A 144,179-nucleotide genomic window follows, 5' to 3' on the forward strand; every position below is an offset into this window, starting at 1 on the left:
ATTCATACAATGGAATATTATTTAAAAGGAATGAAATGCTGATACATGCCACAACATGGAAGAACCTAGAAAACATTATGCTAAGTGAAAGAAGCCAATTGCAAAGGACCGCATATCCTAAGATTCCATTTATATGAAATGTCCAGAATAGGCAAATATATAGAGACAGAAAGTAACTTATTGATGGCCTAGAGCTGGGGAATTGAGAGAAGAGAATGAAGAATGACTGCTAATGAATATGGTGTTTCTTTGGGGGTGAAATGGTCTAAACCTAGATTGTGGTGATGGTTGCACAACTCTATGAATATAATAAAATCCATTGAATTGTACACTTTGGGTGTATGCGAATTAAAATCCTGATAAAAATATTCAAAAAGTTTTAAAAATCACTCTGAGAGAAGAAATGATATATATGGTCACTTACGGAAGGCACATACATGTGAGAAGGAATTATATATTCAAAAACAAACACTTATGTCCATAGATTCATTAAATTCCTTTTAGTAATGATCTCACATTGGAGGTAGGAAAAGGGTAGCAGGTGTGCCTTTTGTGTGGATATCTTTCTGTAGAGTATTGGTATGATGACCTCTCCTTGGAAGAAAGGGGATTATAGTCATACTGGCTATGAAAACACCTTTTGCTTGAAATGTACAATGAATCAGAGATAAGTCTGTATGAAACATCTTTTTTTTTCAATATACAATGAATCAAGAGTAAATGTGTAAGTGTAATAAAATGTCTGATTAGAAGGATGTCCTCAAATATTACCAAATTCTGTTACTCAACATTATATAAATTTTTTGAGCCTTGTGGGATGATGGACTGTGGGTGGGAGAGGCCAGAAGAACTGAGACTCTGTATTCCACAGAGGACATTTCATTTGCATCAGTACTGACAAGATGTCCCTATTCATTCTCCTGTTTTAAAAAAATGAAAACTTGGAACCACAATAATAATTAATTCACGGCCCAAGAGAGGTTCTTAACATCACATTCCTCACAAGCAATTTCATAATAGGCTCTTTCCTTTTTCAGGTTCTTATTGTTAAGGGGTTTGTGCGTTAGGGAGTATTTGAATAAGCTAGCCCTTAATTTCTCAAGATAGTCCAAAAGTTATTGTGAAATGACCACCTAAAAATTAACAATAGTGAAGTCTAAGACAGAGTTTCGTTGAATAGAGGAAAGTACAATCAAGCAATGAAATTGTGAAATTCAGGATAAAATAGCATTCTTTAGTCCATGAACTTAAAATCATTTTCATAAACACATGCCATCAAAAAAAAAGCATTTCTGGAGAAGTAATTCCAGAAGGGAATGTGGGATGTTCAATGGGGAAAAATAGGAGGACGAAAAGTCCTGCCAAGTGACCCTGAATAAAATCATTTAACCTCTCTGGCCTTACCGTTCTCCCCAAGAAAATATGGATCACAATCTGTTATGGACTGAATCGTGTCCCCCCCAAATTCATATCTGACTATATTTGGAAATAGGGCCTGTAAAGGGATAATTAAAGTTAAATGAAGCCATAAAGGTGGGTCCCTAAGCCGATATGACTATTGTCCTTATAAGAAGAGGAAGAGACACCAGGAAGATGCAGATACAGAGAAAAGTCCACGTGAGGACACAGCGAGGAGGCGGCCACATGCAAGCCAAGGCAAGGTCTGAGAAGAACCCTAACCTACCGTCTCATCGATCTTGGACTTCAGACTCCAGACTGTGAGAAAACAAATTTCTGTTGTTTAAGGCAGCCAGTCTGTGGTATTTTGTGATGGCAGCCCTAGCAAACTAACACACAACCTATGCCCTGACAATCTGGCAAGGATTTTAGGGAGTTTGAGAAAATATATGTGAAAATCCTTGGTAAACTATGAAGTTTACTAAAAATAGAAGATTTTTATCTTGATGGGAATTATCATACACTTTCATACGTAAAGGAGAGTCCGCTTAAGGAAAATGCTTCACAGAAGAAAGACTAAGGAAAAACCTAAAACATTGGTTTATGTTTGTTAGTTGATTTGTACTAGCAACTCCTCCCAGTTTATGAGGTCTTATATCTGGCATAGTAGGAGATGAATTCCCACTTTAAAGTGAAAACAACTGGAAGACTAACTTATTATTGTAAGTAAAAAAAGAGCAAAGACCTTGGTAACATTGCTTCATTTAAATACACTTAGTAATTGATGTCAGCAGTATCGTGGGTTGCAATTTATTTATCTCACAGAAGGTTACTTATTTCTGCAGATAATAATATCTAACATTTATTAAGTCCTTACATATGCTACTTCTGAGTATTAGTTCAATTAATTAAACCTCTGATGTAGTACTGTTATTATTTTCCCAATTAAAATATGAAAATATTGAGGGTGGGAGATAGTAACTGGGGAAAATGAGACCCAGACTGTAGTCTGTCCCTTCATGCACTGCTTTTAGTTATTAAAAATTCTTCTACAAGGCCAGGATTGACAGGAAATGTGTTATAGAAAAATCTATATCAATGCTATTTGGCAGTATTACTTATCACATCCACATATTTCCATGCTCACACACATTTATGGTTGTATGATGTAAATATATGTATATTTCCATTAAAAATAGAAACCTCCATAATGTGCCTAAAGTTTTTATTCTATTTGAGTTCAATCTATGTATGGCTGACTTCCAACAAAAGCTAGATATTTAAGGCTTGAGCAAATGGATGCCTTGTTCTATCATATTTTAACTACATATGGGTACATAAAATGCATGTTTTTATTTATTACTTTTACTTCAACACTGATATAAAGCTCCTAAAGCTGGCAAGCCAGAATATTTTAAATCAAGAGGAGTGCTTTGGATAATCTGAAACTGGAAATCCTGAATATAAAATAGCTATAGAAAACATAAACATTTATAAAGCATGTAGTGATATTTCTTAACACCTATTTAGAGAATTTTAGGCATGCTAAACACATATAATTTCTGCCCCTTTGTGTTGTTCACTTCCATTGTAGTCTGTGAGTATTTGACTATATAGAAGCTTCTATAACAATACAGCTGACAGAATGCAAATTGACTAGTGTCATCTGAGAACTTAGATTGTTCTAGCCGTCAGATCCTTCTTTTTCTCTGCTGGCTCTTTCTGGTCATTACTTAAACATGCACAAGTCTAGCTCATCTTTGAAAAGCAAAATATCTCTCTCAACACCATGTCATTACTTAAACATGCACAAGTCATTACTTAACTTAAACATGCACAAGTCTAGCTCATCTTTGAAAAGCAAAATATCTCTCTCAACACCATGTCCACTCTCTGTCCAGGGTCTCTATCCCTCTTGCAGTCCAGCCCCTTGCAAGAGTGGGTCACACATTCATTGATTTCATTTTCTTTCTTTGTTGTTCATACTTCATTTTATCCTCTTTGCAGCATCAGACACTGGTGCTCACTCTCTCCTTGAAACACTTTCTCTTGACTCCTGTAACATGCCTTCTCCTTCTAGATCCCTTCAGAGACTCCTGTTCCCTAGACTCTCTCCTCAGGCTTCTCTTACCACCTTCAATTGTCCCTGACTGATCTCCTTCCATGATTCAATCACCTCCCATATTCTGATGAGTCCCAAACTTATCAGTAGCACCAAATGTTTCTCTGGATGCCTTTGGACATCTCCACCTGGAGTTCCCTCAGGCATCTCTAGGTCAACGTCTTCCCCTACAAACTTGGTCTTTTTCCTGTATTCCCTGAACTTAGCACATAAATAGACTCTCCATTCAACTTTTTGCCTGAACCAGAAATTTGAACAGTATTCTTGACTCTGCCTTCATCCTGATCCTCCAACCAATCAAATCTAATCAGTCACCACAATCCATCAGCTCAACCTCCTAAGGTCCCTTGAATCCATCTCCTTCCCATTCCCACTCTCACTCCCTCAGTTCAATCTTCTGATTTTTTCCTAGGTTAAGGCAGTGGCCTCTAAAACTGCTCTTCCGACTCCACTCTTGGCCCCCTCTTCCCACTCTTCACACTGATGCCAAATGGTCATTTTAAATCACAAATCCAGTTGTGACATTCCCTTTAAATTCCATGGTTGGTTCCCCAAAGCCTATAAAGTCCAAAATTCCAATAATGGTATATATGGTATACCTGGTCCTTCAGGATAAGCAATTGCTTCTTTCCCCACCTCACTGCTAGACTCCCCCACCTCCAACACCCTCCATGCTTTAGCCAGAGTCATCTATATTTCATTTACAGAAATCAACTTAGTCTCTCTTTCCTCTGTGCCTTTGCACATACTGTTGCTTTTGTCTGGAATGCCCTTTGCACCAACCTCTTCACTTGGCTGCATCAAAACTCAGATCACGAGTTAAAGAGTTAAAAGGCTAAAGAAATGAGGAAAGTGGTGACCTCAAGCAAGGAACGCTGACCTAGAGAACAAAAGTTCAGACCTATGAGATCCCTAAGGGACAAAAAAGCTAGATTAGAAAGTACTTCATTTCCCAAAACTCAACTCTGTCAAAATCTTTTGTAAACGGGTGGGGGGGGGGTGGTGGGGGGGGGTGGGTGTGTCTGCATGTACTTTTGTGAGGAAGGTTAGCAGTACAGGCAGAGACCTAAATAAGGAAGGGAACTATTATCCCTCCCCATTCCCTCCTTCTCCTACCAAAGCAGCAGACCCCAGAGACACCTTCAGTGTGGGCTTCAGAGTAGAAAGAGATGCACCTGGAGAATGACCCAGCTGATCCTTCCAACCTCTATCTTCACAAAAAACAATAGCCAACACACCCTATGGCCCAAAATCGTAACATTTTCAATCCGGGACTACAAAACACAATGGTTTGGCACCTAGAAAGTTCTCAATAAATATTTGTTGAATGATGGGACAAACAGAAAGTAAATAGGCAACATGGGCAAAATGTTGATGATTATTGAAGTTGGGTAGTGAGTTTAAAAGGTTCCAAAATAAAAACTTGTTTTTAAACGCTGTAAAATCCAAATTCAAGTTATGTGTTAAGAATATTTAGTAAACAGTAAAAAGTAGTTGCTAAACAGGAGATATACAAGATATTCCTCATTTCTGAAGATAATAATAATATCAGAGTTGTTAGAGGACTAAATAAGATCATGCGTGTTTAAGTTCAGCACACAGCCTGGCACTTGGGAAATATATAACAAATGCAAACTCTTTTCATTATTGGCTGATCTTGGCTTTGAGCCCTGTACTCAACAGAGTCTATGGCCATTAGATTAAATGCTAGCAAGTGGGAGATCTCCGTCTAATGTCTCCCAGTGCCTTTATATAGCAGTGGTTACTTGACAAAGTTTATTTTTCCACTGAATATAGTAACACCTCAATTAATTGGAAAGGATTACGGTTACTTTATCAGAGACAGCTAGAATCTCTGAAGGGCAAGATATACCTGACATTACTAATCTGTTTTCTATGTATCCTTTTCCCTGCCTCCCCATCACCACCCAAACTATACACAATTTCTCTGCTATCCCAGGGGCTAATGAAGACTCCAAAAAGCCACAGCCAAGCAAGTTCTCTTCTAAGACAGAGCAGATGCACTAGAGAACAGTTGGAGAGGTAGAGGGGGCCATAATTAGTTCCAGGAAGGATCAGGAAGTAGAGGGGAAGAGACTGAGCTGAGATCTTCTGGATCCTCACTTTTCCAGCCCTCATCACAGTTGGACAAGCCCACATCCAAAAGTTCTGGACATTTGTCAGGGAGCCTCAACAGAGGGTGAGGTGCAAAGACTCCTCCAGTCTCTAGGATGGAAACAGCACCAATGAGGAATTTCCCTGGTCGGGGCAGCATTTGACAAGCCACCACTGTTATACCTGCTTGTTATAATTTTTGCTGCTCAAGGCACTTCTATAATCCACAATGTAGAGAATATGATTAAATCTTTCTGTTACTGCCTTGGATTCTTGCCCAGCCTCGAGGCCATTATTCTGAGCTTCAGTTCTTGCTGCACTTAACTGCTGATTGAGAAGAAAGTGTGAAGATGGCAGCTGAATATATCACTGAGCCTAGAAAATACCCTGGAAGTCAGTCCTTTGAAAGATTCCTGATAGACTCATTACTAAATCTGTAAGTCTTTAAAAATAAATCACAATTAACAAAAGGCTCATTTTTTTTCTTTTACAATAGTATATAATTGAGTCTTACATTTGCACACTTTGCTAATTAGGACTTTAAAATTATTTAAATGATAGTCTGTATTCTAATATTATGGAATAAAAATGCCAGTGGAGGTGAGGGGAAGGAGAAAAGGTAAAAAATGTCCATTTGATTTGATTTGTATTGAATCAATGTTTCTTCAGTTCTATAGAAACAATTTTTTTCATGCAGGTAATTTCAGATTTTAATAAAAAGTAATAAGATCCTAACGTAAGAGAAAACATTTTTATTACATAAACAATGATATATTACCTAAAGCTGCTTGTGAAAATTTTAAGTATAAAAAAGGCACATAAATTAATAAATTAATACACATGGGACTTCCCTGGTGGTCCAGTGGTAAAGAATCCACCTTACAATGCAGGTGACCTGGGTTCGATCCCTGGTCAAGGAACTAAGATCCCACATGCCATGGGGCAACTAAGCCTGCGTGCCACAACTACTGAGCTCACACGCCTCAACTAGAGAGAGAAAACCCACACACCACAACTAGAGAGAAGCCCGGGCACCACAACGAAGAGCCCATGCACCGCAACAAAAAATCCGGCATGCCACAACTAAGACCCAACGCAGCCAAAAATAAATTAATTAAATAAATAAATAAATAAATCTTAAAAAAAAAGAAATTAATACACACAATTTAGATACTTTCATTAGTGTTAAGTAAACAACTCCAATACTCCGATTCTAGAAGACTAATTCTGACAATAGATAAAACAGAATTAAATGTATGTTAAGCAAGACATTTCAAAAGAAATGTTAGTAATTTAATAGTAAAGGCTACCATTTATCAAGTACTTACTGGGCTCTGGGCACAATGCCTACCTCTTTAGGTACTCTGCATTATTTAATCCTCTCAATAACCCTGTGAATAAGGTACTTTTACTTCCTATTTTTTAATATAAGAAAAGAAACTCAATGCGATTAAAAACTTGCTAAAAGTCGTGTACCTAGTTAGTAGCCTGTGACTTGAAAATAAATCAGTTTATATTGTCCACAAAACTACACGATCCACAAGGACAGGAACCAGTATATTCTGTCCTCCACTGGCACATACTACGTGTTCAACAAATAGTGAAAGAGTGCATGTGTACATACCTATATTCCTAATTTTGTTACTAATTTTGTTCCTTTGTTACTAAAGGAGAAACGTACATTTGTAAACTCACACATTATTGTAAAAAGAACTTTTTAAATGGTTTTTTTTTTTTTTTTTTTTTTTTTTTTAAATCCATTACTTTTATAGCTACTTTATTTATTTCTTTTATTTTTGGCTGTGTTGGGTCTTCAGTTCGTGCGAGGGCTTTCTCCAGTTACAGCAAGTGGGGGCCACTCTTCATCGCGGTACGGGGACCGCTCTTCATCGCGGTGCGCGGGCCTTTCACTATCGCGGCCCCTCCCGTTGCGGGGCACAGGCTCCAGACGCGCAGGCTCAGCAGTTGTGGCTCACGGGCCCAGCCGCTCCGCGGCATGTGGGATCTTCCCAGACCAGGGCTCGAACCCGTGTCCCCTGCACCAGCAGGCAGACTCTCAACCACTGCGCCACCAGGGAAGCCCTTTAAATGGTTTTAATTGCCCATTTATATTCATTACGTGAGTTCTTCCTCAAGGGTGACCAAGGCCTCTTCCCCATTTGAAATGCAGAGGTTTGACAAACTGACCTAGTGATGTGGGTAAGATAATATTTTGGGGCATTAACTTTTTCTCTCAGGTTTTCCCTTCCCCTTTCTCTCCACAACTCTGCCCCCATTTCAGGGCTTGGTTCTGTGTCACTGCCTCAGGGAAGCACCCGGCAGGGCAAACAGCAAACATGCCAGCAAATCTTTCAGATTTTCATTTTTTCAAAGCCCAGGTAGCCACTAACCAGGAAGAGACCGTGAGAACAGAGACGTCAAAGTACAGTCCACCAGAACTGATAACCAATTCCTTGTTCACCACCAGAACTGATAACCAATTCCTTGTTCACCAATCCTCAGGCCCTTTTAATGTAGACCCTTCCCATTTGTGACAATAGGGAAAGAAAGAGGGAAGGAGTGAGTCCAGGAAGGCTTCAAGCTAATTATTTTTCCACTTATCAGGCAAAGGCTCACAATCAGAGATTAAGTTCATGGACAGCAAGTAAAAAAACTAATATTGCTTCACACACGGATCTGTGAACTCAGATTCATAAGCACTACAATTATTTTTGTCTACTTATTCCTCCTGAGTCAACCACACACCTTTCATTTTAAGCCGATGAAGAACTACCAACTTTTCTATTTCTAATTTGTTCAAAAATCAAATTCAGGAAATTGGTAGGAGACCAAGAATGTACGTAGCCCAACTCCACCCTTTGATAAACTACACAAAAAAGCAAAACAAGGCAAGGAACAAGTGATTTCCAAAGCTCACAGGGAGAAACTTCTGGAAATTTAATAAACCACATCCTAGAAAATCCACCACCTCTCCAACTGCAATGAAAAATCAGGCCTTTACTTTTTTTTTTGTTTTGGAATCAGACACTGTATTTTTAGAGAGAGCAGAAGCACTCTACTAAACCGAACGGAACGAAAACTCCCAGTACATTCTGGAACGATATTCTGGCCAATCCGCCTGCCAGCAGAGGCCTTACCGGGCCTGGGTTGGTGCGCGCAGCGTTTAGCTCTCCCTCCTCTTCATTGAAGACACTTGGAGAAATCCTCCAATGAGAGACGCCTAGAGGTAGGGGGCGTGGTCTCAAGGGGCGGAGAATTTGACTCCGGGATTGTGAAAAGCGTGTGCTGATTGGCCGGACTTCTTCCCTCTACGGACCAACCCTCTTTGGACCGCAGGAGCCATCCATCATAAGACTTACACCAATCAGCGGCGAAAATGCCTCCCATGTGCCCCCTCCCACCGCAGCGAGAAAACCCCGCCCTCCAATATATTACTCAGGCGGCGAGGCGCTGCCCCTTCGGTTCCGAGCTGACCCCGAGGAGGGCAGAGTCGTCTCGGCGGCGCTGTAGAGACCTCCACCCAAGACAGCTCCCCCTCCCCGGGCCTTTCCCGTCTTGCCCGCGAGCCCTCTCGCCTCGTAGGCCTCTCGGTTCTAATATCTTGGGGTGAGGTGAGAGCAGGCCCGGGGAGGGTGGTTACCGCTGAGGAGCTGCAGTCGCAATCAAGGTGAGCTCGGATTTCGGGGTTGACCTCGGAGTGCGGGTAAGGAGCAGGGTTGCGGGGCGCGGGGTGAGGGGTAGGTCTCGAGCCCTTTTCCTCGGTTAGTTCTCCCCGAGGAACAAGTTCAGGCTAGTACGAGCATGGAGGGGCGGGGCCAGATCCTACCTCCTGAGACGTCTTAGTGTCTTATGGGCCGGCTCCCAGGCACCAGCCCAGGGGCCAAAGAGTTGGACCCCTGAAGTTTGCGGTTCTCCATCTGCCCACCCTTTCCGTCGCGCAACCCTAAGGATTCTTTCTGCCTTCCTGTCGTTCGGTTGTTGGGGGGGAGGGACCGTCCGTGTGTCCAGGGCTTAGCCTGTGCCCGGAACAGGCACATAGTAGATGTTCAGTATTGTCTTAAATTAATGAAACTCCCAGATTCCTCTTGCAGGCTGGATTACCTCCCGCCCCCACTGCGTGCGCCCATAACTGCCTTTAAGCTTCCTTTCCTAACATCAATAAAAGTTAACAGTTACTGAGCAGTGAGTGCCAAGCACTATGCTAAACTCTTTAGTTGAATCATCTTGGTTAATCTTCACAGCCATTCAAAGAGGCAGATATTGCCTCATTTTACAGACTAGAAATAAGCTCATTAATATTGCCCAGTGTTTATTAGGCCCCTACTGTATGTGCTAAGTACCTGTGTACCTAGATGATCTCATTCATTCCACACAAGTGTCTATGAAATAGGTAATAACCTTATACCCACTTTACAGATTAGGAATTGAGGACTAAGAAAAATTTACTAACTTTAACAGTTCACATTGTTAATAAATGGCAGAATACATGCTACCATCTAATTTCAAAGTTTGGGCATGAAGATTTGCATTTTTTTTCTTCGAAAAGGCATGGCTCCTGCCCTCTAGGAACTCACAATTTAGGATGTGACCAACTGGTTGGGGAGGGGGAGAATAACAGATGGCATTTTGCAGTGACTTAGATTCACTAATAGCATTGAGGGAGGGGAAACTTGTGTTATAATGCACCTGGCACAACACAAGGCCGGAAGGGCTGTTCTTTCACTCCTTTCTGGGCTTTGTTCTATATATAGATGATAGAGGTAGTGACAACAACTGACTCTCAGAAACTGCTACACCAGCTGAATGCCCTGTTGGAACAGGAGTTGAGATGTCAGCCAAAGGTCTGCGGCTTGAGACTAATTGAATCTGCACACGATAATGGCCTTAGAATGACTGCAAGACTGAGGGACTTTGAAGTAAAAGATCTCCTTAGTCTAACTCAGTTCTTTGGCTTTGACACGGAGACATTTTCTCTAGCTGTGAATTTACTGGACAGATTCCTGTCTAAAATGAAGGTACGTCTAAAGCTACATTACCCTATTTCGTGGTTTTGTTCAGTGTGTTTTGGAGGTGGTATTGCTAGCTTTGGGCTGGTATTCATAACTTGACCTTTTTTGTTTTCAGCAAGTAGCCAAAACATTATGGTAATTCTGTGTACTACAGCACTGATGAAATCCTAGCTTTTAATTAAGAGTGATGCATCATTTATTCGACTTACCTTCTGACACTGAAAAATAGTCTAATATCAAACAATTGCAGAGTCTCCCAGTAGGAGAGTTGGCTGTTGTTTTTAAAAGTCTTTTTTGATAGGTTGGGTGTTTTCATTTATTTACTGTTGTTTCTAAATTTTAAGAAATGTGTTAGAGGCAGAATGCTAGATTGTCAGTTAAGAATTAGACTATATTTCTTTTCTTTTTTTCGTTTTTGTTGATACTGTCAACCACCTGGTCAATAGAGTATATTTCTTGATCTCTATTCATATAGAATAAAGTTCTAATTGTTTTAGCCTTAAATTTACCCAAGTCGTGCTTATGCTTGTCATTTCCAGCCTAAGTTTGCATGCAATAGAGAGAGAGTATCTTCTGAAGGAGCATTTATACATAGTTATTTCCCTGTATTGGATAAGCAGGACATCTGTGTAGCTTTCAGAGCTTAATTGTTAAAAATACATCTGACTTCTCTGTGTGCCAGTGGTCATTGGTAGATAATGAAATAATGTGACAGTTAAAATGCAACTCATCTTTTAGTCCTCAGTACCTAACAGAATGCATCATATATGGGAGGAACTCAATGTGTACTGAATGGTTCAAGAAACTTTTTCAATAGCCTAATTAAACAACTCTTTAGACACCATGTGCAGGCACTCCCTTTGACTATAAATGTTACATAGATGAATGACATACATCTATCCCTTAAGTGTATTATAATCTTAGTGGCAGTAATGTTTGCACTGATAACTATTATATAGTACAAGGAATAATAAGAAAAATGATTACATTATACCTCAAAAGAGGCATAAATGTATTGCTGAAGGGGTTCTGAGAAGAGGAGAGCACAAATACTGGTAAAGGCTTCTTAAAGTTTCCGTTGAGCAGAACTTAAAGTGGACAGAATTTTGACTGTGACAAATTTTGTAGACATTCAGAAAATGATGAATAAATTTAAAATATTGGTAGTGAATAGAGCTTTACAGGCAGAGTAAACAGTATGTGCTATAGTATTTAAAAACATTTTACATGTGTTACTACAAAGAAAACAGCCTGGAAAAACACAACATTCTGGAAAGAAATTTTGTGCGTAAGCTGTAAGGTATTTCAGTTCTCATATAAGCCTTTGACCTAGTAGCTTATTGCTTATCGTTCTGCAGTGATTTAAACAAACCAAAAGAAGTAAGAATTGTCATGTGCTGAAGCCACACATTATACTGAAACTTACTCTGTTTACTCAAAAATTGGTTCCAAGTGGGTACATATGGTTAAGAGGCTACAGTTGAGGTATCAGTGGATCTTGTTAAGTCCTTCACAGCTGAGAAATATACCTCAAAGATACATTTTCTTTTTTTTTTTAATTTATTTATTTATGGCTGTGTTGGGTCTTCGTTTCTGTGTGAGGGCTTTCTCTAGTTGCGGCAAGCAGGGGCCACTCTTCATCGCAATGCGTGGGCCTCTCACTGTCGCAGCCTCTCTTGTTGCGGAGCACAGGCTCCAGACGCGCAGGCTCAGTAATTGTGGCTCACGGGCCCAGTTGCTCCGCGGCATGTGGGATCCTCCCAGACCAGGGCTCGAACCCGTGTGCCCTGCATTGGCAGGCAGATTCTCAACCACTGCGCCACCAGGGAAGCCCCAAAGATACATTTTCGAAGTGATGGGTTGAGTTCTAGATTATCCTTTATGTTTTTTTAACTGAAATAAGGTAAAGACATGGACTTACTGTCTTTTTAGGTACAGCCCAAGCACCTTGGGTGTGTTGGACTGAGCTGCTTCTATTTGGCTGTAAAATCAATAGAAGAGGAAAGGAATGTCCCATTGGCAACTGACTTGATCCGAATAAGCCAGTATAGGTTCACGGTTTCAGACTTGATGAGAATGGAAAAGATTGTGTTGGAGAAGGTGTGTTGGAAAGTCAAAGCTACTACTGCCTTTCAGTTTCTACAACTCTATTATTCACTCCTTCAAGAGAACTTGCCATATGAAAGGTATGTGATCTTTGTTTTTAACAAAGCAGATTTGGAAATCAGAATGATATTGTCCGGATGTTACATAAAATCAATATCCTGGGAGAATTCCAATCAAAATAAGTAAAATGACAGCTAAGCTCCTTGAGTTTCACTTCACTCTCCAGCAGAAGTGAGAAGACTTTCAGTCAAAAGTACCTTCTTGAAGTCTGTGAATTCTTAAGATGGACATTTCAACTTTTTTTTAAATTATGTTTTCCATTTATAGACTAGTTAACTTATAGAACCTAGTAGGTAAGCATCTAACACAGATTTATGGAAAAAGGAACTTCAGATTCAAAAATAGATTTATTAAAATGAAAAGAAACCTTGGGAGTTGTAGCACGATACTTTTTTTTTTGGCCCAAATCAGTTAAAATTCATATATGGTATCCTTAAGAAGTTAATGTTTCTGAAGGAAGGGAAATTCTTTACTTCAAATAATTCACTTTCTATGGTAAGTGTGCATAAACTTCACTTTAAAATTGACTTTTCTAAAAATTTCTTTTGACTTGATATAAAATTATCTATATAAAATTGATTTCATTTTCTTTTTAAAGGAGGAATAGCCTTAATTTTGAAAGACTAGAAGCTCAACTTAAGGCATGCTACTGCAGGATCATATTTTCTAAAGCAAAGGTAAATATTTTATGAAGATTAAACCTATTTATATACCTACTTTTATATTCAGCATTTACTTTAAAATTTATCTCTTTTAGCCATCTGTGTTGGCATTGTCTATCATTGCCTTGGAGATCCAGGCACAGAAGTGTGTAGAGTTAACAGAAGGAGTAGAATGTCTTCAGAAACATTCCAAGGTATGTACAGGTCATAGCCTAAATCCTGTTCACAGCTGTAAAAGAAACTAAACCACTTGTTCCTAAAGTAAAATGAGATGTCCTGTGTTTATTTGAAACTTAAGTAGCTTATCCTCAAATTTTTTTGACGAGGAAACACACGTTAATAAGATTACAATTATTACTATAATTAAATATACTGTAGGACTTTTATTTTAAGGAATATATTTTTTTAATTTATGCACAGATCAATGGCAGAGATTTGACTTTCTGGCAAGAGCTCGTATCCAAGTGTTTAACTGAATATTCATCAAACAAGTGTTCCAAACCAAATGTTCAGAAGTTGAAATGGATTGTTTCTGGGCGTACTGCACGGCAACTGAAGCATAGTTACTACAGAATAACCCACCTTCCAACGATTCCTGAATTGGTCCCTTAATTGGTAAATTTGGTTCATAGTTTTTCTCCATGTAGAGAAACTTTTCTAATGCTATAGTTTTCTTCTGCAACTCAAGAATTTAAATCTGCATTATTTTCAAAATAAACAAAATGGAATTGGACTAGCAGAGGGGAAAATGACTTCACTGATCTAGTCAGCTAGTATTTGAGGGCATTTACTGCATTCAAGGTACAACACCCTAAGAGTAAGGAATCCTCTTAACCTTTGATATATATGTTAGCCATTTCATTAAATTTTCAGCTTAAAAAGCAGCATCCTTAATAACCTGAACTTTAAAAGTAGCACTAAAATAGCATTTTTTTTTTCAATTTCACATCATTTTCCTATATGTAGACTTAGGCTTTGGCTCATTTAAAGTTACACAAGCCTGAGTAAGGGAACAGGACCAAAAGTTTGAACCATACATTGAACTAATTTGAGACTGTTAGCTTATTAGCAAAATCAGTATGAACTTGGGTATTGTACTTAAAAAGTAAGTTGTGACAGGTGGTCTCTACATTGAGTTTCTAGAAACTGCCAGGATGTCTCAACTGTATAGTGTATCATTATACATCTCAACTGTATGTGTATCATTGCTATAGTAGTTGAACACTGGAAAGTATTTACATGCATAAAAAAATGTAAGCCTCCTCACAAGTATATGATATACACCCTTGCCATCTAAGTTTAATTCATGTTGGTGATTTCTTTCTTCCTACTCAAAACTAAATATTAACATAGAACACATCTACATAAGACGTGATTATGAATCTTAGATATTTTAACAGGTAGTAATATTTGTGTTTGGCAGACTTCTGATAACTTCATTTTTTTATTTATTAAATAGGATTCTTACAGCAACAAAAAACTCTTCTGAAGCCTTTCTCCACAATCCTGAGCTGTGGATTCCATAATGTTATAACGGATTTAAGCTGTGAAGCCTCAAAACATCACAAGTAGATTAACATTGGTGTTCTCAGATTTGGGAAAACTGCCTAATTAACATTACCCTATAGTGGAATTACTCACATTTGAATTCACCTGTGAAGCATACAAATCAAAGCTAACCAGCATAAATGTGAAATGCTAATGACAAGCCTGGGAAGGTAAACTGTGAATCTTCATTTCTAACATTGATCCAACTTTCTGTATTGGGTCAATATATTGTATTTTAGGTGGTGTTAAAAATGGTAACCTACTTAATTTAAATTTAAACTTTAAATTTAAATATGAGGTTTACATCAAAACCACCACTTCACAAATGCACTTTTAAGGCATAATAAGGGTCAGTATTCTAGGCAGTGAAAATGGTTTCTTGGCACTCATAATGCAAGTAATATATAATCCAGAGATGTGGACTTTATTGCTACATGGGACTCACATTTAAATTTGAGGGCATTTTATATAAAGCAAAACTACAGACCTATTAATTTCAGCATATTAAGTTATCTTTAATATTTTTCTATTAAACAGGTGATGTTTTATATCCATGATTTAAAAAGTTTTATACAAAATTTACTGCCTCAGTCTAGTCCCATCAAGAAAATTAGAAAATTAGTTTTTATTGTAGTAGTAACTCAAAACCAATTAACGTCACTCTGAAAACTTTCTGATTTAACACTCCAGAAGTTTTTACTAAGCACTGTTTTTATGAAACTGTCATTGCTTCTAATTTAGAATTTTGCTTAAAAGGGAGAGAATATACTTTCATTAATTGCCCCTACTGTGCCAAAAGAAAGTATTAAGAAAGGTAAGTAGGCATCTTCATAATTATAAGGTTGCTGAGGTAGTGTTCAGGATTTCAGTGAACCTAAGGAGATCTGTGTTAAAGTGTTATAAACAGTTAGTGGAATGTGTAGCCTGAATCCATCCAGGATGCCTGTACCCAAATTTGAAATCATGTTATGGAGAGATATGCGTTGGAAAATAAACCAAAGAACCACAGTGTATCTTATACTTTTGTAAACCATGTTTTATGGATAACTTTCCAGTTTTCCCAAAAGACTGATAAATTTCAATATTTTGAATACATCAGTGTTAATTTTGAGTTGGCAGAGGTACCCTAACCAACTACCATTATGTTTTGGTACTAAGGGATATACCTTTTAATAAAGTTACTGAAATGCATTCCTTTGCTGGGTGGTTTTCTATTTGTTTCTCTTCTAATTTAATTAACTATTTTGGCACTGTGATAATAGAACCACAATAAAAAGCTGTCTTCACTCACTATATTTAAATTTAGCACTAAAGATGCATGGTAGGAGAAACACAATTTCTTATAAGAGTATGGCTATTACCTAATGGACACTTTCCTTTCTAATGGTTTTTTAAAGATAGACACAAGATGATGACAATTAAATATGCTTAATATGCATTTAAAAGTCGGTGTTTATACACTATTGGTCGCTTTTATTATTTAGATTCATCACTACTATGGCTATCCATAATACAAATTCACCATCAGATTCAGCCCACCTGAAGTTCTGTGCAACCCTATTATCTAATTAAACAGTATTCCAGCAGGTGGTTGTTAATCTGCTTAGAACACTGGTTAATTATTATTGGAACTCAAACAATATATGACTTTGAACTGTTCATGTTTAAACTAACAAGATATAAAGTAGACACTGTACGGAATTACTGATGAAAGAAAAACTTTTATAAAAGAAGGTTCCTTTGGTATTTGACTCAGGTTAGATATATTTAATAATCCCTCTTTTCGCAAGTGTTGTTTTTAAAAAGGGACCTGAACCTTCTATGTATTGCTAATTATGTGACATACTTTCTAAAAACTAGACATTTCTGATCTAACATTTGTGGTTAACCATGATAAGTTTTTACTGTCAGGTACTATTGTCAGATGTTTTAGATGAATCATCTCATGTAATCCTTAATCCTACAAATTGAATGAGATTATCCCAATTTACAAATGAACCAGAGCCAAGGAACAGGTAAGTGATGAGCCCAAGGTCATACATCTGTACTTGGATGTGGGATTCAATCCAGGCAATTCTGACTCGGAGGCTATGCTCTTAACCTCTCTGCACATTACTTCCCAATACAGATTAAATGGACTCATGTGAAATTGTATCAAAATTACCAGGAATAAAGAGGGATATTAAAAATGATAAAAGAATCAATTCACCAAGACATGACAATCTTAAATATGTATGCACCTAACATCAGAGCTTAAAAATACAAGAAGTAAAAACAGCAGTGAAAGGAGAAATGAACAAACCTTCAATTACAGTTGGAGACTTAAACACTCCACTCAGTAATGTATAGAACTACTAGAAAATCAGCAAGGACATAGAAGGACTGAAAAATACCAACAACCAAATAAAAAATCATTTACAACAGCTCCAGAAAATGAACACTTAGGAATAAATCTAACAACAGATGTACAGGTTCTATAAGCTGAAAACCATAAATGCTGATGATCTAAATCAAAGAGGTGCTAAATGAAGATGCCCCATGTTCATGGATCAGAAGACATGCTATTCCAGTGGAAACTCCAACAGGACTTTTTGTGATACAGACTAGCTGATTCTAAACTTTACACGGAAAGGCAAAGAAAATTAACACAGCCAACACAATTCTGAAGAATTAAGTTAAAGGAATCACTCTACCCAATTTTAAGACTTGCTTTAAAGCTACAGTTGTCAAGGCAGTGTGGTATTGGTGAAGGGAAAGACACATAGATCAATGGAACAGAATACTGAGACCAAAAACAGACCCATATAAATAGCAATTGATTTTTGAGAAAAGTGCAAAAACAATTTAATGGAGAATGAATAGCCTTTTCAACAAATGATTTTGAAACAACTGGACATCCATATGCAAAAAAATAAACCACCTATATTTCACAGCTCCTACAAAAAATAAAATAGGTCACAGATCTAAATGTAAAAGATAAAATTATAAAACTTTTAGAAGAAAATACTGGGAAAAAGTCCTCATAACCTGGGATTACAAAATTCTTAGACATGACACCAAAAGCATGATGAATTAAACTACATCAAAATTAACATTCATGCTTCAAAAGTCACCATCAAGAAAGTGAAAAAACATACATAAAAGGAGAAAATATATGCAAATCACATATCTGATAAAGGACTTTTGTGCAGAATATATAAAGAACTCTCACGTCTCAATAATAAAAAGGCAGATAACCCATTAAAAAATGGGCAAAGGATCTGAATAGACATTTCTCCAAGGAAGATACACAAATGGTCAATAAGTACAAGAAAAGATGCTCAACATTAATTAGCGATCAGAGAAATGTAAATCAAAACCACAATGTGATACAAGTCCATATTCACTAGGATGGCTAGGATCAAAAAGCCACATAACACGTTAGCAAAGATGTGGAGAAACTGGAACTCTCATATACTGCTGGTGGGAATGTAAAATGGTGTAGCCACTTTGCAAAACAATCTAGCAGTTCCTCAAATGATTAAAGTTTCCATAAAACTTGAAATTCCACTCCTAAGTAAGAAATGAAAATACAGATGCACACAAAAATTTGTACTTGAATGTTTATAGCAGAATTATTCACAGTAGCCAAAAGGTGGAAACTTCCCAGATGTCCATCAACTGGCAAATGGATAAATATGTGGTAGTCATAAATGGAGTATTATTTAGCCAGCCAAAAAGAATGAAGCACTGAGACATACTAGAACATGGATGAACTTCTAAAACATTATGCTAAGTCAAAGAAACCAGAAACAAAAGACCACACTATGATTCCAGGTACATGAAATATCCAGAACAGAGAAATCTATGTAATGGAAAGTAAATTATTGGTTGCTTCAGGGGGTTGGGTGTCTGTAGGTGGTTGGGTGGGGTGATAGTTAAAAAGTATGGATTTGGTGGGGGTGTTTTTCTGAGGTGATGAAAATTAAAGTTGACGATGGTGATGGTTGAACTTAATGTGACTATCCTAAAAACCACTGAATTATACACTTTAAATGAGTAAAATGTATGGTATGTGAATTATCTCAAAGCTATGTTTTTAAAAAGATTATATATGATTCTATTTAAATGAAGATCTTGAAAGAAAAATATTGAGGCACAGACTAAATCAGTGGACTCCAGGGTTTGAGGCTAGGAGTAGGGTGTGACTATAAAGAGAAAGCATGAAGGAGTTTTTGGGCTGACTGAACCGGTCAATTTCCTGATTTTGGAGGTGTTTACACATATCTTTACATAACTTAAAATTCACAAAACTACAAACAAAAAAAGTTGATTTTACTGTATGTTTATTCAAAATATTAAAAATTTTTAATGTCACACAGATAAGCCAATTAAAAGAAAAAAGCCTCTTCCCCAACAATTCATTCCTAAAGTATTGGGTAAAATGAACATCATAGGTATCTGGCCAAAGGGTGTGGTTGGGCTGCAGTGGCCCAGAGTGGGGCATTAGGATCCAAGTAGGTGAGGCAGGCTATCTCTGCTTGGCATAGGGTTTTGGAGCCTGAGCAGAGTGAGAAAGGTATTCGCATGGGAAGATGACCTAGAATAGTGAACCAAATATATTAAGGATAATAGGGATCAGGTATCTCACTGTTGAAAGGAGTTTTATACAAAGGGAGAGAGCAAAAATGAACCCCATGGGATCAAAAATGAAAGTTTAAGTGTGAACTCATGGTTTTCAATATATACATAAATATAAACATACAAATGTAAATATATGCATAATAAACACACACCAACAGCACCTACTAACACATAGAACCTGGCTTCTAAACACCATTCTTCACTAGAGAACCAGGGCTCCTGGGAAAAATGGCTGAATCTTGGGCTAGGGTAGGGAAAGCAATAATAAGTCTGGTATAGCTTATGCCAGAGAATAAGAAATTGCTCAAATAATGATGGGGACATGTCAAAAGGGCATAGAAGCCACCTACAATGACCTTCCACTGGCCAAATCCAGAAAAAATTTTGAGGATCAAAGTAATGGGAATAATAGATTTTAACCCAATGAATAAAGTGGAAATCATGAGTATATATAGATAAATTTAAAGTTTGATAAGAAACAAGGTGGTACTTTGAAACTACATCACACAAAATACTTAACCATAAACATGAAAAGAATAGCTTTATAGTGGAGAAGACTGACAGACACCACTTAATCAGTGATCTAAGTACAGTCGTCCCTCACTATCCACAGGGTATTGGTTCCAGCATCCCCCTTGGACACCAAAATCCACAGATGCTCAATAATATGACACAGTATTTGCATATAACCTACCCACATCCTATCCCACAATACTTTAAATCATCTCTAGATTACTTATAATACCTAATACAATGTAAATGCTATGTAAATAGTTGTAAACAACATAAATGCCATGTAACTAGTTGCCTGTTGCAAGGCAAATTCAAGTTTTGCTTTCTGGAAGTTTCTGGATTTTTTTTTTTTTTTTTTTTTTTTACTATTTTCTATCCTCGGTTGAATCTGAGAATTTGAAACCCACAGATATGGCAGGCCAACAGTAAACACTATCAGAAAAAGGACAAATTGAAACTAATAACTTAGGATACAGAGAGACCACAGCATCACTCCTGCAACAGTCCTGTCAAAGATTCATAACCTGATTCTAATCGTGAAGAAACATCAAACAAAATTCACAATGACAGAGATGTACAAAACTAGCCTGTCATCTTCAAAAGAGCCAAGGCTGTAAAAGTCAAGGTTAAAATGAAGACGTGTTCCAGTCTGAAGCAGACTAAAGACCCTGATATTAAAGGCAAGGCATGGGGAATTCCCTAGCGGGCCAGTGGTTAGGACCTAGCACATTTTCACTGACGGCGGCCCAAGTTCAATCCCTGGTCAGGGAACTAAGATCCCACAAGATATGTGGCACGGCAAAAAAAAAAAAAATAAAGGCAAGGCATGATTCTGACTGGACCCTTTTGCTATGAAGAACGTTATTGGGACAATAAACTTGAATGGAATGAAGGTCCAAGGATTAGGTGGTCATAATGCGTCAATGCTACTTTCCTGATTTTCATGATTGTATTGTAGCTATGTAGCAGCACGTCCTTCGAAGGAAATACACACTAAGGTACTCAGAGGTGATGGGGCATCAAGTTATCAACTTACACACAAACCTGAAGAGTCAGGAAGAAAACAATTCTGTGTACCTTACTTGTAACTTTTCAATACATTTAAGACTCTTTAAAATATTTAAAATTAGAAAGGACATAAAAAGGATGAAGTAAAACTTCAAGACAATTCTTACCTATATGTCTGGATCACTGGAGATCAAAATGTCGTCACTGACTTATAACCATTGACTATAATTTGTTTTTGTCACTAACAAAGGATTCACCCAATAACCATATTCACCTCACCAATTCTCTTTTGCACTAATCTATTCTTATTGATAGGTTTTTAACTATTTTTCAATTTCTTGACTTAAAGGCATCTCTCAAGGAATAATATACTAATTCAGAAAATTTCAGTAACTCTTAAAATTAACTTAGAATATATCTGTGGATTGTTTTTTCCTTTCTGAAAATTTTTTTCAGTAATACAATTTCCTTGTATGAACTGGTACACTTAGACAAAGAGGTACACAATTCCTATTTGGAAAAGTTTATTGAACATTATTCCTGCATCACACTTATTGAAAGAAAAACTTAATTTTCCCTGATGGCACCCTGTCATTTCACATGATCTATACCCTAAAGATTTTTGTATTAAAAATACAGGTTAAATATGAAATTAGTAAAATGCAGCATATAAAACTTCATGCTGAGCAAAAACAAGTCCAAAAAAAAAGTTACCGTATATCAACAGAATAGTTCCTACAGTATTTAAGATGTTTCCTATGTAACTCATATTTGAATGCAATTTTTAGAACCATATTTAAATATATTTTGCAATTTGTTAACTGTAGACATTCACATTTTTCTTCCACCACATAATCTGTTCCTTTGATTAAGTTGGTAACATCTGCTAGGATCCACAAAATGCAGCAAGAAGATGGCAGTTATTTCTCAAGATTTGAGAAATCTGGTCCACCTTTAGTGTAGTTTCCTGAGATTTCTGCTCCACTGAAGTCAAAACCAGGATTCTGAAAAATATGAAAAAAAAAATTATAAAACTTACAAGGAAAAATATAAGTAACCCAAAAGGAAAATGGTAAAAAGATATAAACCAGCAATTGACAAAAAAGGAAATCTGAATGGACAATAAACATGTGAAAAGATATCAAACCTCACTGTAATCACCAAAGTGGAACCTAAAACTATGAGGTACTTTTTCAACTTTCATATTTACAAATATTTAGAAGATCAATATGCATACTATAATGTTGACAAGTGTATGGGCAAACATATACTTTACCATCAGTGTATAAACAGATTTTTAATAACTAGCATTTTTTGAGAGCTTATTACATGCCAGGCAGGGTTCTAAGAGCTATATATATTTTAAAATACTCAATCCTCACGACAATCTTATGGAGTAAGTACTACCTCAGGCTTCAGTATTTTTAGAGACATTTCATTTATTCAACAAACATCTATTGAGTTCCTACTGTTTAGAAGACACCATGAGAGGCATGTGGAATTTAAGAATGAACAAAATAGACAAAGATCCATGTTCTGGTGGAGATTACATTCTAACAGGAGGAGACAAATAATAAACCCTAAATTACCTAGAGCAGGGGTCAGCAAGCTTTTCTGTAAAGAGCCAGGTAGTAAATACTTTAAGCTTTGAAGGTCATATAGTGTCATAACTACTTAATTCTGCTGTGGCTATATGAAAGACAATACACAAACAAATGAGCATAGCTGTGTTCCAGTAAAACTTTCCTTCAAAAACAGGCAGTGGGCTAGATTTGACCAGTGGCCATAGTTTGCCAACCCCAGATCTAGTGTGTTAAAAATTCCTAAGTGCTATAGTATAGGAAGAAAAAATAAAAAAAAGAAAGTAGGGCAAGTAAGGAAAATGAGGAGATTAGAGTATTTAAATAGAATGATCAAAGTATGCTTCATTGAGAAATGACTTGAAAACAGTAAAGAAATTAGCTAAGCTTTGGGAGAAGACCATTGCAGTCAAAAGGCCAGGCATGTTTAATGAACAGCAAAAAGGCCAGTATGGCTAGAGCAGAATGAATGAGGGGGGCAGTAGTAGGAGAGGAGGTCAGAGACACCATGGAGGACCAGATCAATTAGCGCCTTGTAAAAGACTTTGTCTTCTACTTGAGTGAAAGAGTTCTGAGAAGTGATATAATCTGACATGCATTTTTAAAAGGACTGCTCTAACTGCTATTTTCAGAAGACGGTAGCTTGGCAACGGTAGAGGTAAAGAGAACAATTAAAAGGTCATTAGAGTAACCCAGGCAAGACGTTAGAGGTGTTCCAGGTGAGAGTGGTAGTAGAGTTGGTGGTGATGAGTGGTCAAATCCTGAATATATCTAGAAGGCCATGCCAGTAAGGTTTCCTGACAATTGGATAGGGTGTGAGAGACAGAGGAATGGAGGATGACTCCCCAGATTTTTTTTGGGGGGGGGGATGGGGGGATTTATTCTCTTGAGGTAGAAATACATCATAAATGACACAGTTGACGGTTTACAACACACACCATGACAAGAATGGATGGACCAGCCGCGGCCCTGATCCTGCACAGGGAATCAGTCGCTCCTCCCCGATTACAAGTAGGAAGGTCCACCTCCTCCAGGAAGCCTGCCGTGACTGCTCAACCCCGGGGGGAAGCTGCCTGGAACCCACGGATAGCTGACCCCATGGACACCAGAACGTATAAGCCGGGATCATTTCTCTTCGGCAACATCACTGTGGCAAGAGGAAGACCCTCCAGCTGGAAACCCTGAGTCCTACCACTTCTAGCCTCTTAGTTCCATCTGCAGGACAGGTTGGTGAGCCACGCAGTAAACATGGACTAGGAAAGAACTGGGAACAGAGCAGCCCTCTGGTTGCCAGTGTTTGGAGAGCAAGTTGTGACTATGGACAGTCCAGGTGTCTGACTGGTATCTTTATTAGTCACCTAAGGCCTTCGGTAATCAGTCATTAGAGTTATGCATCCGTCACGGCATCCACGATAATGAACCACTTTGGTTCCCCCAGGTGCTGATGATATGGCAATGGTGATGTTGGTGATACATAAATAAGCAGCGAATAAGAGTGAATACAGAGCTCTATGCTTCTTGTACCATATGTCTTACTTGGGCTCTAGTAACTATATGATGTAAGAAGGGTGTGTATTATTCTGCAGGGAAGAACACTGAGGCTCATAGAAGCATGTGGGTCGTATGTGCGTCAAAGTTCTCACAACTAGTAAGTGACAGAGATGATCTTTTCTTTCCCCAGCCAAGAAATGCAGGTCTGCAAAGCGCTGTCTACCATGGCAGCATCAACCCAGGAGATGTTAAGTGGGCCGAATATCGTTGTCCACACTGGGGGAACCTGCTGGGCTCTGAAACACCCCTGGCACTGGATGACGTCAGCTTTTCTTAAAGCAAACATGGGAACCCTGGTCCTCCTCCACCTCCTTGGGAAGCTGAGTGAGCCCAGGGCCTCTGCCAGACCTCGAAGGATGGTCATGCTGCCCTCCCTTCTCCATCCTTCAGCCTGCACACACGTGCTGGGCACGGGACCACCAGGCACAGAGCAGACCAGAAGTGTGGTAGGAAAAGAGCGCCAAGCTGGAGGCCAAAGTCCGCAGCAGATCGCAAAGCAGCCACATACCAGCTGTGTGGTCCTGGGTCAGCGCCTTCCGCTCTGGCACTAGTTCCCTCATCCATAAAGGAGGGAATTACACTGGATATTCTCTTGCATTCTTCCAGTTTTGTCATTGAGGGAGTCTACAATGGCTCCAGTGCTCTTTGGGCTCTGCTTGCACCTTCCAGAAGCCCACCCAGTGGAGGTTGCTAAGATGACATCCTCTTACTTGTGCTGGCTGTGGATTTCTTTCCGATGCTCATACTTTTTGGAAAGGTGTGGCGTGGAAGGTGGGGAGAGCTGGCAGGTTGGGGTCACCAGGGGTTCATGCAGATGTTGTAATTTTGCACCTGGGTTTCTGACTTGGCTTGTAGTTGCTTCCAGGGCTGAGGTGGCTGAACCAGCAACAAAACAACCAAGCCCGGGGCTGAAAATTCAGTTATGGAATCCAACTGGAGGGAGGATGGGAATATGGTAAGCAGGAAAATCACTGCTTTCATGCCATGGGGGCAGGGGGAAGGCATAGACAGACAGAAGAGGCACAGCATCTCAGTCAGTTTGGGCTGCTATAACAGATTACCATGGACTTGGTGGCTTAAATAACAAATTTGTTTTTCACTGTTCTAGAGGCTGGGAAGTCCAACGTCAAGGTGCCAGCAGATCTCACATCTGGTGGGAACCTGCTTCCTGGTTTTCAGATGGCCATCTTCTTGTTGTGTCCTCACATGACAGAGAGCAGAGAGAGAGCACCCCAGATTTTTTTAATCTGAACACCCAGTTTCCATCACGTGAGATGAGAAGGCCATAGGTAGGACAAATGTGGGAGGGAAATTAGGGAGTTCACATTGGACATGTTGAGTTTGACATGTCTATTAGACAGAAAAGTGAAGATGTTAAATAGGCAGCTGGATATGCAAGTCCAACATTCAGGAGAAAAGTCCAGGCCAGAGACATACGTTTGGGAATCACCATCATATAGATGGAAATTATCCATCAAAACTTTAACAGTGGTTTGATCCAGTAATAATTCTCCCATATATCTATCTTAAAGGAAAACTTGAATATTTTCAGAGATGAAAGTACAAACTGTTTGAAATAGACACAAACAGAGAAATCTAAATCTCATCAAAGAGGAACAGCTAAATAATAATGATACACTCAAACTAGGGAACACTCTAAAGCAGTTAAAAGTAATGAATTTTATCTGTATGTACTAGTAGGGAAAGAAACCGAAGACATTTTTTTTTTTTTTTTTGGCTGCACTGGGTCTTAGTTGCAGCACTCGGCATCTTTGTTGCGGCATGTTTAGTTGCGGCATGAAGGCTCTTAGTTGTGGCATGAGGACTTCTTAGTTGAGGTATGCAAATCCATATATGGAAAGGCCAGTCATTTTTCTAACCATTTAACTTAAAAAATTTCTTTGAAGAATTTTAGTAATTTTTTAAAACCACATTTGAGTTTTAATTTCAAATAATAATTATTCTATGAGCTTAAGATGTTTAACTATACATATTCATACATTCATCTGACTTACTTCTTTCTGGAATCTCTCTAATGTAAGTTTTCTCTGCATTTGGTCTTGCACCCAAGGATCAGCTGCATATCCAGATTCTAGAAGAGAAGTCCAACAATTTGCCGCATCTCTCTTTGTCTTTGTAAGAACAATACGGACCATTTTTCTATCCTCTAAACAAACAAAAATCACAAAGAAATCAGAGTTAATCATTAATTTGTATTTTCAAAAATCATTAGGGAGGGCTTCCCTAGTGGCGCAGTGGTTAGGAATCCGCCTGCCAATGCAGGGGACACGGGTTCGTGCCCCGGTCCGGGAAGATCCCACATGCCGCGGAGCAGCTATGCCCGTTAGTCACAATTACTGAGCCTGCGCGTCTGGAGCCTGTGCTCCGCAACGGGAGAGGCCGCGACAGTGAGAGGCCCGTGCACCACGATGAAGAGTGGCCCCTGCTCGCCGCAACTGGAAAAAGCCCTTGCACAGAAACGAAGACCCAACACAGCCATAAATAAATAAATAAATAAATAAATTTATTAAAAAAAAAAAATCATTAGGCAATCTTGACGTACAATTGTTTTCAATACATGTCTTTTACTATATCTTCCAAAGCTGCAAATCTACAGCAGGGGGAAACATACTAATTTCCAAGACAAAATTAATTTTTAAAAAGATTCTAAGAAATATAATAGATTACCCTTACCCAGAGTCCACGTTCCCTCATCAGCTATTGTAGAATCAAAGAGTTTGCCCTGAAAAATAAACATGAGTACTAAAAATAAAGAAATTCCATTAATTTTCATAAAGTTTTCATGATTTAAGACTTACCTTACTTCCCATCTAATCCACATATAATTACTTAATTTGTTTAGAGTAGGGAGATCAAATTTTATACCATTTCAACACACCGATAGGTGCTCAACCCTAAGTTCCCTCCTAGCGAGTGAAACAGAACCTAGTTTACACTACGGAATATATACTACGACAAAGAACACAGGGCTCTCTACAGAAAGATAAGGGCTCCTTAATTTTTAGAAAATGAAGAAATACTACTGATCACTGGTTGGCCAAATGTGAAGTTAATATCTGAAATGCTTTAACTTTACCAACTATAATAAACTACAAGAAGAGCTATCCTATGGATATTAAGAAGAAATGATGTCTTTTAAAATAAACTTTTAAAAAACTAAAAACAGAACTACCATACAACCCAGTCCCATTACTGGGCATATACCCTGAGAAAACTGTAATTCAAAAAGAGTCATGTACCACAATGTTCACTGCAGCTCTATTTACAGTAGCCAAGACATGGAAGCAACCTAAGTGTCCATCAACAAATGAATGGATAAAGAAGATGTGGCACATATATACAATGGAATATTACTCAGCCATAAAAAGAAACGAAATTGAGTTATTTGTAGTGAGGTGGATGGACCTAGAGTCTGTCATACAGAGTGAAGTAAGTCAGAAAGAGAAAAACAAATACTGTATGCTAACACATATATATGGAATCTAAAAAAAATAAAAAAATAAAAATGGTTCTGAAGAATCTAGAGGCAGGACAGGAATAAAGACGCAGATATAGAGACTGGACTTGAGGACATGGGGAGAGGGAAGGGTAAGCTGGGACAAAGTGAGACGGAGTGGCATGGACATATATACACTACCAAATGTAAAATAGACAGCTAGTGGGAAGCAGTGCATAGCACAGGGAGATCAGCTCAGTGCTTTGTGACGACCTAGAGGGGTGTTTTTGTTATAAAGCTTTGTTATAAAGCAGAAACTAACACACCACTGTAAAGCAATTATACTGCAATAAAGATGTTAAGAAAAATAAAATAAAATAAATAAATAAATAAAACTGGTTCAATCTCTTTGTAGGGCAATTTAGCATTAAAAAAATTTTAAAGCACATACTGCACATCTGAGGTCAGATGAGTTGTCACTGATTTTTCAGAAACGTGTTTTAAGAAAGAACTAAGCAAAATATAAGTTTAAAAGAGAATGCATCTGCTAAAATCCATTTTGACTTGTTGTAGGAAATGAAATTAAAATGTCACATTAAAAAAAGAAAACACATTCTTTTCATGTCAATACCAGTGGAAAAAAATCCTACTTGTCTAAAATCCTAGAGTTAGAGTTATTGCTAAATTCCCTAAGCTATTGCAAATTAACTAAATTTACTAAAGTAAATTTGACATGTAATATTAAATCACCGTTCAGTAAACCGCACAAAATTGCACAACTATTCAGAAAGGTCATCAAGATCCAAGCTGACATAAATCAATGTCTTCCACATGAATCTTCCTTTTCTCTGAGGCACTCAAAACCCTTTCATATAAAATAACTAACACGTAGTGTGAGCTTATTACATACCAGTCACTACTTACTCCAAGCTCTTCACTCACCATGCTATGCTCAAAACAATCCTGAGAAAGGTATTATAATTACCCCCACTTTGTGGATGAAGGCTTAAACAATGAATAATCTCTTGCCCAAGGTTACAAAACTGGAAAAATGACAAAGCCAAGTATCTTACCAAGCAGTATCCCTTGACCATTACACAACACTGCCATCAAATATCTTGGGCATCTAATCTGAGAAAGAAATCTAACTTCAACTTAACTGAATTTAACTATAAATTTTAACAAGGAAAAAATGGGTACCAGATCCAAAGGGTACTGATGAGAATAAAAGGGATATTATTTTCTTCACGACCTCTTGACACTGCTTAACCACTCCACAAACGAGCAGAATTTTTCTAATTTCAGATGAGAAAATAAATCACCTGACATCACCTTCGAATCCTCATCCTGACATCTTTATCCTTTATTTTCATCTTTATTTTCTTATAACTCCCTAAATATTTATTAGTTTAATTATGACTCCCTACAAGAGCATAACCTCTCTTGAGTGTGGGAACATTATCTGGCTCGTTCACCGCTGTACTACTAGCACCGAGATCAGTGCCTGGAAGAAAGTATAAGTACCGTAAGTATTTGTTCTTTCAACGATCTAGTTAAGCAGTTCTCAGCTGAGGACCCGCAGAGAAACAAAACAAACAGCTTCATTTGGCTTAGAAACAAAGCCAGGAAAAGTGGCGTACTCAAAATTCCCACCTCAACTCAGGACTGGCCCTGAGGGTGGGGTCTCCGCAGACCAGTCTTTCCAAGGAAACTATGAACTCTAGCACTCAGAGATTTGAGGGGGCCGGGAAGAAACTGAGCACAAGCCCCAACCTGCCGCTACCTTGAGGATCTCGCGGCCCCCCACGGCCAGCGCCACATGCCGGCTCTGCAGGCCGCACTGAATATCCTGGGCGCGAGTGCCTGGCGGCACCTGAACTTCAATGAACACCTCCTCCAAGGTCTGGTACCACTGGCCCCAAGGTGTTGCGCACGGAACCACCCCACTGCGCTCCTCAAACGGGGCTGACATACTCCAGTCGCCTCCCGGCCGCGGTTGCACCGAGCGAGCCGAGCGCACGCACGGAATCTCCGCGTTCGAGCCACACCCCGGCTTCTCCGCTCGGGTCACTGCACATGCGCAGGAAGGTAACCTGAAGTCTCCGCTCGTGTTCGTTTTTCCTTTTCAGGGGCCATTTAGGACGCTGGCAGGACCCAGGTTTAACGAACTGAAATCCGGAAAAGTTTACATCCAAGGAACGATGGGAGACGGCTGGAACCAGTAAAGTCAGAATTCATTACACTGCCACCAATATGACGTCAAAAGCGACTGAAAATTCTTTGATGCGAACTGCGCTTGCGCAAATGCTGCTGGTGCGTAGTTAAAATTGAGTAACGCCAGTAGGGGTTGGGCCCGTGCGGAGGGGGGAGGGGCGAGAGGAGACAGTAATAGTCTCCTATTGGATGGTAACCTAAACAGATCACCTAATTGGACGCTGCAAGAACCGAGTACGCATGCTCTATGGATGTTCCCGTCCTGGATTGGTGTGCCCAAGACTTTGGCTTTCCGATTGGTTAAAGTTGGGTGGGCGGGGAATAAGCAGGGAGATTTGAATTTGAAGCGAATAGGGCCTAACAAGCCGCCGGAAGTTGCCGAGGAGCACCTTAGAAACCTTCGGTTTTGTGCAGCTGGTCGTCAGCATGTCCTTTTCTAAGGCGCCCCTGAAACGATTCAATGACCCTTCTGGTGCGTACGGGGAAGGGATCTGGGGGACAGAAGATGCTCTCACGCCCCTTGCCCCTCTTGGTTCCCTTCATCAGAGGCAAATAGAAGGCGATTTTTAGGGCTGGGATGGGGCTCACTTAATTGATTCATTTTCCTGAAACACATGCTAAGGTTTTACTACATGCCAAGCACTATTCAGAATGATAAGTTTACAACAGCGAGCGAAGCAAAATCCCTGCTCCATGAAGCTTACCTTCAATTGGGGAATGCAGCCAATAAACAGTGCTGTGGAGAAACTAAAGCAGAGGGAAGGGAATAGGAATTAGGAAGCATTGATAGCTATTTGTTGCTCAAGTCCGAAGGCCTCACTGTTAAAAAAAAAAATATATATATATATATATATATATATATATATATATATATATATATATATATTTACTGTTGCTTTTGGTTTGAACTTGTGGATTTCTTTTGGATATCCCATTCAGGCGTAAAAGAAGGAAGACTGGTAAAGGCAGTTTATGGGTGTAAAATTATGGCAGTAGCACTTACTGAAAACACTATAGATGAAGTAATGGGAGCTAATTTTGACAGTACCCCAGGCACCACACTAAGTCTTTACATAGATTATTAGTTCTATTTTATTTCCCCCAAATCCCTATTATTCATTATTTTATTGATAAAGAGATGGAGACTATTTGCTAAATGTTACACAATCCAAACTGTCAGAACTGGGGCTTGAAACCAGGCCTCCACGAACCCATCCTGTGCTCCTAACCACTGCGGTGCAAAAGCACAATAACGATGAAGCCTTCCATGTGGTTGGTAAGGCATTCATCATTTAGTGACTACTCACTGTATGCAGGGACTATGCTAAGGTCTCCCCTACTAGATCTGGTTTATTCTTGCCAACAGCCAGGTGAGGCAGGTACTGATATTGTCCTCATTTTACAGCTGAGGACACTAAGGGGTTTTGTAACTGTACCGAGCAGCCTGTAAGTGACAGAGCTTAATATCAAAGCTCATGATTTGTCCTTTATAATGTACACTTTTAACAGTCACTCATTACACCTTAATTTCTATTAGCTAAAATGCAAATGGAAAAGACCTCTGCTCACAAAGGAAGGCCAAGGGAGCAAATGCATCAGCACAAGAATATTTTTTAATTAGAAGAGTCAAGAACCATATAATTTTCCAGACATTCAAAGAACCTACTCTAAGTTCTGTCAGCAGTGTGTCTTTTAAGGAGATTTGTTTGTTTGCTTGCTTTATAATAGATCAAACTGCTTTTTCCAATTACACAAAATTTCAGGCTCATAGTTTCAAGAGTAATAAATTACCATTTATTTGATGCTGTGTGTGTGTGTGTGTGTGTGTGTGTGTGTGTGTGTGTGGCACTGTAGTGATTTCTCGTATTACTCCAGAAATCCTAAGAACCAAAGTGTGAGGTAGATACTATTTTTTATTCCTGTTTCGTGAATGAAGAATCAGTCTCAAATAGAAATAACTTCCCAGGGGTCTTAAAGCTAGACTGGAAAAGGAGAGAGCATAATGTTCTTATTCATCATCTTCTCGCTATGACTGCAAAGTACCTGGCATATAGTATTATCTATTGATTGGCAGGCAAAGCTGGATTTGAACATCCATCTAGCTGATTACTATACAAAACTCTATTCCCAATCCCACATCCCAAGTAACTTTCTGTTTTCTTTGCCACACTGCCAAACCCTGAGCTAAATACTGAGGAAATGGACATGATTGAGACTGTCCCTAACTTCAAGCAGTTTTGTCTAAGGAGGGAGATGGATAAGTACACTATTATAACCCATTGCAAAACTGCAAGAAGTTCTGTGATAGTAACAGTATGCGTAGGCTGCTGTGGAATGGAAGTTCCTAGCTTGATTTGGGGATTTGGAGAAAACTGGAAGAGGCGACCTCCAGGCTGAGATCTAAAGTAAGTAAGAGCTGGATCTCAAGTCAGCTTTGCATAAGCACTCTGAAATGCCTTCGATTTGGGACTCCAGTTACATGAGGTTATACAGTATAAATTGCTGCAACATAGAAATATAGTCTAGTGTAGTTTGTACTTTGCATAACATGGCTTTATAAATTTTCTGGTGTAATGATATTAGAGATGGATCGTCACTAAATTTTTATTCCAAGCTAAATCTTGAGGGCTGGACATTTTTAGTAACTTCATTTCTAAAATCTGGTGATAGTTACCTCAGTGAATCTCTCTGAGTAGAGTTGATTCCAAATATTTTATTTCTTATATTCAATCCTTAATAACAAAGCTGTATTGCTTGTTCTGACACAGTGTTCATCCCAAAACTGTCTTTGTTGTTTTGCTCAGTTGTCTGTGTTCCTTTGACCCAACTGAAATAAAGGTCATTTGGGAAGATAATGATATTGTTCTTCACAGAGAAACCTAATATCAAATGGGTGCTATTTTTACATTTGAAAACAAAGGAAGCAATTTTTTTTAAAATTTTATTGGAGTATAGTTGATTTACAGTGTTGTGTTAGTTTCAAGTGTACAGCATAGTGATTCAGTTATACATACACATATATTCATTCTTTTTTAGATTCTTTTCCCATATAGGTTATTACAGAATATTGAGCAGAGTTTCATGTGCTATACAGTAGGTCTTGTTGGTTATCTATTTTATATAGATATGTATGTGTGTATATGTTAATCCCAAGCTCCTAATTTATCCCTCCTCCCCATGTTTCCCTTTTGGTAACCATAACTTTGTTTTTGAAATCTGTGAGTCTTTTTCTGTTTTGTAAATAAGTTCATTTATATCATTTTTTTAAATTAGAAAAAGAAGGAATTTATTAATAGTATTTTTACATTTATATTACTCACTTTACTATGACTCTTTTTTTAACTGAAGTATAGTTGATTTACAATATTGTGTTAGTTTCAGGTGTACAGCAAAGTGATTCAATTATATTTTTTTCAGATTATTTTCTATTATAGGTTATTATAAGATATTGAATATAATTCCCTGTGCTACACAGGAGATCCTTGTTGCTTATCTGTTTTATGTGTAGTAGTTTGTATGTGTTAATCCCATACACTTAATTTGTCCCTCCCCCCTTGCTCCCCTTTGGTATCCATAAGTTTGTTTCCCATGTCTGTGAGTCTGTGTCTGCTTTGCATATATATTCATTTGTATTAATTTTTAGATTCCACATATAAATATCATATAATATTTGTAAGACATGTTTTTAACTTAAGATCATAAGTCACATTAGATGAGATTTTAATATTTTATGTTTCCTCTAGGATGTGCACCATCTCCAGGTGCTTATGATGTTAAAACTTCAGAAGTATTAAAGGGACCAGTATCCTTTCGGAAGTCACAAAGGTTTAAAAACCAAAAAGGTAATTGATCCCAATATAAAATAATGGTTATATGATCTTGTAAATTTTGAAGTTAAGAAAACAGAATTTAAATTTAAAGATGCTGTAGTATCTCTAAAAATGTGAAGCTACACCTATATTTAATTTTTCTTAATTGATAGATTTACAAAAGGGTCAACTTCAGAATAACACTTTCATCATTACACTGTCATATAACCAGGAAAATTAAGCAAGATGCCATAGATATGTAGTTTTCCTTTTCGGTTACTTTAACTCTCTGTTGGAGAATATTAGAAAGAATATTAGGGAAATCAGGAAAGAGATGTGTAAAAAATATTGTGCAACTAATTATTTGAAAATGTACAATCAAGAAAAGAATAACTTTATATTGCTATAAGAAATTTGGGAATTGTGTTTTGTCTGTGGTTCAAATATGTAAGCACAAACCATGATCTGTACAATTTGTTTTATAGCAGAATCTCAACAAAATCTTAATGTTGACAAAGATACTACCTTGCCTGCTTCATCAAGAAAAGTTAAGACTTCGGGATTAAAGGTAAGGAGCTCTTATATTCTAGCTGGTTTATAAACTGTAATATGAAAATATTTCTGAAAGGTACTATATTTGACTAGAATGGGTTAAGTGTATAAATTAAGGTTATTGGTAAATCTGTAAATTAGTAAAACATTATCATTGGAACTCTAGCAAGCTTTACATACCTGCCTGGGTCATTACTAAATATATTGTGTTTAAATGTGCCCTTAGTTCAGAATTACAAAATGGTCTCCACTTCTCAGTCATTTCTATAGCTGGGTAAATTTTATAATACTTAGTAAGGCTTTAAAAATTATGCAATGCTTTGATTTGTTAGTTACCATAATTTGAGTTGTTCTGGTTTTGTTTGTTTATTTGTTTTGGCGGAAGAGTAAATATTGGCGAAGATAAAGGAAAAAACTTCTAATGCCTAAAAGAGGTTTGCTACTCAGAAACTGCCAAAGAGTGGTAGGAGATTAAATTCTTAATAACTTCATGTTATAGCTTGTGCAAGAGCCTACTATTACGGTTTCCATTAGTTCATAAAGCAAGTTGTACTTCCTTAAGGAGTTGTACAACTTGGTATTTTAATGTGAAAAGATTCAGAGTTGGGAAATCAAAGCTGTAAGTTAAGTTTATTCTTGTTCATTAATTTGGCGATTACCTAAGTCTCTTGTTCTATAAAAAAAGAGCTGTTGTCCAATATGGAAGTGATCAGCCACGTGTGGCTACTGAGCACTTGAAAGTGAAGAATTGAATTTTTAGTATTATTTAATTTTAATTAATGGGTAGTTAAAAACTGATACTCGATTCTGTTGTTATAAAACTTAAATGTTTTTGGAATAACTTGGGTATGTGAATCTACTTTTTCATCTGTATATTTTGTGAAATCTAAATATAGATAGATATTTCTAATGAAAATTTAGCATCTGAATTGAGATGTGCTGTAAGTGTAAAATATACAGCAAATTTTGAAGACCTAGTACCAAATATATAAAATATCTTGTTAATAATTTTATACTAATGACATGTTGAAATAATATTTTTGATATCTTGGGTAAAGTAAAATGTATTATTAAAAATTTTACGTTTTAAATATGGCTACTAGAAAATTTGAAAATATGTACATAGCTTGCATTATATTTTTATGGGCAGCACTGATACAGATACCCTTTTCTTGGAAATTGATGTAAATTTCTTGACTTGAATTTCTTGGAGAAACAGTTCTGAAATTTAAAACTAAATTACAAACAAGTTTGTGTAAAACTCCTACGTAATAGGCCTTCCTTGGTAGAAAATGCTATCAGGCGTGAAATTAAACATGAGACTGGTGGCCCTCCCCCAACTTAGAAATATATGAAACACATTTTGTTCAAGGTGTTTATGACTTTTCTTCCATCTTTAGATGGAAAAGATAGATATTCTGTTTTGGGCCATTATCTCAGAAAGGCTGTTGGATATAAAAAGATACGTAAAAATACATCTTATTGAGAATAAAGGCAATGAGTAGATTAGAATCAGTTTGTATTATTTCAGTTTTTCTTTATGTTTTTGCACTTGTAGTTTTTTTTCATATTTGGGATCTAAGTTTAAGCTGATTTCTCTTTTTTTTTTTTTTTAATAAATTTATTTTATTTATTTTTGGCTGCATTGGGTCCTCGCCGCTGCGCACGGGCCTTCTCCAGCCGCGGCGATCAGGGGGCCACTCTTCGTCGTTGCTCGTCGTTGCGGTGCACGGGCCTCCCACTGCGGTGGCCTCTCCCTGCGGAGCACAGGCTCTAGGCGTGCGGGCCCCAGCAGCCGCGGCACGTGGGCTTCAGCAGCTGTGGCTCGCACGCTCTAGAGCGCAGGCTCAGTAGTTGCGGCGCACGGGCTCAGTTGCTCCGCGTCACGCGGGATCCCCCCGGACCAGGACCCGAACCCGCGCCCCCCCGCATTGGCAGGCGGATTCCCAACCACTGCGCCACCGGGGAAGCCCTGATTTTTCTTTTTAAGAGTCTTTTTTTTTCTGAGATAGCATACTTAAGTATGTAAAATGTATTGCTGTTTAACATTAGAAAAGAGGACCTGTTCTTTTCAGTGGACTTGTTAGCAAAAGCCTCATCTATTGGGGTAAAAATGTTCAAGCCTGAGATATTTTAAGATTTGAAGAAACTTTTCCTTCATTTGCTAGGTAAGTCACCTACAAAATATTTTATAGAGTCAGTGAAATGTTTGGAACCCTTAATCTTTTCTGATAACTAAAAATCAAATTTGGCTATGGTATTTGTGGCACTTAAATTTGATCGTCTCTGTTCTTTGATTTTCAAATAGAAAGAATCTCAAAAGAATGAAAAAGATTTGAAGATGTTGGAAAAAGAGGTAAGCAATACTTTCAACTTACTGAAAAGTAAGTGCAATATCATGGAAAAAGAGTTACCCATAGTTAAGAGACAAGGATTCTGTTGCTTTGAGGAGTCATATAGTGAGGCATATGTACCATCCAGGCCAGTACCTAAGTACCAATCCTTGGCTTGGATACCATATTTTACAGCTTGGTTGTCAATGTGGTATGCAATTTGTTAGCATACTAAGGGACGGATTCAAGATAATCTACTTCATGAAAAACTGATAACTAAAACTCAATATGTTAGTTTATTACAACTGTACGTGGATCAAATATTAACCTTTACTCATAGCATACACTCTTCCTATATAGTAATCTATGTGTTAAGACAGTAACTAGCTAGAAAACTTGGTGAGCATGAAATCCTAGCAGGTTATTTGAATTGTGATGGAGTTGTGCTAACTTACTGCATCTCTGCACTATAGGTATATGCCTTCCTCAAGGATAAAATGACCTACTGCCTGTACTATCCAATATAGTAGCCATTCACCACGTGTCTCTATTTAAATAAAATTAAGAATTCAGTTCTTCAGTTCCACTAGTCACATTTCACCTGCTCAATAGGCACTTGTGGTAAGTGGCTACCATACTGCACAGTGCATTTCCATCGTAGCAGAAATCTCTGTTGAGCAAAGCTGACCTAAAAAACCTGCCTACTTCCCTAAGCAGGGCGAGGCTGGTCACTGCCAGCTTTTCTTTTCTGGCAGTCTTTTTTCTGTGTTTCCATTACTGAGCAACTCTTTCTAGTAGACATATTCTTTTTTTTTTTTTAAGAATTTTCTATTTACTTATTTATTTATATTTTTTGGCCACACCACATGGCATGTGGGATCTTAGTTCCCGACCAGGGATCAAACCTGTGCCCCCTGCATTGGAAGCGTGGAGTCTTAACCACTGGACCGCCAGGGAAGTCCCCTAGACATATTCTTTTGACGTATTAAAACTTACTATTGATTACAGTTAAATGTTGGCTTAAGATCAAAAATATGTCAAAATAACTTTGCAAATCTCTGCCCTTGTTGCTCTGATCCTTTTTGTATTTATTTTAGTAATATTGGCTGTCATTTTATTGAGGATACATGCCTATGATGTAGGAGTTAATACTTAGATATATAATAACTGAGTGTCACCAAGTCTCTATGAGATAGCTGGTGAGTGAGTGGCAGTGCCAGGATTAGAACTGGTAATTTGTATCAGTTACTTAATCTTTTAGAATAGAAATTTTTGACAAATACAGCTCTATTTTATTTAAGCCCCACAGTATTTGTTGTTTGTTTGATTAATTTGAATTAATTATCAATATTTAAAAGTAAAATATGCAAAACAAATTCAGATTTCTGACTTCTCTTGCAAAATTAGAAGATCTGATAGCACAGTTTCCGCATCCGTTGCCTTCTTTAGACCCCACATTTGCTCAGTCAGTCCTCGCCTGGCTCTCTTATTTATATTATCTGCTTGGTCATGTAGGTGTTTGAGTTTACAGTCCTTTTTTTGGAGCTTAAGTTTCTTTAGCTGAAAAAAGTGTGATGTAGATAATCTCAGCCTCCTTTTTTCTGCTTTATGCTGTGCTATCAACATTGGTTTTAAACCAATAATGTAGGCATAAAGAATCTTATGGTAGGGAATCTTAAAGCTCGTTCAGTCCCTAGCATCTAGTTTACAGCTATATATGTAAGTGGTGCTTGATATAGTTTTAGTAAAAGCAATTGGCTTAGAATACTGAGATTAGTATGAATACAAAGCCAATAAGGGTAGAAAATACTTTTCATGTGATTTAATGCAGCTGTGCTTTCTTGATACTTTTATACCCAGCTAATAGTCTATTTTGGTAAATGTTTTATGTGCACTAGAAAAGAATGTATATGCACTCGTTGGTTATAGTGGTCTATATATGAGAATTAGTTCAAGCTGTTTAACAGTTTTCTTCAGGTCTTTATCTGTACTGATATTTTTGTCTGCTTATTCTACCAGTTACAGAGAAAGGTATTTTTAAATTTGTAGCTCTGGGGATTAGCCTATTTATCTTTTTAATTCTGTCAGTTTTTGCTTTGTATATTTTGAAGTTATGATATTACTTTGTTGTGCACAACAAATTTAAGATTATGTCTTCCTCTTGAAATAATCTTTTACCCGTAAAATTCTTTATTCCTAGTAATATTTTTTGCCTTAAAGTCTACTTTGTATGATATTAACATAGCCATACCAGCTTTCTTTTGTTTAATGCTTACATGGTAAATCTTTTCCGATCCCTTTATTGTCAATCTATCTATGTCCTTAAAGTGCACATCTTACAAACACCTGGGATCACTTTCCTTCAGCCTGAAGAACTTCCTTTAGAATTCCTTATGCAGTTCTACTGTTGACAAATACTCTCAGCCTTTTTTTTTTCCCCTCTGAAAACATCTGTATGTCACCTTCATATTTTCAAAGGATATTTTCATTGAGAATAAAATTTTTGATTGGCAGATTTTCTGCATACATTTTAAACATTTCATTGTCTTCTGGCTTCCACATTTTCTGTTGACAAGTATGTGTTTTTGATTTAGGTTTTGGTTTTTACCTAGTAATTGCAGCAGGAATGATGGCTTGCTGGTGCCTACCATATCCTACTCAGAAGCCCAGTTCTGCTTCCCCAGAAATGAAAAAGATATTTAGCATTTCAAGCTATAATTTGACTTCCTATAATTAGAACTAGAGTAAAGAAGAACTTTTATAGGTAGAAATACCTTAAAAGTGAATAAACAGTTTAATTACACCTAGAAGTTTATGACAGTTCAAATCCTCTGTTCTTAAAATGCTTACAGTTTTTCAAGATGTGTCATAAAATAAATATGATTGCTGAAACAGCTAAGAATATCTAAGAGCATCACGTCACAATCAGAAGTTTGTCTAGAACTTTAATATTTTGATTATCAGTAGCATTTAGTGATTATGTTGGCAGTAATCAGTGAATTATTCATTCATCACCTTGTTTCTGTCCAGATTCGTGTTCTTGTGCAGGAACGTGGTGCTCAGGACAAGCGGATCCAGGATCTGGAAGCTGAGTTGGAGAAGATGGAAGCAAAGCTAAATGCTACCGTCAGGGAAAAAACATCTCTCTCTGCAAGTAATGCTTCACTGGAAAAACAGCTTATTGAATTAACCAGGACTAATGAGCTACTAAAATCTAAGGTATTTGAACCTCATGATAATATTTACAATTGAATAAATAATAAACGTGTTTTTTTTCCTCATATAGCTGTTTGGGAATTTTAGGCCTAGTTTAGTCATTTTCCTTCACTAAATGTACTTTAAATATTAAGCTGCTTCCAGTAGGAATTATTATTGCATCTTTTTTATTTTGGTGCCTGGCACATAAGAGGTTATAAACAAAACAGTTTACTTTTTGTTTTAATGTCTGACATTTTCTCACCTTCTTCAAAGTCACCCCCAATAAATAAGGCCACTAATAAATGTTGCAGAATTTACATCTAGAAGTATCTTTAAAGATCTTTCTCTGAAATAAATAATAGCATAATAGCAAGCTTCCATCTCAAATCCTTTTGGAAATATAGTGGGAAATGAATAATTGTGTGAACTAAATGTGTTCAATAGATAAATTGTATTTATCAATATTAATATACTAATGATCTTAAAGGACTTAACATGGTCGTCTTGCTTTTTTACAGAAGTAGAAGGAAGCTGTAAATCACTGTTCAGCTTAATAAGAGTCATTTATTCAGGGCCTGTAATGTGCTGAGCTCTTTGCTTACAAAGGGAGTAAGGATGCGTAAGAATTAAGCACGGGGAAGGGAGCAGATTCCTGGTCCCCACTCAGGGAGATTCTGATTTATTAGGCCTGCGATGGACCCTATAGTCTGCATATTTCAAAGTAGACCAAACAATGCAGATGCATTTTGTTAAGCAAACACACTTTACAAAATTCTCTCCAAGAAGCTTGTTTTAGAGCCACACAGTGGACTTTCTAGCATATACAGGTAAATGACCACTGAAGCTGATTTCAAAAGCAGACCAGAAAGCCACATGAAGGAATAGGAGAGACAAGAACAGTAGTAGTGTAAAACCAGTAATCCTGGCTCTTTTCTCTACCAGAGTATGTTGTAGGCAAATAATAGTCCCAATAATAGATAATCAATATTTAAGTGATTTTTTTTTACAGGACTTAATAGAAAATATTTCTCGATTTTTTAATGTTTGTTGTACTTAGTTTTCTGATGATAGTAACCAGAAGAATTTGAGAATTCTAAGCCTTGAGTTGATGAAACTTAGAAACAAAAGAGAAATAAAGATGAAGGTGAGTGATACCTTTGGTAAGTCTGCTGTGTCTGGAACGGGGGATCTGAACAAGTTCTCATTTCCTAAAACAGATATTTCTATTGTGTAGAGCATGATGGCTAAGCAAGAAGGCATGGAGGTGAAGCTGCAGGTCACCCAGAAGAATCTCGAAGAGTCTCAGGAGAAAATAGCACAACTTAAGGGGAAACTGTGAGTGACTAAAAGGAAAGAGATTCCTTTGTATAACCAATTTGTGTGTGTGTGTGTGTGTGTGTGTAACCAATTTTTGATTTACCTTTCTCGGCTAGTTATTTATTGAGACTTTAACCTTCCCTTCATACTTACCTCATTGCCTGTCTCTACTTGCCCTATTTCTCTTCCTAAGTGACAGTTGAGCCCTAATCATTCCCAAACATTTTATGCTGAAAGATGTATGAATGTATTACTTTTGTACATCTTCTATATCAATGATGAGGAAAGACTCATAGTCTTTCTAACAACATAATCTTATGGAGGTTGTAATGAGACCAAAACTGAGAAGTATTGGTATAGGAAGCTGTGATTAATGCACAATCCTAGCCTTCTTTTTATTACTCAACTGTAATTCATATACAGTAAAATGCACAGATCGTAAGTATTCAGTTTAGTGACTTTTGACAATTGTATACACCTGTATAACCACCACCCACATAAGGTAGAGAGTGTGGCCATCCCCTTAGAAAGTTCCTTCATGCTCCTTCCTGCTCCCCTGTTCCTCCCCCATGGCTGCCCCCGTACCCCTGCAACCACTTTCTGACTTCTATCATCATAAATTAATTTGGCCTTTTTGGGGACATTTATTACCACATGCATGCATATGTGTGTATATGTGGCTTCTTTTGTTTAAGATAATTTTTTGAGATTCAGCCATACTGTTGTGTGTATTATAATTTGCTCCTTTCATTTCTGAGTAGTATTCCATTATATGAATATACCTCCATTTGTTTATTATTCTCCTATTGATCAATACTTGGGTTTCCAGTTTTTGACTATTATCAATAAGTCTACTATATATGCCTTTTTGTAGACACAGGCTTTTATTTCTCTGAGTAAATATCTAGGAGTGGAATTTCTGTGTCATAGGGTTGTATACATATTACGTTTTTTAAAACACTCAAAGTGGTTTTGCTGTTTTACACTCCCACCTAACAATGTGTGATAGTTTCATCTGTTCCATATCTTCATCAACATTTGATGTTGTCATCTATTTGATTTCGGCCTTTCTAGTGGATGTGAAGTAGTATCTCATTTGTGATTTTATTTATTTATTTTAATTTATTTATTTTATTTATTCTTAGCTGCATTGGGTCTTCGTTGCTGCGCGTAGGCTTTTCTCTAGTTGCGGTGAGCGGGGGCTACTCTTCATAGCGGCGCATGGGCTTCTCATTACGGTGGCTTCTCTTGTTGCAGAGCACAGGCTCTAGGCGCACGGGCTTCAGTAGTTGTGGCACGTGGGCTCAGTAGTTGTGGCACGTGGGCTCAGTAGTTGTGGCGCACGGGCTTAGTTGCTCCGTGGCATGTGGGATCTTCCCGGACCAAGGCTCAAACCCATGTCCCCTGCATTGGCAGGCGGATTCTTAACCACTGCACCACCAGGGAAGTCCCTCATTTGTGATTTTAATTTGTTGTTATTAATGTCGAGCATCTTTTTATGTGCTTATTGACCATTCGTATATATCCTTTTGTAAGGTGTCTGTTTAAGTCGCTTGCCCGTTTCTCAAATTGTGGTGTTTGGAGGAGGTAAACACATAAGTAATTGAATATAAGGCAGCCTGGAACAAAGGCTTTGTGGCACACAAAATGCTGTTTTGTATGTGGGGAAGCTAGGAAAGCTACAGAGAAGATGATTTCTGCTACACTTGGAGTGTTGCAGATGATGACTCTCATCATCATAACCCTTTTGTCAGAATATATTTGGAAAGCTTTCTTACTTAAAAAAAAACAATTGAGCCTCCTATTTGCATATATTAAGTTGTCAACTTGAGAGGTCACATAAGTGAATGGTTAGGAGTTTGGACTCTGGAGTCAGCCTACCTGAGATAACAGTATCTGGTACAGAGTAAGCATTATGCATGATTATTGTGTATATTAATATGTGCAATTTTTTTTTAGTATTTCAATAGAGAAAGAAAAGATTGATGAAAAATCTGAAACAGAAAAACTTTTAGAATACATCGAAGAAATAAGGTAATATGAAGAGTAGTTTTAAATTGGACTTTATTTTGTTGAACTGTGATGAATACATCATTTTCATCTAATGTTCCCTATGCTTAAATAGATGTGCTCTTCAACATAATTTGTTTTAATGCAGTTGTGCATCAGATCAAGTGGAAAAATACAAGCTAGATATTGCCCAGTTAGAAGAAAATCTGAAAGAGAAGAATCATGAAGTTTTAAGCCTTAAGCAGTCTCTGGAGGAAAATGTTGCTATATTGTCTAAACAAGTGGAAGACATGAATGCTAAATGCCAGCTGCTTGAAAAAGAAAAAGGTATTACACTGTTTATAGTACTTCTTTCTTTAGATAAGTACTACCGATGATATTTTTTAAAAGTACTGCTATGTTATAACAACTTTCTAAAATAATTATATAAACAACAAAAATTTTGTTCTATGTTTGGGAATTTTTGTCTTTTATGATATTTGTTATCTGTTTATTTCAATATATTTCTTGTCTTGATTGAAATATATGTAGTTGTGCAGTTCTTGACTTCCCCATTGGGTGGCCATTTAAAATTGGTAGATACATAGAACTAGGTTTGAGGGTTTTCTTATATAATATACATACTATTTTATATATAGTAATCATACCAACTTCAGAGTTATTTTTCCCCCCTTTGGAAATACTTGATCTCTGTAACATGCTATAAAGCAGTATAGTGGGATATTATGGGAATCTGGGTTTCTCAAAGTCAGTATTAGTATCTAATTACAGCATTGTTAATGTTCTCCTTTTTCTAGAAGACCTCATCAATAGGGACAGAGAACAGGATGAAAATCTAAACTCTGAGATGCAAAACTTAAAAGAGAGGTCTGTTCTTGAGCAACAAGAACATGAAGAGCTACAACAAAAAGTATTGCAAATTGATTCACTTCTGCAACAAGAGAAGGTAGTTTACTACAATGTTTTAAAACACTAGTGCTTCTTTTAGGTAATACATCTCCCTGTGTATCAGAAAACCTTTAAATTGTATATGTCCTTTGATCCATCAGTTTTACTTCTAGAATCTTATCCTGAGGAAATAATCGTGCCTATGCCGCATATTTAACTGCTGTTCACCACAGGGTTATTCATAATGTGAAAAAATTCAATCAACAGTTGAAGCAAAATAAGGAAATTGTTTTAAAAAATTTTTCAGCACATTCTTGTGTTAGATTACTACATAGGCATTTACAGTTCTATGGTAAAAGAGTGTCTAATTAGACAAGAAAGGAAACTGACAGTTTTTTAAAATGCAGATTACATAAAGAACACTTTACATATCAATGAGGAAAAAAAGTTCACTAAAAAAAAAAAAATAGGCATAGGATGGAAATAGATAACTCTTAGAAGTAGAAATTCAGATAGCTTCGGGAATTCCCTGGCGGTCCAGTGATTAGGACTCCATGCTTCCACTGCAGGGGGCCCAGGTTCGATCCCTGGTCGGGGAACTAGGATCCCACAAGCTGCGTGGTGCAGCCAAAAAATAAAAAAAATTTTAAAAATAAATAAATTCAGGTAGCCTGTAAACACGAGAAGATGCTCTACCTTAGCAGTAATCCAAGAAATAAAAATAATTTGTTTTTGTCACTTACAAGATTGGCACATATTAAAACATTTACTACTATGACACATTGGTGAGAGTTGGGCAAGCAGGCATTCACATGCACATGAAATATTATATCGTTGGGCAATCTGCAACAACAAAGGAATTAAGTAGATCTGTATATATTGACTTGAAAAGATCTCAACTACTATTTTTATGATATTTTAAATGACCTTTACATACACAGTATATATCATTTACACTTTAAGTATATAAATATATAGAAAAAGACCATAAGGCATAGAATACCAAGCCTAGTGGTTATCTCTGGAATGGGAAAACTAAGGTTAGAATACAAGTAGGCAATTTTCATTTTATTTGTAATGTTAGAATTTTTTCACAAGTGATTTACTTGTATTTATTTATTCATATTTCCTCATCTTATATAACATTAAAATATTTTATATAACATTGAAATCATAGTACTCTTTTTATATAAATCATGAGAAAAATGGTAAAAGTCAGTTGTAGAATATGATTTTAGTTTTCTAAGTGTGTGTGTGTGTGTGTGTGTGTGTGTTGCGTAGGAAAAAAGACTGAAATAACGTTTACCATAATGTTAACAAGGTGTAGGGTATAATCCATGATAAAATGAATATGATATCTCTCTATTTTTCAAGTTTCCTGGAGGCTCTTGAATTTAGTGTCCATACTTCATCATCTGGACTTCTTTTTTGCCCTCAGTAAAACCTCACAAATCATTAAATTTAATTATTTATTAAATTTTTTAAAGCTTTCAAATTATTTTGATGGTTTTCTATTTGGATGCAGGAATTATCTTCTAGTCTTCAACAGAAGCTATGTTCTTTTCAAGAGGAAATGGTTAAAGAGAGGAATCTCTTTGAGGGAGAATTAAAGCAAGCACTGGATGAGCTAGATAAATTACAGCAAAAGGAGGAACAAGTTGAAAGCCTGGTCAAGCAATTGGAAGAGGAATCAGGGTCTAGAGGTGAAGAAATAAAACTCCTAGAAGAAAGGCTGAAAGGGTTTGTATTAATAAGACTTCATTTTTATATATGACTTCAGATGTTAACAAGTGTTTTCTAGTACATTCTGTCAGGATTCTCACACCAATCATGTGAGTGGTGAGGTTGGAATTATTTTACAAATAAGGGATAAACACAGACAGGTAAAGTACATGCACAGGATGTGCATATAAACAAGTATGATAGCCAAAGTCAGAAGCCATGCCCTTTCTTTATTTAAGGCCCAAGGTTTAACTAAAGAGAGTTTTAATAACCAAAATTTTGGATTCCTATACTGCTCTTATATTTTCTAAAAATTATTGGACATTAACATTACAATGATAACATTTAGAAAAACACCCAAAATAATAAGATTCCCACCCTTTAATAAGAAACATTTCCATTTTTTGTCCATATGTGCATCATAGTGTAAGTTATACTTTTAATTACCTCTTTTGAGGGAGCACAAACACTTCAGAAGTAACAATCAAAAAGCACAATGGGAGAAAAACAACCAGGACTGGGAAACGTTCAAAAATTAAAAATTTGTCATTAAAAGTAGAAAGCCTGGGGCTTCCCTGGTGGTGCAGTGGTTAGGAATCCGCCTGCCATTGCAGGGGACACGGGTTCGAGCCCTGGTCCAGGAAGATCCCACATGCCACAGAGCAACTAAGCCCGTGCGCCACAACTACTGAGCCTGCACTCTAGAGCCCGTGAGCCACAACTACTGAGCCCACGTGCCAAAAATACTGAAGCCCGGACACCTAGAGCCTGTGCTCTGCAACAAGAGAAGCCACCAAGGTGAGAAGCCTGCGCACCTCAGCAAAGAGCAGCCCCCGCTCGGCACAACCAGAGAAAGCCCGCGCACAGTAACAAAGACCCACTGCAGCCAAAAATAAAATAAATAAATTTATAAAAAAATAAGTAAATAAATAACCTCAGTCTCCAAAGCCAGAAAGAGGAGGAGGACAATTTCAGGTAGACAAAGCTAGTGGATTTAAAAAAAAAAAAAGTAGAAAGCCTAAGATCTCATGCTTTTTTTTTTTTTTTTAAACTCTTATTCCACATTATTTTCATCACATTATAGGTCCTTCTCCACTACATTTATTTAAATGGGTTTAGGGACTTCCCTGGTGGTGCAGTGGTTAAGAACCCACCTTCCAATGCAGGGGACTGGGGTTCGATCCCTGGTCAGGGTATTAGATCCCACATGCGTGCTGCAACTAAGAATTCACATGCCACAACTAAGGATGTGCATGCCGCAACTAACAACCTGCAACAAAGGAGCCCACCTGCCGCAACTAAGACACAACCAAAATAAATAAAATAAAATAAAAATAAAAAGTTTAAGTTGTTAAAAAAAAAAAGAAGAGAGTCAGCTAATAAATACAGAAGGTATAAAAACAAAACAAAAATATCTGGGTTGATTCTTGAGTTCAATTTGTGAATAAATATTTGAATCCTTGGGATTTCAGCTGTAAAACATTTTCTAGCAAGGAACCATGGACTAGACATAAAGCTACAGAATTGCCACTTATTTCACAAGTGTGTATCTGTCTCTTATTAGGTACTTTTGTTATTAATCCCTTTTCAGTTTTCTTTTAGTTGTTACTGATTTAAAAAACACCAAAGTTTTATCTATGCTTGCATTTTGGGGAACACTACCAAAGTGTACTTAGGGGGATTGTTCTATACTGCAACCAGCCCCAGGGAACAAGAAACTTGAGTGGATGATGTCAGTTTAGGAAAGAAAGATGAGATAATCATTTATTCCAACTCAAAGAACTCAGTCCAGAGGTCAGGAGATAAGGATTTTATTCCTAGATCTGTTAACTAGTTGTGTGATTCTGAGCAAGACAATCTTAATTTCTTTTATTTTCTGTTTCATTAGATATAAAATAAAGGAGTTTTACGAGATCATTTCTAAGGTTCTTTCCAGCCTGGAAATTTCAAGCTTAAGAGAAAAATTTAGAAGTTGACAATGATTCCTCTAGGGGGCAGGAAAGAGAATATTTTTATTATAAACCCTTTAGTACTAGTTGATTGCTTTTAGCTGTGGTATATATTTTTTAAACACTATACTCATTACAGAAGGAATTTGACCAACTATCTTGTCTCAGTGTCCAACTTAGTCTGTAAGTGAATAATGCTTCTTACTTACAGTTTTTATTAGTTCTTTAAAAGATCTCATAAGCTCATATGCCTATCAAAAAAGTTGTATCACCATTGTGGTAATATGTAATATTAATATTTTTAAAAATCTCTATAGATTTGTAGTATATATTTATAAAGATGTCTTAAAAGCCATTCTGTCTATGCAAAGTAGTCCACTAAATAAGTTGTTGAATCTTTGGATAATTAACAATTTATTATGTGGGTAATTGGTATAATCAAAATAAATCTACATAGTTCCATAACTCTTTTTTCAAAAGAACTCTTAAAATGAAGTTAACTTAACTGTACCTAGTGTTCCTTAAATGTCTAAATGCAGAGAATTAAATTTTATTCAACCCTAGTGCTTTTTAACTGGTAATCCTTCACATTCTTTAGTTTTGGCTGCTATCAAGATTCTGTTTCAGAGTCTTTTTAATCTACTTTCTTCCAAAAAAGTGTTTAAACTACCTACCTGAGTATGTATGATATGAAACGATAAATAAGTAAATTAGGATGAAAACAGAAGTAAAATAAAAGCAGGAAAGATAAAATGAAGCTGTATGTAAATGAACAGGCTATTAGATGTAGGTCATAAATTTAGGTCTAAGCTGCCAGTATCTGATATAAACATGAAGATATGGGATATATGATTCACAGTGTCAAAGGTACATCCTAGTCTCTTTCTGAGACTAATGATTTGCAGTTAGCATTTTGTCTTTTAACTGTTCCTTTTTCTTAGGAAAGAAGTTGAACTGGAGAAAAGTAACGCTGCTCACGCTCAGGCCACACTGCTTTTGCAGGAAAGGTATAACAGTACAGTGCAGAGCCTGGGAGATGTTACCGCTCAGTTTGAAAGGTATTTGTATGGGGAGACTGCACTCTCGAACACACATGAGCAAGGAGGGGTGTTTACGTAGGAACATCTATCAACAAAACAATCACAAGAATAAAACAATTGGTATTACTTTAAATTCCATAGTGTCCAATCATAAATGGGCATTTAATGTTACCTCATATCTTAGAATATATAGTAATTTCCCTTTCCCACTACCCACTTCAAATTTCATGCATTCTCAGACCTTTGGCACTTCTGTCTGACTCTCCTGATGTCATCATTTTCCTCATGAAGAATCCTAAAGCTTTTATTTCCCCTTCATCAAACCTGTAAACGCATCTACATCTATGCTCATCCCATCTTCCTCCCAATTATTACAGATGAAGTATCTAATTCCTTTAACCTTCAGTGACCTCATGCTATCATTTATCCCTTGTCTCATAATTTTCAGCCTTTCTTCTAGAATTTTTCCAGTCAATATTAAAACATGTTAATGTGCCTTCATCTTTAAAATACATTTTTAAAAACTCTCTGTTTACCCCCCACTTCCTTCTGCAGTTATCCAATAACACCTGTCACTCCCAGCACCCTTCTTACCCCAAAATTCTACTCCTCTTCATAGCCTTTTTTTTTTTTTGGCCATGCAGTTTGTGAGATCTTAGTTCCCCCAACCAGGGATCGAACCCGTGCCCCCTGCAGTGGAAGCGTGGAGTCCCAACCAACCACTGGACCACCAATGAATTCCCCCCATCTTCTTCTTTTTTTTTTTTTTTAATTTATTGAAATATAGTTGATTTACAGTGTTGTGTTAATTTCTGCTGTATTGCAAAGTGATTTAGTTATACATATATATACATTCCTTTTCATATTCTTTTCCATTATGGCTTGCTTGTCACAGGATATTGAATATAGTTCCCTGTGCTATACAGTAGGACCTTGTTGTTGCTCCATCCTATATATAATAGTTTGCATCTCATAGCCCATCTTCTTGATAGGAGATTATATACTGTATCCACTTCTTCACTTCCAATTTTTCTCACTTGTTATTTTCCCTTTTTTTAAAGTTTATTTTGGAGGGGACTACAAATTGCAAAGGATAATACAACAAATACCAATACATCACACAGTCTCACACCAAGAGTATATTAACATTAACATTTTTACTTATTTACTTTATATAATTTGGGGGGAAGGGCTCTTCTTTATCTATTTTAGTATGTTCAATAAATAGAAAAGATATACAATGTATACATAAATTATAAAGCATAAAGGTAAAATTAACGTGCATGAGCTTATAGAAGACAACCTACAGGCTAAAAGATTTTCAACCGCTTGGTATATATATGAGTTCTTCCACTATCCCATCTTCATGCCTTCATGCTTTCCCCCGACAGATAACACCATCTCAGAGTCTACATTGATTATTTCCTTGCTTTTTTTCCTGTGTATAATTTTATAGCATGTATATCCATATGAATAATATATTATCTAATTTTGTTTTTTCCTGAACTTCACCAAAAATGTCATGTAGTGTATGCCATATCCTGGGACTTGCCTTTTCACTCTGCATTATGTATGTTTCTAGGATTGAATCACAATGTTGCCTGAGGCTATAGTTCATTCATGGTCACTGTTATAGAATATTTGATTTTATCAATCTACCACTATTTATCCATTCTCAGTTTGGGCTTTTGGGTTGTTTCCCATTTCTTTCATTTTATTAATAGTACTCTATGAATATTCTTGTGGTCTCCTAGTATACACGTGTAAGAATTTATCTAAAGTAATATTTAAGTGAATGTTCAACTTTAAAATTTAATGCCCAATCACTTTACAAAGTGGGTGCGAAAATCTACACTCCCACTAGTGATGTGTGAGTTCTCAATGATCTATCTCCCCTCCAAAACTTGTCAGACTTCATAAGTTTTGCCAGTGTAATAAGTGTAAAAGAGCTTTTTCTTATGGATAATTTATCTTTCCTTTTCTGTAACAGGCTTGTATGTGACTTTTTTTCATTTCTCTCTCATTTCTTTTCTTCATTGATTTGTAGTTTTTATCAGCGATATGGGTTGCAAATATCTTCTCACAAAGTGTGGCTTGTCTTTTCACTTTCTTTATGGTTTCTTCTTTTTTTTTTTTTAAAGCTTGTGTCTCACTACCTCTTTTTTTTATTAATTTTTATTTTTGGGGAGGTAACATTTATATACAATATTGTGTATGTTGTAGGTGTACAGTATCTTTTTCTGTTATACATATACATATATCTATTCATCTTCAGATTCTCTTTCCACGTAGGTTATTACAGAGTGTTGATAGACCTCCTTGGTATACATAGGTCCTTGCCGATTATCTATTTTTTTTCTTTATTTTTTTGGCTGCATCGGGTCTTAGGTGCAACACACAGGATCTTCATTGGGGCATGCGGGATCTTTCATTGCGGCATGCGGTCTCTTTGTTGCAGCGCTTGGGCTTCTCTATAGTTTGGTGTGCAGGTTTTCTCTCTCTAGTTGCGGCACCCGGGCTGCAGGGTGGGTGGGCTCTATCGTTGTGGCGCGTGGGCTCCAGAGTGCGTGGGCTCTGTAGTTTGCGGCACACGGGCTCTCTTGTTGAGGCATGCGAGCTCAATAGTTGTGGCACTTGGGCTTAGTTGCCCCGCGGCATATGAGATCTTACTTCCCTGACCAGGGATCGAACCCAAGGCCTCTGCATTGGAAGGTGGATTCTTTACAACTGGACCATCAGGGAAGTGCCTATGGTTTCTTCTGACGAGTAGAAATTCTTGATTTTAATGTGCTTAAGTTTACAAATTTTTATGTGAACACTTTCACATCCAAAACTTCTTTCTATCCCAAGAACATAAAGATATTCACCTATTTTTTTTCTAAAAGTTCCAAAGTTTCACTTTTCATTTTTCCACCTAGAACTGATTTCTGTATGTGTAGTGATAAAGGGATAAAATTTACTTTTGTTTTCCCATATGGATAATCAATTGCCTAGTACCCATTCATTGACTAGTACCTTCTTTCCCCAGTGATCTGTTCCTACATCTGATATATTATGACATACATATATATATATATACACACACACATAATGTATGTGAGTATATATATTTTAATTATAATTTACGCATGTCAACATGAATATAAATTATATAAATTAAATATATATAAATATATATATAATTTTTAGTGCTGTTCTCATCCCTGAAAAGCGATTTCCCTTCTTGCTATTTTAAAAAATACTGCCTTAAGAAGTTTTCAACCATTCTATGATGTCACTCACCATCAGTATGCTAATAGCATTAAAATTTATTTCTTCAAACCAGGCCTGTCCTTTCAGCTTCCTACCCATATATCCAGCTGCCTACTTGACTTCTGCAAGTAGATATCTCACTATCGTCTAACATTAACCTGACCAAAATAGCTCTTGATCTCCTTTCTACCTCTTTCTCCCTCTAGTTTCTCCTTCTTGTTGATCTCAGTCAGTGATATCTCCGTCTTCCGAGCTTCTCGTTCCATAAATCTTAGAGTCATCTTGATCATTTTCTCTCCCCTTCTCCCAACATCCAATCTATTTCTTGAATTTTTCAATTCTGCCTCCAAAAGAGAGCTCATATCTTTCCATTGCCAACTCCTTGGTTCAAGATTCCTTTACCACTCACCTGGGCTGAAAAATACTTGTCTTCTAGTTAATCCTCCAGTTTAGCATTCCTGCCCCTTCCCCAGTCAGTTCTCCACGTATCTCTAGAATAATCTACACACTTACTTAGAGACCTGTGAAGTCTCTCCTTTATCCCTCAGGTGAACCCACTCACTGTGCCCCACCAGTGATGACTGGCCTCATGCCTCTTGCTTCTGCCCCTGCCTCTCTTGTTCATTAGACTCCAGTCCCAGCTCTTTATGGACTGTGTTCTGCCTGTCTCTGAGCACATACGCATCTTTTCCCTCTGAAATACTTGTCCCCAACTGGCTAGCTAAATCCTTCCTATCCATCATGTCTCAGCTTAACTGTAAATTCCTCAGAAAGGCCTTTTCCATTTCTATCAGCTAATCAGCTAAGGTGTTCTGTAGTTTTCCTTCAAAACACTTACTACAAATGTAATTATATATATTTATTTTTCCTTTTTTTTTTTTTTTTTTGCAAAGACCTGTGGAGGCATTTTTTTCCCTCTCTTACCCACAGGATGATAAAGTCTGTGACAATAGGTGGAAGGATGTGTGGGCTTTTTGTTTTGGGATAATTTCGATGTTTGGTAGTTGATTTCTTTTCATCTCTAGGCCTAGTTTCCGCACATAGTAGGCACTTGACTCTTTAAATGAACAGCATATGTCATACAAGTACTGACTTCAAAACATTGAATTCTTACTTATGCAAGTGCAAAAATAGATAAGATTCTATTTGTTTTACCTAAAAGCAGCAGTCCCCAACCTTTTTGGCACCAGGGACCGGTTTCATGGAAGACAGTTTTTCCTTGGGGTGGGGGGAATGGTTCAGGCTGTAATGCGAGTGATGGGGAGCGGCAGATGAAGCTTCCCTCGCTCGCCTGCCGCTCACCTCCTGCTGTGCGGCCCGGTTCCTAACAGGCTGCAGACTGCTACCGGTCCACGGGCCAGGGGTTGGGGACCCCTGCCTAAAAGTGCATAAAATATAAGCTAATCAGCTATAGATTTGTCATGCATACAGCAGTTAGAAAAATCCTTTAACCTTTTTTTTTTCTTTTTTATAAGCTATAAAGCATCAGCAGCAAGTGAGATAGAAGATCTTAAGGTGGAGAACATGTCACTTCACGAAAAAGTGGCCAAGGCTGAGAAAAGTGCAGAGGATGTTCAGCATGCGATATTGGCAACTGAGAATGCAAATCAAGAATACGCAAGGTATTGGGGGATAAATAAAACCTGCCGACACCTGTGACCTGAGAACCATTAAGACAATTTAATGTTGTTGAAAGTCAGCTACTAAGTGATGCAGGAAACTGTAGTCCCATGGCTTGCTTTGGGTGATCTTCAATTGCAAATTAAGAATTTACACAGTTAAAAAAGTACAATTCTTGATAGTTGCTTGAGTTAAAAAAACTAAAATGGCTGTAAATTGTTTAGTGGACTCTTCTCTCTCAAACCCAAGGATGCTTCTAGATCTGCAGACCAAATCAGCACTTAAAGAAGCAGAAGTTAAAGAAATCACAGTTTCTTCTCTTAAAAAAATAACTGATTTGCAGCACCAACTCAAGCAACAAGGCGAAGACTTTAAGAAACAACTGGAAAAGGGAGAAGCAAGGTAATTTAGGTTTAGAACTGAAATGCCATGTGTCTCAGTTATTTTTTTCTAGTATACTATGGTTTAAAATTTAATTTTCCCTTACAGAAAAGCTGGAAAAGAAAACTCAATGGCAGAATTAACTGAGGAAATGAATAAGTGGCGTCTTCTCTATGAAGAATTATATAATAAAACAAAACCTTTTCAGGTCTGTCAATTAGGACTTAACTTACTTGTATTTAAGAATTCATGTTGTTCCCTGTCACAGTCATGACAGTGACATGGTTCTTCTGAAAGATCATTTTGCTGTGCATTTACAGTACCAATTTAACTTCCTATTTTAAAAAGCCTATAAATTTTATTGCATTATTATGCATACTTTTTTTTTTTTTTTTGGCTGCCTTGGCTCTTCGTAGCTGCATGTGGGCTTTCTCTAGTTGTGGTGAGCGGGGGCTACTCTTCATTGCAGTATGCATGCTTCTCATTGTGGTGGCTTCTCTTGTTGCGGACCACGGGCTCTAGGTGAGTGGGCTTCAGTAGTTGCAGCATGCGAGCTCAGTAGGAAGTCCCTATGCATACATTTTTTAATGTAACCTTTATAGGCTTAAAAATTACCTTTTAGGGACTTCCCTGGTGGCGCAGTGGTTAAGAATCCGCCTGTCAACGCAGGGGACACAGGTTCGAGCCCTGGTCCAGGAAGATCCCACATGCCGCGGAGCAACAGAGCCCATGCTCCTCAACAAGAGAAACCACCGCAACAAAGAGTAGCCCCCGCTCGCCGCAACTAGAGAAAGCCCGCGTGTAGCAACAAAGACCCAAAGCAGCCAAAACTAAAAATAAAAATAAAAAATTACCTTTTAATAAACTTCTTAAAGTTAATAGCTTAGAAGGCTCTCCTGATGTGAACTTTTGATAATTAAGCTATGTAAATTTGTGACACTTACTTTGTTATGATTTTTCTCAGTGTTTCTGTAATACACTGATCGTAAAAGGATAAATGCTAATCTTGGTAGTTAAATAGAGTCAGAAGGCAGTATTAGTTATAATGGGGTGATGTGGCTGATACAGATTAGGCTGGCTAGCAGGGCTTCTTTCCTCATTTCTTTCCCTCTGTTTTAATAATGATCTTTGAAATGAAAAACAACTTTTTTTAAAAGGAGTCAATTTATGGAGAACCCTAAGAGTAAGTCAGCATAATTTTTTTGTCTTTTGCCTTTTTATTTTCTTTCACTTTAGTTGTACTTATAGCTTATATGAGTCAAGTAAGATTTAACAGTTTTAAATCTTAACTTTATAAAAAAATATATTTTCAGCTACAACTGGATGCATTTGAAGCAGAGAAACAGGCTTTGTTGAATGAACATGGTGCAGCTCAGGAACAGCTAAATAAACTAAGAGATTCGTATGCTAAATTATTGGGTCATCAGAATCTAAAGCAAAAAATCAAGCATGTTGTGAAATTGAAAGATGAAAATAGCCAACTCAAATCGGTTTGTAAAATCACATTTAGTTCTATTGATATTGATATTGGGGTGGGGTGGTTTTTATTTTATTAGGGTAGTGCTGACCTCATAAAATGAGTTGGGAAGTGTTTCATCCTTTCTAGTTTTTTGGAATAGTTTGTGAATAACTGGTATTAATTCTTTATAGAATGTGTAGTAGAATTCAGTGGTAAAGTCATAGGGACCTGGGCTTTTCTTTGTGGGTGGTTTTTGATTGCTAGTTTAATCTATTTGCTTATTATAGGTCTATCAGATTGACTGTTTCTGAGACAGTTTCAGGAGTTTGTGGATTTCTTGGAATTTGTTCATTTCATTTTAGTTATTTGATTTGTTGGTATACAATTGTTCATAATATTCCCTTACCATCCTTTTTATTTTAGTAATATCAGTAGTAATGTCCCCTCTTTCATTTCTGATTCTAGTAATTTGAGTATACTCCCTTTTTTTAGTTCCTTTACTTCTGCGAACATGTTTATAATGGCTTTAAAATCTTTTTTGGATAAATTCAATATCTGATTACTCTCTTGGACAGTTTTTGTTGCCTGCTTTTTCCCAGTATATAGGTCATGCTTTCCTGTTTGCATACTTTGTAATTTTTTGTTGGAAAATGGATGTTTTAGATAATATGTGGTAGCACCTCTGGATACTGCTATCCCTTTCCAGGTATGTTGTTATTTCTTGTTTAGTGAAGTCTATTCCTCCTCCCCACCCCCAGTAGTTTGTGCCTCTGATGTTGCTACTGAGGAAGGTTCACTTTGGGGTGTGCCCACAGTCACCCTGAGATGACTTTGGTTTTGGTAAGGCTGTCTTCCTCTCTCCCCAAACACTCCTAGCTGCTGGCTTATCCCTCTGTTATTTTCAACAATGCCCTGGGGCATAATAAGTTGCTCTACAGACTAATCCAGTCCAATTCTGGCTCCTTTGTTGGAATTGTGTCTTAGGTCAGTACTCCAGGAGGGCTCCTCCCACTCCTCTCATTCAGCAGTTTTCCTCTACAAAGCAGACAGCCTACGGTTTAGCCTACATTTTGAATCACTTTCCAATTCCCCTGCCCCACAAACTCTACTATTCTTTTTTATTTTTCGGCTGCATTGGGTCTTCATTGCTGCGCACAGGCTTTCTCTAGTTGCGGCGAGCAGGGGCTACTCTTTGTTGCAATTCATGGGCTTCTTATTGCGGTGGCTTCTCTTGTTGCAGAGCACAGGCTCTAGATGCATGGGCTTCAGTAGTTGTGGCACATGGGCTCAGTAGCTGTGGCTCGCGGGCTCTAGAGCGCAGGCTCAGTAGTTGTGGCTCACGGGCTTAGTTGCTCCGCGGCATGTGGGATCTTCCTGGACCAGGGCTCGAAACTGTGTCCCTGCATTGGCATGTGGATTCTTAACCACTGCGCCACCAGGGAAGTCCCTCTACTGTTCTGGAGAGCACCCTTCAGCTTGAACTTCTCTAAGCTCTGTTGCAAGTCAAGTCAGTTCCTTTGGGAATAAATTAGGAGCTCTGAGTTTTATAGCCTGCTTCTCCTTCCAGGCAAACTTTCTGAGCCCAGGCTTCAGAGCTGGATTTGCGGACGATGGCAAGCTTTTCTCTGAATGGCACCTCTGTCCCAGTAGCTAGATGCTCAGTAGACTTGGGGGAGAGAGAGATGGGGAGCACCCTGAGGTTCTCTCACCTTGCCTCTCTTGGTTTGAAACCATTGTCTCATGAGCCAGGGAAAGGGTGGTCAGGGTCTCAGTATTTTCAACACTCTGCACCTGAGATAAGGCCTCCGTTCCTTGGAAGAAAAGACCCCCCACCTCTCAACAACATTTGCTGTGGTTCAGAGCAACAGGTAGCTGGGGGGCAAGAAGAGAGATGCTGATGTCCTGCTCCCCCTGGCAGGAAAAGCCTCTGACTGGGAGCTGGGGAAAGAGGGAGCCCTGGGCACTTGGCTGCAAGGGTCTGATGTCAAGTCTTTGCTTCGCTAAGCAGGGATTGGAGAGAAAGGGAACAGGACTGGTTCAAACACAATAGGCTGCTGCCTTTTTTAACCACCTTTTTGTGGATCTGCTTGAATAAATATTTCTTCACTTGCTGTTTTACCTTAGGACATTTTCAGAGGCTTTAAGTGGTTGCCTTTTTATAATTTTTTATGTCACTGGGGAACAGGTCAGCAGAGCTTCTCATGCTATTATGCTTGTAGTGGATCTCAGCATTTAATTTGGTGTTGAACTTTTATCAGAAACATAGCTTTGTACCTGTAGAGGGACAAGAAGATTTAAATGACTTGTCTTCTTTGTCACAGCTGTTCAAAGTCATTTTGTAATTTATAGTCTGAAAGCCTATATCTAGTAGGCTTTTGCCATTAAGGTTCGAAAAATGAACAACTTTGAGATTGTCAGTAGCATTGGTAATGCATTTCACCAACATGATCTTCAATAATTATTTATTGACTGTATTTTTTCTTTTATAGGAGGTGTCAAAACTCCGTGCTCAACTTGCTAAAAGAAAACAACGTGAAACAAGACTTCAGGAGGAACTGAATAAAGTTCTGGGTATCAAACACTTTGATCCTTCAAAGGCTTTTCTTCATGAAAGTAAAGAAAATTTTGTTCTCAAAACCCCATTAAAAGAAGGTAAGAAATGAATAAATGTCCATAAGTCTCATCTTCCTTTGGATTTCCTTTCACAGCATTGAGCAAGTTATCCATCTTTCTGAAAATTTGTTAACAGTTTCTGATATAAAAGAAATTCTTACTGAGATTTTTTGTATAAAATGCCTTTTCTTTCCTGCTTCCATACTCTCTATTTTCCATTTGTTCAGATCCCATCTGTCCTTCAAGCCCAGCTCAAGTTATATCTTCCTTGAAACCTTGTCTGACTTTTTTTGCTCCTACCCACCCCCTACCAGAGTTAATCCCTCTATCATACCCTTGGCATTTTTAACCTAAATGTCCAATTCTTAATTTTGAAGAAGTAGATTTTCCTGCTTTCTTGACTACAAATCTCTGTATCTTTGACAATAAACTGAAATTGGCTGAAATAGTGAATGAAGAAATATAAATAAAATTGTACTAAAGAACGCGTGCATTGCTTCATCTGCCTTAGAGAAGATAGAAGGTGCCTGTTTTTAGTTCATAATGACTGATGAACTCATTTTAATTTAGAAAACTAACACTGCTGTTTAATACTCCTTTCAGGCAATACAAACTGTTCCTGAGCGCTTAATGGAGTTTCAAGAATCATGCAAGTAAACATCTGAAAAACCTGTTGAAGATTATTTCGTTCTTATTATTTTTATTGTTATTGTTGCTACTTTTGTTGTTGTTATTGTTTGTAATGAATATTTTTAAATCTCATATTTAATATTAACTTCCTGTCCTTACATATGTGAAAGGAAGTTCAGAATTTTTACATTTACTAAATGTCTCTGACATTTTAGCTTCTATTGTCAGCACTTCCTCCTTGATGCTCACCCTTATTACCTCGTTCTAAACCTTCTGACAGGCTTTCCAGCTTTGCAGCTCATCCCATCAAGTCAATATTCTTTTAAAAATGTTGACTCTCATACTATTATTTCCGTATTCTGAAACATTAGGTGGTTTCACGACTCTAATCCCCAGGTTTTTTAGTTTGATATTGGAGGCCTTTTCTAATCTGAATCTTAAGGGCTAAAATACCTTGGCTTGGTCTTGCCTCTATTTTGATTCTCCTAATAATGTTCATTCTGTCCTACCCATCATCCATTTTTCCAGTTCAAGTAAGAAATAAAGGTATGCTTAATTCTGTAGCAACCTCTTTATCTCTTACCAAAGTCACTGAGTTGGTTAATAATTTATGGATTCCTAGACCCCATCCCAGTCCTCCTAAATTAAAATCTGGGATTTGGTCTGAAAATCTGCATTTTTAACAAACTGCAGTTAATTCTTAGAAACTCTGCTCATAACCTCTTTAGAGAATTTGTCTTATGCTGCTTGGCATCTGCCTGATTCCTGGGTGTTTGATTTATATTTATGTAATATGAACTAAAATCACACATTAACTCATTGACCCAATTATACAACTTGTATTATATGAAGTTACATTAATCCTTCTATTTCAGGTGTGTTTATTGTCTCTTCCCTCCCCCCCCCAACTTGTCTCCAGAATCACTAATGGTAATATAGTACTTAGAAAGTGGTCATTCTCCATCTAAAATATCTCATTAACACAGTTGGTATGATATTATAGGTCATCTTTTTTGTAACATTTCCCCATTGATGGACCAACAGAGACTATTACAATAAGAATAACTTTTCATAATAAATTATTTTATTAGATATTAATACATAATTAAGTTCAGAGGAAATGTAGAAATTAGAAAAATTGTCTAATAAAATGAAATATTTCAAGACTTCTGCTTTTAGCCAAGATGGAGTAACAGCGATCAGATTTATTGCTCCTCCTCCTACCCTCCACACACACAAAAACACACGCACACCCCTAAAACTATCCAAAATGACAAAATATACAAAAGAATGATTTTCCAAATGCTAGACATGAGATAAAAAACACAACAATCCCTTGGAGTTTAGGAAAATCAAGGTGAACCCTACAATTGCTCGCTGTTTACAGCCTTGAGAGAGTTTCCAAACTATGATGCAGGGAAGGGGAACCCAGGCAGAGCCCACCGAACTAACTGAGTTGAAAATACAGAACTGAGACCTGGAGAGATGAAAGAGGCTAGAGACTGCAGGACAGAGTACCAGAAAGGAGAAAATTGCAGGGAGAGAGAATTCTGGAGATACACAGAAGGTCCCTCAAGTAATCACCTGAATACTGACTAGTCGTATATATAAGGAAACTACCTGAAGCCTAGGGAAGAACCACCCTCCAAAATTAAAAGTAACAGTGCTCAAAGTTCACACAGGCTAAAAAATACTGCCTGTTCCCACAAGCCAAACTGGAAAACCTCATGATTAATAGGGCATTGAATAGGGGATACAGAAGTGTTCAGTACTGGGGAATAATTAGTACTAAAATCAGCACTGCTCTAGTCCCACCTAACAAACCTTAAAAGGAAGACCCAAAAGGATCAAACTCTTTCTAAGAAACTTAATTATTACATCCCAGAACAAAGCTCAAGAAAATGTATAGGCTTATAAAAATATCAAGCACTCAGAAAAGTAAATTTTAAAGTAACATCCAATCAAAGCAAGATTCCAAAAATGAACAGAACACCAAGGTGCTCTGGGACAGCTTCAAGCAGCCTAATATATATGTAATCGGAGTTCCCAGAAGATAGAAGGAGGGGACAGAAAAATCATTTGAAGAAATACTGGTGGAAACATTTCCAAATATGATGAAAACTAGAACTCTAGGAACAGTAAATATGAAACATCACAAATTGCTGAAAGGCAATGATAAAGAAAAACTGTCAACCTAAAACTATCTCAACAAAAATAGTTCTCAGAAGCAAAGATGAAAACTTACTTTCAGACATAAAAAACTTTTTTCTTATTAGTGTCTTTAAAGTATAACTGACTGTTTAAACAAAAAGAATAGCAATGTGGTCTGTAGTATATATATACTTAAAATTAGAGTATGACAGCAATAGCTCAAAGCCCAGGAGGGGAGAAATGCAAGTATATGATTGTAAGTTCCTTATACTATATGTAAAGTGGTATAAGGTTACTTGAAGACAGACTGGTAAGTTAACAATGTGTACTATAAACCCTAACACAATCACTAAAATAAAACACTTGTAGCCAATAAACCAACAAAGAAGATAAAACGGAATCATAAAAAAATATTCAATTAATTCAAAAAAAGGCAGAAAAAGAGGAAGATGAAAACAGAGGGGTCAAAACGAAATCAAATAGCAGTATGATGAATTTAAACTTAACCATGTCAATAGTCATGTTAAATGTAAATGGTCTGTATACCTCAATTAAACTGCAGAAATGATCAAATTAGATTAAAAAGCAAGACTTGGCTATATGCTGCCAACAAAAATACACTTCAAATATAATGACAAAAACAGGTGAAAAGTACAAGGGTGTTAAAAGATACACCATGCTGAAGGGATAGGAAGACCTGGTCCCTCCTTCCTCCCACAAACACACTGATTCAACAGCAATACAGAGACAAATTCCCTTTGGAGATGGGAAAAGAATAGTCTCTTCAACAAACAGTGTTGGGAAAATTGGATATCCAAATGCGAAAGAAGGAAATTGGAACCTTATCTTACACTACACAAAAGTCAACTCAAAAAGAATTAAAGGCTTAAACGTAAGACCTTAAACTAAAACTACTGTAACAAAACATGGAAAAAACTTAATGACATTGGTCTTGGCAACAGTTTCTTGGTTATGATACCAAAAGGTCAGTCAAGCAAAGCAAAAATGGGCAAGTGGGACTAGATGCAACTAAAAACTTTCTGCATAACAGAAGAAGCAAAGTAAGTGTTGGCAAGGATGTAGAAAAATCAGAACTCTTATACACTGTTGGTGGAAATTTAACATGGTGTGACGCTATGGAAAATAGGATGGAGCTACCTCAAAAAATTAAAAATAGAACTACCATATGATCCAGCAATCCCACTTGTGGGTATTTATCCTAAATAATTGAAATCGGGATCTCAAAGAGATATTTACACTTCCCCGTTCATTGCATTGTTATTCACAATAGCCAAGATGTGGGAATGGATGAGGAAAGTGTGATACATACCTGCAATGGAATATTATTCATCCTTTAAAGAGAAGGAAATCCTGCCATATGCAAGAAATGGATGAATCTTGAGGACATTATGCCAAGTAAACTAAATTAATCACCAAAGGACAAAAAACTGCATGATTCCACTTATATGAGGTATGTAAAATAGAATCATAGAAGCAGAGAGTACAATGGTGGTTGCCAGGGCCTGGGTGGCGGGGGAAATGGGGAGTTGCTAATCAAGAGGCATAAAATCTCAGTTATACAAGGTAAGTTCTATAGATCTGCTGTACAACATCATGCCTATAATTACTAATTAATTTATTTTTGGCTGTGTTGGGTCTTCATTTCTGTGCGAGGGCTTTCTCTAGTGGCAAGCGGGGGCCACTCTTCATCGCGGTGCGCGGGCCTCTCACCATCGCGGCCTCTCTTGTTGCAGAGCACAGGCTCCAGACGCGCAGGCTCAGTAGTTGTGGCTCACGGGCCTAGTTGCTCCGCGGCATGTGGGATCTTCCCAGACCAGGGCTCGAACCCGTGTCCCCTGCATTGGCAGGCAGATTCTCAACCACTGCGCCACCAGGGAAGCCCCATGCCTATAATTAAAATACTGTATTTTACACTTAAAAATTTCTTTGAGGGTAGATCTGTTAAATGTTCTTACCACAAAAAAAAAAAAAACAAAAGGATATGCCATGATAATGTTAACCAATTGAAAACGAAAACTAGAGTAGCTGTATTAATATCGGACAAAATAGATTTCAGAGCAAAGAATATTACGGGGAATATAAAGAAGTTCATTTCATATTGATAAATGAGTCAGTTCATCAGGAGGCCAAAATCTAAACATTTATGTACCCAGTGATAGTCTCAAAATACATGAATCAAAAATTGATAGATTTGGGCTTCCTTGGTGGCACAGTGGTTAAGAATCCACCTGCCAATGCAGGGGACACGGGTTTGAGCCCTGGTCCACGAAGATCCCACATGCTGTGGAGCAACTAAGCCTGTATGCCACAACTACTGAGCCTGCGCTGTAGAGCCTGCAAGCCACAACTACTGAAGCCCATGCGCCTAGAGCCTGTGCTCCGCAACAAGAGAAGCCACCGCAATGAGCTGCCTGCACACCACAGCGAAGAGTAGCCCCCACTCGCCACAACTAAAAAAAGCCCTCATGCAGCAACAAAGACCCAACACAGCCAAAAATAAATAAATAATTTTTTTAAAAAAATTGATAGATTTACAAGGAGAAATAGAAAAATCTGTAATTATAGTCAGAGATATCAATAGCCTCCCTCATTAAATTGTAGAACAAATAAATAGAAAATGAGAAAGAACATAGAAGATTTTTTTTTTTTTTTATGGCTGTGTTGGGTCTTCATTTCTGTGCAAGGGCTTTCTCCAGCTATGGCAAGCGGGGGCCACTCTTCATCGCGGTGCACAGGCCTCTCACTATCGCGGCCTCCCTCCTTGCGGAGCACAGGCTCCAGACGCGCAGGCTCAGCAATTGTGGCTCACAGGCCCAGCCGCTCCACGGCATGTGGGATCCTCCCAGACCAGGGCTCGAACCCATGTCCCCTGCATTGGCAGGCAGACTCTCAACCACTGCGCCACCAGGGAAGCCCCAGAACATAGAAGATTTAAAAAATACTCTGAACCAACTTGATCAAATTGACATTTATAGACATCACCTAACACCAGCAGAATACTTTTTAAGTGAGCACACAAAATTTACCAAGATTGGTTATACACTGGGCCATGAAAACAGTCTCAATAAATTTAAATAGATTCCAGTCAAACCAAGTATGTTCTCTGTCCACAATAGAATTGAATTAGAAATCAATAACAAAAATCTCTGGAAAACCCATAAATGGTTGGAAATCAATTATCACACTTTTAAGTGAGCCACTGGTCAAAGAATAAATCAAAATAAATTAGAAAGTATTTTGAACAGAATGAAAGTGAAGACACAACATATCAAAACATGTGGAATGCTGCTAAAGCAGATTTAGCACAAAATTACTTCACTGATGGCTTATATTTCAAAAACAAAAGGTTTCAAATCAATGACCTCAGCTTTTACCTTAGAAATAAGAAAGAAAAGAGCAATTTAAATACAAAGTAGGTAGAGGAAAAGGAATAATAAAGGTCAGAGCAGAAATCAGTAAACCAGAAAACGGAAAAACAATAGTGAAAAATCAGTGAAAATAATTCATTGAGAAAAGCCAGTAAAACTGATAAACCTCTAGCTAGACTGGTAGAGAATATAAAAATACATAAACTAGCAATATTAGGAATAAGAAAGGTGACATAATTACTTTTGTGTGTGTTGGATATATTCACTATCTTGATTATGGTGACAACTTTATGGGTATGTATTATGTATATCAAACATACCAAATTGTTCAAATTGTACACTTTAAATACAGTTTATTATGTCAGTTATACTTCAGTAAAGCTCTTAAAAAGTAGTTCATTCTGCAACTAAAGTTTTAATATTGCGATTATTCTTGTTTCTTGAGCTACTGGGGTTTTTTTGTTTGTTTGTTTGTTTTAATCAATTTATTTATTTTTGGCTGTGTTGGGTCTTCGTTTCTGTGCGAGGGCTTTCTCTAGTTGCGGCAAGTGGGGGCCACTCTTCATCGCGGTGCGCGGGCCTCTCGCTATCGTGGCCTCTCTTGTTGCGGAACATAGGCTCCAGACGCGCAGGCTCAGTAGTTGTGGCTCACGGGCCTAGTTGCTCCGTGGCATGTGGGATCTTCCCAGACCAGAGCTCGAACCCGTGTCCCCTGCATTAGCAGGCAGATTCTCAACCACTGCGCCACCAGGGAAGCCCTGGGCTACTGGTTTTAAATGGCTTTATTTCTGAAGAACTTTTTGGGGTCTTTGGGGATTTTTTTTTTTTAGATTTATTTTTTATTGACCTAAGACCTGTTCATTTGTGTGTGTGTGTGTGTGTGTGTGTGTGTGTGTTTAATTCTTTTTTTTTTTAACATCTTTATTGGAGTATAATTGCTTTACAATGTTGTGTTAGTTTCTGCTGTATAACAAAGTGAATCAGCACAGTGTATACATATATCCCCATATCCCCTTCCTCTTGCGTCTCCTTCCTACCCTCCCTATCCCACCACTCTAGGTGGTCACAAAGCACTGAGCTGATCTCCCTCTGCTATGCAGCTGCTTCCCACTAGCTATCTATTTACATTTGGTAGTGTATATATGTCAGTGCTACTCTCTCACTTTGTCCCAGCCCTCAAGCCCATTCTATACGTCTGCATCTTTATTCCTGTCCTGCCCCTAGGTTCATCAGAACCTTTTTTTTTTAGATTCCATATATATGTGTTAGCATAAGGTATTTGTTTTTCTCTTTCTGACTTACTTCACTCTGTATGACAGACTCTAGTAAGACCTGTTCATTTTTACATGCATTATTTTTAGTTAAGATTTGTTCAAAGGAAATTAGTTTTCATTCTTAGAAAATTTTGAGCTTTGTTTTGGGGGGAGGGCTTCAGAATGTGTTTGTTTTTTAATTATTAACAGAAGAAAATCCCTTAAGGGAAAAAAAAATATGCCCTTTTTTGTAGATGCTAATGATTTCATCCCTTTTGAGATTATGAGGAAAATGGGACAGTTGTTAGGAGGAATCTTTGGTACCACATGTATGATGGTTTCAGATTGAGAATGTCAAGTCCCAAACTTTATTTTCTTGTCCCCACCTAACCCCTCTCATCCCCAGCATTATACAATCCTTCAAGTATGAAATGGTAAACAACCCCTTTATCTCATTGTATAAAGTACTAAATTCCATTTATTAGCAGTTTTAATAGATATTTGGAACAGCTTCAAAATATATTCCCATATTTTTGCTAACACCACTCCAGAGTGCCTACAATTTGTAAGAAACACCCAATCTTGAAAAGCCACATATTGGAAAGTGTTCATGGTTAAGCCCTAATAAAGATTTACGAGTACTCGGCTCCTGAAGACTGGGCTTCTGAACATATAGGTCTTAACTAATCAAGTTGATCCCAGTTTTCCTTCTACTGCAGATAATATTTTCCGGAGATGGCCACAATAATATTTCCTAACCAACATGCTCTTCTTTGAAGTGACATTCTCTTCCATTGGGAGACAGTGGTCTGTTTCCTCCCCACCCCATGAATTGGGAAGGCCCATTAACTATAGTGGAAGTGGCACTATGTAACTTCAGTAGCTAAGTCATCTATATTAGTTTCATATTGCTGATGTAACAAATTGACCCCAAAATTAGTGGCTTAAAACATCACAAATTTATTATCTAAAAATTCTGGAGGTGAGAAGTCTAAAATGCATCTTACGGGGCTGAAATCAAGGTGTTGGCAGGGCTGCATTCTTTCTGGAGGCTCCCGGGACAAATCAGTTTCCTTGTCTTTCCCAGATTCTGGTGGTCACCTGCATTCCTTGGTCCATAGCCCCTTCCTCCCTCTTCAAAGCATATCACTCAAATCTCTGCTTCCACTGTCACATCTTTTCTGATTCTGACCCTCCTGCTTCCTTCTTATAGGGACTCTTGATTACACTGGACCCACATAGAAACAAAACATTGTAAGTCAACTATACTCTAATAAAAATTTTTTTAAATTAAAAAAACTAGAAAAATATTACAAGATAATGTGGGAGAATGTCTTTATAATTTCAAAATGGAGAGGCTTTCTAAAGATTATGAAGCCAGAAAAGAGAGCTGTGATTTCTTAAAAAGTAAAAGAATCTGGATGTAGAAAAATTCCATAACAAAATGACAAACACAAAGTCATGCAACGCAAATGTCCTCTGATTAGAGGCTTTTTTAAATCAATAAGTAAACCAGATCCATACAGATATAACTTAAAAGAAGAAATGCAAATGTTCTTTATTTTTGAGAAGATAATCTTACTCATCATCCAAGTTATGCAAAGTAAGATGAAATGTTAATCTTTCCATATCAGATTAACAATGATCAAAACTTTGATGATACACTAAGGTGAAGGTAGGAGGAAATGGCATATCATACAACTTAATCATGAAAATCATCTTTTTTAAAAACTAATTAATTTATTCATTTATTTTTGGCTGCGTTGGGTCTTTGTTGCTTCGCGTGGGCTTTCTCTAGTTGTGAGTGGGGGCTACTCTTCGTTGCAGTGTGTGAGCTTCTCATTGCAGTGGCTTCTCTTGTTGTGGAGCATGGGCTCTAGGCTCAAGGGCTTCAGTAGTTGTGGCACACGGGCTCAGTAGTTGTGGCTCACAGGCTCTAGAGCGCAGGCTCAGTAGTTGTGGTGCACAGGCTTAGTTGCTTCATGGCATGTGGGATCTTTCCAGACCAGGGCTCGAACCCATGTCCCCTGCATTGGCAGGTGGATTCTTAACCACTGCACCACCGAGGAGGTCCCCATAAAAATCATCTTGACAGTATCTGTTAAAGTCAAAAATCATGTGCTCTTTGATCCAGAAATTCCTCTTCTAGGACTTAGTCTTTCAGATATCCATACAAATATGAATAGAATTCAGTATAAGAATATTCTCTGCAAAACTGTTTGGTAGCAAAAGACAATGTAGTCCTTGATTAACTAAGTGCCTGCTTAAGTACGTGCTTGATTAGCTAAGTACTTAGTGATCTAGCCAGGAGTCTCTAACCTCGTCCAGGTCAGGTCAGGAGGTGAGTGCTAAGGTAGAACCTCAAGAATTAGTAGGAGTGAGTCAGATGAAGGGGCGTGGGGGTATGAGGACTCAGTGCAAATGTAAATAACATGAAATGGGAAGGTAGGAGAGTTCGGCATATTTGAGAAACTGAACATTCAGTATCACCAGCAGAAAAGTGGTGAGGAGTTAAACTGCAAGGGTAAGTAGATCTGATTGTGTGAATCATAAAGAGCAAAACATGCAATAAGAGTTTGATCTTTAACCTGTGGACAATGGTGAGCCATTAAAGGGTATTAGAGCAGCAACAGGTACGTGTTTCAGAACATCACTCTGACTGCTGAGTAGGAAATTAATTGAATGGGAATAAACCTGAAGTCAGACTATTCATCCAATACTATTTATGAATACCTCGTATATAGTTAGACACTGTCTAGTTGCTTTAAAAAAAAAAAAACAATACTCCACGTAAGGGTAAAATATGGCCCCTGGCCTGAGGAAGAATTCAAGGCTTTCTGGCTTGGGCAGTTGGAGGAAAGACCATACTATTCCTTGAGATAAAGAACTTGGGTGAAAAAAAGCACATTTGCAGAGACAAGTTGACACTTTCGGTTTGATACACACTGAATTTGAGGAAGTGGAGATGTCAGGTAGAATCTTGCATACATATGTCCTCAGGAGAAGGCTCTGAGCTAGAGACACACATCTAGAAATGATGAGTATGCAGATGGTAATTGATTTTTAGGATCAGTGAGATCTGCCAGAATGTTAGAGTCATTTAGCAGCTATCAAGATTTTTTAAATAACCACTGTACTAGAGGCTATAAAAGAACCAAGACAATTCCTGTCTTCAGAGTTTACAGTATAGCGAGAAAGACAATCAGTCATCCTTATAAATGTAACATTACAAACTCATTTAACTACTCTGAAGAAAAAGGAGCGCAGCTTTAATAGTGTTATGGGGATGAAGGTACAGATGATAATAAATGACCAGCAAGGGTTTACACCAACTACATGAGTGAGTGGCCAATGAGGTTAGCTTTCCATAAAGTTGCTAATAATAATAGTAGTAGTAGTAGTAGTAGTAGTAGTAGTAGTAGTAGTAGTAGTAGTAGTAGTAGTTAGTAGTAGTAGTAGTAGTAGTAATAGTCCTGGCTTTCTGCAAAAGAAGAGGATATCTAGGGGGAGATTTTAAATCCTTCAGAATTCAGCTCTGGTATAAGTGGACTGCATTCCTGAGGGAGTGCCAGGCTAGAGTGTATTGAAGGTGTGGGTGAGGTCTCTTTGGGAGGAAGGAGCTAAACTTCGGTCTGTTTATTAAGCCTCCAAGCTTTTGCCTCAAGGTTTTTGCCATGCTGCCTGCCAAGGAACATGCAGGACCTGGCCTGTGTGTGTTGGGCTGACAGTTAAAAATCCAAGTGATGAGAAGGTTGGGACATGTCTAGTTCCACTCAGGCCCTATGTCTCCATAATAGCCCTTAACCGTGAATACCCATCCATGCTCCACACTACTGACAAGAGGGGATTGTCTGCAGTTTGGGCTGCTCTGCCACCTTCCCCACTACCCCTGGAACCCTTCTACCACATCCTCTCTTCTTGCTGCTATTCATGACTTCTACATGAACACCACATTATACAGGGTGGAGCCCAGGAGGGTGGAGGCAGTGTGAAAGATAAGGCCCCAGAGTCTAAAGACATTGAGACATCTACTCTCATTACAAAGGTTTTAGTTAGGACTCCAAGTCTAGCTCATTCAATAGTCCTTTAACATAGAAGTCATCTGAACCTCAATCACAAATCAAATTTTGTCGACTAGATTTCCTGGAGACTGTTACAACAGAGAGGGTGGCTTCAATACCTTCTATCTCCGTCTCAGTCACAGTAACGTTTATCCATTCTCCCTGAGCCGGAATTGATTGATCCTCTCCCTCCCCCATTCACTTCACAATCCCTGTTAGCTCTAGATTCAAGAGAATAACAACAGCAGAAAAAATATTTGCTCTTTCTGTGTATACTTTCACTTGAATCATCCTAATTCTCCTCCTGGCTCTACGGATGCTTGCCATCTGGGTAGGAAAAATTAAGGAAGTGCAGTAAGAAATGTAAAAACCATGAAGGTTAGTATTTCAAGATCTAATCCCACCATGCTACACTTCAAAGTTCATGTTGAGAGAAATGACCAAAGAAAGAGAAATAAATGTAAAATTTGTGAAAGCCAATAAATGTTTATTGACATGCCTAAGCTAGAGATACTTGAAGCCACCTCTGAAAAAGGTACATCGTATGGCTCTTTCTCCTTTGTTAGTTCTCATTTACTCTAACCCACTGTAGTTTGGTTTCTGTCCCCAGTCCTCTGTGAAGTCTCCTGCTAATTTCTCCAGTGAATTCTATCTTGCCAAATCCAATGGACACTTCTCTAGTTCCATCTTACTCTAATTCACAACTTCCTCTTTCTTGAAAGCTCTCATTTCTAGACCACTGAGGCCATTTCCTTGGTTTTCCTTTCACCTGTTTCTTTCCTCACTCCTTTGCTGGACCATCCTGCACTAGACTTGTAACTGTTGGGGTGAGTAAGGGATTAACCTTTTCTTCTTTATCCACACTCTCTTCCTACATGAGCTCACTGAATTTCATGAATTCAAACACCATCTTTACCACTTTGCCGCATCCGATGTAATAATTGATTTAGATGAGGAACATCAATGGAGGCAATTAGGTGAAAGTTGTTAGGTTTCAGGATATTTACAGATTCCAAAGTAGGACCCCAAAGATTACGTACTATTACAAAGGGTAAAAAAAAGTACCACTCTAACAAATGGGAAAACATATAATCACTAATACTGAGATGACCTTTTGTCATCTAATGTGATACAACATGGAATACACAGCATCGTCAATCTAATCAAGTCTCAAAAAAAATTCACTTTACAGAAAACACAAAGCTTAGGGGAATATTAAATGACTCTCTGAAGAAAATAATCAGATAATTGGTATCATCATTGGTATCTTCAAAAAGCCAAAGCGACGGAAAAAAAAGTAGGAATGTCTGCACAAAAACCTGCACACATGTGTTTATAGCAGCTTTATTCATAACTGTCCAAACATGGAAGCAACCAAGATATCCTTCTGTAGGTGAATGGATAAATAAACTGTGGTACATCCAGACCTCCAGACAATGGAAGCTCGTTCAGCACTAAAAATTACTAGCTGTCAAACCATGAGGAGACATAGAGCAGGAACCTTTTTTTTTTTTAATTAATTTATTTATTTATTTTTGGCTGACTTGGGTCTTTGTTGCTGCACACAGGCTTTCTCGAGTTGCGGCGAGCGGGGGCTACTCTTGGTTGCGATGCATGGGCTTCTTATTGCAGTGGCTTCTCTTTGTTGCGGAGCACAGGCTCTAGGCGCGTGGGCTTCAGTAGTTGTGGCATGCGGGCTCAGCAGTTGTGGCACACGGGCTTAGTTGCTCCGCGGCATGTGGGATCTTCCCAGACCAGGGCTCAAACCCGTGTCCCCTGCATTGGCAGGCGGGTTCTTAACCACTGCGCCACCAGAGAAGTCCTAGAGGAGGAATCTTAGATGCATATTTCTAAGTGAAAGAAGCCAATCTGCAAAGACTACGCACTGTATGATTCCAAATATATAACATTCTGGAAAGGGCAAAACTATGGAGGCAGTAAAAAGATCAGTGGTTGCCAGGGGGTGAAGGGTGGGGTGGAATAAATAGGCAGAACACAGGATTTTTAGGGCAGTGAAAATACTCTGTATGATACCACAGTGATAGATACATGTCGTTATACACTTGTCTAAACCCATAGACTGTACAACAGCACAAGTGATCCATAATGTAAGCTATGGGCTTTGGGGGATTATGATTTGTCAGTGTAGATTCATCGGCTGTGACAAATGTGCCACTCCGATGGGGGATGTTGATAATGGGGATGCTGTGCATGTGTGAGGGCAGTGGGTATTTGGGAAACCTCTGTAACTTCCCCTCAGTTTCACTATGAACCTAAAACTGCTCTTAAAAAAAAAATAGGGCTTCCCTGGTGGCGCAGTGGTTGAGAATCTGCCTGCCAATGCAGGGGACATGGGTTCGAGCCCTGGTCTGGGAAGATCCCACATGCCGCGGAGCAACTAGGCCCGTGAGCCACAATTACTGAGCCTGCGCGTCTGGAGCCCGTTCGCCGCAACAAGAGAGGCCGTGACAGTGAGAGGCCTGTGCACCGCGATGAAGAGCGGCCCCCACTCGCCACAACTAGAGAAAGCCCTCGCACAGAAATGAAGACCCAACGCAGCCACAAATAAATAAATAAATAAAATTTAAAAAATAAATAAAATAAAGGTTTAATTCTTTTAAGAAAGTAGAAGTGTTGATTTAGATGAAAATAAAACTAAGACATAATAACCAAACAAAATTTGGGTAGAAAGTATAATGGTATCCATTAAGCTATTCTTTAAACTTTTCTGTAAGTTTGAAAATTTTTATAATAAAAAGTTTTAAAGGGGACTTCCCTGGTGGTCCAGTGGTTAAGAATCTGCCTTCCAATGCAGGGGACGCAGGTTCGATCCTTGGTCAGGGAACTAAGATTCCACATGCCACGGGGCAACTAAGCCTGTGTGCCACAACTAGAGAGAGGCCTGCGTGCCACAACTAGAAAGAGGCCTGCGTGCCACAACTAGTGAAGAGCCTGTGCGCCCCAGCAAAGACCCGATGCAGCCAAAAATAAATAAATAAATATTAAAAAAAAAAAGTTTAAAAAATTTCCCCACATTAGCTAAAAAGTGATAACATATAATTTTAGCTCAGGCCTCTCCTCAAAGTCCTGACTCATTATCCCTCGTTCCTTATCACCCTCAGCTGATGGCATTACCACATACTTTGCTGAAAATTGAAGAATTCAGACAGCGACTTCCTCATCCCTCCTCTATTAAATTTTCCAACATAAATACATATGTACTCATATCCCCTGCCTTTACTCCTTACAAGGTGCAGCACCTTGTATTGTTCTTCAAATACAGTAATTCCAAGGGGAGGATTATACTTCTCACCTCCATTGATGTTAGGCTGGGCCATGGAACTCGCAGTGTACCTCCCTTTAGGAGAATTATACATCCCTGCCCTGGTAAATGTGAGTTGGTCAATGGCCCTATTTCCAAAAGAGATCACATTCTGACGTGTTGCGGCTTAGGACTTCAACATATCAATCCATAACACCTCCCATTGGTTAATGGATCATGCCCACTATCATATAAACATGATCTAATATTGGACCTGCTAAAACAAAACAAAACCTATAACCAAAACTTACAATTCTCCTGGGATCTTCTATCCCTCTCCAGCTTCCATGCCTTTACTTAACCCCTTCACAGGAAAAGTACTTGGAAGAACTTTCTACAGTATTGGCATCCATGTCTTTATTTTCCATTCTCTCTCCTCACCCTTCAGTTGAACTTCTGTACCTTCACTCCACCAACCTGACAATTCCAATGGTCACTTCAGAGAATTTGGCAATGGTCACTGAATGGTGGTGATGGCTGCACAGCTCTGTGAATCTACTGAAAACCATTAAATTGTACAATTTAGAAGGCTGAATTTTATGGTATGTGAATTATATATAAATAAAGCTATTTAAAAAAAAAATCCTTAAGCAGAGTGCCATCTTAAGTTGCCTAGAAATATGTTACCTCCTAGAATGCAAATTTTCTTGCCTGTACAACATAAAAATAGTCTGACACAAACAAAGCCTAATTTTGGTTGGTGTTTTCATCTTCAACAATAAATATTTTGAATATTTGTTCTTTAAATATACATACTTCAATTTCGCTATTAGCAATCATCAACAGAAATAGACTCTCTCTACTCTTTTTCTACTATTCTGCCTTTTCCTATAGTGATTTATTTTCACAGTTAAGATGTGCTGTCTCTTCAATCACTGGTGCTTAGAAGAGCAAACAAGTTATCTCTAGCAACAGAATAATGACAAACACATACCTTATTAATTTGGATTGTTTAGAATAAAGTCTATTTTGGGGGAAAAACAATCAAAAAAGTATTCATGTACTTACACAATTGAGAATTTAGTAAGAATGAAATAAGTTCACCAATAAATTCTGCTTTTGATATTGATTTTAATCCATTCATTTACTCATTGATTCATATATTCAAAAAATATTTACAAAATATCCATTCTGCGCCAGGTGCTGAGTCTGGAGCTGATACACAGAGGTGAAAAACTTAAGTTTATAGTTGAGTGGAAGGAAACAGACATGAAGTAAATGATGGTAATCACACATAAAAAACGGTAAAAAAATAAAGGTATAAAATGCTGTGAGAAAGGAAAACATGGAGACCTAATTAAGATTGTGTGTGTGTGTCTGTGTGTCTACGTATGTCTGTCTGTATGTCTATTTGAGGAGAAAGGCTGACAGTGTGAGTGGAGTCAAAGGTGGGACAAAGATCATGTATGCTCATGTAGACCGGAAGTTATCGACAGGTTGTAAGAAAGTAGGAAAACAATCTGATCTATGCCTTAAAAAGGTTATTCAGTGGGTGGTGGTGTAGTGCAATGTGCAGAGACGCCAAGAATAAAAACCAAAGTTATCACAGTGGCCTAAATGGCCCTAACAGATCTCCATCCCCACATGCCCACCCCTCCCCTCTCTGGCTTCACCTCCTACCTCCCACTTCCCTATTTTATTCTTTTCAGCCGCACTAGACTTCTTGCAGATGCTTGAGCCCATCAGGCTGCCTAGGCACGTGTTCTGTGCACTTGGTGTTTCCTCTGCCTGGAATGTTCTTTTATTAGATATTCTTGGAGTTACAGAATGGAGGAACCTCCTTTACCTGGCTTTCTGGGGTAACTATAAAGCAGAGTCCTGGATGGTTGACCTGTAGGAGTGGGAAGTAAAACTTCTTAAAGTGAAGCCACTGAGATCTTGGATTGAATGTGTTAACTTAGTGTAAACTAGCCTATCTTGACTAGTAAATACAACAGTTAACATAACGGACAAAAATTATTAATTAAAAAAATCTTTAAAGATTTTTCAACCTGTTAGAGAACTTAAAATAGTGTCAATTTCATTTTGTTGACTAATGGTGAGGTTGAGTATTTTGTCACGTGTTTTGGCCATTCAAATTTTGTCATCTTGAATTGCTTTTTTAAAAAACATATATTCAAGTATAATTGATTTACAATGTTCTGTTAATTTCTGCTCTACAGCAAAGTGATTCAGTTAAACATATATACATTCTTTCTCATATTCTTTTCTATTATGGTTTATCACAGGATAGTGAATATAGTTCCCTGTGCTATACAGCAGGACCTTGTTGTTTACCTATCCTATATACAATAGTTTGCATCTACTAACCCCAAACTCCCAACTGCATTGCTTTTTAATATCAATATTCAATTTCTTGTTTATTTATTTATGGCTGCATTGGGTTTTCATTGCTGCGCGCAGGCTTTCTCTAGTTGTGGCGAGCGGGGGCTACTCTTCGTTGCAGTGCGCGGGCTTCTCATTGCGGTGGCTTCTCTTGTTGCGGAGCTGGGGCTCTAGGCACGCGGGCTTCAAGTAGTTCTGGCTCATGGGCTCTAGAGCACAGGCTCAGTAGTTGTGGCGCACGGGCTTAGCTGTTCTGCGGCATGTGGGATCTTCCCAGACCAGGGCTCAAACTCGTGTCCCCTGCATTGGCAGGCGGTTTCTTAACCACTGTGCCACCAGGGAAGTCCAATATTCAATTTCTGTTTATTGGCTTTTTCCCTATTGATTTTCAAAAGTTCCTTACGTAGCATGGCAATTAGCTCTTTGTCTCTCATGCATCACGTATATTTTCTCCCAGTTTGTCTTTTGATTATGTTAATTATCATTATTGTTGTTGTTATGCAGATATTTACAAAAATCTATGTAGTCTATTTTCTTGATATTTTCACTTTTGGTTTCTGAATTGCATGATATGCTTATAAAAGACTTCCTCACTCTAAGATTATTCTACACATTTTCCTCTAGTACTTTTGTTCCATATTTTGGTTAAACGTTTTTAATCTGTCAAGAACTTATTTTAGTATAAGCGAAGTAGGAATCCAGCCTTATTTTTTTTAAATTAATATTTATTTATTTATTTATTTGGTTGCATTGGGTCTTAGCTGCGCCATGCAAACTCTTAGTTGCGGCATGCATGTAGGCTCTAGCTCCCGGACCAGGGATCGAACCTGGGCCCCCTGTGTTGGGAGCTCAAGAGTCCTATCCACTGCACCACCTGGGAAGTCCCCCGGCCTTATTGTTTTTAATGATTCATTTTTAATTTATTATCTTTATCCCCTAATAAATTCCCATATGCATATTTGAGTCTAGCTGAATTAATTAGTGTAATAGTATCTTTCACATAAACCTGGGAGGTTAAGAGGAAGAGCAGGTTTGGGGGCAAGATGAGGAATTAATATTAAATTTACTTTCAGTTTCTTGTATCTGTGAGTTTGATATGTCAGTGGAATATCAGGTATAAATGCCTTTTAGGCATCTAGAATATGGAAACTATGGTTTGGGAGAGAGTACTGGTCAAAGCCATTAGTGTGGGCGTCAGTCACAGAAATGGAAACAGCTGGGATGGGGGAAGCAGAGGGTAATTTACACAGGGACACAGGAGGTTGTAAAAAGGAAGAAACAGAACTCTTTGTTCTTGTCCTTTGGTATCACGATAACTTAGAGATGGATTTCTCAAACTTGAAATATGTATGCGTACCATGTCAAGGAAAAAATTTTTGATTTTTAAAATCCTAATGAGTTTAGAAATTTAAAAACTGTCCATTTATTTCATCACTTGGTTCCAATGCAATGGTTAATACTACCTCAAACTAGTATCCTGGAAGTTGTTGCCTGTGTCTAAGGTTGTGACCCAAATGATCCAAAATATGACTGTGTTATTGTTTTTAAATTGAGGTATAAATTACAAACAGCAATACAGACAGTGAGATAAACAGATCTTAATTGATATAGTTCGATGAGTTCTGATAAACATATATAGTCATGTTACCCACACCCCTATCAGGATATAAAACATCTCCATAACCTCAGAAAGTTCATTTATGGCTGCAACAGTCAATCCCTACCTTTCCCTAAGGCAAGATAATTTCTTTCACCATAGATTAATTTCACCTGTTTTAGAATTTCACATAAATCAAATTATACTGTTTTGTGTCTGGTTTCCCACATAGTATAATGATTTTGAGATTCCTTTGTCAACAAAAATTCATTTAACAATCAACTTAAGGAATAAAAGGGAATTTTATTTGAGCCAAACTGAGGATTATAACCTGGGAGACAGATTCTCATAAAGCTCTGAGAACTGTTCCTCCAGTTAGAAGTTGAAAGCACAGTCATATACATTTTTGAGACAAAAGCTCGTACATCAAATGACATACTAATGTTTACATAAAGTTCACCAAAGGTACGTAGTCCCGGTAAGCACATACAAAGCGAGCAGTAAGTCACTAGACCCCTTACAGAGCTGGGAGGGAACTTTATTCTTTTAAGAAGTCACATTGCTAGCATCAAAAGAAAGGAAAAAAATATTGATCTTTACAGTTGAGCAGGCACTCCCATCTTTTTTTTTTTTTTAAGGGTTTTTGTTTTTATAAATTTATTTATTTATTTATTTTTGGCTGTGTTGGGTCTTCGTTTCTGTGCGAGGGCTTTCTCTAGTTGTGGCAAGCGGGGGCCACTCTTCATCGCGGTGCGCAGGCATCTCACTGTCGTGGCCTCTCCCGTTGCGGAGCACAGGCTCCAGACGCGCAGGCTCAGTAGTTGTGGCTCACGGGCCCAGTTGCTCCGCGGCATGTGGGATCCTCCCAGACCAGGGCTCGAACCCGTGTCCCCTGCATTGGCAGGCAGATTCTCAACCACTGCGCCACCAGGGAAGCCCAGGCACTCCCATCTTTGATGAGCTCTGGTTAATGTGTAATGCAGATGCACAGTGCATATTAGGGAGGGAGGGAGGAGGCCGAAGTGGACAGAGAGAATTTTATGTTTAATTTTTCTCGTCTTGCCTTAAAATATAAAATTTTATTTCATTACATTCATACAGTTCATTACTTCGCATAGCTGAGTAATATTCCATGGTATGGTTCTACCACAATTTGTCTATCCATTCATCTATTGATGGATGTTTGGGTTGTTTCCAGTTTTAGGTTATTTTGGGTTTTTTGTTTTGTTTTAATTTGGCCATGTGCAGTATCTTAGTTCCCCAACCAGGGACTGAACTTGTGCCCCCTGCAGGGGAAGGGCGTAGTCCTAACCGCTGGACGGCCAGGGAATTCCCTAAGTTATTTTGAATTAATCTGCGGTGAATATTCTTGTGCAAGACTTTGTGAATATATGCTTTCATTTCTCTTGGGTAAGCACCTAGAAGTGGAATTTTGGGTCATGGGGTAGGTGTATATTTGACTTTATAATAAACTGCCAAACAGCTTTCTAAAGTGAAACTAACAATGAATCCCACTAACAATGAATGACATTCTAATTGCTTAAAATGCTTGTTAGCATATAATGTTATCAGTCTTTTTATTTTAGCCATTCTGTTAGGTATGTACCTCAGTGTGATTTTAATGTTCATTTCCCTGATTTTGAGCATCTTTTTATGCGATTATTGGCCATGCTGTCTTTACTTTGTAAAGTGTCTGTTCAAAACTTATGTCCATTTTAGAAATGATTTTTAAAAGACTATTGAGTTGTAGGAGTTTAAGTATTCTGAATATGTCCTTTTCAGGTATATGTATCAAGATTATTTTTCCCAGTCTGTTTTATTTTTCTTAATATTGTCTTTTGATGAACAGAAGTTTTAAATTTTGATGAATTTTAATTTATCAATTTAAAAAAATTGTATATTCTTCATCACAGACCCTCTACATGCCTCATACAGTTTACCACATGCTGTGTACTCTGCTAGAATATAAAGAGTTAAGTGACTTTTTTTTTAAAGTTCTATTTGAATGGCAGTTTTTTGTTGGTTGTTCTTAAATTGTTAGAGCCTTAATCCAGAACAGTGGTTCAAAATTTAACTGAGCATATTCATCACCCTTGAAATTGTTAAAAATAGGATTGCTGGGCTCCACTTGATCGTGTTTCATAGGTTCTCCGGTGTTGGCAGGTCTGGGAATCACTGATCTAGTAGTCCTTAAAGCTCGGCCAAACTTAAGGCTACTCCACCTACCATTTCCTCAAACAGAGGCCAGGACACTGTTCATGGAAATAACCTGTTGCGTTTTAATTTCTGCGTATTGTTACCACCTTTTACCACCTTTTACCGTCCTTTGAAATAGTTAATTAGAAAGCACTGGTTGGGAAAGCACTGGCGAACTTTACCAAACGGATTCTGTTGTAACAAGGCATAACTCAATAAAATATTTCAAAACAGGAATCAATTGCATAGTCTGTGTGCTTTCCAACTGCTGGCTCTTGCTTTTCTTTTACAAGAGAAAACTGCAACAAGTTTTCACAGTAAGTTTTTGTTGTTACATCTTTATTTCTTAAAAAAAAAAAAAGTTGGTTTTCCTAATGGTTTTGATAATGGACCTTCATTTGGCTGGCAATAAAACATGAAACTTCTCATTGGGTATTTTCAAGATTGCCACGGGGAATCAGCTGCCAGTTTACTGCAATGTGGAAAACTGCACGAGATTCTGGGATTGGACTCAAAATGCTAATTTCAAAGGTCGAGTGAAGCTGTAGCTCACGTTTTCGCGTGCCTGCGCTCTCTGCAGGCAGAACAAAGACCCAGCCCGAGGAGGCAGAGGCAGAGACCCATCTTAAATCTTTTTCCTGAGGTAATTTTGGAATCATGCCTGAAATGCCGGAGAACATGGAACAGGTAAGAGTTAGCTATTCAAGAAAAGAAGCATTCTGGAGTTAAGAGTTTCTTTAAAAGAATCCCAATGAAGGTCTGGTAAAAGCCGAAAGGGTGTGTAAAAAAAAAACAAATAAGTGTCATTCATTTCTTTAAAACGTGTAACTTTGGGACTTGGAATAATAAAGCAACTTTAATTATTGACGCTGTATGGAGAGCTCAGCTAAGTTTTAATTGACAAAAATAAAATCCAAAACAGAACAGCAGTTTCATTTACCAGATTAAATGCAGTGATGCAGGTGAAGGTTCTATATAAATAACGGTTTTTATCTATAGTCGTGTGCTCCAGCCTTTCTTTGTCTTGGCATGAAATGAATCTGCTAACCTAACTTTTATCTCCAGATTGCTGTCTTTAAATTTATAGACTTAGCCACCACAGGAACTTGGATATTGTCTGTATAACAGTGGCGTTTTTATTCACAAAGAAACTTCCATTTTTAAAAAGAATGATTAAAACTCATACACGAACATGTGCCCCTGGAACCATACCCACGTTTTATCTGGCAAACATGAAAACAGATCCTCAAATGCAGGCAAGTAAACTCTATTTGTTCCTCACTCTAGATAAGGCTGCTCTGAGACTCAAAATGCTAATTGCATATGCATGACCTTAAACCGTCTTCGCGTTGAACACAATTTTTTTTTTTTTCCTGGAAAGATCACACTGCATCACACGTTGCAACTAGAAACTTAACAAAAATTCCCGCTCCTTAAAGAGAGGATCAAGAGGATCTTGATTCCGCTCCCCCAAAACCCACCCACACCTTTTCTTTGTTGTTTGCAGGTTATGCATGGTTTAAGTGTTTGGGGCATTCCTCTCAAGGACTCTAAATAATGCTAAATTGATTAACAGCCTGGATTAAAACAGAAATTGAAAAGTGGGGGGCCTCAGGCTTTCTGTTACTATTCCAAAGAAACTTTATGCTTATGCAAATAAGGAAATGAGTTCTTGTTGGGGGTTGGGTAGGAAGGAAAGTCACGGGACTCAGATGTGGAAAAAAAATTTTCAAGGCTGCTTAGCGTTGAGCTCTAAGATTAAACCAAAAAAAGGTTTATGAAAATAATGTTTTAGGAAGATCCAAACAGTAATCACGTTTGCGGGCGACTTTTAAGGTCTTGGTATCCTGTATGCCTGAACAAGAATACTCAAGACTGTTCGGTGGAAAGTTGGCGAAATCTATGCGGTCCATGCTCTGGTTCCCCCCCCCCCCCGCCCCCCGAGTAAATTACATAAGCATCTCGGCTGGCGGGGGGCTTTTCGGGTTTGAACTGGAAGAGAAATCAGTTGCAATTAAGTGCTAGGTCAGCCTCAACGCTTAGAGCTGTCTTTGTCACTTTAAAAAAGCGCGATCCAGGTGGTAGAAGGTTCAGTATTACTATATTCCCCTGGTGCCTTTAATTTTCCTTGGTAGCGGAGGTTCGGCTCGTGTAGCCCGACGCTGCAGCCTGTAAGGCGGTGCTTCTCAAAGGCTGATCTGGACTCCGTTAAATCCATCAGAAGTCCCAGGCTCTACTACCACAGCTCATACTGCAATTACTGGTAAAGTCCGAGAATATGCGTTTTGAAGAGGCACCCAAATAATTCATCCCCCAGCCTCCCACATCTTTTTATTTTTAACTAGTCAAAATTAGTTTGACATCTTTGGAATTTCACACGTACTACTTTTTAGCATCCCGGAAAGACGAATGGGTTCTTGAGGTGTTAATGACTCAGATACCAACACTTTTATTTTTATTCCAGTGTCTTTCTAAATCTCTCAAAAAACACTCTTAATGCTCTGGAGACACAGGTCCATTGTGCTTCTTCCCCTCCCCCTCCCCCCCCCCCCACCTCCCCTCTCCCGCCATGACTTTAAACTATTTTATCCCACTTTATGTATTACGTGCCCAGTAGATTCTTATGCAGTAGATTCTTATGCACTGCGCAAGTCTAGGCGATCCAATTCAATCCTTACCTAGTCGGGAAGGAAAAACACAAAATAAACAACTCCTCCTTCCCCCCCGCCCCCGGCCCCAAAACAAAACTCGCATTCCTTGCTTAAGACCAAGGCCTTTGTTTCCCTTTAAGAGTTGGCGCGTGGGCTGAGAGCGTCCCGAGCGCGCCAGTCCCCTTTCTGGGGCGTCGGCGGAGCGTGGCCAATCAAGGGGCGCGGTCTTGGCGGCGGAAGCCGGAAGCGGTGAGCGGGGGCTGGCCCGGACCTAGGGGAGGCGGGCCGAGGGCGTTAGAGCTGCGGACCGCGGCGAACCTGGGCTGGGGGAAGTGGCGGTCGCTGCGGCGGCGGCGCCAAGACGGCGGGCATGGTGGGGCGGGAGAAGGAGCTCTCTATCCACTTTGTTCCCGGGAACTGCCGTTTGGTGGAGGTGAGGGAGTCGGCCCGGGTCTTGGGGCGGGGTGGGGAGGTGCGTCTCGTAGGAACTGAGTGAGCGGAGGGGGACGAGTCTTGCAGCGGGAGCTCGAGTGGTTTTCCAGACGCCTCCTGCCGGAGTCGGAGGCCCCGGGCGGCGAGGGCGGCGCCGCCGAGTTTGTTTACCTCGGTGCACACCCTTCTGTGTTTTCTTTTTCAGCCGCTGTGACGGGAAAAGAGTAGGTCGGGTTTCACTTTCGAGCCTCCAGTCTCCCCTCCCGGGAATGAAGAGGGGTTTTCAGAGCTGTTTCAGTTTTGATTATTTCTAAATTTCGTTTTCATCCTTTGTTCGTATCCTTCGGTCTTAACAGTTCGTATCCCTAAGAAAGAAGGGGCCAGGTGGCTTTTCAGAAATAATAACAGGATTGGAGGTGAAAAGTTACTGAACTCGTCACTGTGTTATGCACTTTACATGCATTATTTACTTTAGTCCTCATATTTATGAGATACTGGTTTTGTTCCATTTTACAGATAAGAAAATTGAGGCTTAGAGGGCAAGTCCTTGGCCCAAGTTCATTCAGAAAGGTTGCAGCCGGGATTCAAATACAGATCTATTTGAACCACTACGGAGGTTGCATAAACGAAAGCTATTACTGTGTTTGGAGAGCCCCCATTCTCTCCTGTTTCATTCCAGGCCCCCCAGCATTCATCAGTCCACATAATATATCTAGCACTGGGGATAGGAAGAATGTTAATGCCCAGGCCAACATATCTCAAGGATATAAGAGAGGATATAGGTGATGGCTATTTTTGATTATGCAGAATTTTTACACCTTCAAAATACAGCATATTTAGTGTTTTCAAATCGTTTTGGTATTTGGAGGGTAAGGTTAGGATAATGGGCTATTTAAACCTCTCTTTTGTTCCTGTGTACCCCAAACAATGCTGAGTACTGTAATGTTACATATTGTTTGTTTATGACAGTGTATATGCGCACATGTATGTATATACAGCTTAATCAGTTTTCACAGTAGGAGTTCAGTAGACTAATGAAAATGGATTTTCCTTCAGTAAAATTGCACAACCAAAAGCTTGGCACATATTTGCTGCTCTCAAAACCGGAATTAAAACTTGCTCGTGTCTTATAGTTTTTGTTTGAGAAATAGACTGTAGTGCTTCCTGTTAATAGTACTGTCTGTGGGGTACAATAGGATGCCAGTAGGAGTTAGACAAGTGTCACCTAGGTATCTAAAGTTTTTTAAAGTCCAGGAGTATCTCCTCAAAGATCTGCCTCAAGGGGAATGTTGTTAGAATCATATAAATCAGTGTGAAGCTTTGCCAAATTGAAGAGGTTCTAAAAATAGCAAAGTATAATTACATTTACCACTAACATTTAAGAAGATCCCTCTTTAGATATTTGTTTTGTTTCACTCTTGACTTCTTCTAGGACATTTTTTAGTAGAAGTTAATCCAAGTGTACTGAAGTAGAAACCTCTGTTCCAGAGTACTGTTTAGACCATTTTGAAAGAGCCATTTATCTTCCATTACCTGTACAGTTTGGTATTATTTGATTTGATGGCATAATAAGAGCTACAGCTCTTCGTTTATTTATATGCATTTACTTTTTCAAGTGTTTTTTGTTTGTTTGTTTTTGGTGTCTATAAATCTGGTCACCTGAAGTTACTGAATTCTGTACATCTAAGAGTTTATAGGATAAGAGGCACATATGTTCAGGGCAACTTAAAGTGGTGTTTAATATTCCTGACCCATAAGAATAAAAATTGAGAAATAGACTCTTCAGGCAGACAGAGTATCTTCAACTCTTAATTATTCTTTGTGTTAACTAGACAGCTTTTTGTTCCTCTATTCAGAGTTCCTTGAAGTGTTTGGACATTCCTGTGTTTTGCAGAACTAAAGTAATTTACGGAGTAATGGTCCAAAATAATTTTTAGAGGACTATTTCTCTTTTAAAAAGAAAAAAATCAAAATAGTGTGCTTTAAGAAGCTTCAGGTAGAGTTCTGTTTATACAAAGTCAAATATAGAAGAGATACTTTTGTTTGGCCTCTTTTAATTTCAGAATGATGCCTATTTTATTTGCTAACCACCAATAAACTTGCAATCCAAATGAAAACATCTTGCTGGGCTCCTATACTGGTGACAGAAGGTGCTCATTGAGTGTCTAGAGAGAACTATATGAAAAGAGGATAAGTTACTTTAAGTAAATGAACCTTCTTTCACTCTATTCAGATTCCTCTGTGGTAAGGATAATATGGAATTGTAGGACTGTAAAGCTGGAAGAGCCTTAGTCATCTTGTCCAAATGCCTCATTTCACCAGTGAGGAGTTAGATCAGTAGAGATGGAGTAACTTCTCAATGCCATAGAGTGTGGTTAATCATCATGAAACCGTGTATAAGTTCAAAGGATTGAGACAAAACTTGGCTGGATGATAGAAGCAAAAGGGCCCAAGTTCTGCTTCCAACCTTTTCCCTTTTACTGTGGGCAAAACCTTTAACATCTGTAGACAAGGTTCCTCACTTCGGAAGTGACATCTGCCCTGCCTGTCTAATAGGACTCCTCCTGTGGTCAAAAGGTATGATGCAGGTTTATATAACACATGATAGTTTTCAAATATAAGATTGTGTAGAATCTTTTGTTTCAGAAAATGCTTGTACTTTAGATCTCTGCTCTTTTAACATAGAAAATTCTTGAGCATTGACATCTGACCACTAGGTAACACAGACTGTTTCATATTTTCTTCCAGGGACCTTACATATTATCCCAGGGTATAAGGATGTAAGGTTGTATTTTTTCCATGCAACCCCCGTCCTTTTTTAAAGTTAAGTGGTATTATAGTCCCTAAAGAGCCTTGCTGTGCTTGTAACTTAATACTGTATTTCATCAAATCTAAGATGCTCTCAATTATAAGATTATCTGGGCTCTTACTTTAAGATGCACTAAAAAGCAAAAAACACTGCCAAACCATCTTTATTTCATTCATTTAACAGAGATGATAAATGAGGAAAAAATGTGCTTCACAGAATCACTGAAGTAGCTAGAGATCTTATTTTACTGTTTAAGAATTTTGTGGTTACTGTAAGCATGATGCTTGTTCTTTAACCACTTCTAGTTTTCCTTTTTAAGGGGGAAAATGGGAAAGATGTTGTCGCTGCTAGAAAGGTAGATGGCAGTTTTTTGACTTCTTTGATTACGAGCTATCTTTAGGAAGGTCTTGGACTTCCCTGGAGTTCTCAAAGTTCAGTTTCCAAATCACCAGCATCAGCACCACCTGGAAACTTGTTAGAAAGGCAAATTATCAGGCCTCATTCCAAATCTACTTGATCTGAAAGCCTTCCAGTCGATTCCTATCCTCAGCGAATAAAGCCTGTGAACCACTGATCTAAGAACTCTTGTCTGTTCCTCTCCTTCTTGAGAGTGAAGTGAGAAACTCAGAAGAGACCACGTCATAGCTCTGTTATAGTCTTTTCCCAGGGATCTTTATGGTATTTATCCTGTGTAAATTGTTTTCTGATTGTATCTCTACTAGACTTGGCATGTTTTAACCTCTTTACAATTAGAATCTTTGTAGAGTTGTTTTCTTGCCAGAAATTCAAAGAAAATATTTTGCTGGCTGAAATCCTTGTTTTTATAGATCATTTGGCTTAGAGCCAAGTTTTGCAACACAGAGCATAGATGAATTTGTCTCTAACTTCTAAAATGTCTTGAAATTGGTTGAACTAAGGAAAAAATATCTTTAAGAATTAACTTTGTACTGTCTCTGTCAGCCCTTTCATTTCAGGTTTTTTGTATAATAGAAATACTTGATTTGGGTGGCCTTTTTTAAAAAAATGTATAGTCTTCTAAGTTAGCTGAATTGAGGGCCAGGAAAAAAAAAGTCTTTTTGTGTACACAAAAAATGTTATTGTGTGCATATTTAAGATTTTTGACAGCTCAGAATTAGGTGACTATAACAACATTTGAAATTTAAAAGGCCTCAAGTTGATAAAATTAATAAAACTTTTTGTTGTTTTTTAATAGTAAATGTTGACTTAATTCAAGAGTCTGAGGAAATTCGGTGTTACCTATCTTGGGAAGAAGGGAAAGTTCTATGTAAACATAGAACTTAAATTGTTTCTTAAATAGTAGTTCCTTTTTAATTTCAGTGTGTGAGGAATTTTTCCTTTTTCACAATAGCAGCACAGACCAGTTTAAAATATTTATTTTTTTCTTATCCTCTATCTTTGTTTATTAGTTTTAACTGGTCTAAATAGGTAAATTAAGAGTTAATGCAGGAATATGGATGGTGGTGGTGGTATGAATTGGGAGATTGGGATTGACAAATATACACAAACATGTATAAAATAGGTAACTAATAAGAACCTGCTGTATAAAAAATAAAATTAAAAAAAGAATGTTATATGATGTATCTAAAAAAATGATACAAATGAAAGTATTTACAAAAAAAAGAGGTAATGCAGGAATATTTGCCAGTTTGGTTAAACTTAGAAAGAATGGTAGTGCTATAAGGACCAAATTTATTTTTCTTCTACATAAATTCTGTGAAATGTGAATTCTCTAATTTGGACCTATCACAGTATGATAAAGTCAGTGAGATTTGAAAAAAAAACTTGAGATTAAAAACTGAAGACCAAAAATGTCAATTTGGAAACATATCGGCAGAACATAGCCCCAGTATTTAATCAGGCCGTAAAGTAAGTAAGCTTAGAACTAACTGCATTTTTATAAACAGAAGAACGTAATTGCTGTTTTTTACTAATTTGGACATCATTGATCGTAAAAATAAGCTTTTCCATTATTACCACAGGAAATCTAAATCTATTTGACTAGGTGATTCCTTGCAGTATCATCTTAGGTTCTTTTTCTTGGGTAAGATTATTACAACTTTTTTTAAAATAAATTTATTTTATTTTTAATTTTTGGCTGTGTTGGGTCTTCGTTGCTGCCCGCAGGCTTCTCATTGCAGTGGCTTCTCTTGTTGCGGAGCACGGGCTCTAGGTGAACAGGCTTCAGTAGTTGTGGCTTTCGGGTTCTAGAGCGCAGGCTCAGTAGTGGTGGCGCACGAGCTTAGTTGCTCCGTGGCAAAACTTTTTCTTAAGTGACACACTTACCCATGCATTTTGATTAATCTTTGTTCTAACTTAAGAATTGGCTTATAGGTATGAGAAAGGAAGCATACAATTAAGACTTGAAGTATGTAGTGAATGAAGATGGTGGCTGATTTCGTTGAGAGACTGTTTTCAAATTAAACAATCCTTTTCCGCCCCCTTCACATTTAGGAGGAAGTTAACATCCCCAACAGGCGGGTTCTGATTACTGGTGCCACTGGGCTTCTTGGCAGAGCTGTTTACAAAGAATTTCAGCAGAATAATTGGCATGCCGTTGGCTGTGGTTTTAGAAGAGCAAGACCAAAATTTGAGCAGGTTAATCTCTTGGATTCTAGTGCAGTTCATCACATCATTTATGATTTTCAGGTATGGTTTATTTTAACACATAAGTTAACTATTAATAATTGTCTGGATGACTTGAAAAGTGCTCTTGTTCTCAAGGAAGTTACTGAAAGCTGTAACATATTAAGCAACAATAATATATAGTACACTTTTTTTTTTGGCATGGATAAGAATATGTCATCCTTGAAAAGATTAGGTTGAGACATAGGTTGACAAAAGGCAGAAAAATGAAGCATTTTGTAAAATGCTTATGTTTGTGAAGTATTCTTCTAAGTACTACTTTCTATGCATATCCTTTCTTAATATTATCTGTAAACCTTACAACACTGCAAAATATTCTCATTTGCATTTTAGAGATCACAAAGGCAAGAGTGGTTAAACCACTTGTTGGCGATGGTCACAGAAGACTTACAGAAAAATTTAGATTCTGTTACACCTCTGATCAAATCAGAAGTTCAGGTTCTTTCTAAAAATATGATCCAAGGAAAACCTGCATCAGAATCACTTGGGAAACTTGTTCTTAGGGCTCACTCCCAGAGATTTTCATTCAATAAGTGTGTGGTGGGCCCTGGGACTCTACATTTTAAGAACCATCCCAGCTTATGCACATTTAAGTTTGAAAACAGCTCTCAGATCATGCTTCCTCAAGCAATTGCTGAGAAGGAGGAAGTTGGGTGAGTGGGTACACGAGCCCTGTATGTCACTGAACTTGCCAAATCTTAGCTCTTACTCAGCTCCTCTGGGAAGTAGGTGCCCCTTCTCTACAAAGGACCCTCTGCATTCCTCTGTCCTGATGTAGGTCATATGATATTGAAACAGTCTCTTTACATATCTGTCTTTTGCATTAGATGGTGAAATCCTTGCTCCTCGCACGGTGCTTAGCATATAGGTGGCATATTTAAATGCTCAACTGGGAATACAGTTTTTATGGATGGTTAATCTTCTTTAAATGATTGGCTTAAGAGATTGGAATTTATGAATTTAATTTGCAATTGATATTCCTCTCCCTTTACCGTAGACTTATTAAGTATTTAGGTCATGTTAATTACATAAATGATCGCTCTTTTCTCCCACCCAGATTAGGGGGATGAAGCTTCTTTTGATTTAAAAGCATGGTTGTCAACAAGAGTTGTGTCTGATTTTGCCTAGGAATTGCTAAATTGCTCTTTCCCTTTCAGGAAGTTTGAAGGTTGAAAAAGGGGAGTGTGACAAAACTACATTAAAAATTACAGTGATTCTTTAGTTGAAGGAATGTCGATTTAATAAACATTTTCTATGAATTAATTTACTGTTGGAAGGCTACAGTTCTTCTGTTTTATTCCTTTTTGGGTTAAAAACACATCCATGCTGAACTCCCAGCCCCATGTCATAGTACATTGTGCAGCAGAGAGAAGGCCAGATGTTGTCGAAAATCAGCCGGATGCTGCTTCTCAACTTAATGTGGCTGCTTCTGGGAACTTAGCAAAGGAAGCAGGTAATGATGTCTTTATAAAATCTTCATGAGATATTGAGTGATTGCTGAGTTTGTAAAGATTAAACTTTTGTACACGGTTTATAAAAGATGTGTTATATATATGATGAATAAGCTGTTAGAAATTCCAGTAAAGAGTAATGTCGTGTAGTAATTTAATAGATTCTTTTCTTTGTGTCTTTTTTTTTTTTTGTAGCTGCAGTTGGAGCATTTCTAATCTACATTAGCTCCGATTATGTTTTTGATGGAATAAACCCACCTTATAGAGAGGAAGACATACCAAGTCCCCTAAATCTATATGGCAAAACAAAATTAGAAGGAGAAAGGGCTGTCCTGGAGAACAATTTAGGTAAGACACATCTCTTTAGCCCCGTACGTGACTGCTTTTGAGGATTCCTTTTTGTTTATGATGTATATATATGTTTCTAATTTTAAAAAAATTAGTCAAGGAACATAAATCATTGGAGAAAAACTAGGGAATGCAGTTAATAGAAAAACAAGAATTTTCGAAATCCTGAAGAATTTATGAATCCTTCCACACTTTTTCCAGAATCAGTGGGTACAGGAATATCGTTAAAGAAAACAAATCATACAGTACAAATTTTTGTAATACAGGTCAATATCATTTTTCTTGGATTGCGGTATTCTGTTTTTTGTATGGTTTTTCTTTTTTCCTGTGTGTGTTTGTGTATATATACGCACACATAAATGTGCTGATTATAAAAAGTATACCCTCCTTGAAAAAATTTTTTAAAACATTTAAAATTGTAAAGAGTTCTCTCAGTACTCCCTCAGAGAGAGAAGCACCAACTGTGCTTATGTATGGAAGTATTTTTTTTGAATTTTTAAACCTGTGTGCATGTTGTTTTGTAACCTGGTTTTTCTCCCCCCACATACATACATTTCAGTTCTTACAGAGCCATCTCTGGAATATCTTTTTCATATCAGTAGCTGCATAATATTTGACTTAATGATCCCCTGCACTAAAACTCCTGCCTCAGACTGTACTACATCCCTGAGAAGCATCCCCTAGTATATATACTATACTAACACATTTAGGGTTTTTTTTTTTGTATTATAAATTATCCTTCGGAAATCATCCTTGAATATATTATCAATATGTAGCTGACCCTTGGACAGTGCAGGGATTAGGGTTGCCAATCCCTGCATAGTGGGAAATCCATGTGTACTCCCCGAAGACTCACTCACAGCCTACTATTGACTGAAGCCTTACTAAAACATAAACAGTCGATGTACACATATTTTGTGTGTTACATGTATTTTTTTAAAATATAATTCCCAGGACAGTCACGTCTTTAACCTTTCCTTTCTTCTCTTTCTCTTTCTCTTTCTCTCTTTCTCTTTCTCTTTCTCTGTGTTTCTCTCTCTCTCTCCTGTGTTGGGTCTTTGTTGCTGCACGCGGGCTGTCTCTAGTTGCGGTGAGCAGGGGCTACTCTTCGTTGCAGTGCTCAGGCTTGTTGCGGTGGCTTCTCTTGTTGCGGAGCACGGGCTCTAGGCGCGTGGGCTTCAGTAGTTGTGGCACGTGGGCTCAGTAGTTGTGGCTCACGGGCTCTGCAGTGCAGGCTCAGTAGTTGTGCATGGGTTTAGTTGCTCCATGGCATGTGGGATCTTCCTGGACCAGGGATCCAACCTGTGTCCCCTGCACTGGCAGGCGGATTCTTTTTTTTTTTTTTTTAAATTTTATTTATTATTTATTTATTTATTTATTTATTTATTTATTTTTGGCTGTGCTGGGTCTTCGGTTCGTGCGAGGGCTTTCTCTAGTTGCGGCAAGTGGGGGCCACTCTTCATCGCGGTGCGGGGACCGCTCTTCATCGCGGTGCGCGGGCCTTTCACTATCGCGGCCCCTCCCGTTGCGGGGCACAGGCTCCAGACGCGCAGGCTCAGCAGCTGTGGCTCACGGGTCCAGCTGCTCCGCGGCATGTGGGATCTTCCCAGACCAGGGCTCGAACCCGTGTCTCCTGCATTAGCAGGCAGATTCTCAACCACTGCGCCACCAGGGAAGCCCGGCAGGCGGATTCTTAACCACTGTGCCACCAGGGAAGTCCCATTGTTGTGTTATATGATACAAAACACTATAGATGTTACACGTATTACTAACACTACACATCAAAAATGAAAAGACTGTGAGAAGAAATTTGTATTTATTTACAGGTATGATTCAGGCGTTGATAAGGAAGAAGCAGTAATATGATTGCTCTATGGTAGCCTAGTGTAATCGGTATGATTGTTTCATGATAGCCTAGCCTATACACTAATGAGTGAATCTTTGTAAAATTTAAATGGCATATGGTATTATAGTCATATTCATAATACAGTGTTAGAAATACTGGTATATTTTTTTCAAAAACCACTTATCTGTGTGGTAGACTGATACGGAGTTTCTCCAATTATGAGAGAGAAGAGAGGCATGCTGTATGGTAATGTAACTCTTTGAAAACAAAGTTATAAAACAATAAGGAAACTAACACATTATTAATTTTATATTAAAGGTCACTCACCTTATGCCTATGTAAGGATAGGCTGACTTAAGTCTTGTACATGATGTGCTACATGAAAAACATCCACATATAAATGGATGCACACAGTTCAAACCTGTGTTGTTCAAAGGTCGTCTGTGCAGCTGTGCAATAAGTTAATTTAATTTTAAATAGTTTTTTTTGAATTTCAATTAAAGCGTTAATTATTTAATCTGTTGTAACCCCTCAGTATTGACCAACATAAAATAGAAATACTTCATAATTCCTTAGTCAGTGTTTTCAAGGACTATGTGGTGAACACTCACATACCCTTTATATAGATTCACCAGTTGTTAATGTTTTGCCACGTGTTATATATGTACAGTCTTTTCTTCCTGAACTCATAGAGAATTAGTTGAATTTCACCCTGAAATACTTCACTGTGTATCTTCAACAAGGATGTTCTTCACATAATTACAATGCAGTTCTCCCACTTAGAAAATTTAACATTAATACAATACAGTCTCTATAGGAATTTTGTCCCAGTAATGTCCTTTATTGCATTTATTTTTTAGGTACAATCAAGGATCACTTGTTGCATTTAGTTGTCATGATCAGTTTTATTTTTAATGGCCACTATAATGAAGAAATTATTTAATTAATATAATTATAAAAAATAGACCACATGACAGAGACACTTAAAAATATTCAGGATCACATTTGGTAAATAGGTGAGCTGTGTCATTTTGGTATATTGCAAGTTTTCTGCGATGATGTCGTTTAAATCCGCACACTTTGATCTTATAGCAAGACTTAAGAACCAGTCAGCTTTGAGGTATTATCTGCTTTTATTACTCTCTAGGAGCTGCTGTTTTGAGAATTCCTGTTCTGTATGGAGAAGTTGAAAAGCTTGAGGAAAGCGCCGTGACTGTTATGTTTGATAAAGTGCAGTTCAGCAACAAGTCTGCGAACATGGACCACTGGCAGCAGCGGTTCCCCACACACGTCAAAGATGTGGCCACTGTGTGTCGTCAGTTAGCAGAGAAGAGGATGCTGGTGAGAATCTAAGTGCTTTTTTTTTTTTTATAGATTTATTTATTTTTGGCTGCGTTGGGTCTTCGTTGCTGCACGTGGGCTTTCTCCAGTTGCAGCGAGCGGGGGCTACTCTTCGTTGCGGTGCACGGGCTTCTCATTGCGGTGGCTTCTCATTGCAGAGCACGGGCTCTAGGTGCGCGGGCTTCAGTAGTTGTGGCTCGCGGGCTCTAGAGCGCAGGCTCAGTAGTGGTGGTGCACGGGCTTAGTTGCTCCGCGGCATGTGGGATCTTCCCGGACCAAGGCTCGAACCCGTGTCCCGTGCATTGGCAAGCGGATTCCTAACCACTGCGCCACCAGGGAAGCCCTCTAAGTGCTTTTTAAAAACTTAACAAGGACACCAAACAAAAGTAGTTCAGATAGTAGGCTGTATTTATGAATAATAAAAGTGTTATGCTCTTACGTTTGATTTTATTTCTCAAATACTGTAGACCCCATCTGTCATTCTCTTATTGCAAGGTAACTGAAAACTGGTATTTTTCTTCGGGTAACAAAATAATCTCCTAATGTCTTTTAAGAAGACTGTCTTAAATAATGTTTATTTACGATTTAGGTAGTGGCAAAGAAGAACCTACATAGGGATTTATCATTTCAGCCAGTGTAAGAATAATTTGTAATTGTTTTTGGATATTTGAGTAGTAGTTCATTTTAAGCATTTGAAAAAATAGAATATCCACAGAAAGAAAGATTAGAGACTGATTTATTTTAGAATATTAATAGTAGGGTGACCTTTGTTTAAAAATATTTATTTATTTATTTATTTTTGGCTGTGTTGGGTCTTTGTTGCTGCGCGCAGGCTTTCTCTAGTTGCGGCTAGCGGGGGCTACTCTTTGTTGTGGTACGCGGGCTTCTCATTGCAGTGGTTTCTCTTGTTGTGGAGCACGGGCTCTAGGTGCACCGGCTTCAGTAGTTGTGGCACGTGGACTCAATAGTTGTGGCTCGCGGGCTCTAGAGCGCAGGCTCAGTAGTTGTGGCACACGGGCTTAGTTGCTCCGCGGCATGTGGGATCTTCCCGGACCAGGGCACGAACCTGTGTCCCCTGCATTGGCAGGCAGATTCTTCTATTTTTTTTTTCAAATAAGTTTCTTTTTTTTTAAACTTTGGGTTTATTTATTTATTTATTTATGGCTGTGTTAGGTCTTCGTTTCTGGGCGAGGGCTTTCTCTATTTGCAGCAAGTGGGGGCCAGTCTTCATTGGGGTGTGCGGGCCTCTCACTATCACGGCCTCTCTTGTTGTGGAGCACAGGCTCCAGACGCGCAGGCTCAGTAATTGTGGCTCACGGGCCTAGTTGCTCCGCGGCATGTGGGATCTTCCCAGACCAGGGCTCGAACCCGTGTCCCCTGCACTGGCAGGCAGATTCTCAACCACTGCGCCACCAGGGAAGCCCAATAAGTTTCTTTTTAATTTATCTGTATTTGTTACAACTTTTAAAACAGAATGTGACTTGAGCACTACGTCTCCATTCACAAAACTTGCTCCAAGTCACTTTTCAAACAGCTTTACAACATGCCTAGATAGGCTTATAATTTTGCTATTCTCAACAACACTTTTCTTTGGAAAACAAGCCCTATGTATGGACAGTGACTCCCATCAAGTTGGTTCAGTTGAACACACTTATTTCTAGGGGCCTGGCACATGCAGTCAATACAGGCGATGGAAGGTTTAAAAAGTAAATCCCAGAAGATGAAAGTTGCTTTAAGAAGTATTTTCTTTTAAACATCAGGGTATATACTTCAGAACACTTCAGTGACAGAAGATTTGGTCTACTAAAGAATCCGCTTGATAGCTAAACACTTCAGACCATGAAGTTAACGTAGGTTACGTACACCTGACGACAAACGCTACTTCCGTCTGTTAAAATAAGCCAACATGAAACTAGAAAAAAACTAGCTCTGCTTTTAGTGTCTGAAGTATCACAGTATCACACTTAGTAGAAAGAAATCTTATCTTCCCCTTAAGTAGTTGTCATGCCATACAGGTTTTTAAATGTTAACACAAATAAATAAATACTTGAAAACATATTATCAGAAGAAATGGAAGACAAGAGTGTTGAACACGCGGCCACGTAATCCTCAGGCAGAGCTCAGTCTGCTTCTTCCATGCGGGACGTGTCGTCGTCTCCTTCGAGGGGCGGCATCTCCTCAGTTACAGCAGCACTGCTGTCGTCAGCAGTGGGGTCATCTTCATCAGTACCAAGACCAAGTTTGATCATCCTATAGATCCCGTTAGCATGTGTCTGGGGATCCTCCAGACTGAAGCCAGAAGACAGGAGAGCCGTTTCGTACAGCAGGATGACCAGATCGTTCACAGACCTGTCATTCTTGTCAGCCTCTGGCACGCGGATTCTTAACGACTGCGCCACCAGGGAAGTCCCGCGTGACTTTTTTTAATACATCAAAATTTATATATTTAAAAAAAAAAATATGTACCATGACAGTACTTAAGGATGTTATGACTAATTAGCTCATCTTGAAAAATGGTTCTGTTAAGTTTTGGTTTTAGCTTCTTAGGATAATTGGAAATACTTTTTAAATTGGCCTGTGTTTCATAAAAATCTGTAATCATTTTAGGATTCCCACTAAATAAAATTGGAGCTACTTACATTTTTATTTAAAAAAAATTCTTAAGGCTAAATTCTAGAAATTGCTTTTCTTGTTTAGCTGGGGGTATTTATAGGAATTTGATTTTAGATAGCTTGTGTATAGCATTCCAGAAAGGAGCGATGCATTTTATTTCCTGAGCCTGTTTAAGTTAGTTTTCTTGTCAAACTTGCCATTCCATTCAACTCAAAAAGTTTGAAACCATTTTGAACTTTTTGTGTCCTTGTCAGGATCCATCAATTAAGGGAACCTTTCACTGGTCTGGCAATGAACAGATGACTAAGTATGAAATGGCGTGTGCAATTGCAGACACCTTCAACCTCCCCAGCAGCCACTTAAGACCGGTAAGTACACGGCATTTAAAACCTTCTTACTGGGAATTCCCTGGCAGTCCAGTGGTTAGGACTTGGCGCTTCCACTGCAGGGAGCACAGGTTCAGTCCCTGGTAGGGGAACTAAGATCCTGCAAGCCTTGAGGCGTGGGCAAGAAAAAAAAAACAAGCTAACCTTACTGTTGGAAGTCCCGGTCTATCACTGCAGTGTGTACTATGGATAACATTTTTCTTGTTGTTTGGAAGTTTTGGATAACTTTATTTTCTGGTACTAATCAAAGTGAACTTTGCTTGTATTTTGGCAGTTTTATTGTTAATTTTCTCTAAATTACCATGTATAAAGAAGCCCATGAGTATTGGTGAAGGTTATAGAAAAAGTATTGTCTTGATTGTGGCGGACATTTTATTTATTTTTCCAGGGATCAAATCTGATTTCTTGCACCGAGGGCAAGAGGGCAGAGGGAAGTAGAGAATATAAAGCCTCAGCCTGGGGCTTCTTATTTTTGATTTTTTGTTTTTGTTTTAAAGATAACTGACAGTCCTGTCTTAGGAGCACAACGTCCGAGAAACGCTCAGCTTGACTGCTCCAAATTGGAGACCTTAGGCATTGGCCAGCGAACACCGTTTCGAATTGGAATCAAAGAATCACTCTGGCCTTTCCTCATTGACAAGAGATGGAGACAGACGGTCTTTCATTAGTGTATGTGTGTTGTTGTTGTTTTTTTTAAATGAGAAGTCAAGTATGTGGCACTTTTTAAAGAAAAAAGGAAATAGTTTTGTACGAGTGCTCTTTGTGACTCATGGTCTTTCAGGTAAATGATGCTCTTGCACTAGTGAAACTGTCTAAGGAAACCAAGGGCAGTAATGCCTTGTTTGAAGTAATGAGTTTTCTGTTTATCATTTTGTTCTGGCTTAACTTGCTATTTGAATATAGTAAATTATGATTCTCAAACATTTGAGAGCCAGGATGAAACACATCTGCTGTAGACATTTTTTTGGATGAAATGCATTGTTCATTCCTATAAATAACCTCTACATTTTCAGGACTTTTGCATCTGTTGATCCTTTTATGTTTTAAAGTGTGTTAAATAGTATAAAAATCATTGGTGTCCATTATTTGCTTTGCTCGAGCTCAGATCAAAATGTTTGAAGAAAGAAACTTTATTTTTGCAACTTAAGTGTAGTTTTTATGCTTGAGATGTTTCAACTTGTTATGTATATTGGAACTCCTGCAGCTTGATGCCTCCTGCTTTTGTAGCAGTGAATGGTGAGCCTTTGAGAGAGAGAATGTGTGTATGTGTATGTATTTTTTTAATATATATGAAACTGTCCTTTTCACTCCATGTCACTAAGTGATATTTCATATGTGTGGTTATACCAATAGTAATGGGCCTTGTAAGTCTTTTGACCATTCATGAATAATAATAAATATGTACTGCTGGCATGGTAATGCTTAGTTTTTCTTGTATTTACTTCTCTTTTTTTAAATGTAAGGACCAGATATCTGAACTGTTGTTTTGTTGCTTTAAGTTTTTACAATTACCTTCTTATCATGTAACATCTGATGCATACAAGAGAATATAGTTAATATACATTAAGATATAAAACACAATAATAAAATGAACCCTGGTGAACATACCACTTGAAATCGAGAATGTTACAGATATCGTGTTTATTTGTTGTGCCCACTGATTTTTTTTTTTAATGGAAAGTAAATAACTATATACTCTTGTAATAGATTTACATAGAATGTTCCTTTGAAGAATGCAGAATATTTGAATGTGTTTTCTATACCAAGTGATATTCAGGTTACCTTAGCCTCAACAATATTTTTGGTCCTTAATAAGGGAGCAGAAAGGTAGAGTAACTAGTGAGACTTGGCTTCTAGTTGGAGTTCGAGTTCAGTGCAAATCCTGGTTTCAGATTTTCCAATTTCACTTGTGGAGTATTCTTTCCCTAGATATTATGATCTTATTTTCTCATTAGACAAAAAGTATTTGTTTCTAATTTCCTAATTTACTCAGAATTTGGGGTTTAGAGAGCATCAAGTCTGGGTTGATTTGATTAAAGCAGCAGTTCCCAAACCATGCTATGTTTTATTATTAACTAGGGAAATTTTACCGCTACCTGAGCCCTATCCTGGACCCACTGAAATAGAATTTCTGGAATTGATGCCTGCTAATGTAGTTTTAAATATTCCCCAGGTTCTTCTAAGGTAGCCAGCCTGGCACCTGTATTTGGCAACCACTGAAGCATTCTGGCTTGTCTTTTTAAGCTACTTCATTTCACATAGTACAGAATTCAAATTCTTAGAGTAAAAAAAACTTCTTTCTCATTCTTCTCTAGCCACTTATCTTTCATCTGTGGAAGAAACCAGTGTAGATAAGATTCTGGCATGTTTTCAGAGGCATTCTACCTATATAAGAATATAGTCTCACGACATACATATTCTTGTTCATACTCTCACCATACTTTATTTATTTACATAGCATAACATAATACACATTTTTCTGCACTTAGTGTTTTTTTTTTTGTTTTTCATTTACTATGCCTTAGAATTTATATAGTTACGAAGACTGTCCTTTTTTTCCTATTCATTGTGAAATTTCAGTCTCAGAAAAGTTGCCATAATACCATACAGAATGCCTGTAATCCCTTTTTCCAGATTCCCCAGTTGTCAACATTTAGCCGTATTTTTCCTATCATTTTCTCTTTCTCTTTTTTACATATATGCACAGGATACATGTATTTTCCCCTGAACCATTTATTTTATTTTATTTTATTTAAGAAAATATTTATTTATTCGGTTGCGCTGAGTCTTAGTTGCAGCAGGTGGGCTCCTTAGTTGCAGCTCGCTGGGTCCTTAGTTGCGGCATGTGAACTCTTAGTTGAGGCGTGCATGTGGGATCTAGTTCCCTGACCAGGGATCAAACCCGGGCCTCCTGCACTGGGAGCACAGAGTCTTATCCACTGCGCCACCAGGGAAGTCCCTCCCTGAACCATTTAAGAGTAAGTTGGAGTCATGATGACTAATCACCTACTTAGTGTATAAACTTAAGGTATGTTTTTTAACAGTAAGAATACATGTCCACATATCCCATAATGTAACCATCAAAGTCAAGAAGTTAACATTGACACAATATTATCCTCTAATTCATAGACCCTATTCACATTTCATCAGTTGCCCTAGTGATGTCCTTTGTAAGTCTGTCCAATCCAGGGTTACTCATGGCATTTGTTACCATCTTGCTTCAGCTTCAGTCTAGAATAGTTCCTTAGTCTTTTTTTCTCTTTCATGACTTGACTTTTGGACATCATGGATTCACATCGATGCCTCCAATTCTAATGTTGCTCCACAGGGTTTATTTTAGCTTCCCTCTTCTCGTATTTGTAGTTCCTTTCTCTGACAGTTAGAAACCTAGCTCCCATTATTTTCAACATTCAAGTCATCTTTAAGAGCCATTCTTCCGATCACACCAAGTCCCTCCTGCTCCCCACCCCCTTACCACACAGGCTTCTGTGAGCCAGTTGAACATTCCTGACCCCTGGGCCATGGCCCTGATGCCAGTGACCAAGTGGGCCACTGCACCTGGTCGAGGACCTTCTCCCAGCCCAGGAGGCATTGCATCAGCAGCCCTGCAGTCCACCATGTACCGGGAGAGCACCAAAGAGAAGCAGCTAGGTGTTCTTTAATGGCTGCATTTATTCCCTTGTATCAAGTGAATGAATCAGTTTCTTACTGATGTGCTTTTTAAAATTTATTTTATTTATATATTTTTGGCTGCGCTGGGTCTTTGTTGCTGCTCACGGGCTTTCTCTAGTTGCGGCGAGCGGGAGCTACTCTTCGTTGTGGTGCGTGGGCTTCCCGTTGCAGTGGCTTCTCTTGTTGCGGAGCACAGGCTCTAGGCACACGGGCTTCAGTAGTTGTGGCTCGCGGGCTCTAAAGCGCAGGCTCAGTAATTGTGGCGCACGGGCTTAGCTGCTCCACGGCATGTGGGATCTTCCCGGGCCAGGGCTTGAACCCGTGTCTCCTGCATTGGCAGGCGGATTCTTAACCACTGCGCCACCAAGGAAGTCCCCTTACTGATGTGCTTTTGATTGTATGGAATCTTTAGTCTTGTGCCTTTTTTTTTTTTAATTGAAGTATAGTTGATTTGCAGTGTTGTGCCAGTCTTTGCTGTACAGAGAAGTGAGTCAGTTATTTGTGTGGAATCTTTAGAGCATGCTTTTCGTGAGCTCATTGTCTAAAACTTTCAAGTTTGGGGGATTTTCTCTTCTATTGTATGTCCACAGATTATACCTATAAGCTGACAAGTATATGCTACAGGTCCTGAATGTGTATCAGTCTGTGAAGTAGGAATGAACTCAGAAAAAATTCATTACCAAAATAGGAATACTGCTTGAGATATGGACCTGAATGTGTGAGGAAAAGAGTGCATCCTAATCAGACTATTTTTATGTTACTTGCTTAAACTAACACTGTCCTACCTCAAAGTATTTGCTTATTTCGCATGGATTTTAATACGAAATAATCATTTTAGCTACTTTCAGAAGGAAGAAAGGAAACATCCAACTTGCCAGTATCGCAAAACCTTTGGAATTAATTACTGTTGGAGTCCAAATTAAATCCTATCTCTTTGAAAACCGTATCATTAGTAGCACTTTGCTACAATGAGCATACTTTTATATTTAGAAATAAAATTTTGAAAAATTGAAAATAATGTAAATTATTTTTATAACCTGTTTAGCCTAACAACTTCTGAAATTTCTTTTCTATATTTTGGCACACACATGAGAAGATACATGAATTTGTATGCATGTACTTGTATATCTGGAAATTGGATAAATTAAAATTCATGTATTTATTTGCAGATGATTTATATCAAAAGATGGCCGTGAAATTGCTCAGCTCACACTCATGATTGTTTGCTTTCCCTGGTCCCCATCTCCACTCTAATTTTTGAAAACACATAGTACATGTTACTGGGCAATTCCAATTTCTCCGTACTTTGTTATAGAACTCAAAAAATGTTACCTTTGAGGCCGTTCTCGCCTTCTGAGATGGCCTACACTCTGTCTGTGGAATGTGTTTCTCTAAATAAATCCGCTTCTTACCTAAAAAAAAAAAAAAAAAAAAAGTTACCTTTAAAATGTAAACTTGACTTAGAGGCTTCAAAACATCTTAATATGAGATGCTAAACTTATTCAGGAGAGGACACACACTGGGGTATGTTGAAGGGTGGGGAATAATTTCTTTTTCTCCTTACACTGTCTCACCCCAGACTTTATGTGCTTGGTACATAATAAGTCATTGGATAGTTGAAAGAGTGTTGAGGGTTCTTGCATTCAGAACCAATGTTCTTCTGTAGTTGGCATTCACACTGAAACTAAAGGACGAGGATGGATGATGGAAAAAAATATGTGCTGTATGAGGTGGCACCAGGTTCTATCTGGTTTGATAACATGTCTCTCAGCAGCCTGAGGGGTAGTCATCTTTCATAATGTCAACCTCTAAACATTCTTAATTTTCTAATGACTCATTTCAGATCCATCATTCATGATCCACTTAACTCTGCCAAGCCAATTTAATCATCTTCAGCTACAGAGAGGTTTATCAGGCCCAGGTTATCTATTTAAAATCTTGAAGGGTTAAGAAATCTAGACGTGAACTTTGGTGAATAGATTGGGTTTCATCCCAATCTTAGATTTTTTTTAAAAAGAGTATTTTTAATGGTGAAAAAAATCTTACGTGCAGAGGGTGCATAAAATGTATGTGCCGTTTAAAGAATAGTGATAAACACTTATGTACTACCACCCAGGTTAAGAAATTGAACATTGCAAGTATCTTAAAAGCTGTCTGTATGCCTTTCCCCTATTGTGCCTGTGTTAATTAGGGCTCTCCAGGGACACAGAACCAATATGATGTATGTATATGCGGAGAGAGATTTTTATAAGGAATTGGCTTATGTGATGGTGAAGGCTGGCAAATTGAAAATCTGCATGGTGGGCCTGCAGGTCGGAGACCCAGGAGAAGCGGTGTTGCAGTTTGAGTCCGTAGGCGGTCTGCGGTAGAACCAGGCAGAGCTGATGTTGCACATGAAGCGTGAAGGCAGTCTGCTGGAGCATCCTCTCTTGCTCAGGGGAGGCTGGTCTTTTTGTTCTAGTCAGGCCTTCAACTGGTTAAATAAGGCCCACCCACATTATGGAGGGCCTTACTCAGTGTCCAATGATTTAAATGTTAATCTCATCCAAACGGCCTCACAGAAATACTTGGAATAATGTTTGCCCAAATATCTAGGTACCCTGTGGCCTAGCCAGATTGACACACAAAATTACAAAATTACACACAGTGCCAATTCTCCCTCCAGAGGTAACCATTATCTTCACTTTAAAAAAATTTTTTTATATTGTGATAAAATACACATAAAAGTTACCATCTTAATCATTCTACAGTGTAGAGTTCAGTAGTATTAAGTACATTCATCAAGAAATTTCCAAAACTTTTCATCTTGCACAACAAACGATACACATATAAACAACAACTCATTCCCTCCTCCCCACAGGCCTGGGCAGCTACCATTCTACTTTCTCTCTGAATTGGACTATTCTAGGTACCTAATATAAATGTAACCGTACAGGATTTGTCTTTTTGTGACTGGCTTATTTTACTTAGTGTGATATTCTCAAGATTCATCCATGCTGAAACACGTGTCAGAGTTTCTTTCATTTTTTTTTTTTTAATTTTATTTATTTATTTATTTATTTATTTTTGGCTGTGTTGGGTCTTCGTTTCTGTGCGAGGGCTTTCTCTAGTTGTGGCGAACGGGGGCCACTCTTCATCGTGGTGCGTGGGCCTCTCATTATCGCGGCCTCTCTTGTTGCGGAGCACAGGCTCCAGACGCGCAGGCTCAGTAGTTGTGGCTCACGGGCCCAGTTGCTCCGCGGCATGTGGGATCTTCCCAGACCAGGGCTCAAACCCGTGTCCCCTGCACCGGCAGGCAGACTCTCAACCACTGCGCCACCAGGGAAGCCCTCTTTCATTTTTAAGGCTGAATAATATTCCATGTTTGTATGTACACATTTTGTTTATCTGTTCATCCATTCATGGATACTTGGGTTGCTTCCATTTCCTGGCTATTGTGAGTAATGCTGCAGTGAATATGGGTGTCAAATAGCGCTTGAAGACCCTGCTTTCAATTCTTTGAGGTGCATACTCAGAAGTGGAATTGCTGAATCATACAGCAGTTTAATTTTTCAGTTTTTTGAGGAGTCACCATATTGTTTTCCATAGTGGCTGCACCACTTTACATTCCCACCAACAGGGCAAGGGTCCCAGTTTCTCCACATCCTTGCCAACACTTGATATTTTCTGTTTTTCTGACAGTAGTGATCCTAATGGGCGTGCGGTAGTATCGTGACTCTTGTATTAGTCACTGTCTTGATTGTCTTTATTTACAATTTATGTACGCATCTCCAACTATATATTATTTACTTCTGAAAAACGGATAGTAAGCACACAGCCAGGGAAGAAAAGGATAATATTGCTACTGCAAAGCGACAGCTCCCAGGAGATGATTTACTGAATGTCTCTGGCTTCAGCTTTCCTGCAAGTTTACAGTGTGCAAGGGCGTGAACGAGTCTTGGGAAAATTGGACCAACCTGTTGTGTAGGTCTGGAAGGCCAGTAAGAATGTGGTAACGGACTGGCTTGCTCTGTGTTTTCTGCTTCTAAGCTTGTTGTGGCCTACCATCTAGCTGTCACAGGTAGGTAGCTCTTATTCTTTGGGGTTAAGATGAAGATCCCCACCAATTCCAGGCTTCACAGCATGAAGGGCAGAGCAGAAACAGAACAAACTGGGCCAGACTCATCTGACATTCTCAGGTTTAAAACAAAGATGATAGGATTGCAAACACTCTCTTGGAGATAGCTCTCAGCTTACTCTCTTTAGTCATGTTGCTCCAGTCTGGACTTGCTGCCCTGTATTTTCTGATCTCCCTTCTCTATTGTCCTGGAATTTCCTTTGTCTCTCCTGTGTTGAGTCTCCTGTTTCCTGCATTTCATTTCTGTCACTTAATTGTGCTTTCTAGTTGTGGTCGCACATCCTTCAGTGGCTTCCTGAGAAAGGGTTGATAAGGGATGAAAATGTTGAAACTTGACCACCTGGGTATAAAATGTGAACAGGGGAAACAATTCCCCCCAGAATTTTGGAGACATTGTTCCATTGTTTGTGCTTCCAATGTTGGTATTTGAAAGTCCAGAGCCAGTGATTTTTTGTCCTTCGTATGTTTCTTTTCCCCCTCGCTAGAAGCTTATTGAATCTTTTTTTATCTTTGCTATTCTGAAATTTTACAGTGGTGCCCCTTGTTGTAGGTCTATTTTCATTCATTTTGCTTAGCCCTTAGCCCATTCAGTCTAAACTTAAAGCCTTCAGTATTTCATTACTATCTCCTCCTCTCCATCTTCTTTTTCATTGTACTTTATGGATATCACGCCTCGTAATCTGATTGTGGTAGGCCAAAAAATGCCCCCTGCCCAACTTGCCCATGTCCTAATCCCCAGAATCTGTGAATGTTACTTTATGTGGCAAAAGGAACTTTGCAAATGTGATTAAGAATAATGAGATGAGGAGATTATCCTGAATTATCCTGGTGGGTTCAATATAATCACAGGGTCCTTTTAAGAAGGAAGCAGGAAATTAAGTAGTAGATGTGATAATGGAAGCAAGAGATGGGAGTGATGCAAGGAGGAGGTCACAGGCCAAGGAATGTAGGCAGCCTCCAGAAGCCAGAAGAAGCAGTATGGAAACAGATTTGCCTCTAGCACCTCGGGAAGAAGCATGACCCTGCCAACACCTTGGTTTTGGCCTAGTGAAACTCATTTCAGACTACTGACCTCCAGAACTGAAAGATAATAAATTTGTGTTGTTTAAGCCCCCAAGTTTGTGGTAATACGTTACAGCAGCAATAGGAAACCAATAACTGATCCTCTGATTTTCATCTCTATTTTTTAATTCTTTGTCTTTTTAGTATTCTCATTCTGGGAGATTGCCTTAACTTTAAAACAGTTTTCCCCACTTCTACTAAATTATTCTTTTTGTTATCATCTTAGTTTCCAAGAACCTGTGTTCTCTCAATGTTTCCTTTTTAAAAAAGAGCATCATTGTTACGTTTCATGGATGTATGGACTGTGTTATCTCTTTTTTTATTAATGATAGTTTTGTTTTAGTTTTTTTTTTTTTTTTTGGCGGCAAGGTATGTTTCCTCCAAACTTCTTTTATTTGTTTGATTGTGCTTAGTCTGTTTTCTTCTCTGTTACAGGCTTTGCTAAGCTGTCTGGTAACCCTTGGCTGTCTGGTCATGACTGAGAGCGAGACACTGAAAGGCTAATTGGAACTGCTGAATCTGTGTGTAGGAAGATTGTCCTGTGTATTGTAGGATGATTAACAGCACCCTTGGCCTCTCCTTACTAGACACCAGCCACACCCCTCCCATCTTGACAATCAAAAATGTTTCCGGACATCGCCAGATATTCCCTGGGAGCAAAGTCATCCCAAAGGAGAACAACTATTGTAGGACAATGTGGGTGCTTCCCGTTAGTTGGGGGAGCTCCCAATGTCATTATTTTCAGGTTTTTCCTTTTGGGCAGGTCAGATTCCTCAGAAAAGGGTCTTCCAGTCGCCTGCTTGGAGGGCAAAGGTTTGACTGCCAGTGGTCTGGTGGCTGGTTGGAGAAGAAGCCTGAGATCTGTACTATTAAGCCGTTTCAGGGAGAGTGAATCAGAGAGAAAGTTTTATCACAAAAGAAGTGTTGCCAGAGGGAGCAGGGCACTAAGTACATCAGCACATCACTGCCTTTAAGCTCCCTTGAGATGCTGGAGATAGAAGGGCCAGAAGGGTGACCCGCCTGCGGCAGGCGGTACTCGTAGCCTCCAAGGACTCTCTCATACCATCCTTTTCCTACTGAGGTTAATACGGTTTAGAGATTACATAATTAGTAATGTAGAGGGCCACTGTTAGAGAGCCAAGTTTATCTTTTACATAATAGGCTTTTTTTTTTTTACATAAATTTCACTTTATTTAAAACATGAACGAGGGTATTTCAAATCACACTAATCATAATAAATATATAACTTGCTTTGTTAAATATCTGCAGTATACATTCAAGGAAAGGCTAAACTTCCAATGCCAACTATGTATGAGACAAAATTAAATATTTACAATAATCAGTTTCCTAAAAGTGCTATTTTTAATACCTATAAGAGGAAACTCATTCTGGTGCTTTGTTTCCATCGAAACGTCTGTACATTCCTTTATTCACAGAACCAGGTGCTTCTGTTACTAAAAATACATATCCAAAGCTTTTATATCCTTTTAAATAGATTTAACATTTCAGCTCTTTGGGGGAGGAACAGGGAAGTCCAAACAACACAGACCATCTTAAATTATTAGAGATGATTGACTTTATAACACACCCTGTTTCAACTCAGATGTGAAATTTGATGAACATGTTAATGAAAAAAAAAAAAAATCCCAGTTCACGTGTCTAAGGTAAGTCATCCTTCTCTATGTGAGAATCTGTGTAGGTCAAGGAGCATCCACTATAGCAACCTTCCAGTGATCCAGACCTTGATGCCACGCTCCACTTCTGCTTTGTACATTCTCTTCCAACCTGATTTGGCTTAGATTCTTCAGGGGTTGTATTTAGTACATTGATTGAACTATGTTCAGATACACAGGAACGTGTCTGGCAAAAGTCGGAAGTAGAGGGAGAAGCAGGAAGAGATTTAATAAGTTTAGACTCGCAAACTGAAGACCCACTAGGCACACCGTGAGGTTTCTTTTGCCGTGGCCTCGAGTGTACTGTAGGGTTGTCCCGATCAGAACTTCGTGAGAAGGCACCGAAAAGTTTCACATTTTCTGAGTTCTGGTGGTCATAGGTAGTCATATTTAAAACCTGTTGGTTTAACCAGCTGGCTCTTTCTTCTTCAAATGCCTTCCTCTCCAATCCAAGGCGAATAGCTGCTTCTGTAAAGCTTAGTCTTTCTTTCTCGAAATTCTTCTTTTGCTCTTTAAATAGGGACCATTCTTTGAGACGCTCCTTTTCCAACAAGTAACAGTCTCGTAGCAGTGAAGTGGTGTCATCATCACATGCAGTAGTGAGCTGCTGCTGTAAAAGTTGCTGCTGAGGTTTTTTTTTTTTTATAGTAATCTTTTATTTATTTATTTTTATATTTATTTTTGGCTGTGTTGGGTCTTCGTTTCTGTGTGAGGGCTTTCTTCAGTTGCGGCAAGCGGGGGCCACTCTTCATCTCGGTGCGCGGGCCTCTCACTATCGCGGCCTCTCTTGTTGCGGAGCACAGGCTCCAGACGCGCAGGCTCAGTAGTTGTGGCTCACGGGCCTAGTTGCTCCGCGGCATGTGGGATCTTCCCAGACCAGGGCTCGAACCCGTGTCCCCTGCATTGGCAGGCAGATTCTCAACCACTGCACCACCAGGGAAGCCCTGCTGCTGAGTTTTAATAATTTCTTTACACTGTTGAATTTCTAACTCGACTTTTTTCAGTTTCTTGTTCATGGTCTTGTCATGAGATTACATCTTCATCCTTAAAACCTTCTAGGTGTACCTTTGAAACTTGGTTATCAAGTTTTTCTACGTGACTTTTCAAAATTCTCCACTGTTTTCTGATGCTGTTGGTAAGCTGCTCTCTCACGGTTTCACAGGAAAGGTGAAACGTACTGTCTCTATTCAGTTCCCCAACATCTTCTTCAATATCAGGGATACCAGTTCCTGTACTATCATCTTCTGCTCTTTCTCTAGGTTTCTGCTTTTGGGGAGAAAGAAGAGAAATTATTTCCTTTTTCATTTGCTGAAAAACCTTCTTAAGTTCAGCATTTTCCATTAGGATTTGTTTCTGACAATATTCAAGAGAATTTTTTGCATTTCATCTTCATGCCTGGCTTCAGTTTTACCTGTCCTCCAGGAGCCTCTTTTTCCATCAGCTCTCCCCACGTAATTTAAAACTTCCATAGCTATTTTTTTATCCTTCTTGTTCATAACAAGTTGATGTAGACGTTCCTTTAGTTTATTATATTCACGCTCTTTTCTCTTCATATCATGGTTATGTTGAGTAGCTTGACTTGCAATGATATTTTGTAATTTCTGCACCTCATCTTTCTCATTTTTCAGTAGCTGATGCAAATTCCTGTCCTTGCATTGTAACTGTCTGTCTCTCTCCTGAAGACCAATCATTTCTGTCCTGGAGGTTTCCAGTTGTTCCTTAAATTTTGCATAGCAGTTCTGCAGATGGTCCATATCGCTTCCCAGTTTCAGATTCTGTGTTTCCACATTTTCCTGAGCTAGAAGGTTCTTCTGCTGAGTACACGTAGCTCATTCATACAATTTAAAACAGCAAGTATATTTAATTCTCTCTTTGTCTCTTTACCTTTGGATTCTTTTTTTTTTTTTTTCCACACACACACACTGTATTTTATTTTTACAAGAGATAAATAGACTGACACCAAGCATTGTACATGGATGACCACAACAAAAGCAACAATGATTGCAATTACCAAACATGAAACACAGTTATACTATGTCATAATATTGACATTCAGTCCAGTAATCCTCCACTGTAACAGCTCCTTTACTTTGCAGTGAAAATTGATTTGTATATTCTTTTCCTCTGAGTCCTTGTGGGATTTTTTTTTTTTTTTAATTCAGACAGAAAGTCACAAAAATTATACTCATCCTCATCAGTTCACTCAGTCCCATGTAATTAATTTCTTTTTTTTTTTTCATCTTGATCTTTTGTTAGCACTTTTATGAGTTCATCAGTTTTTCATTAGAGTTCTGAAAATGCTTATTCATTCAGTTCAGCAGTACAGTCAGTTACCAGAAACCTGTACTTGTCAGAGTCTTTTCCATGAATTTCTTGAAGATGAAACCCTTTTATAGGAACATATTTGCAAAATCATCAGAGTACACCCAGAACTGTCTGTAAATGACAAAAGACTTAAAAATGACCATGGTTAAAGATTTGATGAAAGTTCATAATAATGCAGTTGACAAGAAAATTAGTTATTTCTGAGATATACATTTTAAAGTAATAACTAGGATTATTACTTATAACATTATACCAGAACATATAAGATTTTTAGACGTTTCCTGTAATGTCTGAAACATTTATATTAACATATTTCCATACATATTTCCATACAAATACAAATATAAGATTTTTAGAAATTTCATGTAATGTCTGAAACATTTATATTAACATATTTCCATACATATTTCCATACAAATACAAATATAAGATTTTTAGAAATTTCATGTAATGTCTGAAACATTTATATTAACATATTTCCATACATATTTCCATACAAATACAAATATAAGATTTTTAGAAATTTCATGTAATGTCTGAAACATTTATATTAACATATTTCCATACATATTTCCATACAAATACAAATATAAGATTTTTAGAAATTTCATGTAATGTCTGAAACATTTATATTAACATATTTCCATACATATTTCCATACAAATACAAATATAAGATTTTTAGAAATTTCATGTAATGTCTGAAACATTTATATTAACATATTTCCATACAAATAACCCAATGAAAGTTTAGTATTAGTTGTTTTGTTTGTTTTTTTATACTGCAGGTTCTTATTAGGCATCAGTTTTATACACATCAGTGTATACATGTCAATCCCAATCGCCCAATTCAGCACACCACCATCCCCACCTCATCGCAGTTTTCCCCCCTTGGTGTCCATATGTCCATTCTCTACATCTGTGTCTCAACTTCTGCCCTGCAATCTGGCTCATCTGTACCATTTTTCTAGGTTCCACATACATGCATTAATATACGATATTTGTTTTTCTCTTTCTGACTTACTTCACTCTGTATGACAGTCTCTAGATCCATCCACTTCTCAACAAATGGCTCAATTTCGTTCCTTTTTATGGCTGAGTAATATTCCATTGTATATATGTACCACATCTTCTTTATCCATTCGTCTGTTGATGGGCATTTACGTTGCTTCCATGACCTGGCTATTGTAAATAGTGCTGCAATGAACATTCGGGTGCACGTGTCTTTTTGAATTACGGTTTTCTCTGGGTATATGCCCAGTAGTGGGATTGCTGGGTCATATGGTAATTCTATTTTTAGTTTTTTAAGGAACCTCCATATTGTTCTCCATAGTGGCTGTATCAATTTACATTCCCACCAACAGTGCAAGAGGGTTCCCTTTTCTCCACACCCTCTCCAGCATTTGTTGTTTGTAGATTTTCTGATGATGCCCATTCTAACAGGAGTGAGGTGATACCTCATTGTAGTTTTGATTTGCATTTCTCTAATAATTAGTGATGTTGAGCATCTTTTCATGTGCTTCGTGGCCGTCTGTATGTCTTCTTTGGAGAAATGTCTATTTAGGTCTTCTGCCCATTTTTGGATTGGGGTGTTTGTTTCTTTGATATTGAGCTGAATGAGCTGTTTATATATTTTGGAGATTAATCCTTTGTCCGTTGATTCATTTGCAAATATTTTCTCCCATTCTGAGGGTTGTCTTTTCGTCTTGTTTATGGTTTCCTTTGCTGTGCAAAAGCTTTGAAGTTTCATTAGGTCCCACTTGTTTATTTCTGTTTTTATTTCCATTACTCTAGGAGGTGGATCGAAAAAGATCTTGCTGTGATTTATGTCAAAGAGTGTTCTTCCTATGTTTTCCTCTAAGAGTTTTATAGTGTCCAGTCTTACATTTAGGTCTCTAATCCATTTTGAGTTTATTTTTGTGTATGGTGTTAGGGAGTATTCTAATTTCATTCTTTTACATGTGGCTGTCCAGTTTTCCCAGCACCACTTATTGAAGAGACTGTCTTTTCTCCATTGTATATCTTTGCCTCCTTTGTCATAGATTAGTTGACCATAGGTGCGTGGGTTAATCTCTGGGCTTTCTATCTTGTTCCATTGATCTATGTTTCTGTTTTTGTGCCAGTACCATATTGTCTTGATTACTGTAGCTTTGTAGTATAGTCTGAAGTCAGGGAGTCTGATTCCTCCAGCTCCATTTTTTTGCCTCAAGACTGCTTTGGCTATTCGGGGTCTTTTGTGTCTCCATACAAATTTTAAGATGATTTGTTCTAGCTCCGTAAAAAATGCCATTGGTAATTTGATAGGGATTGCATTGAATCTGTAGATTGCTTTGGGTAGTATACTCATTTTCACAATGTTGATTCTTCCAATCCAAGAACATGGTATATCTCTCCATCTGTTGGTATCATCTTTAATTTCTTTCATCAGTGTCTTATAGTTTTCTGCATACATGTCTTTTGTCTCCCTCGGTAGGTTTATTCCTAGGTATTTTATTCTTTTTGTTGCAATGGTAAATGGGAGTGTTTCCATAATTTCTCTTTCAGATTTTTCATCATTAGTGTATAGGAATGCAAGAGATTTCTGTGCATTAATTTTGTAACCTGCAACTTTACCATATTCATTAATTAGCTCTAGCAGTTTTCTGGTGGCAGTTTTAGGATTCTCTATGTATAGTATCATGTCATCCGCAAACAGTGACAGTTTTACTTCTTCTTTTCCAATTTGTATTCCTTTTATTTCTTTTTCTTCTCTGATTGCCGTGGCTAGGACTTCCAGAACTATGTTGAATAATAGTGGTGAGAGTGGACATCCTTGTCTCGTTCCTGATCTTAGAGGAAATGCTTTCAGTTTTTCACCATTGAGAATGATGTTTGCTGTGGGTTTGTCATATATGGCCTTTATTATGTTGAGGTAGGTTCCCTCTATGCCCACTTTCTGGAGAGTTTTTATCAGAAATGGGTGTTGAATTTTGTCAAAAGCTTTTTCTGCATCTATTGAGATGATCATATGGTTTTTCTTCTTCAATTTGTTAATATGGTGTATCACATTGATTGATTTGCGTATATTGAAGAATCCTTGCATCCCTGGGATAAATCCCACTTGATTGTGGTGTATGATCCTTTTAATGTGTTGTTGGATTCTGTTTGCTAGTATTTTGTTGAGGATTTTTGCATCTATATTCATCAGTGATATTGGTCTGTAATTTTCTTTTTTTGTAGTGTCTTTGTCTGGTTTTGGTATCAGGGTGATGGTGGCCTCATAGAATGAGTTTGGGAGAGTTCCTTCCTCTGCAATTTTTTGGAAGAGTTTGAGAAGGATGGGTGTTAGCTCTTCTCTAAATGTTTGATAGAATTCACCTGTGAAGCCATCTGGTCCTGGACTTTTGTTTGTTGGAAGATTTTTAATCACAGTTTCAATTTCATTACTTGTGATTGGTCTGTTGATATTTTCTGTTTCTTCCTGATTCAGTCTTGGAAGGTTATACCTTTCTAAGAATTTGTCCATTTCTTCCAGGTTGTCCATTTTATTGGCATAAAGTTGCTTGTAGTAGTCTCTTAGGATGTTTTGTATTTCTGCGGTGTCTGTTGTAACTTCTCCTTTTTCATTTCTGATTTTATTGATTTGAGTCCTCTCCCTCTTTTTCTTGATGAGTCTGGCTAATGGCTTATCAATTTTGTTTATCTTCTCAAAGAACCAACTTTTAGTTTTATTGATCTTTGCTATTGTTTTCTTTGTTTCTATTTCATTTATTTCTGCTCTGATCTTTATGATTTCTTTCCTTCTGCTAACTTTGGGTTTTGTTTGTTCTTCTTTCTCTAGTTTCTTTAGGTGTAAGGTTAGATTGTTTACTTGAGATTTTTCTTGTTTCTTTAGGTAGGCTTGTATAGCTATAAACTTCCCTCTTAGAACCGCTTTTGCTGCATCCCATAGGTTTTGGGTCGTCGTGTTTTCATTGTCATTTGTCTCTAGGTATTTTTTTATTTCCTGTTTGATTTCTACAGTGATCTCTTGGTTATTTAGTAACGTATTGTTTAGCCTCCATGTGTTTGTCTTTTTTACGTTTTTTTCCCTGTAATTCATTTCTAATCTCATAGCGTTGTGGTCAGAAAAGATGCTTGATATGATTTCAATCTTCTTAAATTTACTGAGGCTTGATTTGTGACCCAAGATGTGATCTATCCTGGAGAATGTTCCGTGTGCACTTGAGAAGAACGTGTAATCTGCTGTTTTTGGATGGAATGTCCTATATATATCAATTAAATCTATCTGGTCTATTGTGTCATTTAAAGCTTCTGTTTCCTTATTTATTTTCATTTTGGATGATCTGTCCATTGGCGTAAGTGAGGTGTTAAAGTCCCCCACTATTATTGTGTTACTGTCAATTTCCTCTTTTATAGCTGTTAGCAGTTGCCTTATGTATTGAGGTGCTCCTATGTTGGGTGCATATATATTTATAATTGTTATATCTTCTTCTTGGATTGATCCCTGGATCATTATGTAGTGTCCTTCCTTGTCTCTTGTAACATTCTTTATTTTAAAGTCTATTTTATCTGATATGAGTATAGCTACTCCAGCTTTCTTTTGATTTCCATTTGCATGGAATATCTTTTTCCATCCCCTCACTTTCAGTCTGTATGTGTCCCTAGGTCTGAAGTGGGTCTCTTGTAGACAGCATATATATGGGTCTTGTTTTTGTATCCATTCAGCCAGTCTATGTCTTTTGGTTGGGGCATTTAATCCATTCACGTTTAAGGTAATTATCGATATGTATGTTCCTATGACCATTTTCTTAATTGTTTTGGGTTTGTTTTTGTAGGTCCTTTTCTTCTCTTGTGTTTCCCACTTAGAGAAGTTCCTTTAGCATTTGTTGTAGAGCTGGTTTGGTGGTGCTGAATTCTCTTAGCTTTTGCTTGTCTGTAAAGCTTTTGATTTCTCCATCAAATCTAAATGAGATCCTTGCTGGGTAGAGTAATCTTGGTTGTAGGTTCTTCCCTTTCATCACTTTAAGTATATCATGCCACTCCCTTCTGGCTTGCAGAGTTTCTGCTGAGAAATCAGCTGTTAACCTTATGGGGGTTCCCTTGTATGTTATTTGTCGTTTTTCCCTTGCTGCTTTCAGTAATTTTTCTTTGTCTTTAATTTTTGCCACTTTGATTACTATGTGTCTCGGCGTGTTTCTCCTTGGGTTTATTCTGTATGGGACTCTCTGCGCTTCCTGGACTTGGGTGGCTATTTCCCTTCCCATGTTAGGGAAGTTTTCGACTATAATCTCTTCAAATATTTTCTCTGGTCCTTTCTCTCTCTCTTCTCCTTCTGGGACCCCTATAATGCGAATGTTGTTGCGTTTAATGTTGTCCCAGAGGTCTCTTAGGCTGTCTTCATTTCTTTTCATTCTTTTTTCTTTAGTCTGTTCCGCAGCAGTGAATTCCACCATTCTGTCTTCCAGGTCACTTATCCGTTCTTCTGCCTCAGTTATTCTGCTATTGATTCCTTCTAGTGTAGTTTTCATTTCAGTTATTGTATTGGTCATCTCTGTTTGTTTGTTCTTTAATTCTTCTAGGTCTTTGTTAATCATTTCTTGCATCTTCTCAATCTTTGCCTCCATTCTTATTCCGAGGTCCTGGATCATCTTCACTATCATTATTCTGAATTCTTTTTCTGGAAGGTTGCCTATCTCCACTTCATTTAGTTGTTTTTCTGGGGTTTTTTCTTGTTCCTTCATCTGGTACATAGCCCTCTGCCTTTTCATCTTCTCTGTCTTTCTGTAACTGTGGTTTTTGGTCCACAGGCTGCAGGATTGTAGTTTTTCTTGCTTCTGTTGTCTGCCCTCTGGTGGTTGAGGCTAAGAGGGTTGATGGGAGGCTCTGGTGGTGGGTAGAGCTGACTGTTGCTGTGGGGGTCAGAGCTCAGTAAAACCTTAATCCACTTGACTGTTGATGGGTGGGGCTGGGTTCCCTCCCTGTTGGTTGTTTTGCCTGAGGCAACCCAACACTGGAGCCTACCCGTGCTCTTTGGTGGGATTAATGGCAGACTCTGGGAGGGCTCACGCCAAGGAGAACTTCCCAGGACCTCTGCTGCCAGTGTCCTTATCCCCACGGTGAAACAGAGCCACCACTTGTCTCTGCAGGAGACCCCCCAACACCAGCAGGTACGTCTGGTTCAGTCTCCCCCAGGGTCACTGCTCCTTCCCCTGGGTCCCGATGCACACATTACTTTGTGTGTGCCCTCCAAGAGTGGGGTCTCTGTTTCCCCCAGTCCTGTCACAGTCCTGCAATCAATTCCCACTAGACTTCAAAGTCTGATTCTCTAGGAATTCCTCCTCCCGTTGCCGGACCCCCAGGTTGGGAAGCCTGACGTGGGGCTCAGAACCTTCACTCCAGTGGGTGGACTTCTGTGGTATAAGTGTTCGCCAGTCTGTGAGTCACCCACCCAGCAGTTATGGGATTTGATTTTACTCTGATTGCGCCCCTCCTACCGTCTCACTGTGGCTTCTCCTCTGTCCTTGGACGTGGGGTATCCTCCTTGGTGAAGTCCAGGGTCTTCCTGTCAATGATTGTCCAGCAGCCAGTTGTGATTCTGGTGCTCTCGCAAGAGGGAGTGAGAGCACGTCCTTCTACTCCGCCATCTTGGTTAATCTCCTCTACCTTTGGATTCTTCATATAATGAAGGAAAACCGAAAGTAGTCAATTCCTGATCAAGATATGAAATACTTTGTTCAATATTCTCTTCTGTGCAGAAGGCACTAAAAAAAACCGTGCACATTTGTTGATAAAGGTATTGAAGAACATAGCACTTGCTGTGAGTATAAACTTGATGGAGACATCTTTGTTTCTGAGGTATATTGAGAGATATTTTTGCTTTCTGAAGACAGACCTCGATCTGTAACTGTCATCCAATCTCCCATAGCAATCGCCAGAGCCAGGATACCTGAGGAAGCAGTTCAGCGGTGAAACATTTAGCCCAGCTGCTGTCACTGTACTATGTAGGCATCATGGCCCCTGGGTGCGGCGGAGATGCACCGCTCGGCATCCTAGACCTGCTCGCGCAGCCCCGAGGGCCCGCACAGGCAGCCTACATAATAGGCTTTCTTAAGGTGTGCAATTCATCCAGTAGAGACCTTGACCCAAGGTATTGAACTCCTTGCTAGATTATGTTAGCGCTCCCACACAGTTCGAAGTCCTGAAGGTAGCATCCAGCTTTCATACATTCACTTATTCCTCCTGTCTTCAGTGTAGTACCTCCATCCTCAACCTGCCCATCTCACCTCCCGTACTCCACTCCAGACATCATCTGTGTTAAAAGACTATCCAGAGGATAGATGTTCAGAAATCTGGAGGTGTTGGGGAGAGGATCTGGGAATCTAATTTCACTCATCTCTCTTTACTCTCTTCCTTCCCTTTCACCCAAGATTTGGAGGTATCTGGTCCTGAGTCTTTTTTTTTTTTTTTTTTTTAAAGGATTTTCTTATTTATTTATTTATTTATTTATTTATTTTTGGCTGTGTTGGGTCTTCGGTTCGTGCGAGGGCTTTCTCCAGTTGTGGCAAGCGGGGGCCACTCTTCATCGCGGTGCGGGGACCGCTCTTCATCGCGGTGCGCGGGCCTCTCTCTATCGCGGCCCCTCCCGTCGCGGGGCACAGGCTCCAGACGCGCAGGCTCAGCAATTGTGGCTCACGGGCCCAGCTGCTCCGTGGCATGTGGGATCTTCCCAGACCAGGGCTCGAACCCGTGTCCCCTGCATTAGCAGGCAGATTCTCAACCACTGCGCCACCAGGGAAGCCCTGGTCCTGAGTCTTTTAAGGATTTTCAGAGTAAATTACTTTGGTTCTCAGCTCTCCCAACCACTGGCTACAACTCAGCTTTTGGGGGTTGGTTAAATCCTTTACCATAGTTCCCTTTGCTTTCCAGCTTCCAAAATTTTGTTACTGTTGTCTCCTTTCCTGTTCTTCCCGTCCTTGTTATTTTATGTCTTTTTTTAAAAAAAGCATTTTTCACTGGGGTTTTGGGAGGAAACAAAATTTGATACATGTATTCCATCCACCATCTTAAAATGGGACACCATACTTTTATTGATTTATAGACTTAGATCATGGATCTCCTCCTGACCTGCTTTATGAACTGAACGCTCCCAGTTTTCTTTAGTTTGATGCCTTCCATAGCAGTTTTTGTGATCTCCTGCCTCACTTGAATTGCTATGCTTTGCTGTTGTGTCTTTGGGAAAGTTAATTAACTACAACTGGAACATGATACCTAGGATAAGGTCATCCATCGTTTAATACAAGTGAAGCACCAAACTAACCATTTTATTTTTGGCTATTAATATTGCCTGCATTACCTGGAAAAAGTGATTCTGTTATTAGTTATGATTCCTATCATTTTGGAGTATCTTTTAGTTGAAAAGATCTAAATATTCCTTGAACTCCTGTGGACTTCTTACTACAGACTGCCAAGGCTAAGCTTTAAAATTGAAAACAATCAGTTTTCCAATTCCTGCCAAGAGCAATTCTTGGGAGATGATTAAGGGTCAGCATGGCATATTAACATTGTTGATCTAAAACAAAGCTAATAATTTTCTTCCTTTACCCAATGTCCCAGTCAGTGTTCTTAAGTTAATAATGTCAGCTTCCTAAAAGGACACTAGAGTCTTTATATTTTCCGTTTGTGAGATATAATTTAATTTGATTTTAGCAAGCAGTATTTGAATTTCCATTGCACCAGGTGGTACTAACTAAATGCTAAATGATAATACAAGTCCTATTTAATCTCTTGTATTTGGACATTACGAAGATGATCTGGGTACCAAAATAGGATATTATACTTTAGACAGCATATTGGTTTTCTGGGTACCTTTAACAAATAACTACCAACATAGTGGCTTAAACAACTCAAATGTATTATCTCACAGTCCTGTAGGTCAGAAGTCTGACACAGGTCTCAATGGGCTAAAATCAAAGTGTCTCCAGGCTGTATTCCTTTGCAGAGGCTTTAGAGAAGAAGAATTTCCTGCTCACTAGGGTTGTTGATAGAATTCAGTTTCTTGCATCTGAGGGAATGAAGTCCCCATTTTGTTGCTAGTTATAAACTGAAGGCTGTTCCCAACTTCTAGAGGCCACCACATTCCTTGGCTTGTGGCCCCCTCCTTCCAGTTTCAAAGCCAGCAGCAGTGGGTCGAGTCCTCAACGTTGAATCTCTCCAACGCTTCCGTCTCATCGCTCTCTGACCACAGTCGGGAAAGGGTCTCCAATTTTAAGGACGCACCTGAGTAGATTGGGTATCTCCCAATGATCCAGGATAATCTCCCCATCTCAAGGTCAACAGTCTTAATCATATCTACAAATTCTGTTTTGCCATGTAAGGTTCTGGGTGTCAAGGTATGGACATCTGTGGGCAACCATAATCCTGCCTACCATGTACATTAGATAACAGTTCTGTAACTAAAAAATGGAATTATTTAGAATTGGCAGCTTGAAAACTCAAGGTAAAAAGGTTCTAAAAAAGTGTTCCACCATTTGCTTAAATTGTTAAATGGTGGGTTGCAGAAACACAACCAGCTTTTGACAGCATTTCTTCTCCTCCCCAAATTTGGTTACTTTATTTTTGCTTTAATCTTTATTTAATCTTTGGTTAGGATTCTTCAGAATAACAAAAACTGTACTTTTGTCCATTTGTAAATAATGACTGCATCTACCGCCCCCCCCCAAAGTGACAGCCATTGCAATGGGGCAGATAAAAATGGGAGATTTTCTTCTTGCTATTCTTAGACACTGCCATTTAAATGGAAACCAAATTAAAATAGAGATACTAGATCGTTTAAGAGGCCAATGTTGCCTTTCTTTGCTATCTCTTACCCATAAGCTTCAGCGTGTGATCTGTAGACAGACTGGCAATATTGTCTACTGTCTTTTATCATCCTCCCAAAAGCAGTTGATTATCTTGGAAGGGCTTCAAAAGCAATTAAGAAAATCCCTTATGTCAAGTTACATTTCAGACAGGATAAATTAGATGTATGGGGAAATGTCCTGATAAAGTACTCGAGAAATAATGAATCTGTGTACAATTTGTAATTGCTCCTACAAAAAATTTACAGCATAGAAGAGGCTGTTAACCTGAGACTGGAAGCTCAGAGATGGTTTTTTTTTTTTTTTTCTCATTACAAATGCAAATGCCTTATGAAATTGAGCCCAGAGCATTTTTAAATGTCCAAAATGTAATTCAAAACATTGTTTATTACATTTCTGTCCTGGCTCTTCACCGCATCACAAGCTTCTTTGTAAACGCTGCTTTTTAAGCCAGCGGGTCTGCAATGAAAAAATGGCCGATTTGACTCACTAATGTGGAACAGGTCCTAAAGGGCAGCTCTGCTCCAGAATGAAGGGTGAGGGTTAGCACCAGTGCCACAAAAGGATGGTGATGGATGGTGATTGAAAAGACATTGATTTAAGTGTCCATGAGATTATTGCGTTTGGTTTCTACTTTATGCATTAAAGGTAGACAGATGATCTTCAATCTGCATAACCCCATCCCTGTGACTCCAGAACAATACAGGCTCCATGGATGGCCCATAATGAGTTGGTGGGGACAGGGATTGGTGGGTTAGATGCTGGAGTCTGGGGATACTCTGTCAAAAATAAGTATCTAGATAGAATACTTTTATTACCACCATGCTAGGAAATTCAAATGCAATTTCCTTCCCTTATGAACTGCTATTCCCTTCTGAGTAAAGTGATTTCAACTCTTCCAAACTACTTGGATTTTATCTCCCATTTCCTAACTTTTGAAGTATGGGTGTACCCGTTGCTAATTTTCCTCCCGTGATAAACATTAGCAAGTGGGAAGTTATTAGAGGGTTATTATACAATATTCATAGACCGCTTTTATTTGTGAAAGTGTTTGAAGGTCTCTTAAATATGAACTGTTTCCAAATAACCTTGGGCTCATTTTTCATCTTGATCCAAATCCCATGGAAGCAAACCAATCATGAAGCTCTCTGAAAAGTCACTGGAAGCCCCAGGCTCAGAACCCAGCTGTGGAGCATGAACTGTTAGGTTCTGTGCTGCTGGAAGCTTTGAGCAACTGAACCACAGGGACTGATGCTCATTTAGGAATCAAAGTTGGTGCTTTGTTCCCAGAAGCCTTTGCCTGAGCTGAGGAAGGTAGACTAAACCTCTCATAGGAGTTCAGATTGTATAGACTTTACTTTTTACACAATTGCTTTTGAGATGGTTCAACAAAGTGATGTCTTTTCTGTTTAAAGAATAGGGAACAATAACAACAGCAAAGCCAGTGAAAAACAAACTGCAGGGTATTCCCATCAACAGAACAACTCTGATTTCTAAGTTTGTCTTCGTTAATGTTCTGTCCATTGGCATTCATCCATGTTCTCTCTTGGTGGGCTGTTTCCTGCTCCCATCCTCAGATACCATCGCAGGTCGAAACTGAGACCTCTGCATTATTTCTCTTGCCTTGATCTACCTTCCTCTGATTTACAGCTTTATCATACTCCTTTCTACTTATCATCAAAGTATGTTTGTCCTGATTCTCTCCAGAGTCAGCAGCCAACATAATAATAGTATTGCTTACTAAGTACATTTCTAAGTGCTTTATTTGTAATAATCTTCTTATTCTCAAAATAACCCTCTTGGGTAGTTACTATTCTTGTGCTCATTTTGCAAATGGAGGTAAGAGAGACAGTGATGAAAAATGCTAAGCATGTTGTTTAAGTCTCACAGCTGGCAAGTGATGGGGTCAGGATTCATATGAGCCCAGGTGATCTGGCCCCAGAGTCCCTGCCGTTCACCTCTGCTTTTCACTGGCTGTCAGAACTGGGAGAACTAATTGTTGCTTTAAGTCAGATCCTAAATGTAGATTCTGACATTTCAATGGCTGTTTGATCTAGGGCAAGTTAACTAACTTCTCTGAGCTTTAGTTTCCTCAGCAGTAAAATAGGGATATTTGTGTGAAGAAAACAGAGATAACCCCCATAAACATTCATGGCTATAGTAGGTCCTTGAGAAAATTTAAAGTGTTAGCTAACCCTTTCCTTTCCTTAATGTTCTCCCCTTAATGATATAATTTGCAAATGAAATCAGCTGATTTCTGATGTTGATGGGGAAAGTGGTTTACCATGTTGCCTCTCTCTTGTGGTAACATCAAGCATTGTGACTTTTCAGATTGGCAGACTTTTCAACACTTCAATCCATTTAGGCAAGGACTACATCTCCTCTGAAGTTGTACCAAGTCACATAGTCTTAGATGTACTTGTTCTCGATCTGGAAATTTTATATTTCACTTACCATGTGCTCATTGCTATGTCTTCAGGAAATGTTTTGAAGGAGGAAATGAAGTGGAGTGGCAACCACCTGCTTGTGGGTTTGTATCATATAGTGAAGAGCTGGTGGGCTGGTCTGGTGCTCCAAGAATGGCAATGACCCATGGAAAATGCTTTGGCAGAAGTCAGCATATTCCCTGGCCATTGGACCAGCTGTTTCTAACTACACACTATGTAGTTACACTACACACTACGTGGTGGGAAGTTCCCTTTCCAAGTTCTGGGAACCACATGGGCTATTAATTTTATGATGGTAAATATAACTGCAGGTGTCTGTGTGGAAGACTGGGTTGCAGGATAAACATGATGAATTATCCACTTTCTGGGGACGAAATGGAAAGTTATCTTTTTTGTTACACTTATCACAATAGCCAGTAGAATGCACAGGCTTTTGCCAGGTTTTAGTCACACTTATTTATATGAGATAAGAAGAATATGAAAAGTTCATTGTATTGTATTTGAATATCTCCTCAAATAAGCCCTCACATTACTTTCATCTTCATTTTGATGAATCTTTGTCTCTACGCCCCATCTTTACTTAGCTTTACCATATGTAACTCTGAGCATGTTAATCCACAGCCTTTTATTGAGTATCTACTAAGTGTGATTTCCTGTGCACGTGAGAATATAAAGAGGAACAGAGCATGATCCCTGCCCTGAGGGATCTTGAAATCTAATAAGAGCTAAGAATCAGACATGTAAAAATGCTACATAAACATATTAATATTTTTGGAACAACAACTACTTGCAAACTACCAATTATTTAGATATCCTCCCAGAGACAGCCTGTGTATAGATTGAGAATATATCTATACACATACTCCTTTTAAAAAGTAACAGTTAAAAGCATGCCATATGTACTGTTATGGTCCTTGTTTTTTTCCACTGGATAATATGTCTTATAAGTCATTTCATAGCTGTGCATATATATCTGCTCCATTATTTTTAATAGCTTCATAGGATCCCATTATATGGAAGCCAGTTATTTTCTATTATTACCTTATTGTTTCAATGCCAAACAGATTCATTAAACTTGATCACTCTCTTTAGTCTCGGATTTAAATAAATTTTAATTGATTTTTGAATATCTGGTCTTGGGAAAAATTTTAGACACAGAAGTTTGGAACATCACTGAAACAAGTATATATCTTTTCTCTGAAACTATTTTGAAGGGGATGACATTTATTTGGATTTATATTCCATCTTGTACGTTAAAAGAGCCGCCTCGTGAAATCACCGTCATATCAACATTAACAAACAAATGCCAGGAAAGTATTAAAGGGGTTTTGAGTATGGAGAGACTGTTAGAGCCACGTTTAACAAAGTGGAACCCTCATGTGTCATAGCCCTCAATAACACAGATGTAACCCCTGCCCCATTGCTCTACCCACATTTTTTTTTTTAATATTTATTTATTTATTTATTTATTTGGCTGCATCAGGTCTTAGCTGCGGCATGTGGGATTTTCATCGCCGTGCATGTGGGATCTAGTTCCTTGACCAGGGATCAAACCCAGGCCTCCCGCATTGGGAGTGTGGAGTCTTAGCCACCGGACCACCAGGGAAGTCCCTCTACCTACATTTGGAACTGTGGCTTTGGCTTCTTCACTCTTAGGTTTTGTTTGTTTGTTTGTTTGTTTTGTTTTTGGTAAGAACACTTAGCATGGGATTTACCCTCTTAATAAATATTTAATTGTACAATAGAATATTGTTAATCATGGGGACAATGTTGTACAGCAGATCTCTAGAACTTATTTTGCATAACTGAGACTTTATGCCCATTGATTAGCAATTCCCCATTTCCCCCTCCCCTTAGCCCCTGGCAAGCACCATTCTACTCTCTGCTTCTGTGAGCTCGAGTATTTTAGGTACCTCATTTAAGTGGAATCATGCAGTATTTGTCCTTCTGTGACTGGCTTATTTGATTTAGCATAATATCCTTAAGATTCTTCTATGTCATATTGCAGGATTTCCTTCTTTTTAAAGACCAAATAATATTCCATTGTATGATATACCACATTTTCTTTATCCATTATCTGTTGATGAATATTTAGGTTGTTTCTATATCTTGGCTATTGTGAATAATGCTGCAGTGAACATGAGAGTACAGATATCTCTTTGAGATCCTCATTTCAATTATTTCGGATAAATACTTGGAAGTGGAATTGCTGGATTGCATGGTAGTTTTATTTTTAATTTTTTGAGGAATCTCCACAGTTTTCCATAGTGGCTGCACCATTACTACATTCCCACCAACAGTGTTTTAATTTCTCCACATCCTTGCCAACACTTATCTTTTGTTTTTCTGATAATGGCCATCCTAACAGGTGTGAGATGATCTCATGTGGTTTTGATTTACATTTCCCTGATGATTAATGACATTGAGCATTTTTTCATATACCTGTTAGCCGTTTGTATGGCTTCTTTGGAGAAATGTCTATTCAAGTCTTTAGCCAATATTAACATTGGGTTATTCGTTTTTTGATAATAAGTTCTATGAGCTCCTTATATATTTTGGAAATTAACTCTTTATGTGATATGTGGTTTACAAATATTTTCTACCATTCTGTAGGTTGCCTTCTCACTCTGTTGTTTACTTTCCCTCACTCTAGGTTTTGCTGTTGTTATTGTTTGCTTGTTTGTTTTCAGGCAACATAAAAAGAGAAATACACACTGCAGATTTTGTTAACTGGTAACATTCATATTTTTAATTCAACAATAGCTGATGCTTATAATGATGTTTTGGACATTCTGAGGTGCCTGTCTTATTGTTGAAGAAAGATGACATCCATTCTAGTTTATTTTTTCTATGTATCTCCTTTATTTTTACCTGTATTTTATTTGAAATTTTTCTCGTGCACTTACTCTTGTGCTAGGTGCTCTACATGCATTAGGTCATTGATTCCTCACATCACGTGAGGTACGAATTACTCTATTTTACAGATGAAACAAGCTCAGGGAGACTAAGTAACTCACCCAAGGCACAGCAAGGGGCAGAACTGGAACTGAGATCTACTTGTATCTAAAGCCCTATTATTTCTGTTCTGCCACACTACCTCTAAATCTTTGAAAACTGTGAATCTGAATGTTATACACACACATGCAAGCATATACGTGCACACCATCCACAATGTTAACCAGAATAGTAGTCCTCAAGCCATTCCAGGTAGCCTTTTGTTGTAGATAGGAGGTTGAGACCTCCTATATTGTAACATTATACTCATCTTTTTACTTAAAAAAAACCTTTGGCCAGCAGTGCCAACAAGTAACCAACTTGATTCATGTGAATTTTATCTCATCTCAGATTTGCCTGCTTTCAGATGGAAGTGATGAAGTGAGGCAGAAGAGTGAGTTGATGGAAAAGTCACTGTGTAATATTCACTATGTGCTTCACTAAGCAAAGAGCCTTGTAGATGTTGTGCATGGTGGGAGCCCATCCACATCTTACTGAAGCCCACTTTTCTTGAGGAAAAGCCATTCCATGTGGTCTCATGGGACTGAACTCCCCTCCTCCCTGCCTGTGGCCATATGATACATACCTGGGCAGAGTACCCCATTTCCCTGGCCAAAGAGATTGGATCAGAGATGTGCATATCACCCAAGCTGTGCTAATACGACCTCTCCATGGGACTTCTGCTGTGACTATCAGGAGTTTTCTCTATTTTCTTAGGAAAAGCAGTTGTGAGGGGAAGCAGCAGCAGCTATCTTAGCCGCCATGTGTAAGCATTTGCCTAAGAATGAAACTGAGAAAAGCAGAACCAAAAGTTTGAGAGAAAGGTTTGAATTCCTAGTGACATCCGTTGAACCCTTTGATTCAGCTGTGCTTAAAGCCAGCTTCATTGCCTTGAACTTCCCAACGATGTAAGTTTTCTTGGAGAAATGGCTCATTCCAGGGCTGGAATTATGAGATGTGCATAGGTGCCAGGAAGTGAGGAAGGGCCCAAAGAATAACAGAGGCAAGTTAAAAAGACACAGGAACCCAACTTGAAGGATCGCCCAATGACCAAATCTAAGGCAATTTTAGCAATAAAATAAAATTAAAATAAAGGTAGTAATGGATTATATCCTATAGAATAAAATATTTGTGAGTCCATACATCAGTAAATAAATAATTGAATAAATAAGTCAGGGAGATGGGACAACTCTTCCTTACAGTACAATTCTAATTAATAAATGCAGAATGCATGGTGGAAATAGAAACCATTTGCCAAACACCATGGTAATAATTGTTGCAGGCAATGATCGTTGATGGATGCTATGAGTGGACACAACTATGATGAGAAAAAGCATATTTGTACAGTCACAAGGTATCATCTCACAAAATAGTTATTTACACAGGAAAACTTAGTAACCCTGCAGTGAAGAAACCTTGCAGACACCACCTGGACCAGGTGATCAAAGTTAACATCATAGCAATGGGACATATTGACATCTGGCTCTTGATGCGCTGAGAAGAGTACAACATCACTTCTGTGGTATTCTTACTAAAAATGAATAACCTCAATCCAAATCATGAGACAATATCAGACAAACTCAAATTGAGAGACTTCTATAACATAACTGGCTAATACTCTTCAAACTTGTCAAGGTCAAGAGAATAAAGAAAGTTGAGGAATTTTCCCAGGCAGTGGAGACCAAGGAGATATGAAGCCTAAACACAATGTGGGATCCTGAACCAGAAAAGAGATGATTGCCAAAATTTGAATCAGGTTTGTGGATTAAGGTATTTTTGTCGATGTTAATTTTCTGGTTTTAATAATTTTATGGCAGTGAACTTGTTTATATTTGGGGAGGCTGGCTCAAGGGAAACTAATATTTTTGTAATTCTTTTGGAAATATAAAATTATTCTAAATAAACGTTATTTCCCTCTTATTATTTTAAGTTATTTTATGTCAGGTTTCTCTCATCTGAAACCATAAATGTCCTAATTTAATAAAATATACTTATTTTGTCTAATTTTCACTTCAACCCTATAATGCCAGGCTTATTATCTTCATTTACAGATCATGAAACTAAGCCTTAGGTAGTTTAAATAATTTTCTAAAGATCTCATAGCAAGTGACAGAGCCAGGATTTGAACCTATGTCTGTTTGACTTCAAATTTTTATGCATATTAGAAAAATAATCAACCAACTGGATAACTGATCCATCTTTTTTTTTTTTTTAATTTTAAATTTTTGGCTGTGTTGGGTCTTTGTTGCTGCGCGCGGGCTTTCTCTAGTTGCGGTGAACAGGGGATACTCTTTGTTGCGGTGCTCGGGCTTCTCATTGCGGTGGCTTCTCTTGTTGCGGAGCACAGGCTCTAGGTGTGCAGGCTTCAGTAGCCAGCAGCATGCGGACTCTGTAGTTGTGGCTCGCAGGCTCTAGAGTGAAGGCTCAGTAGTTGTGGCTCACAGGTTTAGTTGCTTCACAGCATGTGGGATCTTCCTGGACCAGGGCTCGATCCCATGTCCCCTGCATTGACAGGCAGATTCTTAACCACTGCACCACCAGGGAAACCCCCATCTTATTTTAAAACATACTGTATTTTCAAAATTCCACCTTGTTCCAGAGAAGACTTGAGACAGAATACTTGCAACTTGGGTGCAGGTTAGAAGAAATATTGGAAAAATATTAGAAAATGTTTTGGTGTTTGTGCTTTATAAGCATACAGTAGAACTCTATACACATGGTGCAGGAGGGCATGCAAATTACTCTCAGTATGGACTTCCTCTGAAAACAATGAACATTTGGCAGACAGTATGATCAAATAAATCAGATAACTTGAGGCATTTTTCCAATGGGATAGATAGTTGGTTCAAACCTTTGATGAACTGTTTTTTTTTTTTTAATATATATGGGAGTAGTTTAAATTTAAGGAAAAGCAAACAGTGGGGCATGTTAAAATATCCATTAACTAAACACTCTGAAAGGGTATAAAATACCTCCAGCTGCCAAAAAACAATTAGGCTGCAAATATGCCTTTGGTTATCTAACCAGACATTCCCTGAACACTTAGTTCTAATTAATTTTCTTCATTACACAACAATGCCTCTCCTAATTACACTAGAGAAATTCTATAAACCTACTAGCTATTCAAAGTCTTTATTGCACAAATTATTCTGGTAGGTCTCTATTAGAAGCAAATCCTCACACTCTAATTTATACATACCTCATCTCAGCAGACGTGGGCTACTTAGTAAACCCTTGACAGCCAGGCAAACTAGTCTTCTATGTGACAATATTCCAAATTATGAATTTTAGTGTGATGGAACATCAAGGCTGAATCATTGAAAACATACCAAGGTAAAGGTGAAAAGTACAAGCGCAAGAAGCACATAGGGTCTGAGATCATACGCATGTTGCAGAAGTTTGTGATCCCGGGACCAGCAATAGAGGCTGACTCAGAGGAACAAAACTGTGCTTTCGCTGAACTCAAGTGCAAAGGGTAGGCAGTGGCAATCTTCAGCTCCAGAGGCAATATAGCAAGTATAACAATTGGACTGAACAGGTCATAGAACTACAGACTTTTAAGGGTAGGCAAAGGCCCCAAACCTATCACTCAATATGTGAGGAAATCAAGGCCCAGTGAAGTGACATGAGTCAGAACTAGGAGTCCCCAAGTCCCTGACCAGAGCTGTCTATACAACAGAGTCCGGTCTAGAGAGAGTTAGTATAATTTATCAGAGCCTATTAGCTGACTGGTGACAGTGTTTGTAAATTGGGTCAGAGTTTGATCCTTGCGAAGCCATTTTTGGCTTCCTTTCCTAGCTACGTAAAAATCTGTGATCTTACGGGAGTTCCCTGGTGGTCTAGTGGTTAGGATTTGGTGCTTTCACTGCAGAGGCCTGCATTTGATCCCTGGTCGGGGAACCATCCTGCATGCTGCACAGCGTAGCCAAAATACCAAAAAAAAAAAAAATTGTGATCTTAGTTATCATGGTTTTGGAGGATGGCCTGTGGGCCAGTCAGTACAAATGCATCCCTCGTATTCAGAGCTCAAATCCAACTGATGGTATTTTAGCAGCTTCACTTTCTGTGCTTGGAGTGTGCTGATTATGTAACCATTTCAGCCTAGGCCTGGGAACCCGCTTTTTTTTTTTTTTTAACATATGAATTTTATCTCATACCATTAGATAAAAAATAACCTAGAGTTTTGTTCCTCAAAGTGTGGTCTATGAACCAGCAGCATCAACGTCACTTGGGAGATTTTTATCTCCCATACCTACTGAAACAATTTGCATTTTAACAAGATCTCCAGGGAATTCATATGTGCACTGAAAGTTGAGCGGAACGGGTCTAGAGCAGTGGTCCTCAAATTTCAGCATGCCTCAGACTCATCCTGAGGGTACCCCATCCCCAGAGTTTCTGATTCACCACTTCTGGGCTGAGGTGGAGAATTTCTAACAAGTGTCTCAGGAGGCTTCTGAGACAAAACCTACTTGGATTCTGGCAATAGATTCTGTGCTTTCTCAAGGACTTTTGGGGTTTTGGAGATTCAGTTGCTGGAGGTTTTGGTAGCCAAGGGCTCTACCAGAGTTACTGTTCCCAAAGTGTGGGTTGTGCAGTCTTTTTTAGGTGATTCTAGAAATTCTGCATATTTGAGGATAGCAATAAGTCAGTGGTTCACAATTTTAGAGGGAGATGGTTAACAATACAGATTCCTGGTCCCCACCATCAACCCCCGCCCCCTAAATTAGTGGGTCTTGGATGAGGTCCAGAAATCTGCATTTTTAATAAACATCCAGATGATTCTGAGACAGGTGGTCAGTAGACACACTCTGAGAAACATTGATTTAAATGCTGAACATCTTAGGGAGAGAGCAGAATTTGTGCTCTCTCAGCAGCAGAATTGCAACGTTCCCCCGATGCAGCAGCAAGCGCTTCTCATAATTTAGCAATTGAAGCAGTTCCAGGAAATCAGTCCACTGAGCCTTTCCCTCACTGAAGCCCCAGTAGAACTTGCTCACTCCTCCTTTCTTAATTATGTCCGGCCAGCAGTGAGCATTCCAGCTGCTGTGCTCTTTAATCCACTTATCCATCTTACAACTCCAATTAACCAGGTGCAGCCATCCATCTGGTTAATATGAGGACAAGCTGTTAATTTGTGAATGAAGAAAAGGTCTGCAGACAACAAACTAGCTAGGAGCTCTGGAAGATAACATTTACCCCAATCCTTGTGAAACAGGGTGAAGGAACAGGGGAAATCATTTGTTACAATAAAAGAAGGAAATGCTTTTTGGTGGAGGGAAGTGAATACAGAATTTGGGCAGCTTGGGTACCAATGTGACTTGCCCCAGGTCATCTCTGAACTTCGTGTTGTTACCTGTAAAATAGAAAAGTAATAGGACTTAATTTTCATCTCAGGGAAGTTAGGAGACTCCACTGAGATCAAGTGAGACAAGGCACTTTGTAAAATGCAACAGAAACATTTTCATTTGTTTCTGTGCATTTATTTTGTACATGTATGTGGGGGGATCTCTTTTCATGCACATTTATTTTATGAATAGTGTTTAATAGCAAGCAGATTGTACACTTTGATTACATGCTAGCTTTACTATTTTATTGCCTTCAAGTGTTTTTTGTTTGTTTTTAATATGCATAATAAGACAGATTTCCAAAAAAAAAAAAAAAATGACAGATTTCCTCCATCCCTTCCACCCCCAGTCTTAGTTTAAGCGTGCATTTGAACATATTATGGAGGGAATGTGTCCTCAAATTCACATGTTGAAACCTTAACCTCCAGTGTGATGGTGTTTGGAGGTAAGGCCTTTGGGAGGTAATTAGATTTAAACTTCTATGTCTTGAGGGTGGGGCCTTCCATAACAGGATTTTTTTTAAATGTTTGCCGCACCTCGCGGCATGCGGAACTTTCCCCACCAGGGATCGAACCCGTGCCCCCTGCAGTGGAAGCACGGAGTCTTAACCACTGGACCACCAAGGAAATCCCGTAATGGGATTTAATGCCCCTATAAGAGGGAGAGAGGGAGCATCTAGGAAAGGCCACGTGAGTATACATCAAGAAGGCGGCCATTTACAAACCAGGAAGAAAGCCCTCACCAAGGACCGAATCTGCCGGCACCTTGATCTTGGACTTCCCAGCCCCCAGAACTGTGAGCACTAAATGTTTCTTGTTTAATTTCCCCCCTCCCACCCCCACCAGTCTGTGGTACTTTGTTATAGCAGCCTTAGCTGACTAAGACAGAAGCAATCCCTGGAGAACTTGTTAAAACTCATATGTCTGGGTGCACTGCCAGAGTTTCTGATTCAGTGGGTCTGGGAGGAGCCTGAGAACGTGCATTTTCCATAAGGTCACTTTAATATGGCTGGTTGTGGACCGCATTTTGAGGACCATTGCATTAAAGCGAAACTTGCCCTGATTATGAAGTAAAAGCTTTTTAAAATTTTAAATGATAATATTCTCCACCTGATATTCCTACTCCTGGTCTCCAATTTAAAAGGAATCATACTCCAGATTTAGAGCTGAATGAGGAAGCATAAAATATACACCTAGTGACCTTGGATGCACTTTTGTCAACAGCGCTGAACTAAGCACATTTTCTCTCTTTCCATGTCATTACAAAAAAATTTTTAAAGCCTTCCAACTACACCAGGAGTTTATAGTCAAGCTGGGGAGACCAAATACACCCTGTAAAACATTTTGTGAATAATTACCGAGAAAAATAAACTATAAATGCAAAACAGCATTGCCTAAAGTTCCCAGGTGAGAACGCTGTCACATTCCTAAAAGGAGAAATTGAGATTTAAATGTCAGATGCTCAGAAAGTCTACTTTATTACTTCAGCTTTTTTGTTTGTTTGTTTTACAGCTAGCTAGAGGCAAACCTTTTTTTTTTTTTTTAATTTTATTTATTTATTTATTTATTATTGGCTGTGTTGGGTCTTCGTTTCTGTGCGAGGGCTTTCTCTAGTTGCAGCGAGCGGGGGCCACTCTTCATCGCGGTGCGCGGGCCTCTCACTATCGCGGCCTCTCTTGTTGCGGAGCACAGGCTCCAGACGCGCAGGCTCAGTAGTTGTGGCTCACGAGCCCAGTTGCTCCGCAGCATGTGGGATCTTCCCAGACCAGGGCTCGAACCCATGTCCCCTGCATTGGCAGGCAGATTCTCAACCACTGCGCCACCAGGCAAGCCCCGAGGCAAACCTTTTGACTTCAGTTCAACCAGAGTTGGGATAAAATGTTGAGGCACTTCCGTTGGCCTCACTGTCTACCCTGTGTCATTAGATAAAGTTTGGAAGCACTGTTTCTGAGTGTCATCTGTGGACTGTCTGCAGCGGAATTGCCTTAGAAACCTATTCAATGTACACATTAAAAATGACCTACTGAAAAGGAATCTTGGGAGCGAGGTCATGGAAACGTCTCATTTAACTAGCTCCTCAGGTGAATCTGGTGTTTGTTTACTTTGAGAGGACACCCTCCAGGAACTTCTCCCCTGCCCCACCCCATGCGTGTAACTTTGGGATTACCACTTGTCCTTGCGACAACTCTATGTGTCAGGTATTAGTAAACCTGCAGCTGTAAGGAGTTTCAGTTTGAGACAGTTTCCGGGTGGATATAAGGTCCTAGCAGGCTCTTGGTCCTCCCTGTGATAGGGGCCTTCCCTTTGCACCTGCAAGAAGCACAGAGATCTGCGATGGACAAATGGGAGGCAAGACTCTAAACCATACATAACAAAAGGTATCCAAAGGGAGAGGAAAGGATCAGGGTCTGAGGATAGTCAGAAGAGCCATGTTGCTGTTGGTTGGGTCCAGGGAGCTTGACAGACTAGGTCAAGAGGTAGATATATTTTTGTTTGTTTTCTTAAAGAGTCCTATTTCTAAAAAGAGAATTGCTTTCATTCACCCATACTGTCTCCAAAGGGTAGATGATACGACTATGAGGGCAGTAAATGTAGTCCTGTGATCCAATTGTGAGCTTCAGGCTGAAGGAGAGTCTTTCTTCTTGAACTCCATGGAGCAGTTTCTAATTATGAATGAATACATATCCAATACAGACACCTCCTAAAAGCAGCAATAAGTGCAAGGAAATCTAATCACACTGAATTAATCTAATGATGATTACTGAGTATTTAGTGGTGTGGGATTTCAGATTATTAAATAAAAGGAGCTACGTTATGCATTTGCTACCTGCCATTTCCACTTAATATACATGCAGTCACTGTTTTTCCCCCTTGAAATATATTCTGTGATCTGATTTTTTAAATGGCTGTATACCTTCCCATTGTATTGATATTATGGTTTATGTATATAGTCATTGATGATAGTCATTGATGATATTATGGTTTATATATGTAGTCATTGATGATACTAGTATCCTTTGATCATTCCCAACAAGATTTCTCTATTTTATATCAAATGACTTTTCCTAGCTTTTACCTAATAATCGAGGGATAATGTTTTGAATATAGTAGTTCCATTTCCCTTCCTCCAGATCACTTGAGCTCTCATTTCATCTTCAGGGGCTTGCTGCAAGCAAATGCAACAATCTCAACCCCTATGTTTCATTCATTAATTCCTTTATTCATCAATTACTGAGGAAATGGAGGTGACTTTATGGGTTTGATTCTGGTGGTGCTCAAGGGCAATATACAAGGGAAAATAAATGTATAATTTAATACCAGGTAGTGAGAAGAATCACTTAAATAGGTCTGGATTTATTACTCTTAACTGGAAGGTCATCTGTTATATTACAAACACTATTATCAGCAAAGTCAGGGTAGCAGGATGAGGTTATGGTAGGTCAAGGAGGGGTATCATGGACCCCTTCCCCCAGCATAACCACGATTCTTGCTCAGTCACTGATGGTCTTCCTGGTTCCCCCTTTTATCTACCATAAAAAGAGACTATCTGATTTTTAGCTCAATGCATTATAATTTTTAAATTAGATGGAGAACACTGGGCCTCTTTTCTAAAGCAGATCATTTTATTTATAATGGTCTTGCCTTTGGCTTGCTGCCTATTGTTTTTGTGGTTTTCATTTGTTGTTGCCTTTCCTTTTTTTTTTCTTTTTAATCAATGAAGGGTTTAGATTGGTATGGACAGTGTTGGGAGTCTAGTTTCTCTTTTCAAGTTGAACAGAATGCTATTTACTGCGTATTTCTGGGGTCAAGAAAATCAATAAAAGAGGCCAACAAAAGCCTGCCCTCCAGAAGGCACCAGCTCACGGAACGTATGTTTTGGCAACAACTGGACTTTTATATCTTAAGAAAAAGGGACAGATCCCAATAGTGACTGCTCTGTGAGACAACAGATGAAGAGAAACCTGTCCAAAAAGTTGTTAATGGTTCTTCATTGAACTTTCAGATGTCTGTTCACAGATGAGCTTCTAATTAACCAAAATCTGGCTCCCGTGAGGTCAGTACAAATCTGACACCTTTTCAGAAGTAAATTTTAGAGTGACTTTCTGGTCATTTTTGAGAGCACTGAAGCATAAAAGCAGTTTGCTTTCCTATAGAAGTTCTTTTCTGTTAGTGTCAAAGATAAAATCTCCACGATCCCTTCTGTACTTCTCAGCATCATAGCTGAAAAACTCAAAGAATTTTCCCATCAGTTTTCTACAATTCAAACCAAAGCAGGCTTAAAGGGAACAATCATGATATCTAGGATTGGCTTGTGTAGCCCCAGATGGCTTTTGCATATTTTCATTACGCATTTATTTGGTAATCAGAGGAAGTTTTTTTGATTCTTATATATCCAGTTCTTCAGACAGTCAAGTCAGAATAAAGTGAACCATCAAGCATTATGAGTAGATCCATATTAGAGGAAAATACCCCTTTAGCCTGATATTTATGAAAAGGGAATTAGGAAGTAGAAGTTCAAACCTCAGTCAGTCTGACCATTGTAAAATGTTTCCTTAGATTCTTCAATGTGGCATGGTTAAATTTTTGTGTTAAAAAGAAAGGGTGATGAGTTAGTTGACTTAAGGCCACCATAATAAGTTATCACAAATTGGGTGGCTTAAACAGGCATTGATTTTCTCACAGTTCTGGAGGCTGGGCTTTCCACATCAAGGTGCTGTCAGGGTGGGTTTCTGGTGAGATCTCTTCCTGGCTGGCAGACAGTGGGTGCCTTCTTGCTGTGTGCTTACATGACCTTTTCTCTGTGTGTGCACAGAGATTGTGCTCTGGTATCTCTTCCTCTTCTTTGAAGGACACCAGTTCTATTAGATTAGGGCCCTACCCCATGACCTCATTTAACCTTAATTATCTTCTTAAATAGTCATATCATGGGTCAGGGCTTCAACATATGAACATGGGGGGACACAATTCAGTTCATAACAGATGGATCAATTTTGAGGAACTTTGTTTGGGATCCTTCTGGAAGAGGTCTTCTCAAGTGTGAAAACCCTTGTAAGTTCTATTGTTGCAGTGGGTAGGGAGGGGAATGAGACCTTTCAGAATTGGTGACAGAGCCTCAGACCTGACTATCCACAGGGTTCCTTTTAGGAGCTTGTTGATACTTTTCAATCTAGATACATGAGGGTGCCCACACTCAAGCTTGGAGAATGTCCACAGGGTAGTGTGATGCTTTTCCCTCCCAAAGCGTCCTTCAGCAGGTTAAGTAAGAAGTATGTTTATTAATAACCAAGCCTCCTTTTCCTTTACCTTTAGTGTTAATCAACAACGAAGCTAAACACATACTTCGGAACTCTGGATTTAATGCATATCTAATGATCACTTTTGTCAAGGATTTATTCAGTGTTCCTTATGCTTTCTGAGAAACTTGGGCAAGTGCACACAATTTTTTTTAACCTGTCTCACTCTACTGTATATAATAGTATACAGCATAGCATACAGTATAGTATAGTATTGTGTACTATACTATACTGTATGGTATAGTATACAGTATAGTATACAGTAGAGCTTATATATGTCAAGCTCTCAGCCTTCATAAGGGAACAATTGTGCCTTCTTTGGACATAAATGCTCTTGCTGTCAGTGAACCCAGGTCTGTTTTTTCAATTGCAGGACTCTCTCTGGATGCCTACAATTGAACATTATGTCTGGTCAGTTTTGGGTCCTTTAACTTCCAGGTGAAAGTAGTGTGGCCAGGAGAAGACAATTTATATTTTTCCTGATTAAAAAAAAAAAGATCCTGGATGTTCATTATCAAAAACAGGGGGAAAAAAAAAAAAGCAAACCACACCTATAAGAAAGATGGCTCACAGTCTTACCACACAGAAGTCATCATTGCTAACATTTTGGTTTGTTTTCATCTGGTTTTTGTTTTAACAGTATTTATGGAGTATTTGCCATATGCAAATACTTTGCATTCATTAAGAGATAGATCTTATTATGCTAGGTTCTTAGAAACTACTATGCCACATACAATACAAGAGGGCTACTCCCCCATCTACACACCTCTTTGCATGGATTCCTCTGTATGGGTTTCTCTGTACCTTATTTTGCTCAATGTGCTATCGTAGACATTTAACCATGACAATAAGCAATCTTTTAATACATCTATGTCATACTATTTCAGGTTGCAAATGTAACACCATGTATTTAATCACTTCCCTGCTGTTGGCTTTTTAGGCTATTGCTCCCCCTTTTTTGATGTTACTTTCTGCACACTTGGATGTTCTACCAAATTAGAACCAAAATGTCTATTTTCTGAGACTTGGGTATTTACAATGGGTATCGGGCAATTTTTTTTTTTTCTATCTGAAAATTGTCTCTTATGTGGGGTTATAAACAAGCAGACTTTGGATATGGTTATGTCCAGAAAGAGGGAAGAGGCATTAAAACAACTCTAAAAGGTTGAAAGCACATCTCAGAATTCTCAGTCCTTTTATTCCACAACACCTTCTATCTCCTGACCCCTTCCATCAATTTCATATACATCTTTTTTTGGGAGGGGGCATGAGGTGGGTAACTTTATTTTGATGAAATTATAAGTTTTCAGAATACTTGTAAGAATAATATAAAGATCTCCTTTAAAAATTTTTCTGAGAAGTTTTAGGTTCACAGCAAAATTGAAGGGAAGGTTCAGAGAGTTCCCATATACCCCCTGAACCCACACATTTACAGCTTCTTCTGTTATCAACATCTTCCTCCAGAGAGGTGCACTCGTTACAATTGATGAACATACATAATCACCCAAAGACCATAGTTTATTTAGGGTTCACTCTTGGTGTTTTATATCCTATGGGTTTGGACAAATGTATAATGACATGTATTCATCATTACAGTACCACACAGAGTAGTTTCACTGCTCTAAAAATCCTCTGTGCTCTGCCTTTCATTCCTTCCTCCCTCCAACCCTGGGCAACCACTGATTTTCTTCACTCTCTCCATGGTTTTTGCCTTTTCCAGAATGTCATATAGTTGGAATCATACAAATCTGATCTTTTAAAAAAAATTTTTATTTATTTATTTTTTTGGCTGCGTTGGGTCTTCGTTGCTGCATGTGGGCTTTCTCTAGTTGCGGCGAGCGGGGGCTACTCTTCGTTGCAGTGCGCGGGCTTCTCATTGCAGTGGCTTCTCTTGTTGTGGGGCACGGGCTTTAGGCACGCGGGTTTCAGTAGTTGCAGTACGTGGGCTCAGTAGTTGCGGCACGTGGGCTCTAGGGCGCATGGGCTTCAGTAGTTGTGGTGCATGGGCTCAGTAGTTGTGGCTCTCAGGCTCTAGAGCGCAGGCTCAGTAGTTGTGGCGCACGGGCTTAGTTGCTCCGCAGCATGTGGGATCTTCCAGGACCAGGGATTGAACCTGTGTCCTGCATTGGCAGGTGGATTTTTAACCACTGCGCCACCAGGGAAGTCCTGATCATTTTTAAGAATAGGGCACAAAAAGCTGGAGTGAGAATAGGGGTTGTCAACTGTGAGCTTCACTGTAAGGTGACTTCACTGGCTATTTCATTAGGGTACCCCAAATACCAGGATTGTTAGGTATTTCCTCTCTGGCTGGTCAGATTCCATAGTGAGGTCTTTTGTTACCTCCTGCCCAGAGGGTATAATTTAAGGTATCAACATTCTGGGCTCAGGTGGGGGAAGAAGGCTGGGAGTCGCAAGTTTTGGTATGTAACTTTTCTCTTATTCCTCATGTTTTTGGTGGATGCTTCCTACCTTAGCCTCTGTAGTACCCTCACTGCCTCTCTGTGCATAATGAGGAAAGGGCTCTGCGCATCTAACTGCTTATGAAACAGGCTCCATCAATTTTCAGGTTTTTAGTTTCATCCTTACTCCACAATCCCAGAAGTATCTATTGTGACAAACTCCTGTGCATTTTGGGTTCTGATGTCAAATGGGTTGCTTCTCGGATCTCCCTCTGCCAGCTTAGGATTCTGTTTTCCAGGTCTGCTAAATCGATGACCACTTAGTCTACTTTACAGATCTTAACATTTTATTTTCATTTTTTCTTCTATTCTTTGTTCTTATGAGTTTATGCCTTTTTCTTTTAAAACCCCTTTAGTATTGATATAGTGAGGTCTTGGGAGGGAGAGGAGGTAATGTGTGTTCCATTTCCTAAATTTTATTGAAAGTCTCCCATGTAGGTGAAGCAAACTATTGATTAAGGAGCCCACCTAGTTGATCTTACTGCACCGTTCTTATAATTACAAGTGCTGGAGGGAGACAGATTTCTGTTCAAGCAATGGCTCTGTCGGTTATTACCTCTGGGACCCTGGGAAAGTCACTTCATCTCTCCACACCTCAATTTCCAGATTTGTAAAATGAAGATTAAAATGGTACTTGCCTCATATGAATGTTTTAGGGATTAACTGAGACAATAGCTTTAATGTGTCATCACGGCGCCTGCCACATAGTAGGTGCTCAGGAAACGGTGGCCCTGAGCTTCTTGTTCATCCTTAAATCAGTTTATGATATGGGCAGAAAATGGTCGAAAGAGGTATGAAATATTCAGGAATTGAGCCTATTTCTGAAATGCTGATATTTGTGAGACATAATCTTTAAGTCTCACCTGAATGGGCAACACTTGACATTCAAAGCAGAGTGACCTCATCCACAGGCGAAAGCCATAGCCACCCTCATCCTCATCCATCCATCCATCCATCCATTCACTCATTTAACGAAGAGTACCCACTGTGTGCAGCATTTTAAAGTAAATATTACATATCCTGTCAGTGAATCACTAAATGCTGCAAAATGCCTCTCAAAAAATGTCTGTTTTGTAAAAAGCCAATAGAATTAGGAAAATATTCTTAATATTATCTAATATCCAGTGCATATTAACATTGCTTTATTATAAACTTATATTCTAACTATTGCTCTGCTTATTGATTTGGTTTCCAAATGTGGTCTGTTTTGTTTTTTTTTTTCATTCTTACACCTGAATTTTCTCTCAGCTCTACTTTTTCCCCTCTAGAACACTTCCCTTTCTTTCATTCCCCATGTCTTTGCTTGTTGAAGAAACAAGGTAGTTGTCCCACAGTCTGGGTTTGGCCGAGGTTTCCTTGTGGTGCAGGTTAACGTGTTCCTCTGTCTCCAGTATTCTGTGGGAGGGAAGGCAGAACTAAAGTCAAACTCTTTTCAAAATCAGTTCACTTTTTATTTGTTTTACAAGAATATGCCGTAGGGGTGCCAAGTGGTTTACATTTTATCATGTCATGTCATATGTAATGTTTTGTTGTTTAGCCTTTAGTGACACTAATATTGATCAGTGGGTTCAGGTGGTGACATTTTCATCTTTTCAGTGTAACGTTTTGCATCAACATTTTGTTTAATCTTTTTATGATCTGTTGTTGACTATTATGCATTGAATTGTGTCCCCCCCCAAAAGATATGTTGAAGTCCTAACCCCTGGTTCCTGTGAATGGAATCTTGTCTGGGAGTAGGGTCTTTGCATAAAGACATAAATTAACATGAGGTCATTGGGGTGGGCTTAAATCTAATATGACTGGTGTCTTATAAGAAGAGGAAACTGTCATGTGAAGTCAGAGACATACAGGGAGAATGCCACGCAGTGACAGAGGCAGAGACTGGAATTATACAGCTGCAAGCTAAGGAATGCCAACGATTGATGGGGCCACCACCAGAAGTGAGAAAGAGGCAAGGGGAGATTCTATCCAGAGTCTCAGAGGGAGCATAGAGCCCTGCTGACATCTTTGTTTCAGACTACCAGCCTCCAGAATTGTGAGAAAATAAATTTCTGTTCTTTTAAGCCACCCAGTCTGTGGTACTTTGTTACAGCAGCCCTAGGAAACTAATACACGATAATTGCCTGGATTTGGTATTTCGTTAAAGATTGTGAAATGGTGATTTGTGAATTCTATCATTTCTTTTGTATTTATTAGCTGGAATTCTTTTAGATAGAAAACTTTCTTTCCTTCACTAAAGGTGTTTTCATTGCCTTAAGGTATATTTACCCTAGAAAGGTGTAGTATATTCTGACCTTTTTTTTTCCCTTTTAATTATCAAATTTCAGAGTCATGAATTGGTTTTCTAGCAACCCTTAGTGATGTTAAATAAGTTTATTTCATTCCTCTTTTTTCTTTTGAATATACTATGGACTTATGAAGAGAACTTATTTAAAGAAAATGTCATAAATTATTCTGAGCCTCTGGGCCTCTCCCAGTTGTCAATGAAATGTAGGATTGGTATCTTGCCCTTATGTACACCAAGAGAAATGACCTTGTTAGGATGTCTAAGAAAATACCTTTTGGTGACCCAGTGGGAGACTATTTAAGTTCCCATAGGGTCAAAATTGAGTTTGGTTCAGATAATTCTCTGAATACCAGTGTAATATTAGGTATAATTATATTACTATTTTTTCCAGTTTGATAAATTTTATATCTCCTTGGAACTACTACCTTTTTATCTGAAAACAACTAAACTTAGGTGCACTCTCAGAATTTTTGTCTCAAAACCATTACAAGGTATGAATAGAACCTCTCTTTTTATGCAGCAGATGAACATCAGGATAAAGAGTTGCATAGTAGCGACTGAATGGAGATTTGTGTTTGACTGAAAATAAAAATTTGGGTATGAGAATTAGTATATTGAAGGAAAAGGACAGATTACTTAAAACTGGAAATGTCTTAAAAAATTCAATTTTATAGTCTCAGCTATATCTCATATCTCCTCCAGTGCAAGACCATGTCTAATTTATCCTTACATTCTCAAACACTCAGTATAATGTTTTCACAGAGTAGGTGCTTCATAAATAAGTGAATATAATTAGAATTCAGTGCAATCAAAGTTTCTCAAAAGAATAATATACTTTAGACACATTTAGAGCAATGAACATCATGGGAGAAGATGAAATGGATCCAAGTACCATAAAAAGGATACATTAACTGTATACAAGGTGATGTGGAAGTACATTGATGAAACAATGTAAAACAACTTATGGCATAATATAGTATCCCATTATATAAAGAACAATGGTAGGTAATATTTCAATATGTATTAAAAGCAACTTAGAGGAATATATAGGTATATAATGGGCTTTGTCAGTCAAGATGCAATCAAGCAAACAGAAACCATACAAAATATTTCAACAAAAGGGATTTGGTATAAAGAAATATATACAAGGTTGGAGTGCTGAAAAAGTAAGAAGGGAATATTGAGATATCACAAAGACAGTAACTGTGGGAAGCAGCTACCACATCTAAGAATGAGAAATAGGATGAGGCTGAATGTTATTAGAACCTCAGAGGAGGGCTCAGACCTGCGAGAAGGGAGCGCTTCCTGGCTTTTGCTGGTACCCTTCCAAAGGGGGCCACAGGGATGGTGCTAGGAGGGCTGAAAGAAGCTGGAGGCTGGAACTGGAACAAACTGAGCTCCTGGGGTCAAGGGATGTTGCTGCCTGACAATGCCCCTCTTGTGAGAAATGTGACATGCTGAGTCCCAGTCAAAGCATCACAAAGCAGATTATGGAAAAGTAGGCTTGGAGCCCAGAGACAGGAGCTTAATGACAGTCATGTGGGGAAAAGGGAATGCAGACACTTACTCTCATGTTATATGTTCTTCTGCTTTGTTTGAATTGGCTTATGGTGACCAAGCCTTACTTATTTTTTTATTGAGATATATTTCATGTGCCCCTTTAAAGTATACAATTTAGTATTTTTTAGTATATTCATAAAGTTGTACAATTATCACCACTATCTAATTCCAGACTATGTTCATCAGCCCAGAAGAAATCTTGTACCCTTTAGCTATCACCTCCCATCCCCTACACCCCCGTCCCTCCCCTTAGCCTTAGGCAACCATTAATCTACTTTCTGTCTCTGTGGATTGCCTATTCTGAACATTTCATATAAACAGAATCATATAATTTGTGGCCTTCTTTATTTTACTTCTTTCACTTAGCAAACTTTTCAAGGTTCATCCATGTTGTAGTGTGTTATCAGTACTTCACTGCTTCTTACAGCTGAATAATACTCCATTACATGGATATACCACATATTGTTTATCCTTCATCAGTGGATGGATATTTGTATTGTTGCTACTTTTTGGCTATTATGAATGTCGCTGCTATGAACATTTGTATACAAGTTTTTGTGTGGCCATATGTTTTCAATTCTATTTGGTATATACTAAATAGTAGAATTGCTGAGTCGTATGGTAACTCTATATTTAACATTTTGAGGAACTATTTAACTGTTTTCCATAGCAGCTGTACCATTTTACATTCCTACCAGCAATGTATGAAGGTTCCAGTTCTGTACATCCTCATCAAGACTTGTTATTGTCTGTCTTTTTGATCAAAGTCATCCTAATGGATGTGAAATGATATCTCATGTGATTTTTTCTGTAAAATGAAATTATACTTTATTAATAACCCTAGCATCTTTTCATGTGCTTGTTAACAATTTGTATAAATTCTTTAGAGAATGTCTATTCAAGTCCTTTACCCATTTTTTTGAAGTGTAAATGATTTTTTAAAAATTAATTAATTAATTAAGTTCTGGCTGTGTTGGGTCTTTGTTGCTGCACACGGGCTTTCTCTAGTTGCGTCGAGTGGGGGCTACTCTTCGTAGTGGTGTGAAGGCTTCTCATTGCGGTGGCTTCTCTTGTTGCGGAGCACGGGCTGTAGGTGCACAGGCTTCAGTAGTTGTGGCATGTGGGCTGTGGAGCGCAGGCTCAGTAGTTGTGGTGCCCAGGCTTAGTTGCTCCGTGGCATGTGAGATCTTCCCGGACCAGGGCTCGAACCTGTGTCCCCTGCATTGGCAGGTGGATTCTTAACCACTGCACCACTAGGGAAGTCCTACCCATTTTTAATTGGATTTTTTTTTTGTTGAGTTGTAAGAGTTCTTTATATATTTTGGATATTAACCCCTTATCAGATATATGATTTGCAAATATTTTCTCCCATTCTATAGGTTGTCTTTTTATTTTCTTGATAATGTGCTTTGCTGTGCAAAAGTTTTCAATTTTGATGAAGTCTAATCTGTTTTTTATTGTTGCTCATATTTTTGTTGTCATATCTCAGAATTCATTGCCTAATTCAAGGTCACAAAGATTTACATATGTTTTCTTTTAAGATTTTTATAGGTTTAACTCTTAGATTTAGGTTTTTAATCTATTTTGAGTTAATTTTTACATGTGGATACTCAGTTGTCCCAGCATCGTTTGCTGAAAAGACTATTCTTTTCCCTAATGAATTATCTTAGCACCCTTGCCAAAAATCAATAGACCATAAATGTCTATGTTTTTTTCTGGACTCTCAATTCTGTTCTGTTGATCGATATGCCTATCCTTACGCTAGTATCACACTGTCATTTTTTAAAAAATAAATTTATTTATTTATTTATTTTTGGCGGCATTGGGCCTTCGCTGCGGTGCACGGGCTTCTCATTGCAGTGGCCTCTCCCGTTGTGGAGCACGGGCTCTAGGCGCGCGGGCTTCAGTAGCTGTGGCATGTGGGCTCAGCTGTTGTGGCTCGCGGGCTCCAAAGCACAGGCCCAGCAGCGGTGGCGCACGGGCCCAGCTGCTCTGCGGCACGTGGGATCCTCTCGGACCAGGGCTTGAACCTATGTCCCCCACATTGGCAGGCGGACTCCCAACCACTGCACCACCGGGGAAGCCCCATACTGTGTTAATTGCTGTAGCTTTGTAGTAAGTTTTGACATTAGGTAAAGCATTGGTCTTATTTTTCGAGATTGTTTTGGCTATTTGCGGTGCTTTGCATTTCCATATGAATTCCAGGATCAGTTTGTCAGTTTCTGCAGAAAAGGCAACAGGGATTTTGATAGGGATTGCATAGAATACCACGTCTTACTTTTAGCAAAAACAAAAACATTTCCACTTTGACCGGAAAGTCTGTGGTTTTCAAGATGCTTGGTAGTAGGCAATTCTTATAAACTGCATTAAGTTAGCTCAGAATAAAATCAAGATTTTTGTCTCTCTGCTGCAGAACACATCACACTGATCACTTTAAATTTGGGTGAAATAAATACTTGTGTAACTTTGTAAGGACAAGGACTATGTCTAGTTTTGCTAACCACTGTATCCTGAGGCTAAGCCCAGAGCCTAATATATAGAGGAGGCTCAGAGTTGTTGAGAAAGGCAGGCATCTTCACTAAGAGGATAGAGAACAAAAGAGTAAGGATATACGGGCTTTTGGGGGGCTGTCCAAGGTGATGGCCAAGGCACTAGGATATGTAAAAAGAGCTCAGCTTGACCAGATACAAAAGTGCATGCTTTGTATTATTTCATTTACATGAAATGGTCAAAAGTCTGGGGGGGTGGGACTGTGGAGTGCCTGTAAATGGGCACAAGGTTTCTTTTTAGGTGGATGGGAATATTCTAAAATTAGATTGTGGTGATGATTGTACAACTGTAATGTTACTATCATTCATTCAGCTGTACACTTAAAAGTGGTAAATTTTAAGATATGTAATTTCTATCACAAGAAAACTATAAAAAAAAAACCCTCCAGCTTGAGACTGGGATGTCAATTTCAGTTTTTTATCAGGGAAGATGCTGCAGATGAGGCAGGTCAAATGGGCTTTATTTCACTGGCAAAAAGAAAAAGTGGAGGGGTAGTGATTGAAAGGAAGAGCGGATCCGCACAAAGCAGTTGGGACCAAAGCTCCCTGAAAAGGTAATGACGGATCAAGGGCCAAGATTCCCATTGGGGATTGGCCTGAAAATGGGTCCGGAATACAAAGTAGAGAACGGACTCTAGGTTGAAGGGAGACCGGGGATTGGAAGCTTAATCCATCTGCCCAGCACTTGACAGCAAAGAAACAAAGAAGGTCGTGGCTTGCTTTTCAGTAGCATTAGGAGGACCACATTAGAAACGCTCCAGGGCAGGGCTGGTCACCCTGGTGTGAAAAGACTACAGCAGCGGCCAGAGAAATGCGGCATCATGAAAACCTCCTAGTTAGGAGCCAGCACTTTGCCGTTCACCCTTGTCAGCCCAGCTGCGGGGATGGCTCAGAAGGGAAGGAAGATGATCGATAGTGGCCCCTGACAGGTTACAAGGGAAGGAGTAAATGTTCAACAAATGGCTGTGAGTCATGTTGGCCGGG

General features: G+C 38.6%; 4 protein-coding genes and 1 pseudogene across 13 annotated transcripts; 3 read left to right on the plus strand and 2 right to left on the minus strand.

Annotated features, from left to right (window-relative positions):
• Positions 1-9,079: 9,079 nt before the first annotated feature.
• On the plus strand, positions 9,080-16,211 carry CCNG1 (cyclin G1). Of its 4 annotated transcripts, XM_028163802.2 has the most exons (8): positions 9,080-9,302; positions 10,387-10,650; positions 12,577-12,830; positions 13,409-13,487; positions 13,568-13,666; positions 13,893-14,017; positions 14,067-14,087; positions 14,932-16,211. In XM_028163802.2, the coding sequence occupies exons 2-8, from the start codon at positions 10,387-10,389 to the stop codon at positions 14,996-14,998; spliced, it is 909 nt and encodes a 302-aa protein (XP_028019603.2). In that variant the 5' UTR covers positions 9,080-9,302; the 3' UTR covers positions 14,999-16,211. The 4 variants fall into 4 exon arrangements, with proteins under 4 accessions (XP_028019603.2, XP_057396792.1, XP_007171471.2 ...); XM_057540809.1 differs by having other exon boundaries at positions 9,081-9,338; positions 13,893-14,087; XM_007171409.3 differs by having other exon boundaries at positions 9,081-9,302; positions 13,893-14,087.
• Positions 16,212-21,671: 5,460 nt separating this feature from the next.
• On the minus strand, positions 21,672-29,795 carry NUDCD2 (NudC domain containing 2). 2 transcript variants are annotated; one of them, XM_007171408.2, is made up of 4 exons: positions 29,536-29,795; positions 26,990-27,038; positions 26,311-26,387; positions 21,672-22,168 (listed from the first exon to the last, which is right to left on the minus strand). In XM_007171408.2, the coding sequence occupies exons 1-4, from the start codon at positions 29,722-29,724 to the stop codon at positions 22,085-22,087; spliced, it is 399 nt and encodes a 132-aa protein (XP_007171470.1). In that variant the 5' UTR covers positions 29,725-29,795; the 3' UTR covers positions 21,672-22,084. The 2 variants fall into 2 exon arrangements, with proteins under 2 accessions (XP_007171470.1, XP_007171469.1); XM_007171407.2 differs by having other exon boundaries at positions 26,311-26,462.
• A 133-nt stretch (positions 29,796-29,928) lies between these two features.
• On the plus strand, positions 29,929-59,905 carry HMMR (hyaluronan mediated motility receptor). Of its 5 annotated transcripts, none has more exons than XM_057541114.1 (18): positions 29,929-30,065; positions 33,710-33,808; positions 34,261-34,343; positions 36,636-36,683; positions 39,691-39,879; positions 40,916-41,002; positions 41,093-41,193; positions 43,135-43,209; positions 43,334-43,512; positions 43,983-44,131; positions 45,599-45,813; positions 48,686-48,802; positions 53,512-53,658; positions 53,906-54,058; positions 54,146-54,245; positions 55,351-55,527; positions 57,986-58,148; positions 58,713-59,905. In XM_057541114.1, the coding sequence occupies exons 4-18, from the start codon at positions 36,669-36,671 to the stop codon at positions 58,730-58,732; spliced, it is 1,887 nt and encodes a 628-aa protein (XP_057397097.1). In that variant the 5' UTR covers positions 29,929-30,065; positions 33,710-33,808; positions 34,261-34,343; positions 36,636-36,668; the 3' UTR covers positions 58,733-59,905. The 5 variants fall into 5 exon arrangements, with proteins under 5 accessions (XP_057397097.1, XP_057397098.1, XP_007171509.1 ...); XM_057541115.1 differs by having other exon boundaries at positions 34,264-34,343; XM_007171447.2 differs by lacking the exon at positions 29,929-30,065 and adding an exon at positions 30,302-30,438.
• A 19,672-nt stretch (positions 59,906-79,577) lies between these two features.
• On the plus strand, positions 79,578-96,993 carry MAT2B (methionine adenosyltransferase 2 non-catalytic beta subunit). Of its 2 annotated transcripts, none has more exons than XM_007171406.3 (7): positions 79,578-79,720; positions 87,398-87,592; positions 88,928-89,042; positions 89,236-89,388; positions 92,382-92,575; positions 95,443-95,556; positions 96,072-96,993. In XM_007171406.3, the coding sequence occupies exons 1-7, from the start codon at positions 79,691-79,693 to the stop codon at positions 96,240-96,242; spliced, it is 972 nt and encodes a 323-aa protein (XP_007171468.1). In that variant the 5' UTR covers positions 79,578-79,690; the 3' UTR covers positions 96,243-96,993. The 2 variants fall into 2 exon arrangements, with proteins under 2 accessions (XP_007171468.1, XP_007171466.2); XM_007171404.3 differs by lacking the exon at positions 79,578-79,720 and adding an exon at positions 81,963-82,117.
• A 9,091-nt stretch (positions 96,994-106,084) lies between these two features.
• LOC103019618 (afadin- and alpha-actinin-binding protein-like) lies at positions 106,085-115,327 on the minus strand (annotated as a pseudogene).
• Between the last annotated feature and the right edge of the window lie 28,852 nt (positions 115,328-144,179).

This window comes from Balaenoptera acutorostrata, chromosome 2 (assembly GCF_949987535.1).
Source record: "Balaenoptera acutorostrata chromosome 2, mBalAcu1.1, whole genome shotgun sequence".
In the NCBI taxonomy this organism is placed as follows: Eukaryota; Metazoa; Chordata; class Mammalia; order Artiodactyla; family Balaenopteridae; genus Balaenoptera; species Balaenoptera acutorostrata.

Coding starts and splice junctions, on each gene's coding strand:
- HMMR (XM_007171447.2), top strand. CDS start 30,393: ATGTCCTTTTCTAAGGCGCCCCTGAAACGATTCAATGACCCTTCTG. Junction 33,809..34,260: donor AAGGTTTAAAAACCAAAAAG/GTAATTGATCCC, acceptor TTTGTTTTATAG/CAGAATCTCAACAAAATCTT. Junction 54,246..55,350: donor ATAAAACAAAACCTTTTCAG/GTCTGTCAATTA, acceptor ATATATTTTCAG/CTACAACTGGATGCATTTGA.
- CCNG1 (XM_028163802.2), top strand. CDS start 10,387: ATGATAGAGGTAGTGACAACAACTGACTCTCAGAAACTGCTACACCAG. Junction 12,831..13,408: donor GAGAACTTGCCATATGAAAG/GTATGTGATCTT, acceptor TTCTTTTTAAAG/GAGGAATAGCCTTAATTTTG. Junction 13,667..13,892: donor GTCTTCAGAAACATTCCAAG/GTATGTACAGGT, acceptor ATTTATGCACAG/ATCAATGGCAGAGATTTGAC.
- NUDCD2 (XM_007171407.2), bottom strand. CDS start 29,724: ATGTCAGCCCCGTTTGAGGAGCGCAGTGGGGTGGTTCCGTGCGCAACA. Junction 27,039..29,535: donor GGGGCCGCGAGATCCTCAAG/GTAGCGGCAGGT, acceptor TTTATTTTTCAG/GGCAAACTCTTTGATTCTAC. Junction 22,169..26,310: donor TAGAGAGATTCCAGAAAGAA/GTAAGTCAGATG, acceptor CATATTTTTCAG/AATCCTGGTTTTGACTTCAG.
- MAT2B (XM_007171404.3), top strand. CDS start 82,055: ATGGTGGGGCGGGAGAAGGAGCTCTCTATCCACTTTGTTCCCGGGAAC. Junction 87,593..88,927: donor ACATCATTTATGATTTTCAG/GTATGGTTTATT, acceptor CTGAACTCCCAG/CCCCATGTCATAGTACATTG. Junction 95,557..96,071: donor CCAGCAGCCACTTAAGACCG/GTAAGTACACGG, acceptor TTTGTTTTAAAG/ATAACTGACAGTCCTGTCTT.